The sequence below is a fragment of the Aquarana catesbeiana genome, linkage group LG06 (genome assembly GCF_042186555.1).
Source record: "Aquarana catesbeiana isolate 2022-GZ linkage group LG06, ASM4218655v1, whole genome shotgun sequence".
Classification (NCBI taxonomy): domain Eukaryota; kingdom Metazoa; phylum Chordata; class Amphibia; order Anura; family Ranidae; genus Aquarana; species Aquarana catesbeiana.
In genome coordinates, this window is record NC_133329.1 from 353792526 (window position 1) to 353936704 (window position 144179).

At 42.9% G+C, this 144179-nt stretch overlaps 2 protein-coding genes across 2 annotated transcripts in view; both read left to right on the forward strand.

The window, feature by feature from the left end:
* The first annotated feature begins 30765 nt into the window (after window positions 1–30765).
* On the forward strand, window positions 30766–104805 carry IFIH1 (interferon induced with helicase C domain 1). The gene is made up of 17 exons (XM_073634040.1): window positions 30766–31411; window positions 35490–35658; window positions 40580–40750; window positions 43929–44096; window positions 50516–50584; window positions 62329–62546; window positions 67388–67595; window positions 70827–71050; window positions 76601–76714; window positions 77604–77727; window positions 81861–82088; window positions 86712–86968; window positions 89071–89220; window positions 93553–93714; window positions 94576–94766; window positions 100559–100652; window positions 102540–104805. Exons 1-17 carry the CDS (start codon window positions 30968–30970, stop codon window positions 102720–102722), a joined length of 3174 nt encoding a protein of 1057 aa, XP_073490141.1. The 5' UTR covers window positions 30766–30967; the 3' UTR covers window positions 102723–104805.
* A 20069-nt stretch (window positions 104806–124874) lies between these two features.
* Window positions 124875–144179, forward strand: part of FAP (fibroblast activation protein alpha) — a 194814-nt gene continuing 175509 nt past the window's right edge. The window contains exons 1-2 of the mRNA XM_073634041.1: window positions 124875–124973; window positions 127932–128010. Of these exons, the coding sequence (XP_073490142.1) occupies window positions 124968–124973; window positions 127932–128010 (85 nt within the window). The 5' untranslated portion in view covers window positions 124875–124967. The remainder of the gene's footprint in view (window positions 124974–127931; window positions 128011–144179) is intronic.

The following is a 144179-nucleotide window of genomic DNA, read 5'->3' on the forward strand; positions in this document are numbered from 1 at the left end:
CTGTTCACAGGGGCCTGTCTTGCATGGAGGCACTGCCAACTTTATTATTAATTCCACTTTTCCAAAGGATCTGTTTCTCTTATTTACCCACAGTTTGGGCACAATATTCTGTTTGGGGAGGGCCATTTCTCATACCCACCCAAAGAGGGCTACAAGTTTATGGCCAGCTTTACACAACAGCAAACAGCAGAGATGTGAACTGCCTGTAAAATCATGAAGGAGGCTGGAACACAGTATTGCCTCTGAGACTATACTGCTCTCTACTGGGCAATGTTAGAATATATCATCCAGAGGAATGTAGACCAACTGTAACCTAAACAGAAACAGTATGGATGGAGACTCATACCAATTATTTTATTCATTTATGCAGTGTAATATAGTGATGAGGAAATATAGCTATTTACATCAGGTTTTGCTCATGCAGAGTTTATGTTCTTATGTCTTAACATCTGGCCACAGATATTAGAAGGTAGTTGCCTGTTCAGGTAAGAGTAGTCCTGTTTTGCTGCACCCTTTCCCCCCCTCCCCTTTCCTTTCAATTCAATCATAGTAGATTCTTTATTTGCTGAATATAATAGTGTACATTAACTTTTAGTTAAAATGTATATACAGTACAGTTGTGTGAAAAAGTATTTGCCCCCTTCCTGATTTTGAATTTTTTTGCATATTTCTCACACTTAAATGATTCAGATCATCAAACAAATTTTAATATTACACAAAGATAACCCAAATAAATCCAAGATGCAGTTTATTAATTATTATTTCATTTATTAAGGGAAAAAAGCTGTGGACAATGGCATCCATGGGAGAGTTCCAAGGCCAAAGCCACTGCTGACCAAAAAGAACACAAATGGCTCATCTCACATTTACCAAAAAACATCTTGATTATCCCCAAGACTTTTAGGCAAATATTCTGTGGACTAATGAGACAAAAATTTAACTTTTTGGAAGTTGTGAGTCCCGTTACATCTGGCAAAAAACTAATACAGCATTTCATAACAAAAACATCATACCAACAGTCAGACATGGTGGTGGTAGCGTGATGGTCTGCGGCTGCATTGCAGCTTCAGGACCTAGGCGACTTACCATAATTGATGGAACCATGAATTCTGGGCTCTACCAGAAAATCCTAAAGGAGAATGTCCGGCCATCAGTTTGTGACCTCAAGCTCAAGTGCACTTGGGTTATGCAGCCGGATATTGATCTGAAACACAACAGCAAATCCACCTCCAAATGGTTCAAACAAAGCAAAATGTAGGTTTTGGAGTGGCCTAGTCAAAGCCCAGACTTAAATTCAATTGGGATGCTGTACACAGGCCGTTCATGCTGGAAAACCCTCCAATGTGGCTGAATTAAAACAATTCTGCAAAGAAGAGTGGGCCAAAATTGCTCCACAGCAATGTGAAAGACTCATTGCCAGTTTTCGCAAACGCTTGATTGCAGTTGTTGCCACCAAGAGCGGCACAAAAAGTAATTAGGTTTAGGGGGCAATTACTTTTTCACATAAAGCCAGGCAGGTTTGGACAGCTTTTTTGCCTTAATAAATGAAACCATCATTTAAAAACTGCATTTTGTATTTACTCGGGTTATCTTTGTGTAATAAGTCATTTAAGTGTGACAATTATGCAAAAAAATAAAAAGTCAGAAAGGGGGCAAATACTTTTTCACACAACTATATAGCTAAAACCTTTTTTTCAACGAACGGTTTTAGAGACCTTGTCTGTTTTTTTACTGCTATATGGGGCTCTGTTGAGTAGATTTTCCTATATGGGTGACAATGGTTTCACAAGACAGGAAGCAAGGGTAAATCTCTAATGTAAAATATTCTTTCCAGAAATGACTGACTCTTTCCCTGCAGCTGTGTTAGAAATTCTGTATATGGTCCCACAGAACAGACAGTGCACAGTTCACATGGGATTTGCTGCTTAACTGTAGACAGGAAAAAGGAAACTTTATTATACAGAGAAAAGACATAGAGTTTAACAATAGATAGGCTACAAACCTATAAACACTGCCATCTGCTTGCGAGAGAGAGAGAGAGAGAGAGAGAGAGAGAGAGAGAGAGACCAAGCTCTTCAAAACACCAGCCGATGTTCCCTTTAGACAAACACACAGCTGACTCTCTAACACAAGAGGGATGGAAGCAGCCAAAAAATCTCTAAGATCTCTCACTGCCGTCTGTACTCCCAAAAAGTCCAGGGACAGTTGGTTCTCTCCTTCCAACTTCAGTGATACCAGACTAGATCTTCAGCGGAGAGCCCCTCAGTCAACTCTCTGAAGCTTCAGCATCCAAGCGAACATGGCAGTGTTGCCCTGGAGGGCAGCAGCCTTCAAGGCTGGACTTATCCTCTGCAGGAAAAGACCCAGAAGCTCAGCCTCTCTGAGTATTGTAGTCTGCTCACATCATTTGTAATAAAAACATCTTTGCCATTCTGAAGCTTTCCTCCAACCACTTTGCATATTGTTTTATATATACTGTGATTTTGTACTTGCCAAATATGCTGCAGAAATCTCCCTCCACTGAGTCTGACTGCAGCCATTTTAACTCTGGGCAGCTACAGCTGCTGCCTGTTCACTTCCTGGATTTACACAGACACACAGAGGCACACCTTCAGCTCTGAAGCTCTCATTGTCCCTCTTATGACTCATCCCCCTCCCTTCCTGGCAAACTCTCATGAGAGTGAGAGAGAGAGCTGTGCATGCTGTCATAAGCCTAGGCTTTTTATAAGACAAGAAATAGGAAGTGGGCTGTATAAGGTATTTTCTGGCAGAAAAAAATGTTTTACTAACCAAAGTTAAAACAACAAGGGCAGAAGATTTAGTAAATGGAAAAATGAAAAAATGACTGAAGTTCTGCTTTAAGCAATTTCCCAGCAGCCTTCAGGGCCCTGCTCCCTAGGATTGGCCAGGGCTGCATAAATATTCATACTGCCATCTGTATACCTCCACACCTATGTTCCAAAAAAATCTACCACTCTCTGGAAAGCAGAGGGAGTACACACACTAGCAGCAGCTGATAGCACTGAACTGACCTAATTAACCTCTTGTCAGGAGGCACAAGCCGCCTCCGTCCGCCGGGTTCCACGGCGCATGCGCGGAGGACTCACGCTGCGCCGTACACCCGTTCGCGGCCCATTGGTGCGGCGCGCGCGGGTGCACGGCGGTCCCCGTGTGCGCGCCGTGACCGTGCGGGTGCACGGCGGCGCGTCACGGTGACGCGCTCGCCGGAGGACTACTTCTGACGGCTCCAGCACCCAGTCGGGTTGCTGGTTTGTCGTCAGCTGTACCCTGTCCCCTGTGCCTGTCATTCTCCTGCTTCCAGTGTGTTACCAGTACCGACCCCTGCTTGTATAACGGACTACTCTTTGCCTGCCTGATCCCCCAGACCTCTGCTTGTATAACGGACTACTCTTTGCCTGCCTGATACCCCAGACCTCTGCTTGTATAACGGACTACTCTTTGCCTGCCTGATACCCCAGACCTCTGCTTTTATAACGGACTACTCTTTGCCTGCCTGATACCCCGGACCCTTGCTTGTTCAACGATTACTCTCTCTGCCTGTCTGATACCCCTGATCCTTGCCTGAATAACGGACTTGCCCGAGCTGATATCCCGGTTCCATTTAACCACTTGTGTTGCAGCTTCTCCAGTGCCCAGCGGCTACACGGACTTCCTTCAGGAATTCAGTCACCACCGGAAGCCCGTGCCTCCGCGTGCCCCCAACTCCCTGTATCACCTCCAGGGGTCGGGTGCGCGTGGTCGTAAGGGCGAGCCGCTCTCGGCATCTCGGCCTCGGTGAGTATAGTCTCTGACAGTACAAACCAGCCAGATGTCCGAGGCCGACAGAGCGCGCTCTCCTCTGGAGATCCTATGTCAACAGGTCTCCACCTTGGCCGACTCAGTCCAGAAGTTACAAGAGGGGTATACTCAGATTGACAATCGCCTCCAACAGATTGCTGGAGTACTTCCCTCCGCCGCTGCAGTTCCGGCACCCGGCAATGAAGGTCCGCTTCCCCAGGCCACCGCCAGCCCTACGGTCGTCATGGCGCTTCCCGAGCCTAGGGTCCCTACGCCTGAACGGTTTTCAGGGGACCGTAAAAGATTCAGAGCTTTTAAGAACGCATGTTCTCTTTACTTTGCCCTCCAGCCCCGGACATTTGCATCAGAGATCGTCAAGGTGGGGTTCGCTATCTCGTTGCTGTCAGAGGAACCTCAGGCTTGGGCCCACGGCTTAATGGAACAGGGAAGTCCTGTGTTAAATTCCATAGATACCTTCTTTGAGGGTATGTCCAAACTTTATGATGACCCGCAACGGAAGGCTACCGCTGAAGCCACTCTACACCACTTGTCCCAAGGAAGGAGGCCCATTGAAGATTACATGGTCGAGTTCCGTAAATGGGCGGCCGACACGAACTGGAACGAGCCGGCTCTTCGCTACCAGTATCGTCAAGGCTTGTCTGAACTCCTTAAGGATGAGCTAGCCAGGATGGAGACCCCGGAGACCTTGGAAGAACTCATTCAGGCAGCCACGCAGTTGGACAGGCGCTTGCGAGAACGCCGCTCGGAGCGGTTTCAGGGTCCACGCCCTTCGTGGACGCCATTCAGAGCCCCATCCATGCCGTCAACCTCCTCCATCACACCTCCGGAAGCTGAACCCATGCAGCTAGGCCTGGTTCGGGCCCCGCTAACATCAGAGGAGAGACAACGCAGACGGCAGTCCAATCTGTGTCTGTACTGCGGGGGAGCGGGACACTTCCTGCGCGGTTGTCCAATAAGGCCCAGTAAGTCCTTTCAGCCTAGATTGATGAATTACCAGGATAATGATGCTCCAAAATCTTATGTGATGTTGTCTGTTTCCTTGCAGCTACCGGAAGGGGAGTCTCGCCTACCCGCCATCATTGATTCGGGGGCTTGTAGCTGCTTCATGGATGCAGCCTTGGCCCGCAGCCTCCGTATTCCCTTGCAAACAAAGACCCAAGGGCTACAGGTGCATCTAGCTGATGGGTCTCTTCCTAGTTCCGGTCCAATCACCCAAGAGACCCAGCCTATCCTAGTAACCACCGACTCCGGGCATCAGGAACTCCTACGGCTCGACCTCATCCAGTCTCCCATCTTCCCAGTCATCCTCGGCCTGCCCTGGTTACAAGCTCATGATCCGCAGATCCAATGGAGCACCAAGGTGGTGTCCTTCTCCTCTCCATACTGCTCGGAGCATTGCCTCCCTTTAACCTCGAAGGTTTGTGCTACAGTTACAACCTCGTCCGACAAACTGCAGCAGATTCCCTCTGAATATCTGGAGTTCCAGGAGGTCTTTAATAAACAAATGGCTGATCGCCTACCACCTCATCGGCCTTATGACTGTCCGATCGACCTGTTGCCAGGATCAGTGATCCCGTTCGGTCGTATATTCCCTCTCTCCGAGACCGAACTGGAGGCGCTCAGACAATACATCGATGAGAACCTGGAAAAGGGTTTTATCCGTCCTTCGTCCTCACCTGCGGGAGCAGGGATATTCTTTGTGGGGAAAAAAGATGGGTCCCTTAGACCTTGTGTGGACTACCGGCAGCTCAACAATATTACCATTAAAAACAGGTACCCACTACCACTCATCCCGGAGTTATTTCAACGATTCCGATCTGCCAAGGTCTTTTCCAAATTAGACCTGCGGGGTGCCTATAACCTTATTCGAATCAGAGCTGGAGATGAATGGAAGACAGCGTTCAGGTCCAGGTTTGGGCACTTCGAGTACCTGGTGATGCCATTCGGGCTATGCAATGCTCCAGCTACTTTCCAGCACCTAGTTAATGACATCTTCCGAGAATACCTGGATGACTTCCTTGTTGTCTATCTAGATGACATACTCATTTTTTCTCCCACGATGGAACTACACAAGGAGCATGTCAAAAGAGTCCTCTCCATATTAAAACAACACAAGCTTTATCTGAAAGTGGAGAAGTGTGAATTCGAGAGGTCAGTGGTACAATTTCTGGGGTTCATCATATCGGCTGGCGGGATCGCAATGGATCCCCAAAAGATACAAGCTATCCAAGATTGGCCAGCTCCATCTGATAAAAAAGGGGTCCAACGATTCATAGGATTTGCTAATTTTTATCGGAAGTTCATTATCGGATTCTCGACCATTGTAGCACCTATCACCCAGCTAACCCGTCAGCGCAACCCTTTCCGGTGGAGTGAGGCCGCACAAGAGGCCTTCCTAAAATTAAAGGATCTGTTTAGTTCGGCTCCAATTCTTCGCCACCCCGATCCTTCTCAGCCATATGTTCTGGAGGTGGATGCTTCGGAAATTGCCACAGGGGCCATTCTCTCTCAAAGACAAGGGCCCAAAGCCATCCTTCACCCCGTTGCTTTCGCTTCTCGGAAACTCAGCCCGCCAGAGTTAAACTACGACGTGGGTGACAGGGAGCTGCTGGCCATAAAATTTGCTTTAGAAGAATGGAGGTATCTGCTCGAAGGCGCATTACATCCGGTAATGATCTTTACAGATCATAAAAACCTCGAATATTTACGCACAGCAAAACGACTAAAACCTAGACAAGCCCGCTGGGCTCTCTTTTTCTCTCGCTTCAACTTCCACATATCCTATAGACCTGGCTCAAAGAATGGAAAGGCAGACGCACTCTCACGGATGTTCTCAGCAGAGTCCCAAGCTTCAGAACCTGGAACAATCCTCTCGTCCCAAAACTTCCTTGGGGTAACACAAGTGGATCTGATGTCATCCATTAAAACAGCGTCCAACTCTTGCATGGAATCAGAGGTGCAATCCTTGAAAAGAAACGGTAATTTCTTTTGGATCCGGGGAAAAATCTTTGTACCACAGGAGACACGGTCGCTAACCCTTAAGATGTGCCATGACCATAAACTCGCAGGGCATTTTGGAGTAAGGAAAACGTCCGAACTAGTCTCTCGTTCCTTTTGGTGGCCTGGGTGGAGACGGGATTGCAAAGAATACGTGGCATCCTGCCCTTTGTGTCAGCGAAACAAGGGTCGAAACGCCAAGTCTTGGGGTTTACTAAGACCTCTACCTATCCCCGAACGACCATGGTCTGACGTCTCTATGGATTTTATAGTGGACCTGCCAGCCTCGGGGGGTTTTACCACTATTTTTGTCGTGGTTGACCGTCTCTCCAAGATGGCCCATTTTTTGCCCATGAAGGGCACCCCCTCGGCCCTAGAGACTGCCAATATTTTTTTGAAGGAGATCATCAGGCTCCATGGAGTACCAAAGAACATCGTATCAGACAGGGGTGTACAATTTACATCCAAATTTTGGAGGGAGCTCTGCAAAGCCTTAAATATCCAAGTCTGCCTCTCATCAGCTTATCACCCCCAGAGTAACGGCCAAACGGAAAGGACGAACCAGACTCTATCTAGAGCAATACCTGCGGTGTTTCTGCTCGGGATCTCAAGATGATTGGGCAAGTCTTCTCCCATACGCAGAGTTCGCGTATAACAATTCCGTTCACGCTGCTACTAACCAAACGCCCTTCTGGGCGAATTGTGGATTCCACCCCACCTTTCTGTCCAACGAGGTTCCTGAGATATCAGTCCCTGCAGTGCAGGACAGAATAGCCTCTTTACAAGCAAATTTCCAGAGGATTCAAGATATGTTACAAAGGGCCCAAACGGATTACAAGGAGCAGTATGATCGGGGCAGGAGGGAGAATCCAACCTTTAAACTAGGAGAAGAGGTCTGGCTATCCACTACCAATCTTAAACTATCTGTGCCTTCGCGGAAATTGGGACCCAAGTTCATAGGTCCTTTCCCCATCAAAAGAATTATCAATCCTGTGGCTATGGAGCTAGCACTACCAAAGACTTACAAAATCCATCCTGTTTTCCACGTGTCCTTACTGAAGCCCGTAGTGGACAGCACTTTCCCGGAAAGAGGGGAGCTTCCTCCGCCACCAGTTAGGGTGGATGGAGAAAATGAGTTTGAGGTGGAGTCCATCCTTAACTGTAGGAAGAAGGGCAGACAACTGCAGTATCTGATCCAGTGGAAGGGTTATCCACCTGAGGACAACTCTTGGGAACCCGCGAAGAATCTACATGCACCACGCTTAATTCAAGCCTTTCACCGAGACCACCCGGAGGTGATGTCCAGTCTGGGCGTCCAGTGTCCGCCCTTAGGAGGGGGGCACTGTCAGGAGGCACAAGCCGCCTCCGTCCGCCGGGTTCCACGGCGCATGCGCGGAGGACTCACGCTGCGCCGTACACCCGTTCGCGGCCCATTGGTGCGGCGCGCGCGGGTGCACGGCGGTCCCCGTGTGCGCGCCGTGACCGTGCGGGTGCACGGTGGCGCGTCACGGTGACGCGCTCGCCGGAGGGCTACTTCTGACGGCTCCAGCACCCAGTCGGGTTGCTGGTTTGTCGTCAGCTGTACCCTGTCCCCTGTGCCTGTCATTCTCCTGCTTCCAGTGTGTTACCAGTACCGACCCCTGCTTGTATAACGGACTACTCTTTGCCTGCCTGATCCCCCAGACCTCTGCTTGTATAACGGACTACTCTTTGCCTGCCTGATACCCCAGACCTCTGCTTGTATAACGGACTACTCTTTGCCTGCCTGATACCCCAGACCTCTGCTTGTATAACGGACTACTCTTTGCCTGCCTGATACCCCGGACCCTTGCTTGTTCAACGATTACTCTCTCTGCCTGTCTGATACCCCTGATCCTTGCCTGAATAACGGACTTGCCCGAGCTGATATCCCGGTTCCATTTAACAACTTGTGTTGCAGCTTCTCCAGTGCCCAGCGGCTACACGGACTTCCTTCAGGAATTCAGTCACCACCGGAAGCCCGTGCCTCCGCGTGCCCCCAACTCCCTGTATCACCTCCAGGGGTCGGGTGCGCGTGGTCGTAAGGGCGAGCCGCTCTCGGCATCTCGGCCTCGGTGAGTATAGTCTCTGACACCTCTTGCGGACTGTACGTCACTACCTGCTTCTGGGTTTAGGGCGCACGCATGCACGCCTCCCCCCAATCGGCACTTGATGTGATTGTACTCAGCAGGAGTCTGTCAGCAAATCCTGCCCAATGATTCATGGCCTAGACCTGCTGATTGGCTGTGTGCAATAACAACCAAGAGCCCTGTGTTGATTAATCCATTACTATTGCATTATACACTTTAGTGCAGTTTACTTTTTGTTACACATACAGTATCTCACAAAAGTGTGTACACCCCTCACATTTTTGTAAATATTTTATTATATCTTTTCATGTGACAACACTGAAGAAATGATACTTTGCTACAATGTAAAGTAGTGAGTGTACAGCTTGTACAACAGTGTAAATTTTCTGTCCTCTCAAACTAACTCAACACACAGTTATTAATGTCTAAACCGCAAAAAAGTGAGTACACCCCTAAGTGAAAATGTCCAAATTGGGCCCAACGTGTCAATATTTTGTGCGGCCACCATTATATTCCAGAACTGCCTTAACCCTCTTGGGCATGGCGTTCACCATGGCTTCACAGGTTGCCACTGGAGTCCTCTTCCACTTCTCCATGACAACATCACTGAGCTGGTGGATGTTAGAGACCTTGCGCTCCTCCACCTTCCATTTGAGGATGCCCCACAGATGCTTAATAGGGTTTAGGTCTGGAGACATGCTTGGTCAATCCATCACCTTTACCCTCAGCTTCTTTAGCAAGGCAGTGGTCATCTTGGAGGAGGTGTGTTTGGGGTTGTTATCATGTTGGAATACTGTCCTGTGGCCCAGTCTCTGAAGGGAGGGGATCATGCTCTGCTTCAGTACGTCACAGTACATGTTGGCATTCATGGTTTCTTTAATGAACTGTAGCTCTCCAGTGCCGGCAGCACTCATTCAGCCCCAGACATGACACTCTCACCACCATGCTTGACTGTAGGCAAGACACTCTTTGTACTCCTCATCTGGTTGCCACCACACATGCTTGACACCATCTGAACCAAATAAGTTTATCTTGGTCTCATCAGACCACAGGACATGGTTCCAGTAATCCATGTCCTTAGTCTCCTTGTCTTCAGCAAACTGTTTGCGGGCTTTTTTTGTGCATCATCTTTAGCAGAGGCTTCCTTCTGGGACCACAGCCGGCATACCAATTTGATGCAGTGTGCGGCATATGTTCTGAGCACTGACAGGCTGACCCCCCTCAACCCTTCAACCTCTGCAGCAATGCTGGCAGCACTCATACATCTATTTCCCAAAGACAACCTCTGGATATGACGCTGAGCACGTGTACTCAACTTCTTTGGTTGACCATGGTGAGGCCTGTTCTGAGTGGAACCTGTCCTGTTAAATGTGCTGAAGCTCAGTTTCAGGGTCTTGGCAATCTTCTTATAGCCTAAGCAATCTTTATGTAGAGCAACAATTCTTTTTTTCAGATCCTCAGAGAGTTCTTTGCCATGAGGTGCCATGTTGAACTTCCAGTGACCAGTATGAGAGAGTGAGAGCAATAACACCAAATTTAACACACCTGCTCCCCATTCACACCTGAGACCTTGTAACACTAACGAGTCACATGACACCTGGGAGGGAAAATGACTAATTGGGCCCAATTAGGACATTTTCACTTAGGGGTGTACTCACTTTTGTTGCCAGCGGTTTAGACATTAATGGCTGTGTGTTGAGTTATTTTGAGGGGACAGCAAATTTACACTGTTATACAAGCTGTACACTCACTACTTTATTTTGTAGAAAAGTGTCATTTCTTCAGTGTTGTGTTTCATATTCTCATTGTACACGTTCCTGGTATAAGCTGTAAAGGTTGGGTGCTGCAGCAACAACCAGCTGGATACTGGTTCAAGTCACAATGTAGATACTTGCCAGCACACCAAGGATCAGCACAAGGTGGGGTCCAAACGGTTTCGTTTATTGCATGATCACAACACAAAGAGGTGCAACGTTTCGGAGTCATGCAGGACCCCTTCGTCAGGCATGTGATAAATGTGAAAATAACAGTGGAGAGAATTTAAATAACCATCAACCAATCAAAAATCAAGAAAAAAAATCAAGAAAAAACTAAACTCCCCCCCCCCCCAGAGAGGTATGACGTCACAAATCCCGTAAGGAAAGACTCAATAATTAACATAATAAAAGGATAGCATATTTAAAATAGATCACCAAACATATGTAAATTAGGGGTTAAAAAGCTACTGACATTACCTGTATTTGTCATGTGAAATAGTGGATCCTGAGCCATTAAAGGGACGAGCCCGTTGCTAGGGAACATAACTGATTGGCGCTAGTGCAGGGAAGCTTCCCTGCACTAGCGCCAATTGACATCCTAATTATGCTATCATCAGTTATGTTCCCTAGCAACGGGCTCGTCCCTTTAATGGCTCAGGATCCACTATTTCACATGACAAATACAGGTAATGTCAGTAGCTTTTTAACCTCTAATTTACATATGTTTGGTGATCTATTTTAAACATGCTATCCTTTTATTTATATATCCCTTTACTCTCTGGGGGGGAGGAGTTTTGTTTTTTCTTGATTTTTTTTTCTTGATTTTTGATTGGTTGATGGTTATTTAAATTCTCTCCACTGTTATTTTCACATTTATCACATGCCTGACAAAGGGGTCCTGCATGACTCCGAAACATTGCACTTCTTTGTGTTGTGATCATGCAATAAACTAAACCATTTGGACGCCACCTTGTGCTGATCCTTGGTGTGCTGGCAAGTATCTACATTATTTCTTCAGTGTTGTCACATGAAAAGATATAATAAAATATTTACAAAAATGTGAGGGGTGTACTCACTTTTGTGAGATACTGTATATACCGTCAGGTCCATAAATATTGGGACATCAACACAATTTGAATCTTTTTGGCTCTATACACCACCACAATGATTTGGATTTAATATTTGATTTGGATGTAAATACCCTCAAATTAAAGCTGAAAGTCTGCAGTTAAAGCACATCTTGTTTGTTTCATTTCAAATCCATTGTGGTGGTGTATAGAGCCAAAAAGATTAGAATTGTGTCCATGTCCACAATATTTATGGACCTGACTGTATATTGTGAAGTTGGGGTTATTTAGCTCAAGTGTTGCACCTTCTAGTGAGTACAGTCCACACCAGAATTTCCATTTCAGGGCTTGTTGGCCCACTTTTTATTAAAGAAAGTTCAAGAAAACAAAATCAAAGGGTTTCCCTTGCAGGGGGTTTTCACTATCAACTCCAAACAACTGTAGGTTCAGCCTCCTGGCTTACACATACAGCGATGCTTCTCAGGCCTTCCACTACAGGCCCTTTATCTGTTTCTCCCTTTTACTTCCTATTTTGCTCCCTGCAAGGCCTGTAAAGAAAAGCATAATGGGCTAGTATGCATCGCATACTAGCCCATTATATGACACTTATCTGCAAATGAAGCCCGCGCTGTCCCCTGAGCAAGCTGTGTCCATCTTCGCCCCTCTTCCTTCCGGGGCCACGGACTCCGGCTCTGTGACTAGCCGGAGTCGCGTGACGTCACTCCCGGGTATGCGCGCAGGAGCCGTCAGTCACGGCACACGCTGGGGGAAGAAACGGCATGGTGGTCCGTTTCTTCACAGCACATGCACCAATGACGACATCTACAAGTTAAAAAACGGTGTTTAGGAGATATTTCCACTACCTATAGGTAAGCCTTATTCTAGGCTTATCTATAGGTAGAAGTCACCAAAAAGGTTTACAACCACTTTAACCACTTTAAAACACACTCTGTGCACATAATACACATACATGCAAACAGTCCCGAAAATCCGGCCCATGTCCCACTTTCTTATTGTCCCGGCAAGAATCCCAAAAATTGGCCACTCTGTCACACCCCCCCCCCCCCACTTCCTCCATGAAGTTCTGTGGATTGGTCAGTGGTGAGAGGGGGCATGGCCGGCTGAGATGATCCACCCATTACTGTAGAATGACACACACTACAACAAGCTGCCTACGCCATGGGACAGGACTCAGGGAGACAGGCAGCGGCCTGCTGTGTACGTCTGGATATTCTTATTGTCTTATTGCCCCGGCGAGAATCCCAAAAATTGGCCTCTGTACTGGGCCGCTCTGTCACCCCCCCAACTTCCTCCAGGAAGTGCTGCGGATTAGTCAGTGGTGAGAGGGGGCATGGCCGGCTGAGATGATCCACCCAGTACTGTTGAATGACACACACTACAACAAGCTGCCTCCGCCATGGGACAGGACTCAGGGAGACAGGCAGCGGCCTGCTGTGCACGTCTGGATATTCTCCAGCAAGGAAGGAGGCGGGGCCGCGAGCTCCACTGCTGCTCTGATACCGCCCTATGCCATGCTCCCTGTATGCTCGGGACACTGCAGGGTAAGAGCTGCTGACTGTGGGAGCGGTAGCAGGCTATATTTAGAGCACGCGGATGGTGAGCTGAACTCCGATGGCCTGCAGGACCAGGTATGTGCTGCCTTCTCCCCATAGACTATTCCTAAATCCTGACCTGGCTGTTAGAGCAAGGGCCACAGTGGCACTGGCACACATGTCAACACTGCTTGACGCTTTTAGTCCTGGTTCACTACATCTATAAGGATTTGCGTTTCCTGCAGAAAAAAAGTGCATGCAGCATTTTAAAAATGTAGTGTCCTTGAAATCACATGGAATTTTGCTTTGTGTGATTTCCCTGTGGTATCCGCAAAAGGCGCTGTGTTTTTAGATGTAACGAGCTCCCAGTCTCTCTCACTAGACTTCAGATCCTCTAGCCACTGGATCCCCTGAGCTCTTCTACTGTAGCACTCAGTATCTTCCTTAGGCGTCACCCCCGCCTCACCGCTGGGTCCCTGGCCTGGCACTCACAGATACTCTTCAAGCTTCACCCCTGCTGATACGTTAGGTCCCTGGCTTGGTATTCCATAAGCGTCACCTCTGCTGTCCCGCTGGGTCCCTGACTTGGCACTTGCTGAAGCTTTCCCACTTCTTCACTGTCCCTGGCTGGCGAGAAGTCTGCTCTGGTACTGGCCTCAGCTTACTCACAATGGTCTCCGGTAGCAAGGTGAATGGTCCCTTAGTGGCAACAGCTTTCCTTCTACCTCCGACCACAACTGGTTCACTGGCCGGTGGAACTGTTACTTCTGGTTGGACTACAAGCCCGCAGTTCCAACCCTACGCTGCTCTACTGCTTCTGGATAGGCCCTCAGACAGCCTAGCAGCCAGATGTTCCCGGAATAGGCCTTAGGTTTCTGGCCTAGCAGTCCGGGGCAATACAACACAGGTCCACCCAGACAGCAGTGCAGGTGGCACAGAACCCCGATCACCTGACTCCACCCAAATAAATAGGCTCTCCCAGCAGGCCAAGGGACCCAGGAAAATCCCTGCCCATAGGCTGAGACACCCCATTCATTCCTAATCTGTCCTTGCAATGCCCTTGTCTTATCTAATGTCACCAGGTACCCGGCCACCTGGCGACAGAAGAGAGAAGTGCAGCAATTCCAGAATTAGGGTAAAATCAATTGATCTCCTACAATTGGCCAAGGCAACCATCACTTGGCAAATAAATTTAATAGCAACCCTACTCAAACACCAGGGTGATACATGTGTTTGTTTTTACAGTTTAAAGAGGTTGTAAACTCTTTTGAAAAAAAAAAAAAAAAAAAAGAAAAAACCCTGCAAGACAAAGGCATAATGAGCTAGTATGCACCGCATGTGCGCGGGAGCCGCCGTACATGGCACAGGGCTCGGAAGGAATGTCACCGGGGGCCGTTCCTTTAGAGTGCATGCTCCAGTGATGTCACTAGCTTCATGTAATGTAAATATCTCCTAAACAGTACATATGTAGGAGATATTTACACTACATATAGCAAAGCCTACATATAGCAAAGGCTTACCTATAAGTAAATGTCTGCAGAGGAAGTTTACTTCCTCTTTAACTTCAGACTTTTTGGGAAAAGGATTGGAACATCTGATAATATTCTACCAACTTCCATGAGAGAGATGTTGGGGCTTTCCAGGGAATACAGACAATGATAAAACCTGACACAACTGTGTTCATCACAAGACTGAAGAGAATTACAAATCCTTTTAACAAGTAAAACAAAATTTATTTGTATTCTAATGTAATCATGTACAGATATGTATACAGATTATGGTATTGGACTGACACCTTGTTGCTGAACTACAATGCCCAAGCATTAGTGTAAATTTGGGCTTTCACATTGGCCTTCATTTGTGTTATCCAGTATATTCCGTTTTACTTATTTAGAAATTTTTGGAATTGTGCTATATTTGCTACATTTTGGAGTATGAATGGCGACAGTGAGGATGTTAGACATTTCTAGCAAACTTGCAATGCTTTATAGCTTTTAGTGGACACGTCATACCCTGGGATTCAAGGGTCTATATCTGTGGGCTTTTGTCTGCTTCATGTAGGTTTTGCTTTCCAATACATGTCTGTTGAGATGCAAAGCCCACTTGAAGTAGGTCACAAGAAGGGCAACTGCAAGTCAAATGCAACAGTCAGTGAATTCTGAATGATCTTTTAAACATTAAGCTGGTGCCATTGACACAAGCCCAAAGCTGATGGATAGGGGCTCTAATAGAACAGTATAGTTATTAAGGGGCCAGGACTTACGATCTGTAATTTTATTAAAGTGTATGTTATTTTTTTTCCAGTTTTGGAATGAGTTATTTTAAACTTTCAAGTTGTACAATGGCTGATGTCATAGCCGGTCACCTTTGCAGCAGCATGTCAACTGCAGATTTTAATAGAGGCTAAGATGTCATCATTCTCAGCAGATAGGAGGGTGAAGTTCAACTTTAAAGCAGTTTTAAAGGCTTACTTTTTTCCCTAAATAACAAGCACATTATACTTACCTACTCAGTGCAATAGTATTGCACAGCGTGGCCCCAAACCTCTTCCTCAGCATCCTCCCGTTGGTGCCTTAGACTCCTCCTCTTCTGCATGTGCATGTAGGCTCGCTCCCGTGCCAGGCTGTGTGGCTTCTATAGAGACAGATTAGCCCCACCCACCACTCCCTCTTCACAGGATTTGATAGCAGCAAGAGTCAATGGCCCCCACAGCTGCCTCTGTCCTGTGAGGAGAGAGAGAGCCCAGTGCTAGTGAACTGTATGTATAAGGGGGGTGAAAGGGCGGTACTACCACAGGGACATCTCTTACCTCAATACAGGGATTGCATTCAAATAAAAAAGGCTCTGCCACGGTCTGATTGATGATTGGTGGGAGGGAAACCCCTCCACTAGAGACTACACTCACTTTTCACATGTACATAACACATATTCACGTATAGATCATATATTTACACATACATCACTGCAGCCTTATGTAACATCGACAAGAATCCTGTCAGTCCCCTGGTCAGACCATTCCCCAGTTAAACTGTCACTCTTGGACCTCTGGACGAAGCCGCATCCTTCCCCATGGCGCCTTAATGCGTCCATGCTCAATGAATCTGTTCTGCACACTTAGATAAAGACAGAATTGCGCATGTTTTTTCGGGAACATCTATCTTCAGATACATCCCCCATTATAAATTGGGCTGCCCATAAGGCTGCCATTCGAGGTAAACTCATCCAGTTAGCAGCAAGGAACAAATGTAACTGGGAATCCACGACTAAACAGCAAGAAGCGGAATTGCAAAGCCTCTTGGATAAACAGCGGGCGACCCCTCAGGTTGATATTAGGTATGAGAAAAAGGAAGGCGGGACTTTGAATGAGGCTATTGATTTGTGGGGGTGAGATAATTAGAAAGTATATTTACTTGGCATATTGAGTCTGACAATACATAACAATGATGCACATAGTAGAAAAGGTTTAATATGCATACACACAAACATATGTGGTATTGACCTCATGAATACATTACATATACATATCACAGGGACAGCATATAAAGTTGACAAGAGATTTAATATGGATAAAATGAATTATTGCAGATTCATATATGTACACGTCATCTAAATGGCACTATGCAGTGTAATCAATAGTAAGAAACACAGTATAATCATTTGGTTGTAGATAATGAGTCCAAGTAGGTTCCTATCAGTAGGCGTGAGAATGCATCCTAAAAGGCTGACGCATTTCGTGGATAATACCATTCTTCAGGGGCAGATGCATGCAACTCTATAAAAGACAACAAAACATGAGTAGACCAGTATGATCAAATGTTATACCCAGGACTGACCCAAGACATTGTGCTGCCTGGGTCCAAGAATTAAATGCTGCCCCCCCCCCCCCCAAAAAAAAAAAATCCTATGCCGATCCAGCATAGAGACATTTCCATAAAGCAAAGAGACAGCCCCATATATTCAGCAAAGATACATGCCCCCTCCTGCAAAGAGACATGCCCCCTCCTGCAAATAGACATGCCCCCTGCCCCCTCCTGCAAGGAAACATGCCTCCTCCTACAAACAGACATGCTCCCTCCTGCAAACAGACATGCCCCCTCCTGCAAGGAAACATGCCCCCTCCTGCAAGGAAACATGCCCCCTCCTGCAAGGAAACATGCCCCCTCCTGCATGGAAACATGCCCCGTCCTGCAAGGAAACATGCCCCCTCCTGCATGGAAACATGCCCCCTCCTGCAAAAAGACATGCCCCCTCCTGCAAAGAGACATGCCCCCTCCTGCAAGGAAACATGCCCCCTCCTGCAAGGAAACATGCCCCCTCCTGCAAGGAAACATGCCCCCTCCTGCAAGGAAACATGCCCCCTCCTGCAAGGAAACATGCCCCCTCCTGCAAAGAGACATGCCCCCTCCTGCAAAGAGACATGCCCAAAAACATTAGCTCACAGGTATATGAATTGTGTAGCACCACGAAGGCTCCCCCCCTTTCTCTCCACTGCCACCGACCATCTACGCTCTGATCCCAGCTCAGTGATGCAACATTCTGCAACAGCAGCGCTGCAGTGGCGGCTAGGGTAACCACATTTCCAAACTGCCATTCAGGGATCCCCCCCTTCCTTCCCAAAAAAAGATGAGGGGGGGAGATGTAGTCTCGGGGTTGACAGGGAATTCGGCAGCGGGTGATTTGTCAGGCGAATGGCTGGTGTTAGCACTTAAATCATCCTAACATTATGATTGATATGGTGTCAGGATGATCAAATGATACTGTCACTTGTCACCAATCCCTGTCACAAGGTGCAGCGTGTCACTTGTCACCAATGCCTGTCACCAGATGCAGCGTGTCACTTGTCACCAATGTCTGTCACCAGATGCAGCGTGTCACTTGTCACCAATGTCTGTCACCAGATGCAGCGTGTCACTTGTCACCAATGCCTGTCACCAGATGCAGCCTGTCACTGACCCTTGAAGTAACCACTGCGGCCAGTGACAGCAGCGATGCAGTGCAAGGATGACACTGCACGCTAGATGGAGGGAACCTTAGGTCCTCAGGCAGTGCACCCCTGTTGCCGCCCCTCTTAAAGTGCCGCCTGGGACCCAGGGTCCCACCAGGTCCCATTGTAGGGCTGGCCCTGGTTATACCCCTCAACAGGGAGGATGTGTACAAGAAACAAGGGAGAGAGTTACTCATCCCTCTGAGTACTTACATCATGATAAGTCTGGAAAATGGGGGACGAGGAATCAGAGGCTGTCCCAATTGTCTGCGTACCGGGAGCTGTGGAAGGAGCCCGCAGGAGAGGGAGCACAAAACATCATCCCCAAGGAAAACGAAAAGCAGAAATCCAGGTAGTGGTATGAGTGGGCTTCATGTCTAAATGGAAAGGAAAAAGAAAAAGAAAAAGGAAAAAAGAAAAGGAAGAGAAAGAGAAAAAAAAAGAGAAGAGAGAAAAAAAAGAAGAAAAAGGAAAAACGGGGAAGAAAAAGAAAGAGAAAAAAGGAAAAAGAAAAGAAAAAAAAGGAAAAAAATGGAAGAAAAGAACACCATGAGACAGGTACAGATGACAAAAACAAAAGTGAGCATATGTGAGCATAAACGGGAAAAGAAAAACCATGTAGTTACCTGTTTAGGATATTAAAAAGTAAGTGCCATGTAATGTTCAGTGTGCACAGAGAGGTGCTACCATGAGGACTGGCTAGCACAGAGTGAGGATGTTAACCACTTCCGGACCGTCGCACGCCGATGTACGTCCAAATTTTGTAGATGGATATTGTTGTTATGGCAGCAGCTAGCTGCCATAACCCTGGTATCCCCGTTTTCGTGCGGCAGCCGGCTTTCTGATAAAAGTGGTCCCTGCGGTGGATTCGCCGCAAGATCACTTTTATCGGTGGCGTGAGAGGGCCCCCCCCTCCCGCCGTGATCCGGTGCCCTCCGCCGCTTCGCGTCCGTCTCCCTACTGTGCCTGGATGGCGCCCACTCGTCTCCATGACACTGCTGGGCGGAAGCGACGTCAAAACTTCACTTCCGCCCACGCCTCTTAAAGGCATATTTTTTTCAATGTGATTTTTTAAGATGACTTTTTCTTCTTCTTTTTTTTTTTTAATTGCATTTTAGTGTAAATATGAGATCTGAGGACTTTTTGACCCCAGATCTCATATTTAAGAGGTCCTGTCATGCTTTTTTCTATTACAAGGGATGTTTACATTCCTTGTAATAGGAATAAAAGTGACACAATTTTTTTTTTTTAAACAGTGTAAAAATAAATAAAATAATGTAAAATAAATAATAAAAATAAATTTTTTTTTTTTTTTTTAAAAAACCCCCCTGTCCCGACGAGCTCACGTGCAGAAGCGAACGCATACGCGAGTAGCGCGCGCATATGAAAACGGTGGTCAAACCACACACGTGAGGTATCGCCGCGACCGGTAGAGCGAGAGCAATAATTCTAGCTCTAGACCTCCTCTGTAACGCAAAACATGCAACCTGTAGAATTTTTTAAACGTCGCCTATGGAGATTTTTGAGAGTAAAAGTTTGACGCTATTCCACAAGCGGGCGCAATTTTGAAGCGTGACATGTTGGGTATCAATTAACTTGGCATAAAAAATTGGGCTAACTTTACTGTTGTCTTATTTTTTTATTCAAAAAAGTGAATTTTTTCCAAAAAAAGTGTGCTTATAAGACGCAAATACGGTGCAAAAAAAAGTATTGCAACGACCGCCATTTTATTCTCTAGGGTGTTAGAAAAAAAAACATATGTAATGTTTGGGGGTTCTAAGTAATTTTATAGCAAAAAAAAAAACCTGTTTTAAACATGTAAACACCTAAAATCCAAAACGAGGCTGGTCCTTAGGTGGTTAAATACACTCAGTACACACCCAAGGGCTCCACCCAACTTCACACAGGTAGATCCATATTAAATCTCTTGTCAATTTTATATGCTGTCCCTGTGATATGTATATGTAATATATTCATGAGGTCAACACCATGTATGTGTGTGTATACATATTAAACCTCTTCTACTATGTGCATCATTGTTATGTATTGTCAGACTCAATATGCCAAGTAAATATACTTTCTAATTATATCACCTCCACAAATCAATAGCCTCATTCAAAGTCCCACCTTCCATTTTCTCATACCTGAACCAGGGATGGAGGCACACACCGTGTGCTTCAATTAAAGTCCCAAACTCTCCCCTATTATTCAGGTTGATATTAGAAACAAAATAGATTGGACTAGGTTAGCTCTAAATTTGAGTCTCACAACTCAGGTGGAAAAATGTATCCACTGGTCCAGACATAAATATTACACCATGGGTGACAAACCTACCACTTTGTTTGCCAGGAAACTGGTACCCAGGGTATATAAATCGGCTTTACCGAAACTGAGATTGCGTAAAGGTGCACCCGACCCAGAACTTGGAACTGATCATACAAGAATTTCATAATTTTTTCTCTGTGCTATACTGCCAACCAGATCAGTTATCTGAGGATAGGGCAGATTAATTTTTTTGCGATGTTTCCATACCACGGCTTCAGCAAACTCATGCTGAACTCATGGACAGGGAATTTACCGAGCAAGAAGTTAGAATGGCCATAAAGTCCCTACATCCATTCAAAGCTCAGGGCCCAGATGATCTTTCGGGTCATTATTATAGGAAATATCAGGAGGTTCTGAACCTGTCAGGGCTGGTTCAGCCCTTCCTTCTCTGAGCTGGCCGCTCAGCTGTCAGCTAATTGCCAACTCTCATCTCTCTCCACAGTTAACCAGCTGTTGTGGATCTGCTCATCAGTCCGGCCTACTTAAAGATCTCCAGCTCACTTCATTCCTGCCTTCGCCTTGGTCACATCACAAGAAACCATCTCCTGCGTTTCTGTTTAAAGACTGGCTTTGCTGACATCCTTTCTGGCTCCTTATCCTGCTTGCTGTTCCTCTACTTGGATCCCTGAACTCTGGCTTGACTGATTACCCGATCTGGTTACTGAACTCTGGCTTGGCTGACTACCCGATCCAGTTACTGCACTCTGGCTATGCTTTGACTACGCTTACTCTATTTACCTTTTTATTTTTATTAATAAACAAGTGTGATTTTACTGTACTTCTGTCTCGGTCTGGTTCATGGTTTCTGACAGATCCCTCACATATGATATCCAAAGGATGTAGTACAGAATTATATACGACAATGATTTGGAAACGTTTACAGGGAATGATCCACACCGACACTGTATCATATGAGCTATGAGTAAGCACTTTGTATAAGTGTGAAATGCGTCAGCTGTTGTGCTGTACCACTCCAGTGGTGTCTCATGTACCTTATAATCCTGTTTTACAAATAAAAAGAAGAATTTAATCTGTTTATCCCGGTGTGTGGCTGTCCAGATCTTCTCATTCATCTACACCTATACTAGCAATTGCCAGCACCTGGGGCTCACTCTCTTCTTCTGAAGAACGAGGAATCTCAGCTTGGTTTGCCCGGAGCGGTGGTAACTATTTTTTATCTCGTCTAAATAACTGTATCATATCAGCTTCACAACCAATAAGGTAAACAGTAACTAAGAGAATTAGGTCTGGCAACTAAAATGCAAGTAGGCTTGTATCCACACTACTGTTTGTTTGAGAACCACCAGCTATGGGAGACGCTACCTGCACAGTCCTGCATTCAGCTCAATGTCTCATATGTACATATGCATATTTGAAGTTTTCAGTATTTTTTACCGTAACTTTCTCCATTGTCCATGTGATTGGATGAATGCTTTATGCTTACATACTATGTGCTACATGGTGTCCTTCTTTTTCAGCTCAGAATTTTGGGAGGTACAGTGCTGCCAGATTTCTTTATTTGTAGCTATTATAGAAATAGAAAGGAAATAAAGCGCTATTTTTTTACAAATTGTGAAAATGATTAATACAATTGTAAGTATTATGCCCTGTACACACGGTCGGACATTGATCGGACATTCCGACAACAAAATCCATGAATTTTTTCCGACGGATGTTGGCTCAAACTTGTCTTGCATACACACGGTCACACAAAGTTGTCGGAAAATCCGATCGTTTTGAACGCGGTGACGTAAAACACGTACGTCTGGACTATAAATGGGGCAGTGGCCAATAGCTTTAGTCTCTTAATTTATTCTGAGCATGCGTTGCACTTTGTGCGTTGGATTTGTGTACACATGATCGGAATTTCCGACAACAGATTTTGTTGTCGGAAAATTTTATAGCAAGCTCTCAAACTTTGTGTGTCGGAAATTCCTATGGAAAATGTGTGATGGAGCCCACACACGGTCAGAATTTCCGACAACAAGGTCCTATCACACATTTTCCATCAGAAAATCCTATTGTGTGTACAGGGCATTAGTGTTGTCATTTCCTGTAACAGCCTATAATAGACTCTTGTAATATTCAGCCAGTCACTGGAAGAATCTCAATGCTCCTGCATTGGTTTGTATTGGTTGCAAATTGGAGGCACTGAGAGCCAACCTCTTATATTAGGACCCAAAGCAGTTGGACAGGAACTACTTTAGAAATCTCCGGGAACATTTGTGTATGTACCATAGAAACATATACATTTTTAGGCAAGCTCAAAAGCATATAATTTTAATTTGAATATCTTCATTTAACAGTAAGTAGAACGGTAGTTAAATACATTACAAAATGATTGTAGTAGATCACAATAACTCTCAGCTTAGCCTTTGAAGTGTGCCAAACATGGTGCAGTCATTTGGCTGAATTCACCAATATGTGATATTCTCTGAGGTCTGCCTTTGAAAATCGCTGCCCTGTGAATCCAGAGGAATCAATGAAAACTCTAAAGATATTTCTGGACAATTAGATCTCAAGGCTTATTTGCACCAGCCCTGTTGGGTTTGCGTTGCTCAATGCAGCCCAATGCAAAAACTCTTGCCTTGTATAAAGCCTGTTCACACCAATGCACAGCGATAAGATAATATAGTTATGATTTTATTTCCCCAGAGAAAGAAATATATACAGTACTTTTTCGTACATCCAGGTATAACCTTTCAGGTTACTGGTCACTGATAAAAAAAGCAAAGACAGGAATTCCCCTCCCAGAAAGAACCCCACCCCATTAGGCCAGGCTTCAGTTTTTGATGCTAGTGTTTTAGGTGATGCAACTCTCTGCATTAAAATAGCTAGCTTCTTTATGGTTCCAGCTTGGATAAGGAGACTGGTGCTATCTGGATCCATATCCTACAGCTTTTTCTATGCTCAGAGGAATGATACCCAGACCCGCACTGGACATGCGGGGATAAGCCGTAATGTTGCTGGTCGGCACTGGACCCTGTGTAATGGGACCTTGTGCATCAATATATTGCCTTAGACTAGTAGGGTGCTATACAGGTCCAGGGCATTAGTCCTCTGCAGGGGAGTCCCTGAAGTCCTATGTGGTGAAGCCCGTGGTCATGGGTGAAGGTTGCACCCCTTAGGGGGAGTTCTGCAGCAGCATTGGTGAGTGCCCTGGATTAACGCTATGCTGGTAGCCATGACCTAGTTAGTGATCCCCTACCACCCAGGACACCTGGCATTTTTTCTTCTGTGGGACTACTCCTCCACTTCCTCATACCCTAGCACTTCATCTGTTAAGATGGAGATAATTACCCACCAGCAAATGACGGAGGAGTGGTGCAGCTCTTGTTCTGGGTGGACATCATATGACATCGCCCGAGAATGGCCGCTCCCACGCGCCCACGGGTGTGCGCAGCGCGGGGATCCAGGCCACGCCGTGTTGCTAAGACAAGGCATGACCCCGATCTCTGTAAAGAGCCAGTGACGTGGCTCTTTAACCATGTGATCGGCTGTGTCCAATCACAGCCAGTCACATGTAAATACAGAAGTGCCAGTAATCAGCTCCCATCGCCTCACACTAACAGAGTGTGTGGCGGGGAGAGCCAATCAGCGACATCTCCTCGCAGGGGAGAATAGGAAAGGTAATCAGGGCACTGATCATTAGTGCCCAGATTACAGTAAAGCCCATTAGTGACACAAATCAATGCCCATCGGTGACACAAATCAGTGTCCATCAGTGACACAAATCAATGCCTATTACTGATGCCAGTCACTAGTGCCTGCTCATCAGTGCTGCCCATCAATGCCTATCAGTGCCATCCATCAGTGCTGCTATCAGTGCTGCCTATCAGTGCCCATCAGTGTCGCCAATCAGTGCTCATCAGTGCCACCTATCAGTGCTCATTAATGTGGCATAATAATGCCTCCTCATCAGTGCCCATAAGTGCCACCTCAACAGTGCCCATCAGTGCAGCCTATCAGTGCCGCTTCATCAGTGCACATCAGTGAAGGAGAAAAATTACTTATTTACAAAATTTACTGACAGAAACTAAGGAAACCATTTATTTTTCTTTTATCTTTTTTTAGTAAAAAATAAAAAACCCAGCAGTGATTAAATACCACCAAAAGAAAGCTCTATTTGTGTGACAAAAATGATAAAAAAAATTAATTTGGCTACAGTGTTGCATGACCGCGCAATTGTCATTCAAAGTGTGACAGCTGAAAAATGGTCTGGCAGGAAGGGGATGAAAGTGCCCGCCCGGTATTGAAGTGGTTAGGAAATCAATGATGGCATGTTGCTTCTGCTTGGATTCCATTATTTACCTGCAAAGAAAAAGAAGAAGAGGAGTTACTATAGAGGAAGAGTTACTCTAGCATGTGAAATTTGAACATTATTCTCAAATGTAAAAAAAAACGCCTGTACAAATGCTCGAGAAAATGACCAAAGATGCTCAGCTCAAGTGTGAATGGGGCTAAAGAAAATCTTCTAGTCATACAGGACAGGGTGAGGTGACAAGAAAAGGTAAAATAGCCACTTCTAGGAAGGGTACAAACTTTGCAGAGCCACATTGATGTCCCATCCAGTTGCGTCATTTCAGGCAACTGAAGCGTGCAACCATTTTGCCTGAGACGTGGAGGTACTATTGATTCTCAATGCTAACCAAATTTGGCAATCTATAAGTGCATTTTAATGTGTGGGAATTTTTGTAAAGAAAACATACTACACTATTGCGGTGTCTATCCTGGTAATTCCTTTGCATGAATCTGGAGGAGGAGCGGGGAAGACTGGGGGAAATAAAGGGTGTTAAAGCGGAGTTCCACCCAAAAATGGAACTTCCGCTTATCTGTCTCCTCCCCCCTTTGGTGCCACATTTGGCACCTTTCGGGGGGGAGGGGAGAGCGTGTACCTGTTTTTTTGACAGGTACCCTTTTCCCACTTCCGTCAGACCTCACCGCTGCGAGGTACATCAGAAGTCCGGCCCCCTCCTCCTCCCTCCTCCTTCCCCTGTTGCCGGGCCAGTAAGATCGCTCAGCTCGCTTCGCGCATGCACAGTAGGGACCCGACTGTGATGGTGCAATGCTTTGCTGCCGTGTTCCCTCACCAGCAATGGCGGCAGCCGCACCCAACAGCCGATGGGTGCATCGGCTGTAAAGCCAACATCGCTGGATTCCAGGACAGGTAAGTGTCCTAATATTAAAAGTCAGCAGCTACAGTAGGTGTAGCTGCTGAATTTTAATTTTTAGAGGGGGAGGCTTGAACACCACTTTAAAGTGATTGTAAAGCTTCTTAATTTATTATTTTTTTTTAATAAAAAATATGTTATACTTACAGTGCCTTGAAAAAGTATTCATACCCCTTGAAATTTTCCACATTTTGTCATGTTACAACCAAAACTGTAAATTTATTTTATTGGGATTTTATGTGATAGACCAACACAAAGTGGCACATAATTGTGAAGTGGAAGGAAAAAGATGGAGAAAAATGTTTTTCAAAATTTTAAATATGTGAAAAGTGTGGCGTACATTTGTATTCAGCCCCCCTTGGTCAATACTTTGTAGAACCACCTTTTTCTGCAATTACAGCTGCAAGTCTTTTTTGGGATTGTCTATACCAGCTTTGCACATCTAGAGAGTGACATTTTTGCCCATTCTTCTTTGCAAAATAGCTCAAGCTCTGTCAGATTGGATGGAGAGCGTCTGTGAACAGCAGTTTTCAAGTCTTTCCACAGATTCTCAATTGGATTTAGGTCTGGACTTTGACTGGGCCATTCTAACACATGAATATGCTTTGATCTAAATCATTCCATTGTAGCTCTGGCTGTATGTTTAGGGTCGTTATCCTGCTGGAAGGTGAACCTCCACTCCAGTATCAAATCTTTTGCAGACTCTAATGCCTCGTACACACGAGCGGACTTTTCGACGGACTAGGTCCGACAGTCTTTCCGCCGGACTTTGCAGCGTATGTCGGCCGGACTTTCAAACGAACAGACTTGCCTACACACGATCACACCAAAGTCCGACGGATTCGTACGTGATGACGTACGACCGGACTAAAATAAGGAAGTTGATAGCCTGTAGCCAATAGCTGCCCTAGCGTCGGTTTTAGTCCGTCGGACTAGCTTACAGACGAGCAGATTTTTCGACCGGACTTGAGTCCATCGGAAAGATTTGAAACATGTTTTATTTCTAGGTCCGTCAGACTTTTGGGGAAAAAAAGTCAGCTGGAGCCCACACACGATAGAATTGTCCGACGGAGTCCGGTCCTCCAGACCAAGTCTGCCGGAAAGTCCGCTCGTGTGTACACAGCATAACAGGTGTTCTTCTAAGATTGCCCTCTATTCGGCTCCATCCATTTTCCCATCAACTCTGACCAGCTTCCCTGTCCCTGCTAAAGAATAATATTGTGTTTCATGGTGGGGATGGTGTGTTCAGGGTGATGTGCAGTGTTAGTTTTCCGCCACACATAGCATTTTGCTTTCAGGCCAAAAAGTTCAATTTTGGTTTATCTGACCAGAGCACCTTCTTCCACGTGTTTTCTGTGTCCCCCACATGGCTTCTCGCAAACTGCAAATGGGACTTCTTATGGTTTTCTTTCAACAATGGTTTTCTTCTTGCCACTCTTCCATAAAGGTCAGATTTGTGGAGTGCACGACTAATAGTTGTCCTGTGGACAGATTCTCCCACCTGAGCTGTGGATCTCTGCAGCTCCTCCAGAGTTACCATGGGCCTCTTAGCTGCTTCTCTGATTAATGCTCTCCTTGCCCAGCCTGTCAGTTTAGGTGGACGGCCATGTCTTGGTAGGTTTGCAGTTGTGTCATGCTCTTTCCCTTTCCGGATGATGGATTGAACAGTACTCCACGAGATGTTCAAAGCTTGGGATTTTTTTTATAACTAAACCCAGCTTTAAACTTCTCCACAAATTTATCCCTGACCTGTCTGGTGTGTTCCTTGGCCTTCATGATGCTGTTAGTTCACTAAGGTTCTCTAACAAACCTCTGAGGGCTTCACAGAACAGATGCATTTATACAGAGATTATATTACATGCAGGTGGACTCTGTTTACTAATTAGGTGACTTCTGAAGGAAATCGGTTCCACTAGATCTTAGTTAGGGGTATCAGAGTAAACAGAGCTGAATACAAATGCACGTCCCACTTTTCAAATATTTATTTGTAAAAAATTTTGAAAACCATTTATCATTATCCTTCTACTTCACAATTATGTGCCACTTTGTTTTGATCCATCACATAAAATCCCAATAAAATACATACAAAATGTGGAAAATTTCAAGGGGTATGAATACTTTTTCAAGGCACTGTACCTGCTTTGTGTAACGGTTTTGCACAGAGCAGCCTTTCCGGTCCCCCGCTGGTGGTCCTAGCTCCTCCCCTCTGCTGAGTGCCCCCAATAGCAAGCCTCTTGGTATGGGGGCACTCGAGCATTCTTGCTAATGAGCCACACTCCTGTGAATGGAGATTGTCATGGACATTGCTCTCTCCTCATTGGCTTACTGGCTGTGATTGACAGTGGCTTCCGCTGCTGTGTGAGTCAATGAGGAGATGGAGACCTGGAAGAGCCCCTGCTCTCATGCACATCGCTGGATTGAGATGGGGCTCAGGTGAGTATAAGGGGAGGCTGGGGGGCTGCACTCAGAAGGTTTTTTACCCTAATGCAGGGGGCTCCAAACTAAGGCCCTCCAGTTGTTCAGGAACTGCAATTCCCATAATGCCTAGTCATGTCTGTGAATGTCAGAGTTTTAAAATGCCTCATGGGACATGTAGTTCCACAACAGCTGGAGGGTCGTAGTTTGGAGATCCCTGCTTAATGCATTGAATGCATTAAGGTAAGAAACCTTGTGCCTTTTAGAACAACTTTTAAAAAAAAGGCGCTATGAGCCTGTTTATTTAACAGGTTAAAAGGATCTGGTGAGTGGCTTTTCTAAAGGGAGATTTGGAGAGCACTTTCTGGCATGGCGGAAGAGCGCTATTCGGCTCGATTCACATTACTGCGGCCTGAAAGTCCAGCGACTTAGGTGCAACTTTGCCAGGCGAATTCCTGATAATTTACTGGCGACTCGAGTACTACTTTGATGTGAATTTGAAGTGAAGGAGGGGCTACACCGCAGGGAATATCTGGGTAATCTTCCTGTAATGTCGGATCCAAATCACATCAATATAAACAAAGATCTGACTTGGAGGCGACTTCCATTAAAATCTGTGGGCACAAGTTTGATAGAAGTCGTCTTGAAGTAGTACAGGAACCTTTTCTAAAGCCAGAGCGACTTCAGTAGTGCTAATTAAGACAGCTCTCATTGACTAACATGGGATTTCACATGTCATGCAACTTGGGGTCTCACAAGTCGGATCTCATGTCGCGGCAGTGTGAGCCTTAAATCGGTTGTATACCCGCTGACATTTTTTTTTTTTTAATACCCCTGTAAGGCAAAAGGCATAATGAGCTAGTATGCACCGCATACTAGCTCATTATGAAATACTTACCTTAGAACGAGGCGTCGGTATCTTACCTGGTCCACGCCGAGGTAGCTGACATGTTGCCTCTTAGCTGCTTCTCTGATTAATGCTCTCCTTGCTCGGCCTGTCAGTTTAGGTGGACAGCAATGTCTTGGTAGGTTTGCAGTTGTGTCATACTCTTTCCCTTTCCGGATGATGGATTGAACAATGCTCCACGAGATGTTCAAAGCTTGGGATTTTTTTTATAACTGAACCCAGCTTTAAACTTCTCCACAACTTTATCCCTGATCTGTCTGGTGTGTTCCTTGGCCTTCATGATGCTGTTAGTTCACTAAGGATCTCTAACAAACCACTGAGGGCTTCACAGAACAGATGCATTTATACAGAGATTATATTACATGCAGGTGGACTCTGTTTACTAATTAGGTGACTTCTGAAGGCTATTGGTTACACTAGATTTTAGTTAGGGGTATCAGAGTAAAGAGGGCTGAATACAAATGCACGTCCCACTTTTCAAATATTTATTTGTAAAAAATTTTGAAAACCATTTATCATTTTCCTTCTACTTCACAATTATGTGCCACTTTGTTTTGATCCGTACAGGTTTAGGAGATATTTTTTTTTACCTAGAGGTAAGCCCTATTATAGGCTTACCTGTAGGTAAAAGTTAAAAAAAGGACTATACAACCGCTTTAATGGAAGTACTTTATTTGTACTGGTTATATATTGGGCGTTGAGAAGTTTTACACAGCACGAGAATTTTATATTCTGGTCTGGTGGATTGGTAGTTGGTGCATAAACACTGCACTGATTAATATAAATATATATATATATATATATATATATATATATATATATATATATACACACATGCTTTAAATGACTATATATATATATATATATATATATATATATATATATTGTCATTTAAAGCATTTATGGTCAATGTTGGAATTTGAGTTTTACAAGGTAATAGCACCAACAGCAGATCATTAAGTGTATGCAAATAACCCTCCCTCCTAGATTGTAAACTCTAACGAGCTCTGATTCCTCTTGTATTGAATTGTATTGTAATTGTACTGTCTGCCCTCATATTGAAAGCGCTGCGCACACTGTTAGCTCTATATAAATCCTGTCTCATAAAAATAACACCAACAAGATTTCCACTATATTTTATGTTTTGCTTCACGCATTGCACTGAAGTTAATAGTTCATAATTTTACAAAGTAATAGCTGGCCACCATCTTTTTTTTTTTTTTATTCGGTATATTTGAGTTTAGTACATATTTTTGTTGAGAGTGCTGCACCAACCCAACTATATTTGAACTGCTTTGCTTTTTCCCATTTGGAAATAGTAGGCGCACAGCAGCTTGTAACACTCTCTTTTACACATTATTTCCAGAGTCGCAGAGATTCATTGTATTATATTTCGTTTTGCTGCCATATGCCTACGCATGATATCGTTCATTCGTTTTATTCATTTTTTATTCTGTATCTGTATTTGTAACACATAGATAGATGGTATTATATGGAAATTCCCCAGGCCAGGTTGCTTTGTTTTCCAGCTGATTCCTGTGGCTGGAGGCTGATCTGCTTTCAGATTCCATTTTCCTTTTTGTGACTCTGCAAACAGCAGCTGAGCAAAAGGGGGCTGGACTTCTGTAGTAATGCAACCAATGCAGCCTTCTTGTGTCAGAGAAACGAAACTGAAAATTCAACTCCATTACTTCTTCCTGGTATAAAAGCTGACAAGCCTGTGAGAGTCCTTACTACTGAGCTTGTAAGCAGCGACGCTACCCTTCACTGACCTACCTGCAAAGGGCTACTTTCCTAGCAAGAAGATTCAGGAAGAATCCACCGCTGAGTACCAAATTATCATCTCATTCCTTAGCTGGTAACAATGGCCGAGAGAGAGAGCAGTGAGGAGATAAACCTCAATATGATTCAAATATTCAAGAAAAGACTCATCGATAACATCCAGATGGGCACTTTGTTGGACCACATGAACAGCCTCGATAAGAAGTTTAAACAAATCTTGAGAAGTACAGCTGAAAAGTCTGACATACGTGCCGCCGAAAAGCTGATCGATCATCTGCTAGAAGGTCCCCGTGAGCCTGGCTGGTTTCAAGAGTTTGTCAACGCGCTAACACAGTCAGAAAACTTTGGAGCTGGCATGTACGTGAGCAATGAAAATCTCCCAAGCCCAGAGCAAGAAGCCAAACAAGACTATTGTGAGAAGCTCATTAACTGTCTTTACCCGACGCTAGTGAAAACATTGAAACCTGGTGAGATCTCCATTCTATGCTTGGGGAAGAATCTGTGCAGCGTTGAAGACATTCAAATTGTGAGTATTTACATAGCGTATACAGAAGGTTGGTTACTTTTGGGCAGGGTTCCACAATAGTTACATAGTTACATAGTAGGTGAGGTCGAAAAAAGACTCAAGTCCATCAAGTCCAACCTATGTGTGTGATTATATGTCAGTATTAGGGATGAGCTTTATGTTCGGGTCGAACATGAGTTCGACTTGAACAATGGCTGTTCGCCCTTTTGCCGAATAACGAACAATTTGGGGTGTTCGCGGCAAATTAGAAAGCCGCGGAACACCCTTTAAAAGTTTAATACTCGGTTACGTCACCGGGTGGCTCCGCTCCCCTCTGACGCTACGGGGAAGCCGCAGCGATGTTCCTGTGCATCAGAGGGGGTGGGGTCACCCAGCACCGTCACCGTGTGGCCCCGCCCTCAGTTATAAAAGAACTGTCACCTGAGAGGACGATCGTTACGCCCTTGCCTTTTAAATTTTGGTGCGGGGTTCCCCTTAAAATCCATACCAGACCTAAAGGGCCTGGTATGGAATTTGGGGGGGACCCCCACGCAATTTTTTTCTTTTTAATTTTAGTTCGGGGTTCCCCTTAATATTCATACCAGACCCAAAGGGCCTGGTAATGGCCTGTGGGGGAATCCCATGCCGTTTTTTTCAATAACTTTTATGTGTATTGCCGGGACCGACAATTCATTATAGCCGTGAGTACTTTTAAATGACTTTTTTACCTTTAGAAATGTCATTTTTAAAACGGACGTTTTTAAAACTTTTTTTTGCATTGATACATGTCCCCTGGGGCAGGACCCAGGTCCCCACACACTTTTTATGACAATAACCTGCACATTAGCCTTTAAAATTAGCACTTTTGATTATTCATGTTCGTGTCCCATAGACTTTAACGGTGTTCGCGTGTTCGAACGAATTTTTAGCCTGTTTGCTTGTTCTGCTGCGAACCAAACCGGGGGGGTGTTCGGCTCATCCCTAGTCAGTATTACCTTTTATATCCTTGTATGTTGTGATCATTCAGGTGCTTACATAATAGTTTCTTGAAACTATCGATGCCCCCCACTGAGACCACCGCCTGTGGAAGGGAATTCCACATCCTCGCCGCTCTTACAGTAAAGAACCCTCTACGTAGTTTAAGGTTAAACCTCTTTTCTTCTAATTGTAATGAGTGGCCATGAGTCTGATTAAACTCTCTTCTGCGAAAAAGTTTTATCCCTATTGTGGGGTCACCAGTACAGTATTTGTAAATTGAAATCATATCCCCTCTCAAGCGTCTCTTCTCCAGAGGGAATAAGTTCAGTGCTCGCAACCTTTCCTCATAACTAAGATCCTCCAGACCCTTTATTAGCTTAGTTGCCCTTCTTTGTACTCGCTCCATTTCCAGTACATCCTTCCTGAGGACTGGTGCCCAGAACTGGACAGCATACTCTAGGTGCAGCTGGACCAGAGTCTTGTAGAGCGGTAGAAATATCCTTTTATCTCTGGAATTAATCCCCTTTTTAATGCATGCCAATATTCTGTTTGCTTTGTTAGCAGCAGCTTGGTATTGCATGCCTTTGCTGAGCCTATCATCTACTAGGACCCCCAGGTCCTTTTCCATCCTAGATTCCCCCAGAGGTTCTCCCCCCAGTGTATAGATTACATTCATATTTTTGCCACCCAAATGCATTATTTTACATTTTAAAAAATTAAACCTCATTTGCCATGTAGTTGCCTACCCCATTAATTTGTTCAGATCTTTTTTGCAAGGTTTCCACATCCTGCGGAGAAGTTATTGCCCTGCTTAGCTTAGTATCATCCGTAAATACAGAGTTTGAATTGTTTACCCCCATCCTTCAAGTCGTTTATGAACACATTGAAAGGCTTGTGGAAATACAGAAACAACTCCATGATTCAAAAATAGGGAAGTATGTATGGAAGTACCAAGCTAGGTAGTGCTGATGGTTCAATCTACTTTGCTGCATATTTATGCTGTACCGTATCAAATAATTGATTACACTGGCCAATAACATCAATAAGACAGCTATATAGGTGCTATAGAAAGGATAGTGGGTTGAGGCTATAATGGACTTTCATGGTACTGTACAAAGGCATACACGAGGTAAGTATAAAAATTTAATTTAATTCCAGCAAAAAAACACACATATCTTAAAAAAGGAATACAACAGTTGTGTCCCATACACTAAGCTCTATAATTTCACAGATGAAATGACACTTGAGAGAAACCATTGTCAACTGGGCATATATCATCTATGTACTAGACGCACGACATGTTTCGCGGATAAATTACCGCTTCTTCAGGAGCTTTTTACATAGGTGTTATAGAGCAAGCATCATAATTATTCTATAAATGAATAGAAGAAAAAAGGATTAATCACAACATCTGTAAATATTGAGGGTAATATAAAACATGAAACATGTATGGTGGCGTCCCCTGCACGCTGCCTTACCCAGGACACGATCATATGCATGGGCCCATAGAGTACAGATCCGCCCCACCAGGGAGGGAAAATGGCTAATTGGGCCCAATTTGGACATTTTCCCTTAGGGGTGTACTCACTTTTGTTGCCAGCGGTTTAGACATTATTGGCTGTGTGTTGAGTTATTTTGAGGGGACAGCAAATTTACACTGTTATACAAGCTGTACACTCACTATTTTACATTGTAGCAAAGTGTCATTTCTTCAGTGTTGTCACATGAAAAGATATAATAAAAGATTTACGAAAATGTGAGGGGTGTACTTACTTTTGCGAGATACTGTAGGTGCTATGTATGTTCGCCATGCATTGCCTAGGTAAAGCCTTATCTAGCTCCCAAAACCAAAAATGTATATATCACATTATTTTATTTTAATAGTAATTTAATTTAATATTATTTTAATTTTTAATTTTTTTTTTAATTTAATTTTTTTTATATAGAAACTCTTCCCCCTAGCTTAATTTCCCTAATGTAGGAGTAAAGTGTTTTGTACTTCATGGTAGAGAATTGGCAAGGCTGAAAATATTGTTTTATGATCTTAGGCTGCCCATAGATGGTTCATTTTTTTCGATCAGCCAGTGGGTTGACCGAAAGCCCCCCAAAAACAAAGAGATTCCCACATCAAAAAAAAAGTGAGGTGGATGAAGTAATCCTCTTGTCACGCCTACACCTAGCATAGGTGGTCAGACACTATAGCTGGCTGCTGTGTTCTTCGCCTATAGCAGCACCCGTTCCCATAAGGCAAGCAGGTCTACCAGTATTCAGTTGCCCCTAGGTCTTATACACAATGCTATAGTGCCTGGCTACCACGCCAGGGCAGGCGAGAACTAAGCACAGCGAACAGGCACTTGAACAGAGCACAGCAAACAGGTACTTTGGCAGACAGGCAGAGTGGTCAGTGACAGGCTGAGTTCTGAGCGTATTCGATATCCGATCCAAGGTCATCAACAAGACAATCCAAACTAGCAGACAGGGCAGACAGACAGGGAGCTTGGAGCACGTGTTACAATTGCTATCACAAGCATGAGACTACAGGCTTGGATGGCTTAAATCAGGTTTGGTCTCCACCCAGAGACCAGTGTTGCCAACCTACCATTTACTGACACGAGACCCAAAATTTACTGGCACAGCCACGTTTTTACTGGCATTTTCAGAAGTTACAAAATTACAGTTTTAAGAGCAAATTTCAGTATTTAGGCCACAAACAAGTACAATATGCAATTAGCAATGTTATTTAAGGTAGATATTAGGGCAAAAAATATATTTCTTATTTTATTTTTGATATCGTAAGTAAGTAGCTCAGGGACAAGAAATTAGAATGGGTGGCACACGCACACAATCTGTGAGAAATTGACTCTCACAGTGACACTGACAGCACAGATGATGATGACACCTCACCGACACGGCACGTCCCCTCCTGAGTCACAGTGACAGTCTCTCTCCATGCCAGATGGTCCCTTCAGTCCACTCCAGTCCAAACAGCACTGACAGTCCCACTCCAGGCTTGCCTTGCTCCTGTCCCTTCCGCAGATGGTGGGGGGTGGGTTTAGGGATGGTATCTGTGGTAACAGTACATAATTTATACATTGATACGTGTTGTTGTTTTTTATTGCAGATTAGTCGACGTGTTGATAATGTTTCGCAGGAAGAAGGAAGCAGAGAGCTTTTGAGTAGGATAACTAAAAAGAAAGATTGGTTTCCTACTTTTGTAACTGTGCTACATGAAATGGGTAATAAGGAGCTGATTCAATTATTGACTGGAGTCACATACCAAGAATTCATAGGTAAATGAACTTCTCTCCTTCTAATGACTAAAAGTTCTACTGATACAGTCCTTAAATTAGAACTAAAGGCAAAACTTTTTTTAAAATCATTTTTGGAGAGTAATGAAGAATTATAACCTCTGCCAGGTTTTCTTTTGCCATCCGCGTCCCATTGCAGAGATTTCCCTTCACTTCCTGTCCATCAAACTAAAACAGGAAATGTCCCTTCAAAGTAATCCTATTACTGTTCTCCACTCTATTCAAAACACACAAAAAAAAGTTTTGCTCTTAGTTTTAAATTTAGATTTCAATAATAAGGTTACTTTATTATTAATAATATTATTATTTGTCACAGGTATTCATACAGCCATACCTCCCAACTTTTTGAGATGGGAATGAGGGACACCTATCTGCAAAACTATGCAGGCATAGGACACACCCCTTGCCACGCCCCCTTAAAGGAGAATTGTACAAAAAAAAAAACAAGATTGGTTAAACCCGCAAGTGCTTTTTTTACCACTGCTATTCCTTTATATTGGCTTTTGGAATTTACAAATGCAGCAATTTAGAAATCAGATGAAAGGTTTAGCACTGGGAAACACTTTTTAATAGATAAAAAGTGCATTTTATATACATCTATATAGATCAGACCAAAATGAGGGACAAATGAGGAGGAAAGAGGGACAGAGGGACACAGCTCCAAATCAGGAACAGTCTCTCGAAATTAGGGACAGTTGGGAGCTATGATACAGCGCTGGCAAAGAGCTTCGAGTCTAAGGCTAGGTTCACACTGCTGCAAATTTTATTGCCAATTTGAGTCGCTGCGATCGCTCAAATTCGCAAGTCATTTTAATAACATTGTTTTCCATGAGTGCTGTTCACATCAATGCGTTGCGAATTTAACCTGCGTAAAAAAAGGGTCCTGTCCGAGTTTGATCCGTGTGCGATGCGAATTCAGCTCCATAGATTGCAAAATTTGCAGTAGAATCGCAAGAACACACAAAGAATTCGCAATGCAAATTCGCAACGCAATCGGATCAAAATCGCGCTAAATTCGCACTGCAGCAGTGTGAACCTAGCCTTAAGCAGGGTATACATGTTAGGCCTCTTGCACATGATATTCCTGTTTGAGCATCTACTTTTTCAGATGTTTATTTTTGGTATGTATTTGCGCGTATATGTGCAAATGCACGCAACCTTTTTCTTGCGTTCTCTTTCTGCACAATATGTAAATGAGCATTTGCGTGCATTCACGCATATTTGAGCGCATTTGTTTGTATGAGGTGTAAATTACTGACCAAAACAGCATATTTTCCTTTTTTTTTTTTTTTTACTGAAGAATGCAGGGTGCTTGTTTGCGTGCCTGTGTGCATAGGCACATTACAATTAATGGGCTGTATTTTAGCTCAGTAAAAAAAAGCCGTACTGAGCTTTTGTAAGCTGTAGTGTGCAAGAGGCCTAAAGTGGTTATAAAGGCTGAAGCTTTTTTACCTTCATGCATTCTATGCATGAAGGTAAAAAACCTTCTGTGTGCAGCAGCACCCCCCCCCCCCCCATACTAACCTGAGCCCCATCTCGATCCACTGATGTGCATGAGAGACTCGCATACCTCCCAACTTTTTGAGATGGAATGAGGGACACCTATCAGCAAAAGTATGCAGACATAGGACAAAAAAACAAGATTGGTTAAACCCACAAGTGCTTTTTTTTACCACTACTATTCCTTTTTATTGGCTTTTGGAATTTACAAATACAGCAATTAAAAATCAGATGAAAGGTTTAGGCCTGGAAAACACTTTTTGATAGATAAAAAGTGCATTTTATATACAACTATAAAGATCAGACTAAAATGAGGGACAAATGAGGAGGAATGAGGGACAGAGGGACATTGCTCCAAATCAGGGACAGTCCCTCCAAATCAGGGACAGTTGGGAGCTATGGACTCGGATGTCCCAGGACTCCCTCTCCTTAGTGGCTGAGACAGAAGCAGGCGCCATTGGCTCCCACTGATGTCAATCACAGCCATTAAGCCAATAATGAGAGAACTGGGGGTGGGGCCAATCCACGGCTCTATGTCTAAGGCCCCTTTCACGCAATCGACCCACAAAGATCCGCCTGTCCGTTTTTCAGGTGGATCTGAGCGGGCCACCCACTGACTTGTATGGGGAGATGTGTCCACTGACATCCGATCCACCAAGATCCGCTGAAAACACGGATGGCGATACGTTCGTCATCTTTCCAGCAGATCGGATGGGATCGGATGAAAATGGACATGCTGTCTGTTTTCTTCCCATAGTGAACAACAGGGCTCTGACAGGTCCGTCCCTACACAGTGAGCAGAGATGGACCTGCTCAGCGGGGATCAATGGAGTGATCCTCCACTGAGCTAGCGCAGTCCGCTAAGTGGATCCGCCCCGTGTGAAAGGGGCCTTATAGACACATAGATTTGGACTCGGGAGCAAGCACGCACCAGTGCCCCCATAGCAAGCGGCTTGCCTTTGGTGTTACTGATCATGGGGGTGGAGCCAGGAGCGCCAGTGGCGGACCCAAGAAGTGGAAGATCGGGGCTGCTTTGTGCAAAACCATTGTACAGAGCAGGTAAGTATAACATGTTTTGTTTTTGTTTTTTAATCCGAACCTTTAAGTCACTTTAATGTCCAGCAAGTTGAACAAAGAAAACTTAACAGAGCTCCACATCAACACAAATGGTGTGTGATGCAAGGAACCCCCCCAATGAAAACAGAAAGGCTTTATTTCAAAATGTCATAAGCATGCTGAGGAGGAGGGAAAGGAGGAACCAGGGAAGGAAAATTATAAGCAGATTAAACTTCAGCTTTAAATCCTCTAATGAAATCCTATCATATGGCATGGAGGATTTAATATTTCTTGGTAAGATTGTTTGCTGCCATTTCACTATAGAATTTTTGTTACAAGATAAACTGTGAGGAAAAGTTAAACGCAATTTCAAAGCTGAACACCATGCTGATAAACTGTAAATACATAAAATGAGACAGCTGTATTCTGTACATTATTAAATGTATATTTTAACCACTTAGGGACCGAGCCTCTTTCTGAGATTTGGTGTTTACAAGTTAAAATCATTTTCTTTTGCTAGAAAATTACTTAGAACCCCCGTACATTATATATATTTTTTTTCTAATACCCTAGAGAATAAAATGGCAGTCGTTGCACTACTTTCTGTCACACCGTATTCGCACAGCGGTCTTACAAGCGCACTTTTTTTTAAAAAAAAATACACTTTTTAGCATTAAAAAATAAGACAACAGTAAACTTAGCCCAATTTTTTTTTATATTGTGAAAGATGATGTTACGCCGAGTAAATTGATACCCAACATGTCACGCTTCAAAATTGTGCACACTCGTGGAATGGCGACAAACATTTACCCATAAAAATCTCCATAGGCGATGTTTAAAAAATTCTACAGGTTGCATGTTTTGAGTTACAGAGGAGGTCTAGGGCTAGAATTATTACTCTCGCTCTAACGGTCATGGCGATACCTCACATGTGGTGTTTGAACACCGTTTTCATATGCGGGCGCTACTTTCTTATTTATTTTACTTAAAAAAAAAAAAAAGAAAAAAATAGTGTCGCTTTTATTCCTATTACAAGGGATGTAAACATCCCTTGTAATAGAAAAAAAGCATGACAGGACCTCTTAAATATGAGATGTGGGGTCAAAAAGACCTCACATCTCATATTTACACTAAAATTCAATAAAAAAAGTGACGTTTTGACATCGCTTCCGCCCTGCAATGGTATGGGGACAGGTGGGGGCCATCTTCCCCTCACTCAGCTCCATACCACACATGGAGAGGGACGCGATCGCCTCCGCCGGCGGCTCCAGTAAGCACGGCAGGAGTTGGGGGGGCCCCTCTCCTGCTACCAATAAAAGTGATCTCGCTGCGAATCCACCGCAGAGACCATTTTTAACTAAAACCGGACTGCTCACTGAAGAAGAGGATACCGGGGTTATGGCAGCTAGCCATGGAGGTCGCTCTGTGCGGGGCGGCTTCTGAGTCGGACGACTTTGAAATTGCCCCGCACTAAGTACCTGAATTTGACTTGGCATTAGCTGCTTGCAATCTACTGTGTCATTTGTACAGCAGAGCTCAGAGAGGGGAGGGAGAATCGGCACAAGGAGATGTATTGCAATGCAAGTTGCATGTTCATAGGAGGAGAAAGCAGACAGAGAGATGAGCTCATCAGTGTGCTGCTTCTCCTTTCACTGTCCAGTCACAAGGAGGGGAGGAGACCTGTAAGTGAAAGTGAAACTGCAGCAGAGAAGGAGCAGGTCTTCTCCCCTGCCAGGCCAGCTGTGCTGTGGAGACAGAGCCGTATAATTTGCAAGATTGGATGGACAGAAATGCAAATCTTTGGCAGATAAAGCAGCTCAGGTGTTTGCATTTAGCTGTTTGCATGGAGGTCCATTTTAATTAAGTGCAAGATAATAAATAGAAGCAAAAGGGAGGGATGCAGCTTATCTCACTCTCACTTCTACATCCCTCTGACCTTTGCTTTGGTGAGAAAAGGTATTAGGAAAAGAAAAGGAAATAAAGTATAATCTTAGAATATAAGAAATGTATATGAAATGTTTATATTGGTAATGCTATGAAGGCTAATAACGATATACTGTGTATGTGTGTGTGTGTGTGTATATGTATGTGTGTGTATGTGTGTGTGTATATATATATATATATATATATATATATATATATATATATATATATATATATATATATATATATATATATATAAACATAGTATTTACATTAGAAAGTGTTCAATTATATATTAAATTATAAATGATATATGATATAATATTTTTATATTTCTTAATAATACAGAATAGATTGAGTCATAAGTTAGATAATGGAACACAAAGGATCTAAAATGTTTTTTTTTTTTTTTTTTTTTTTATAGATGGTTACAATGGAGGAAGTGAGTCAAATAATGATGCTACAAAATGTAAGAGAAGTCGCCAGGATGGTGAAGGTGTTTCTGATGGAAATCCAAATACTGAAATTCATGATATGACAGATGACAGCAGGCAGCATGAGCTTGCATACTCAGAGGGCGTCACTCAGGAGTCAGGTAATCAGTTATTATTACAGCTTGGTGTGCACCTCATAGGTGTTCCTCAAATTGCCAATCTACTGAAACACAAAACTGCAACTCCTTTAACCGGTTCAATACTGGGCATTTTCACCCCCTTCCTTCCCAGGCCAATTTTTTTAGTTTTCAGCGCTGTCGCACTTTAAACGACAATTGCGCAGTCGTGCGACGTTGTACCCAAAAAAATTCACGTCCTTTTTTTCCCACAAATAGAGCTTTCTTTTGGTGGTATTTGATCACCTCTGCGGTTTTTATTTTTTGCGCTATAAACAAAAGAAGAGCGACAATTTTGAAAAAAACAATATTTTTAAAATTTTTGCTGTAATAAATATCCCAATTTTTAAAAAAAAAAAACAAATTTTTTCCTCGGTTTCAGCCGATACGTATTCTTCTACATATTTTTGGTAAAAAAATCGCAATAAGCGTATATTGATTGGTTTGCGCTAAAGTTATAGCGTCTACAAAATACAGGATAGATTTATGGCATTTAAAAAAAAAAAAATTTTTTTTTTTTTACTAGTAATAGCGGCGATCACGATTTTTTTCCGTGACTGCGACATTATGGCGGACACATCAGACACTTTTGACACATTTTTGGGACCATTCACATTTATACAGCGATCAATGCTATAAAATTGCATTGATTACTGTGTAAATGTGACAGGCAGGGAAGGGGTTAACCACTAGGGGGACACAAGGGGTTAATTATGTTTCCTAGGGAATGATTCTAATTGTAGGGGGCGGGGACGTACAAGGGGAGGAGACCGATCAGTGTTCCTCTGTACTGGGAACACAGATCGCTCTCCTCTCAACTGACAGGACGTGGATCTCTGTGTTTACACACACAGATCCACGGTCCGGCCCGGTTAACGGGCAATCGCGGGTGCCCGGCGGACATCGCGGCCGCCGGGCACACGCACCGGGTCCCGAGCAACGCGGCGGGCACGCGCGCGCCCCCTAGGCGGCCCGGGAAGCCCAGGCCGTCATATGACGTTCACCCAGGATGGGAGATCCCATCTGTGGACGTCATTTGTCTATGGCTGGGTAGCGAAGTGGTTAAAGGCCCCTTTAAAAGGATTTTATAATATACATAAAACATACATTATATATATATATATATATATATATATACACACACAGGTATATATATACTCCACCTTTCTGAGTCACCCCTTGTCCTCGCCCCCTACCCACCTCCAAGCACTGTACCTTGATTCCACCCTCTAGTGAGTACACCCCTAAGTGAAAATCTCCAAATTGGGCCCAATTAGCCATTTTCCCTCCTCGGTGTCATGGGACTCGTTAGTGTTACAAGGTCTCAGGTTTGAATGGGGAGTAGGTGTGTTAAATTTGGTGTTATCGCTCTCACTCTCTCATACTGGTCACTGGAAGCTCAACATGGCACCTCATGGCAAAGAACTCTCTGAGGATCTGAAAAAAAACAATTGTTGCTCTACATAAAGATAGCCTCTAGGCTATAAGAAGATTGCCAAGACCCTGAAACTGAGCTACAGCACGGTGTCCAAGACCATACAGCGATTTAACAGGACAGGTTCCACCCAGAACAGACCTTGCCATGGTCAACCAAGTTAAATGCACATGCTCAGTGTGATATCCAGAGGTTGTCTTTGGGAAATAGACATATGAGTGCTTCCAGCATTGTTGTAGAGGTTGAAGCAGTGGGGGGTCAGCCTGTCTGTGCTCAGACCATACGCTTCACACTGCATCAAATTGGTCTGCATGGCTGTCGTCCCAGAAGGAAGCCTCTTCTAAAGATGATGCACAAGAAACAAACAGTTTGCTGAAGACAAGCAGACTAAGGACATGGATTACTGGAACCATGTCCTGTGGTCTGATGAGACATAAGATAAACTTATTTGGTTCAGATGGTGTCAAGCGTGTGTGGCGGCAACCAGGTGAGGAGTACAAAGACAAGTGTGTGTTGCCTACAGTCAAGCATGGTGGTGGGAGTGTCATGGTCTGGGGCTGCATGAGTGCTGTCGGCACTGGGGATCTACAATTCATTGAGGGAACCATGAATGCCAACATGTACTGTGACATACTGAGGCAGAGCATGATCCCTTCCCTTCGGAGACTGGGCCGCAGGGCAGTATTCCAACATGATAACGACCCCAAACACACCTCCAAGACGTCCACTGCCTTGCCCAGAAGCTGAGGGTAAAGGTGATGGACTGGCCAAGCATGTCTCTAGACCTAAACCCTATTGAGCATCTGTGGGGCATCCTCAAACGGAAGGTGGAGGAGCGCAAGGTCTCTAACATCCACCAGCTTCGTGATGTCGTCATGGAGGAGTGGAAGAGGACTCCAGTAGCAACCTGTGAAGCTCTGGTGAACTCCATGCCCAAGAGGGTTAAGGCAGTGCTGGAAAATAATGGTGGCCACACAAAATATTGAAACTTTGGGCCCAATTTGGACATTTTCACTTAGGGGTGTACTCACTTTTACCAGCGGTTTAGACATTAATGGCTGTGTGTTGAGTTATTTTGAGGGGACATGTTATACAAGCTGTACACTCACTACTTTACATTGTAGCAAAGTGTCATTTCTTCAGTGTTGTCACATGAAAAGATATAATAAAATATTTACAAAAACTTTTTTTTTCTTAGTACATTTTCTTTTCTTATATACTGTATAACCAGCATAGTCTTCGCTCCAAGCACTTGCCCAGGACAAGCAGCAAGAGGAATGCTGACACACCCACTGTCCCTCTGCATTCCTTTTGCCACTGCTTGTCTCAGGCAAGTGCTTGGAGTTGAGATAATCACCATCTCTTTGGTATCTATGTTATCGGACAGCTGCCGGTGACGGGGACGCCCTGCCTAACCTTGTGAGCAGGCTTATAAAGCATTTGGAACATGAGACAAAGTACCAAATGTACTTTGGCCTCTAGGGGACAGAGCACTGAAAAAAATAAAGTGAGAGTTCTAACCTAAATCAAATTTTTTATTTTTTGCGAATAGAGTGTGAAAGAACTAAAAAATGTTTATCTGTTTTTTTTTTTTTTGTATTTGTAATTACGACGAGAATCTCTCCTAATGTAGAGCAAATAGACTGGTAGAGTTTTTAGAGTTCTCAGGTCCCCTAAACATGTTTGGTGTTACATGATCACTCTAAAACCAGATTGTCTCTTTAACAGCTGACTGCAATGAAGGATGCGAACCTCAGGGTGGTGCTGAAGAGTCCAAAAAGGATCTCCAGGAGGACAAAGTGACTTCTGATATAACAGATAAGGAGGCTGAAAACAATGTGACAGCTAACAATAGTCTCCTGGATTCTTCATTTACAGAGAACTCTGCTACATCAGGTACACAGTTATTTTTGGGAATTTTTTCTTCCTAGGTAAAACAGTTGCGGGTTTCCACATATTCATCTCAGGCTCCATTCACACCTATACATGTTGCTTTTGAGCATTTCTGCAGTGCTTTTTTGCTGTGCTTTCCACGTTTTTGGACATGAGTTTTTGATGCGTTTTGCTTTTTTTGTGTTTTTTTTTCTTTTTATTTGGCCTATTTGTTGCTGGGCAGATTAAATAATGCAAAATGCGCTTAAAACGCCCTAAAAATGCACTACATGCTTTTATGCAGTGTCTCCATTGATGTCTATTAAACCAAAAAAGCAGCGTTTTGCATTTTAAAAAGTCCTTGACCCTTTCCAAAAACGCAGAGTCACAAAAATGCATTGAACGTGTGAACGCGTTCCATAGGAACCCATGTTAAAAAAAAACATGTCCTGCGTTTCTGCAAAAAGAATGAAAAAATGCATTGGTCTCAATGGAGCCTTAGTGCATCCAACATACATACAGTAGCAATATCTTGTGATAAAATACAATCTGGATATGACCCTAAAACTTAACTCTGGGCACAAAAATGTTCATTTAAATATATTCCTCAATGGCAACAAAGCATATAGATCTACCAAATGCATTTGCAAAGCCAGTTATTACCTTAGAAAAGTAGTGATGACATCATCACTGTGCTACATATAGCCTGGAAAAAAAAAGGTTTCAATCAACGTTTCATAGACTTAAAAATGCACGTCAATATACATCAGCTTGTGCAGATGTGTGCATTATGCTATATGTATGATGTAAATGAATTCAGAATGGTAGTATAGAATTACCTGTATTGAACAGCAGATGGTGCTATTGTCAAAGTTTTTAAAAGGATGGCATTATGATGCTAGACATCTCTGGATTTAGGAGGAAAAAACAGATACATTTATTTTGCATAAACTAGACATAATTCTCATACTTAGCATAATTAATCCCGTCTAATGTACTTGTCATGCCCTCTTTGGACTATATTATTGGATTCCTGGGGTAAACGCGAACCCCCCCCCCTCCGTCATCGTCATAGACATATGGACAGTATACGCTGGCTTGGTGCGCCTGGTTGGTGGCTTTTTGTGCTCCATACAAAATCGTGAGAAAAAAGGATGGAGTGCTGACTATGACAACATAGGAATCTATTGTTCTCCATGCAATAATATTTTACCAGTGTAGCCCCCCGGGGTACTCTCAGAGTAGAATCCTTGACGTCTTGAAGGGTTAGGGCAGAGGGTACCCAGAACAGGCAAAAATAATATCTCCAGACTTTGCTTCTAAGTAAGTATGTAAGTGATTGGCACTTTGAGAGCAGGGAAGCAGAACCCAGGTCACGTATGTTCACCTCCAGGTACCATAAAGTGGTTGTAAATGTCAGACATGAAATCTGAAGAAAGCATATCCTTCTATAGTGTTTACTTGTCTCAACTAAAAGAACTAAGGGGAAGATTTACTAAAACTGGAGCACACAGAATTTGGTGCAGCTGTGCATTCAAGCCAATCAGCTTTTAACTTCAGCTTGTTCAATTAAGCTTTGCCAATTAAAGCTGGAATCTGATATTTTGCACTCTTCAGTTTTAGTAAATCTCCCCCTAAGCCTAGGTTCACATTGAGGGCGGGTTTGAAATCAGTTCAGCTGAACTTGCTCGATTTCAAACCGGAAATGCAGTCCGACTTCGGGGAGCGATTTGACAGATATCTGTGTGGAGTCATGCACAGATGCCTATTCAAATCGCCCCCAAAGTCGCTAATAGTAGTACGGGAAGTACTTTTGGGAATCACTGGTGCAAAGTCAGCGTAGCACCGTTTCACACGGTGCCGTTGCCGGCAATAGGCGGCCCGTTGTGAACGTGGGCTGAGTGTCATTTCTGTCTGCTGCTTCATTCCTCTGCTATCTGCATTAAACACTTCTGGCAAGTTTTCCTGACACCAAGAGAAAAAAGGTGACAGGGAAGGGAGCTCCAGCTGATTTACATGTTCTGTTCCTGTGTGTTGCATGAAGGGGAGTGTGTCCCTTCTCTCCAATCAGCTCTCTGAGCTCTCCTCACTGAGCACTGCAGAGTGTAAATTTAGCTTTTCTGCACCAGGTGAGAATGAGCCCTAATAGATGAGCAGTGAGGACTTCTTGCAATGTCCATCGGCAGCATCTTCTAGCCAGCTCTCTAGAACACTCTTCAGCACAGAAGCCTCCTCCTAAAAATGCCATACTCTATTCCTGCCGTGCTCTTTTTGGTCATACCCTCCAGCAGGACAGCAAAAATCCTTCAGGCCCCAAAACACGGGCCAACTTCTGTTTCCTTACATCCAGGCTCAGGCTCTTCTTTCAGCAACACCCTCTCCAGGCAACAGACCTGGGTGGCAAGTATGGGCTCCTCTTAGGCCCCTTTTCCACTGACTGAAACTGTCCGTTTTTCAGGTAGACCCAACCGGACTGTTTATTGCTCTCTATGGAGCGGCGGATGTCAGCAGACATGTGTCTGCTGACACCCGCTAACATCCGATCTGATCCTATCCGCTAAAAACAGACAGATGGAGATCGGTTCCCCATCCTGATTGGATCAGATAACAGTCGGATGGAAACGGACAGGTGATCTGTTTCCACCCGACAGCCCATAGAGGACAGTGGGTGCAGAGCGGAAACAGACCTGTCTTCTGCCTACTCAGCGGGGATCAGTAGAGAGTTCCCCTGCTAAGTGGGTGGATCTGCTGGTGGACTCCGTCAGTGGGAAAGGGGCCTTACACTGGCATCCTCTTCAGTAGCCTGGAGATAAGATCCTCCTTCCCCAGCAGCAGCTCAGAAGACCAAAGACCTTTCTGAAAGGTCACCCTAAATAGGTCACCTGAAAGGTCACCCTATATTTATTTATAGCTCTGCTCCTCCACGCTCATTGAGGCACTGGGCTGTGGAGGGGCGGGGCACGGCCCTCTCAGCGGCTTACTGAGAGCCTGAGACGGCCATCAGTCCAGGTACCTGGCGGATCCAGACTTCCAGAGTCGGGATAACGCAGTGCCTGGACTGACATTGGTGACATCAGCAGAGCCCAGACTTCAAAACGCTGAAAATGGGTCACAGGAGTGCAAAACTAATTGCACTCCTGTGATCCATAGGAGAAGCCCAGCCAAACGAGCTCAGGCTGGACTTTAATGACCTTGTTTCTCTTTCTTCTATCAACTGTAGAACACCCCCCAGAACTAATCAATATCCTAAACCTAAGGAAAACCCAACAAACACAAATACAACAACAATCAGAGCTTAGGCTGACTTCCGCCTAGCTGGAACACTAAATTTAGACTAGGGTCACTCCTTTATGTCAGGGTCCCTACACCTGCAATACAGTTTGCCATGAAAGGGTGAGACAAGCGCTGTTCACAGCCAAAACTGGGAATTATAGGTTATGTTACCTCTGTACACTGCCACCAGACTTGTTGAAGCCATAGCTTCAGAACTTCATTATCTTGTGTTTTTAGATCACACAAAACTGATGTTTTATGTTTTTTGGCTATACACCAACCATCTGTTTCTCAGCTCCTCCTCTTCTAGGTGCACTTCCTATGGGGGCACCCTTTCAGGCTCGCTCCTGAGCCGGGCCATGCATGTCTGACACAGCCGGCTTGGCCCCGTCCCTGCTCCCTCCTCACAGTATTTGACTGACAGCAGTAGGAGCCAATGGCTCCTGCTACTGCCTTGGTACCTGTGTAAAAACAAAGAGAGTCGCACTGGCTGCAGACGGGTGCAATGTTGGATTGATTTAGGTCTGTAAGTACACAGGAAGGTGAGGGGACGATACAGTTGCTGAGACTTTTTTTTACTAAGTTCTGGGGCAACTGCACTAGCAAAGTGCACAGCCTATTTGCCTTCAGTAAATTAACCTCTTTCATTTTCATGTGCTTCTTCCATTTGAAGTACCTGGTTGATTCTGCCAGTCACCTTTCACCCTTGTTCTAAACACAAAACATAGAAGCTGATCTGTCCTTGTGGTCAGATTTCATCTTTTGGCTGGCCATTCAGAGGTACAGGACACTGTACAAACACACAGCATGCCTGTATTGGGTAGTCTGTTCAGTCATCATGCCCCCAGACCAATCTTAGCCTGCCTCTGGCTGACAGCCCTTCTCAATCACAGCCTGCCTCTTGAACTTGGACAATAATTGCTTATACCAGAGTTCAGTGTTACCGCCTAAGGCAGCCATCTTTGCAGGGGATGGAGGGAATGGGTGGCAAAAATGGTTGCCACAGTCGGTATCTGCCTCTGGCACAGTCCTGCTGGTCATGAATGAGTTAGACAGCTGTATAGGTGTGATTTTCTAAACACACACTGTCTGCTTTCCGGGACATACACCTTTACCCCCACGGATGTCAAATCGGGAGCAGTGGCTGTGTCTGTGCAGCTGCAGGGTCCCAGTTGACAGGAATGGGACTGCCTGCACGTAGATGCATGTAAGGCCCTTTCCACACGGGACGAGCTCTGCTAGGAGACCATTTGCTCAGCAGGGACACTGTCTGCTGATCCCTGCTGAGCAGGCGGATGGCTGGTCGATGTCTGCTCTGCTTATGCAGAGCAGACACAGCCCACTCTGGACACAGACACAGCCCACTCTGGACACAGACACAGCCCACTCTGGACACAGACACAGCCCACCCTGGGCACAGACACAGCCCACCCTGGACACAGACACAGCCCACCCTGGACACAGACACAGCCCACCCTGGACACAGACACAGCCCACCCTGGACACAGACACAGCCCACCCTGGACACAGACACAGCCCACCCTGGACACAGACACAGCCCACCCTGGACACAGACACAGCCCACCCTGGACACAGACACAGCCCACCCTGGACACAGACACAGCCCACCCTGGACACAGACACAGCCCACTCTGGACACAGACACAGCCCACTCTGGACACAGACACAGCCCACTCTGGACACAGACACAGTCCGCTCTGGACACAGACACAGTCCGCTCTGGACACAGACACAGCCCACCCTGGACACAGACACAGCCCACCCTGGACACAGACACAGCCCACCCTGGACACAGACACAGCCCACTCTGGACACAGACACAGCCCACTCTGGACACAGACACAGCCCACTCTGGACACAGACACAGTCCGCTCTGGACACAGACACAGTCCGCTCTGGACACAGACACAGTCCGCTCTGGACACAGACACAGCCCGCTCTGGACACAGACACAGCCCGCTCTGGACACAGACACAGCCCGCTCTGGACACAGACACAGTCCGCTCTGGACACAGACACAGCCCACCCTGGACACAGACACAGCCCACCCTGGACACAGACACAGCCCACTCTGGACACAGACACAGCCCACTCTGGACACAGACACAGCCCGCTCTGGACACAGACACAGTCCGCTCTGGACACAGACACAGTCCGCTCTGGACACAGACACAGTCCGCTCTGGACACAGACACAGTCCGCTCTGGACACAGACACAGCCCGCTCTGGACACAGACACAGCCCGCTCTGGACACAGACACAGTCCGCTCTGGACACAGACACAGTCCGCTCTGGACACAGACACAGCCCACCCTGGACACAGACACAGTCCACTCACCTCTATGGGTGGTCAGATGTAAACGGATCGCCTGTCTGTTTACACCCAACTGTCATTGGATCAGATGTCGGTGGGTGAAAATGGACACATCATAGAGGATAATGGAGGGTCCGATAAGGTCCGCCTGAAAAACAGGCGGACCCGATTGGTCCACTCGTGTGAAAGGGCCCTTACCCCCTATGCATGTTATGCAGGCAAGACAAGGCCTTTACATGGAAGTACATTTAGGTTTGCCCATGTGAATGAGGCCATAATACAAAACTTGCTAGAACAAGGGATTGATTCTGCTAGGTCTTTCTATCTAATAAAGAAACCTGACATAAAGAGGCTTATTTACTAAAAGAGTTGACAATCTTCATACAATAAATGTATCCAATCACACGCAGATAAAAAAAGTAAACAGGACCTTGCTTTTTATCTGATTGGCTAGTTGAAGGGAATATTCACATATTATGTGAAGATTATCAACTTCTCACTTCAGCCTCAATTGTAGTCAATCTGTGGACTGAACAGTCCAATTAGGTGGTCCATCGTGGTGGTCCATGACATCCTGGGCATCATATACATACTTTGCTCACTGATATGTTTACTCTGAAGAAAAGAGGCGGCAGCACCATGTGTCACCGTACTGTCATCATGATTTAGTCACAACAAGCATTCTTGCAAGAGATGTACAGTAAATAGATGGATGAACAGCCTGGCGGGATTTAAAGGTCATCAGTCATACGATGAACTGAATACTACGCGGCAAAGTTACTTGGCTTGAAATATCAGTTATATCATTGCAACTGAAATTGTATTTTCTTTTCAGATCTGGATGTGAGTTTGCCTGAAAGTTTGAATAAATCATCTGATAACGGGGAGATGAGCCATGAGTCAGGTAGGATATTTAATATGACTATGTGACCTTTTTTAAGCCTTTTTGCTCTGGTAAAGAGCGATGAACAAACTGCATTAACTCATAACAATCGCTCTATTATGATTGGATGAACAGTGAATAAGCTGCTACAGTATATTGGATTACGAGCATAATCCATTCTAGGAGAATGCTTGGAATCCAAAGCACTCGCATATCAAAGCGAGTTTCCCCATAGAAGTCAATGGAAACGAAGATGATTCGTTCCACATTGACTTCTATTACATGCAATACCGCATGAGGCCAGAGGTGGGGGGGCGCCAGAGAGCCTCAGAAATACTCGGGGACAGCTCGGCTGAATTTGGAAAGCCTCAGAAAGGCTTGGAAACACTCGGGAACTGAGTATTTCCGACTGTTTCCGAGCATTTCCGAGTGATTCCGAGTATTTCCGAATGGCTCCGAACAATTCCGAGTGTCCCCGGCGCCCCAGCACCTCTGGCCAAATGCGGTACTGCACACCCCATTAGCTTGAATTCCGCTCATTTTGCGAGACAACACTCGCAAACCGAGTCAGAATTAAAAAAAAAAAGTTGCTCGTCTTTCAAAACGCTCGTTAACCGTGGTTCTCGTAAACCAAGTTTCCACTGTACTGCACTTATGCACTATGACCCTTATTCAGTTTGTTGGAATAATAATGGTCTATGTTTTTCTATAGCCATATATCCTAACCATGAATGGGCTTCAGTTCGGTCTGAACCTGGACAAAAGCTGTAAGTGCTAGCCCAATCAGCCATGCCTGGGGTATTCCCTGCCCCGTAGCTGCATGTCTGTGACATCATTGACCTAATATGGCCATATTAGGTCAATGATGTCACAAGCATCCCCACCTATTTGTGTACTTCAGCATTGAGAGCTTCATTCTGGGTTCAGTTGAACATGAGTTCAGATCGAGCCCATGCTCATCACAATTCATAACCTTCCCAATATTAAAAAGACAGAGGAATGTACACAGGTGCACATTCCTAGTTCTCTGGTGAAAAGGTGATTAACATTACAGACTGAGGTCTTGTGTGTGAGAAATTAAATCAGACCTTCACCCAATAAAGCAACTTATTTGCACCTGGCTCCTCCCCCTTTTAGTGTATAAAACACTTTTTGCGCTGCAACACAGCACCTCCTTTTTTACCGCCTAGGCAAGAATGATGTTGCACTCCCCAGTCGTTCTGACAATGCTTGGGTGCTGCTGGAATCTGAATGTGCGCAGATGTGCCGCTGGACTTCAGGACCCACTGGAGACTTTTGGGTACATTCGTGCATGTTCAGGGGGTTTTCTCAAGCATGCATGAAGAATGTAGAAAACAAGGTCCTAGATCTCTGTGCACGTGCAAGAAACCTCCCTTGCCTGCTCATGTGCTGGATTGTTAAAGATGGATAAAGTTCCTCTTTAAAGGGTGTTGTGCAGCCACAAACTGGTTAACACAAATAGAAATGAGAACAAATCGTGAGAGAAACGTATTTTTAGCATTTGGATTTGTCCATGATCTATGTTACTGCATAAAGCTGTATTTGCAGGATTTCACAATGTAGGAAAATAAAAGCAGAATTTAGCAAGAGAACAGTCTGTGAAAACACACATAAATTGTTCCAGATTTGTGTGTATTTGTATTGAAATGCTCTATTAAAGCTCATGAGGCTGTAAATCTTTTTTCATGCTTATTGAGTAAAATAAGGTAACCTTAGAGCAAGCGAGATTTTATTTTTCTGCATTTGTATAGTTTCTAAAGCCAGTTTTAGGTTGTTTTAACTTTAGCTGGGCTGCTAACATTCATTACTGATGCTGGTTAGCAATCCTAAAACCATTATTAGCAACAATCAGGTTTTGTGAGAAACATGACCCAGCCAGTTCCAGAACAAAAGCAAGTATAGCAGTTATCATTCCTGGTATGCGTTTAATGTAACTGGTTTGGAAAACCTTTAAATCAATGGGTTTAGTTCTGCTTTAAGGCAGTACAGTAATACGGGGGCTTACATACAGGAGGTTGCTTGAGATGAGCTTTCTTTAAACATGGGGCTTCTTAAAATTGACCTAGCCTAAAAAATGTTTTCCTAGCTGGTGTGGTGTGCAGAATTGTCCCGGGCCTGAAGACTGAAATACTCTTAATGTCCTGTCCTAGTATGTTAGGCCAACTCCACAGATATCCAGGAATGTCACTGAAATATCAATATCCCTGCTCAACAAGAACCTGTCCCTAATGCTGGGCCAACCTCTCCTTCACAAGCAGGTATCTGCCCCTACCTGAAACTTTCCACACTGCAGACACATCACGGGCTATAAATGCCCCCTCTGTCACAACGATGGACACCTAAATTAAGAAAACCGTGTCCAATCAGACACAGGTTCTCCAAGATGGCCCCTGGAGTTCATGGTAGAGGACACACTGGTGCCAGGCCTGGATCCTTCCTTTAGATAGAATAAAAAGGAGGCACTTCCCCTGAAAAACAATTCCAATTAAAGTGAACCGTCACCCTCCTCCCACCAATTTTTTTACCCCTGCTTACTGGGCGGTGTTTTCTGCACTGTTCAGATACTCACCCACCCAAGGAGATCCATCGTTGTCCTGCTGAGATCCTCTTGTTTTCTCCCACCGCTCAGTCCTTCCATGTTGTTTGTGACTTCAATGAAAGGCACATCGGCTCTTCCAGGTTCAGCCAGCAAGTCTCCTGATGACACCCACTAGGCCCACTCCCCTTCTCCCTTATGAATGAAGGACAATGCCCCCTGGGATATGTAGCGTGCATAGCGAGTACTGTGCACATCATTTGCTTAGGCAAGTGATGTACATGGGGGAAGGGTGGGGTTGCACAATTTACATGAAGAAAAGGTAAAAAAAAAAAAAAAAGCGGTGGGTGCTATTCATGTAGAGGAGGGGAGGGGGGTGGAGAGGAAGGAACTTTATGTTGAGGGTGAAGACCTGCCTTAGACCCCATTCACACAGGGGAAACACGACTTGCAGGTCGCCTCAGCGAGGCGACCTGCAAACGACTGCCCGGGCGACTTGCAAAACGACTTCTGTATAGAAGTCTATGCAAGTCACCCCAAGTCGCCCCCGAAGTCGTACAGGAACCTTTTTCTAAGTCGGAGTGACTTGCGTCACTCCCCTTAGAACGGTTCCATAGCACAGAACGGGAGGCGACTTGTCAGGCGACTAGGTCGCCTGACAAGTTGTCCCTGTGTGAATGGGCTCTTAAGGAACTGAAGATGGTGAAATGGAAAACTACATGCCTAACACCTGGTTAAATACGGCCCCCATTTATGACAGCTCTCAGATATCACAGTGTTTTCTCCACAGTGCACCTGTATTTTTTTACGAGTCATTTAAAAAAATGCAGGCTCCTATATGGAGCCTATGGTGTCCTCCTTTGCAGTGTTCTCAGCATAATGCTAAAAAGAACATCCTGTGATTGGAGAAGGATTGGACATGTGACGCGACTCTCCATTTGTTTTCCATTTATTTATTTGAATTCATTTCGGTCCCAAAGATATTTTCTGAGGGGTTGGAGGCACTGGAAGCAAGAGAAAAAAAAAAAACCTTTCAACACAAATGCAGTATAACTCATTGATATGCTGGGAAGAAGGTTGCAGTGGTAATAGATTTACTACAGTTTGGAGGTTGGCAGATCTCTGAGCAATCATCCTTCTCAGTTTAGGATCTGCTAATCTATGGGAATGGGGGATGATATTGTACCTATGTAAGCAGGCAGAGAGAGAGAGAAAAATACAAAGTGTTCTCTGATTGGACGAGGTGGAGAGCGTGACAGCACCATCCTGCCTCTCCACCTCATTCAATCAGGCGATGCTTTGCATTCATTCAGAAAATGCACAGGACTCTCTGAATGGTGTTGGTGCTGTGTGGCCAACCTTCTGTGTTCAGAATACAGCATGGCAGCCACTCGCCGCAGGTTCCAGAAGCAAGTGGAGATGACTGGAGTAGTAGTGTCTACTTTGGTGATTTCCAGCTTCCACGGGCATCAACCAGGTGTGGTATATACATAGTTACATTGTTCCAAGCTGTACCAATGTACTGTAACTATGGGTATATATATGTATAGGTATATAGAATTTAAAGCATTTTGTTATATTTCGTCCATCCCTGGAATCATTCTTTAAGGAATGGAAGAAACATCTAATTATTACACCATCTGTTTCATGTGGAGCAGTTTTTAGATGTGACTGTGAAGAGAAGAATACCCCAACTATTGAGATGATTCTAGTTCTAGGACAGTTAAAACTACATGAGTCCCCTTTTGTTATGTGCAAGATACTGATTTCCTAATTGCCACATTCTTCCTCGTCTTGCAGGAACATGTTGTTTTCACTTGTGGATGTGGTTGCTTATTCAGCATCGTATTTATATATAGCCATTTTTTTTTTTTTTTACTTAGGGCTATAAATGCCATGTCATACACTTCAGCATCTTCTGTTTTTGTTCTGGAGGTTTTATTTGACCCGAGAATTTGTTACATGTCAGTAAGGAAGCCTACTCCGGAAACTCATATTTTGCTACATTAACCACTTTAAGTCTGAAGCAATTTTTAAAATGTTCTCACACATTTTAAAATCAGCATTTGGTTTGCTAGAAGATTACTTTAAAACACCAGAACAATGATATATTTTCTGAAAGCAAAGGCCCGTGAAGAATGGAACGGTGGCAATTGCAAATTTTTGTTTTGTACAATATTGGCACACCTGTTTATCAAATTATTATTTTCAGGGAAAAAATGAATTTTAGTGCACATAAATATGATATAATTCCCAAGTTTGTCATAAAATATAAAAATTGGGATTGCATTAAAAAAATAGATGCCAAACATGTCAAGCGTTAAAATTGCGGTCCCCCACAAAATGGCGAAAAACTGCGCTACCCAAAATGGTCCATAGGTTATGATTTAAAAGATTTACAGGTTAGCAGTTATAAGTTAATAGTAAATAATGACTCTAAAATGAATGCTCTCACTCCAACATTTGTGGTAATACCTTACATGTGTGGTACAATCACCGTTCATATACAGGTACATGTCCTATACACACACGTTTGTATTCACATGTGTGTGCAAGGCATTGGGGATGCTTTTTTTGTTATTTTTTTTTCTTTATTATAATTCACATATTTAACCTGTTTTTTTTTTCCATTTAAAATTGAAGCTTAGGTATGAACATTTTTGCATAGTTACATTGGTCCAAACTCAATTCATAGCATTCTCTGATTGAACAAGGTGGAGAGGCAGGGGGTTGGCATCACAATCTCCACCTCATCCAATCAGAGAACGCTCTGCATTCATTGAGGGAATGCAAAGTATTCTCTGAATGGCACACTTTCCGGGATTCACCCGGACAGTCTGGGTTTTGAATCATGTGTTCGGGTTTCAGGTGGGCTGAAACCCGGACACATTATTCAGACTGGGCTGTGGCTCCCCAAGTAACCAAGATAGTCATACACAAATATGTTGTTGTCCAGGAGCTGCGGGCAGCTGTCTGGGGGCAGGTTCGGTATCACTGGGTGGCAGGGCGATGATGTCCGCAAGAACTATTTGGCCACACCCACCGTTCGCTGCGGCATGCATTACTACTCTCCTAGGGGCATGCAAAAATGTCCCAGGCCACTAAAATGTTCGTGTTTGGCTTGAAGAAAAGGTGGCAACCCTATAAATGACACCAGCAGTAATCAACTTGGAAGACTGAGAACATATTGTCAGTGCAGTACATATGTACTTGTCCCCTGAGGGTCACCACCGCAGCACCCTGAATTTACTGTGTAATGGTGCAGAGAGTGGTACTGATATCATCATGTCAGCTTCGCTCCTATCAGTGATAGAGAAGGGTCAAGGCTGATCATGCAGTATAATGTGACTAGCTTAAGGCTTCATAAAAGTCTAAGTAAGTATAAAATAAAATATAGCCTACAATACATGCTGGAAACCTTTCGGGGGAGCAAAAAGAATGGTTGGGGACAAAGAGGGGAGCCAGAAGGAGGTTTTAAAAAAACACCATGTCACCTTGTCCCTGCAGAGCAAAGTAACGGTTCTGCCCCCTCCCTTCCCCACTTACAGTGTTTCTGGACAGTATTCACAGCGCTCAACTTTTTCCACATTTTGATATGTTACAACCTCATTCTAAAATAGATTCAATTCATTATTGTCCTCACAATTCTACAAACAATACCCTATAATGACAACGTGAAAGAAGTTTGTTTAAAATCTTTGCAAATTCATTCAAAATAAAAAACAAAAAAAAATCACATGTGCATAAATATTCACAGCCTTTGCTCAATACTTTGTTGATGCACCTTTGGCACCAGTTTCAGTCTCAAGTCTTTTTGAGTAATGCTACAAGCTTGGCACACCTATTTTTGGGCAGTTTCTCCCATTATTCTTTGCAGGACCTTTCAAGCTCTATCAGGTTGGATGGGAAGCTTCGGTGCACAACCATTTTCAGATCTCTCCAGTGATGTCCAATCGATCTGTGCCTGGTTTCCTCCAGACATGACGCTTGCCATTCAGGCCAAAGAGTTCAATCTTTGTTTCATCAGACCAGAGAATTTTGTTTCTCATGATCTGAGAGTCCTTCAGGTGTCTTTTGGCAAACTCCAGATGGGCTGTCATGTGCCTTTTACTGAGGAGTGGCTTCCGTCTGGCCAATCTACCATACAGGCCTGATTGGTGGAGTGCTGCAGAGATGGTTGTTCTTCTAGAAAGTTCTCCTCTCTCCCTGGAGAAATGCTGGAGCTCTGTCAGAGAGACCATTCGGTTCTTGGTCACCTCCCTGACTAAGACCCTTCTCCCTTGATCACTCAGTTTGGCCGGACGGCCCACTCTAGGAAGAGTCCCGGTGGTGGTTCTAAACTTCTTCCATTTACAGATGATGGAGGCCACTGTGCTCATTGGGACCTTCAATGCTGGCCTTCTATACCCTTCCCCAGATCTGTGCCTCAATACAATCCTGTCTCGGAGGTCTACAGACAATTCCTTGGACTTCATGGCTTGGTTTGTGCTCTGACATGCACTGTTAACTGTGGGAACTTATATAGACAAGTGTGTGCCTTTCCAAATCATGTCCAATCAACTGAATTTACCACAGGTGGACTCCAATCAAGTTGTAGAAACATCTCAAGGATGATCAGTGGAAACAGGATGCACCCGAGCTCAATTTTGAGTGTCATGGCAAAGGCTGTGAATACTTATGTACATGTGATTTTTTTTGTTATTTTATTTTTAATAAATTTGCAAAGATTTCAAACAAACTTCTTTCAGATTGTCATTATTCGGTGTTGTTTGTAGAATTTTGATCAAAATAATTTAATCCATTTTGAATACTTTCTGGATTCACTGTATTCTTACCTTTACAGTTTCACTCGCTGTTCCTTCTTCCCTCACTGTTTCCACAAGGTACCTGGTACCTCTGGATATGGGGAAGCATGTGAGCCTAGAAAGAAATATGTTTTCTAAAGAAGGCATGTTCATGTTTAAAAGAGCTTACCTAACCCTCTGGAGTCATTAAAAGCCCATTTTACCCTTAAAATTACCAAAAACCACCCAAATTGGCCTTCCTTTTTTACTCCAATGCATTTGGAGAAATTGTGCCAAAGTACTTCCAATTTCATGGACATTTTGACATAACAAAAACTTCCAATTTTGCTTATCCTTATTCACCTTCCCATTACTCCTTCACAGCTTCATTTGGTGAGTTATGCCTGGTACACACGATGAGATTATTGGACGAATAACCGTTCGTTTTTTTTTTTTTGCATGCTAATCTCATATTGAAAATGAAAAGGTTACGAAAATGATATAATGTATTGTATTTTCGGACGAAAACCATACTGATTAAAATGAAAATCATCTGAATTTTTTTTTGAGCTTGTCCCATTGGATAATATCCGATGAGCTGTTGAACCATGACTAACGATCAGACTATCGTACGATTGCTTCAAAAGCGGTATTTTTCATCCAATTTTCTGATCGTGTGTACCGGCCATTAGGCAGGGCTTTTTTCTCAAAGAATAGGTTCAGGAACTCTCTCCACCTTGACCTACCTCTGAGTCCCTTGTCTCCGCCACCTCCTAGTATTGCTTCTTTTAGAGAATGCAAGTACAAATACAAGCCAAGTATCATTTTGTGGTGTTAAGTAATTTGTATGAAATTGGTTAATGATACTAGACCCCACCAGCAACAACAGATCCCCCCATCAACAATAGACCTCCCAGCAACAATAGACTCTCCCCCCAGGAACAAAATACACCACCCCAGTAAGTATAACACACCACCATCAACAATAGATCTGCCCAGAAACAAAAGACCCCTGCTGGCAACAATAGATCTCCAGCGGCCAGCATCTAATAGAATATCCCCCTCAACACTGTATCCCCCAAAACAACATAAGAACTCCAGAGCAAAATATCCCCCACCAGCAACAAAAGATCCCCCGCAATGGCAGATCCCTCCAGCAACAATAGACACCACCCAGCAGTCAACATCAATAGACCCTCCAACACACCCCAGCCCCCTTTGCCAATACATTCATTCTGTGTTTGAGATGTGTTCCCCTGCATTCCCACTAAAAAAAAGCCCTGGAGTTAGGTAAATACCCAATACTTCCAAGTAAAGAGGGCATATGAATCATGACTCTACATCTAAAATGTTATACAGTTCAGATATAATATGAATATAGCCACTTTGTTAAAAAAAAGTATTCCGATTTCCCTGTATATTTTCAATTCTCTCCAGACATGCTTATGAGCTCTACTGTATATGACCGGCACTGACGAGCAGTTTTATGTACTTCTCTGCTACCATAACTGTGGCTAGATCCATGTGTAACTAGATCTATCATGGCAGCCAGTAGTGTTTGAAAAAATGGGATGGACCAAAAGGACAAAGAAACGTGCAGAAAATAAAGAAGGGGGAAGAAATGTTAAAACAAGTGATAAATGTAAAATAAACAACAGATAATAATGTGAATCAAGGTGACTATAATTCTCGTTGCGCTAAAGTTTTAGCTTTGGAGGAGACTGAATGCTAGCCTCTTGCCTACCGATTATGGGCCCTGGCATTTGGGGGAACAGTGCTCTTTGTGAGCTGAATGCCTGGGGACACTTGAGGTAGTGTTACTTTAGATTCAGGTCCATGTCCCCCAAGACACACAGACTCTGGGTACCCTGTATATGCCATATTAGAAATAGTGACTGATTCATACTGTTGGGACACATACTGTTAGATTCTAATGTCATCAACTCCAGCCACCTAAACAAGTATCGTCTTGTTTTGTGCTTGTGAGCGGTTGGAATATCTGATATCTATATTCAGACTGGGAGGAGTGGTATATGACGAAAGCACTCAAGTGGAGTGTAGGGACGTTTCGCTACATTGGTGGCAAGCAGTAGGACACTTCCTGCAGTCTGGGACATTCAAACTTCCACATGGATCTAAGGTCCGGATAGCAGGAGAGGAGAGGTACAGATACCAGCCACCTTGGAAGAGGAATTCAGAAGGAGATTGCGAGAGATGCAGATACAGCACAGAGGACCAGTGTCAGAGCAGGTCCTGCTGGGATGGTTTGATTCTATCCGCTGCGTACTCTGGAAGGAAAGCTAGCCTGTGAGCAGCGACACCAGGGAAAAGTTCTTCCCTCCATCCAGGAAAGGTACTGGTCGCAGTATGGATTGAAGGTGCTGTTTTTGGGAGAAAACCCGCACAAGGAGCAGACAGCTGAATTAAGCAGGCTAGTCTGGGCAGAGATGCGGCTGGATGAGAGCTACAGAGCCCTCTGGTGGCATGTATCCCAAGCATGCCCTTGGATACCGGATGACAGCCCAATGGAAGGCTTTGGCTATGGCGACCTGGGACTGTGGTATGTGAAGCGGACAGGGGACCCTAACTGTGGGAGTGATTTGGAGTGGCGGTTGGACGAAATCATGGATTTCAGAGAAGGGCTACTGAATGTCTTGTAAGTGCACTGGGCACTGGAAGATATAGAGTTTCTGGCCGTTCAGGAATGGGAGCTGTAGATCGCCTACAGACGGCTGCTAGACTCTGCTCAGGGCCAGGGCTGAATGTTAAAATAAGTGATAAATGGAAAATAAACAACAGATAATAATGTGAATTAACGTGACTATAATTCTCGTTGCGCAAAAGTTTTAGTGATAGATACGAATGGTTATTTTCTTAATCTGTTTAACAGTGCATAACATTGCCACATCTCACCTGTTTGAATGAGTCATGTAGAGCCTACAGTACACAATGTGGGAGTGATACTCTGCCCCCTTCATCTCCAGACACGTGCACATTATGGAAGATAATGTCAATGCACAGTGGAGAAGAACCATCTTGGCATGTAATGTGCATGGTCATGACACCGATTCTGATCCTTCTGACACTATTAAGCACGGTCATATCTTCAACCTAGAGTATAGTTTACTGGAACTACTTGTAATGTACTATAGTCTTTCCAGAAAATCTAAAAACTTACAATTATTCCTATAACTGTGTCTCAGATCCTTATAAAATGATGACACCCAAAACGTATCATTGTAATTATGGGGTCTCTGCATTGCAAGACAAGCAAGAGGTCAGGGTAGACAGCAAACAAGAATCATACAGTATCAGTTAGGGGTGAGGGCTGTAGAATGTGTTCTATTTAGGGTTCCTTGATTTTAAGGAAGAATAACTAAATATTAAAATAAGGTTTTGGTTTATATAGGGATAGGCATATACAGAAATTCTAACTACAAGAGAAAGGAAGAAGGGTAAGGGAAACAAAGGTGATAGGAAGAAGTCTACTTTCTAGAACAGCAAATTTATTCTCACTACAAAAGCCATGTATGCCAAGGCTCTGTCCCACTTTGAACCTCACCCATTTGCAAGTCCGGAGAGAATCACATCTTTGATCCATCATAAAAGCGGAACTCTACCCAAAAGGGTAAAGTGGAGCTCCACCCAAAAAGGGAAGTTTAAGACATTCTCTCCCTCTCCTCTGCCTAACTTGGCATGTAATTTTGGAGGTGGGGGAGCGGGTACCTATTTTTGACAGGTAACCGCTCCCACCTCTGCTCGGATCGCCTAAGCAATCCAAGTGGAAGTTCTGCTTTTCCCTTCCATTTCCTGAAGTCTTCTGGGACATGCCACAGGTCCCAGAAAACTGCTAGACCATTCAGAAAGCGCAGAGCGGCTCATGCATTCGCAGTAGGCAAGCCAGCTGTGAAGCCGAAAGCCGCACAGCCAGCTGCCCACGGTTAGCATGCTGGCATGCTGGCACCAGGAACCCAGAGGCTAGTGAACTAGTCCTGGTGAAGACGGCGTTGGGTCCTTCGAAGGTAAGTGTCCATTTATTAAAAGTCAGCAGCTATAAAATTTGTAGCTGCTGACTACTACAGCGATTTCCAGCTTCCATGGGGATCACACAGGTATGGCATATACAGTACTTACAAGCTGGACCAATATAGCTATGTCAAAATTGTCATACCTAAGCTTCAGCTTTAACTGCAGCAGGCAAAAATCAGGTATCTGTCCTGCTGGACAGGGCTGTGCCCTATGGCAGAGCTTTGTAAATGTTGTAACTTGATGGATACAAGTAAAAATTCTTCGTCAGGTAAAACAGATTTCTTATATTATCTTTAATCTGTGTATTTTATCCTGTTTCCTGGGAGTTGAGCTTTAAAATAACAATAACAAATAAAAAAATATAGTTGTTTAAATAAATTTTTCTTTTGTTTCAGATAATGAGAGCACAGACCGAGCTTCTCCCATTCCTAAAATGGCTCTTCGAGATTACCAGCTGGAACTGGCCAAGCCAGCTTTGGAAGGCGAGAATGTTATTATATGTTTGCCCACAGGAAGTGGGAAAACTAGAGTGGCCGTGTACATCACCAGGGACCATCTGGACAAGAGACGGGCAAAAGGCTTGCCAGCAAAAGCTATTGTTTTAGTCAACAAGGTATTGAATTTTTGTTTTTTAGTTTTAAAACTCACTGACACTGTGGTATTTTCAATGACTAATTCAGCAATTTATGTATTTCTCTTTCAGTAAAAATTAACTAATTTTAGCCTAAATATACTGTATATTGTATATTCTTCAAAAACTTTTATAAGAACTATACATATGTTATTATCATCCCTTACAAATGAGCAGCAATTTCAAAGTAATGCTCATAATTTCTATTTTTCACTAATAATTTTATTTTTGTGTTACCCCCCATCCTGATTACCCTAGCATCTCTTAAAATAGTTCTGAACGCCAGAGGGCTGGGAAGGATTGGCGATCATGTGACCACTGTCACAGTGGGCACATGATCAGAAGCCAGTCACTTTTATGCTTTAAACAGAGTGAAATGTATTTCTTGAACAGGAAAAAATATGGGAGAGAGGGCACAGGACACCCTTAATAACGATCAGCAACAGTTAGATTGGCAGACTCCTTAGACAAAAATAGGTGAGATAAGGTAGACAGTAGTACAGGGATAAGAGCCTTTAAGTTGAACCAGCACATCTGTACTTCATAGACAGGCTGTCTCCTCTAGTAATTGAACTTTTACTCACTACTTCATCTCAGATTCCCTTGGATAAGTTCTCCCTTGAAGTCCTCCCAGCCACTTCATAATCTCTAACTCATGAAGAGTCCCCTCTGTTGCTTCCTTAGAAATCCATCCCTTTTAGAATAATTTCCGGATCCTTAGCAGGCTTTCCTCAACAGAAACTTGAACACGCGGATAGGCCTCGGACAGGCCTAGCAGCCAGCAGCCAGCTGGATAGACCTCAGGCTTTAGGCCTAGCAGCCAAGAACTGTACACACATCCACCCAGGCCACAGCCCTGGGCGGGAAGACTAAGATCACCTGACTTCTTTTAAATAAATAGCTTCTCCCAGCATTCATAGCAGCGAATCTGATTGGCTGAAAAAAGTATGTTTATCCATAACTTGAATGTACTGTAGCTCATACTGATATCAAAGGCAACAGTGCCACCTACTGACAAAAGGGAGAAGCCACAACTGTATAGAAGTAGAACAGAAGTCATTTGACCAATAAACACTACAAATTAGCCAGGCTGGCTACCACCCAGCATAACTAAATTTACCTGCAGCCCTATTCTAGGGTGCTACACACATTTACAGCTGACTTAGGATAACACCTCATTTATATTTGTTACATGTTCTCATTCACATAGCATAGCTTAAAGTTATCTTACTGCTTACTTTCTATTTGCTTTTTTCTGAAAACTCCAAAACTGAGGCATGCAGAGGGGTCCGGGGAGTTATTCTTTACCATAATTAACCCTGTCTATAATGAAGTATCTGTAGTGTGCTGGCAGATCTCTTAATTAGTTGTAAACTAGATTTGAGCACTGTCTGTTCTAACAAAGGGTTAAACATCAAGTAGTTAGACCTCATGTCTTACATGTTAATGAGTGGAAGCTTAGTGTGCCCCTCATTGTCAGCGGGGACAGATTGAGTTTTCAAATTGATTACAAATTGAGTCTACCCAAGGCCTACTCCAAACAAACACTTAGGTATTTTTTTTTATTATTCTTAGGTACGCTGTGTGAATTAAAACACATAGCAAACATTTAGTTAGGTTTTCTCAAATTCAGCTGCAAACTTGGAAATATGCTTTAAGGTCCCAGACCAGCGTTGTAGGATCAGATCTAGAAGGCAAAAGAATAAGAAACACTATAGGTATAAGTAACATAAAAAGCAGCCAATAACAGGTTTTTAATGAATGCAGATGGTGGGGAGGCCTCCCTTATACTGTAGCTTCCAGGGGTCTGTCCTCATTTGAAATTGTCATTGTAATTCACCAGTACAAACTTACAAGCAGGTCAATAAGAACCTCAACAGGCATAAAGTGTGATATGGACCTATCAGGGTTGGATATTAAAGTTTCACATGTTTGCTTGTCCTTCTATTGCATTCTACATGCAGAATGATGAGAAAAAGTTGCAAGGAGAGAAGATGAAAAAGAGAGAGAAAAAGAAGGAAGAGGGACGAGAATAGAGAAAAGGAAGAGGAATGATTGAACAAGAGAGAGGAAAAATATGTAGGAAGGAGTGAAGGGAGTGACGTGACATAGATTAGTCCCTAAAGGACCAGACCCCGGAATGGTCTGGCTGTTGGGTTCCATTCCAGCAGCCAGGCACACGGTAGTTCACAGTGACTTGAGTCAGAAAACAGGCTGTACATGTCTTTTTGGCAGTTTATGTTGCTAAAAAGAACCGGGATAGTGTGAGGGTGAGCCTTGAGATACTCCAAAAACTTCTAACAAAATGGTTATGGAGGACTTTAACTCTGATCTCCTCCTTCAGGGTGTGAATCACCTTCTTAAATATGAAGGGTGATTAGATTGCAAACAGGAACTCCTCAACAGCAATATAATCCTGGATGTACTGCTGTCCCAAATAGGGCAAAGAAAAGTCTCTGGACCCCACATGGCAGGTACTCACGGTGTCCTGTATATTTTGTTGCCACCTGCAATACCAGTAAGCTGCTGTACTTATTGCCTGTGTCTTGGATCCTCAGATGAGCTGTCTGCATGTTTGCAGGGGGCTAGGCCAGAGTTCCCCAATCCCAAGCAGGAGCCGGGACCCCAAAAGTAATTCTTTGAAACTGCAGGCAGTCTTCCAGGGATGCCACAGCTCTCAGGCTGGGTCTTACCCCCCCCCCCCCCCCCAGGAACAAGAGGAAGCTGTTCTAGTCCCCAACCTATTTATACCCCTTTCAGACTGCTGCTGGTCACTCACTCTCCTGACCAGGGATTGGCTGAAGAGGCATGAATATGCAGGCCACTATATCCCGTAGTTCAGTGGGATTCGGGGGAAAGTAGCTGAGCCTGCACCAGCAGAACTCAGAACAGACACTGGCAAACAGTAACAGCTCTCCCTGGTTACAAGGAGGCCAATGGCACTACATAAGCAATCCTGGTTAGTGTTTATTTGGTCACGTTCAGGTCTTTAACCAAAACCAAACAAGCATATATGTAATCTTCAAGGCTGTTGCTACTTCGAAAGAGGTAGAGGTAACACCTTTAACCAGACTCCCCAAGGTAAGAGCTTTTAAATACATTTTAAATGCATTGCAGACTGTTGCTGATGGATCTACATTGAGGAAAGCAAGGATTGCTGCAAAGGAGGCTTTAGTGATAGATAAAAGGATGCAATGGTGTTATCACCTACCTTTGACCTCCATTGAAGCCTACCCAATATGTACAGAATTTGTGATTCGTACTTTCTGCAATGCAGTGTTATCTAACATGTGGAAAAAAGGCGTACTGTATGTATAAACTGCAGAGTGAATAAAGTCAAAAACAGGTATTTTAAAATGGGGTCCTTACAGAAACATTGAACTACACAACAAAGGCAAAGGTTTTATAAGAAGGTATTGTAGCACCCTCTAGGTTGTACTACTAGAAGTGTAGTGCAGGTAAAACATAGCGTGGCTCTGAGATAAACCTGAGTCATTGAAACTAGGTCAGGGTTATTATAGGCAAGGGCTGGATGACTCATCCTGGCAGCTCTCTGGTGCCCCCCCTGTTTCTAGAATGTTGGAGAACATGCTAGAAAATAGTGGGCAAAGGCTAGGAGGGGCTGCCTTGAATATTTATGGGCCCTAAGCCAGTCCTATGAGGGAGCCACCGAAGAACTTAAATAGACACGAGCCATGTCAGAAAAGGAGTTTGAGGTGGAAGTTGGAGAAGCAATGCTGAGGGAGGCTGTTGGTGGCCCTTGAGGGACCCCTTACTGGGGGGTGGGGTTTACCTCAGGCTGGAGCTCGGGAGGCTGGCCTGGAATAATTCCACCACAGTTGGAGGCATTCAAGCCTGAGAGGCAGCGGAGAGAGCAAGGAAAGACAGTGAGTACTGTAGTTCAGCACGGTGCAGGGACAGACAAGGGGAGAGGCTGTCAGCTGTAGCAGTTCTCTTTTGAAGACCGCAGTGTGCCATCTTCATCTAAATTTGTCCTGGGGAATCTCCATGTGTTTGTCAGTCAGGAGGACTGGGAATAGAGAAGCAGCCAGGTGCGGCTGGTGTCAGCCAGATGAGCTAGCATTTTCTGCAAGCAGTGGAACTGGGATCAGTGTCCACAGGGGAGCAGAAGATGATGCGATGTGCTGTTTCACTCCATATGTTCTACTTTTCAAGGGACTGAGAGTTCCTGCCTGTAATGGGCTGTTGCTGAACTGACAAAAAGCCTGTCAGTTTCCTCAGGAGTGAACCAGCAGAAGCTGTGCAAAGAGGAACAAAGTTTGTTCAGATAGAAGGAAGAAGAGGAGTCTGTAAATAGGGAGGAAGTGTCCCTGAAGTTGATGTGGTCACACTGGGCATCCCTTAATTCCTGACCTCATGCAGTTATCATCCCCTAATAAAACTACAAAAACAAGCCAAAGACTGATATCTGTGTCTGGATAAAAGAAGGAAATGCTGAGTGACTGGCTGTGCAGAAGTGGGGGATCCTTTCACTTGCTGCCCCTATGGGGGAAATGCGACAGTATTTTTGTTACTATTAAAGGTATAGAAAATAAAAATGATCTTTAATTTAATTACACTGACTGTCTTTTTTTTTATAGCAACAAACAGCACAGTGCTTAGACCTGTTTGTAAAGTCTATATATTGTACTGCCTCACATGATTAGTGTGTCCTTAAGTGGCTACTGATCTTTTGAAAAAATAGGAGGTAAAAAAAAAAATTGTGTTTAAAAATTGTGCAACACGATTCATTTCAACATAAATGTAAAATTAAATGCACGACCCACTTACAAAGATGGTCTTTACTGTTTTCTTTTATTCAGGTTCCATTGGTTGAGCAGCATTTCAAAAGCGAGTTTCAACCATACCTAAAAGATTCCTATAAAGTCACCAAAATTAGTGGAGATTCCCAGCTAAAGATTTCCTTTCCTAAAGTGGTGAAAGAGAGTGCTGTCATCATATGCACAGCTCAGATACTGGAAAACTCATTGATCCAGGCAGCGCAAAATGAAGAAGGGGTCAGTTTGTCAGGTACGTAAAAAAAAAAAATTTATACTGAAAATCAATTGTGTGTCACCTCCACTGGGAGTGGGAGTATGCCACCAAAGGCAGCTTTAGTTGCTGGTCAGCCTTGTACCTGAATGAAAACCCAATCCCTCTCCAGTTAATCCCATCCTGCCCCGTATTAAAAAGGTAAATGTTATAAGACATATTTTGGAGAACCTTGCTTGGATGTATTGTACGTGCCTTCTCATTTGATAATGTTACTTGCAGGGCCAAATTTATGCATAGCTAAAATAGACCTTGGGCTAGGGTAGCAGGGCTGTCAAGAGTAGTTCTTGGCCACCCATACATCTTGTTGTTAAAGTGTGTGTCAAGCCAAAATTGTTACCTCCGAAAGTAAATATGTTAAATAATAACCACATCACAATTATATTCATGTATAATTAAAATAAATAAATAAAAGTCTGTATTGATTTGTGATGTTTTCTTTTCTTCACTATAACCTTTGTGATCAACTACAATTAAAATGTAATAAACACATAATTATTGGGGCCATTTTTTGTCAAAGCTTAATTGAACAATATATATATATCGGAGAACTGGAGAAAGTGCAGAGAAGGGCAACCAAACTGATAAGAGGCATGGAGGAGCTCAGCTATGAGGAAAGATTGGAGGAAATTAATTTATTCTCTTTTGAAAATAGGAGATTAAAGGGAGATATGATCAACATGTACAAATACATAAGTGGTCCATATAGTGAACTTAGTGTTGAGTTATTCACTTTAAGGTCATCAAAGAGGACAAGAGGACACTCTTTACGTCTGGAGAAAAAAGATTTCATCTCCAAATACGGAAAGGAGTCTTCACAGTAAGAGTGGAATAGACTCCCTCCAGAGCTGGTTCTGGCATACTCAGTAAATTACTTTAAAAAAGGCCTGGATTCCTTTCTAAATGTACATAATATAACTGGGTACTGATGTTTATAGGAAAAGTTGATCCAGGGAAAATCTGATTGCCTCTCGGGAATCAGGAAGGATTTTTTCCCCTGCTATAGAAAATTGGATCGTGCTTTGCTGGGGTTTTTCGACTTCCTCTGGATCAACTGTGGGTGAAGGATTGTGTATATGGGATTGTATGCTTTTTTTTGGGTTGAACTAGATGGACTTGTGTCTTTTTTCAACTTGACTAACTATATAACTATGTGACCAGCTGAAGTTAGAAGCTGATTGGCTAACATGCACAGATGCACTAGATTTTGCTCTCCAGTTTTAGTAAATCAACACCATTGTGCCCACTCAGTCCTCAAAGCAATAGTTGTGCCCACAAACTCTTCAGGCCTGGTATGGATTTTAAGGGGAACCCTGCGCCAAAATTAAGAAAAAATGGCATAGGGGTCCCCCCAAAATCTATACCAGACCCTTATCCGAGCATGCAACCTGGTAGGCTGCAGGAAAAGAGGGGGGGACGAGAGAGAGCCACCCCCTCCTGAACAGTACCAGGCCACATGCCCTCAACATGGTGAGGGTGCTTTGGGGTAGCCCCCCAAAGCACCTTGTCCCCATGTTGGTGGGGACAAGGGCCTCATCCCCGCAACCCTTGCCCGGTGGTTGTGGGGGTCTGCAGGCGGGGGGCTTATCGGGATCTGGAAGCCCCCTTTAACAAGGGGACCCCCAGATCCCGGCCTCCCCCCGTTTGAAATGGTAATGGGGTACAAATGTACACCTACCATTTCACAAAAAAAGTATAAAAATGTTAAGAAACAACAAGACACAGCTTGGGACAAGTCCTTTATTAAAAAATAAAAATTTCCCATGTCCATTCATCGTCTTATATCGCTCCGCCAACGTCCTCCTCTGACGCCACTGGGAAGCCATGGGAAAGTCCCCGTAGTGTCAGAGGGGGCGGGTCACCCGAGTACGTCACTGGGTGGCCCGCCCTCAGTTATATAAGAACTGTCAAAGGCAATGAAGCGACACACGGCGGGAGCCTCCCATTGAGGCGGATCTTCTTTTTTCTTTTTCGGTCCGTCGATAGAGCGATATAAGAAGAGGAATGGACATCGTGGGACATTTTTATTTTTTAATAAGGGACTTGTCCCAAGCTGTGTCTTGTTTTTTTTTTTAAGGGGGCTTCCAGATTCCGATAAGCCCCCTGCCTGCAGACCCCCAGAACCACTGGGCAAGGGTTATGGGGATGAGGCTCTTGTCCCCATCAACACAGGGACAAGGTGCTTTGGGGGCTACCCCAAAGCACCATCCCCATGTTGAGGGCATGTGGCCTCGTACAGTTCAGGGGGGCGCTCTCTCGTCCCCCCCTCTTTTCCTGCGGCCTGCCAGGTTGTGTGCTCGGATAGGGGTCTGGTATAGATTTTGGGGGGGCCTACACCATTTTTTTTTTATTTTGGCGCAGGGTTCCCCTTAAAATCCACCCCAGACCTGAAGGGTCTGGTATGGATTTGGGGGGGGGGGGCCTACGCCATTTTTTTTTTTAAGTTTGGTGCAGGCTTCCCCTTAATTTCCATATCAGACCCGAAGGGCCTGGTATGGATTTTAGGGGGACCCCCACGCAATTTTTTTTTTAAATTTTGGTTTGGGGTTCCCCTTAATATTCATACCAGACCCAAAAGGCCTGGTAATGGACTAGGGGGGATCCCATGCTCTTATTTTCAATGAGTTTTATCTATATTGCCGAGACCCGACAATGCATTACAGCCGCGATCAGTTTAAATGACAATTTTTCCTTTAGAAATGTCATTTTGATGTGCTATAGACACCCCCAGGGACGAAATTTAAAGGAATATTTAATTTTTATTGTTTCACTTTAAGCATTAAAAAAAATCACTGCTCCCGAAAAAATGGCCGTTTTTTAAAAGATTTTTTGCATTGATACATGTTGGGGACACAGGTCCCCAAACACTTTTTATGACAATAACTTGCATATACAGTAAGCCTTTAAGATTAGCACTTTTGATTATTCATGTTCATGTCCCATAGACTTTAACGGTATTCGTGTGTTCTGCCAAATTTTTTGCCTGTACGGTATGTTCTGGTGCGAACCAAACCGGGGGGTGTTCGGCCCATCCCTAGTCGTAACCTGTGGACTGCCTGTATGTGAACCATTGCCTGATATAATCGTAAAAATAGGTGGTTGGCCAATGCCTATTGGTACCTTTTCCATTCCTTTGACAAAATAATGATTTTAATAAAACTAAAATCTATAGTTATAGTTGCAGTCATTCCATGTGGTTTGCGTTTCCAGATTTCTCCCTGCTTATCATTGATGAATGCCACCACACTATCAAGGATGCTGTTTACAACAACATTATGCTACGCTATATAAAGCAGAAGAAGAGGAATCAGAGAATTCGCAAGACTGAAGGCTCCGCAGAAATGGTTCCTCTTCCTCAGGTTTTAGGGCTGACAGCTTCACCAGGAGTTGGAGGAGCTAAAGACCGTAAAAGAGCTGAAGAGCATATTTTAAAGGTATGGGTTTTTTGCTATTAATATGTCTTTTTATATCAATATATACAGAAGCAGTGCTAAATTCTTAAAACAATCATATAAAGTGAATTTAACAAAGTGCAAATAAAAACATAAACATAAGTGCAAATGTATAATCAATAACACATTAAAGCAGACCTTCAGTCTCTTTTACAACTCAGATCTATTTTCTCCTTTAACAGAAATGGAATAAAAAAATATTTTTTTCTAAACCTAAATACCTTTCTTTTTAAAACCTATGATAAATGTTTGAGGGTCCCCGCTCAGGCTGTCAAAGTCAGGTTAGTCTGGTTAGTTGGATGCCGCTGACCAGTGAGGGTGCAGGCTGAGGAAAGATCCATCCAGACAAAACAGAAAAAGGTAGCCCGACCTCTGCACATCACATCCGGCCCAAGTAGTTAGCAAGTAAAAGCAGCCTCAGCTCGATTCATCCAGACCACAACTCCAACATGTTTCACCCTGCCCCCGGGGCTTAATCATGAACCTTTTTTTTGTAGTTCACCTCTTCATCCTAAGTCTTCGATGCAGTCCCGTTGATACCTAGGATACTTTCATTGCAGAGTTTTCAGGCCTTTTTTTCCCCTTTTCGTGAGTAAGAACAGAGCTGGAGGAGGGCGGGGGCAGCAGGAGGAGGGCTGGAGGACGGAGAGTGCCTGAGAAGGTTAGAGAGGCATGTGTCCTCAGTGGGCACGCCTGTACTGCGCATGCGCAGGGGTATATCCACGCAGAACAACCTCTTCACCTTATGTAATGGCACATTTTGAGCATGCGCAGTACTACCCCCAATCCCTGCGCATGCATAATGCTAGCGGCCACACTGCGCTGCACAAGATTTGCCATTATAGAAGGCAGAGATGCGGCAAAAAGACCAGGAAATCAAAGGGCGCTGGCTTCAGCTTCCCACACTTAAAATGGCCATGGTGCTACAAGAGGGTGAATGCCCTTCCAGCCTACTTTTTGCATATGACAAGGGCAGATTCTGCTATTTTAAGTGGATAAATACAGTATCTCACAAAAGTGACTACAACCCTTACATTTTTATAAATAGTTTATTATATCTTTTCATGTGACAACATTGAAGAAATGGCACTTTGCTACAAAGTAAAGTAGTGAGTGTACAGCTTGTTTAACCACTTCCGGACTGCCGCGAATGCCGATATATGTCCTAACTTTGAAGAGGAATATCGTTGTTATGGCAGCAGCTAGCTGCCAAAACCCTGGTATCCTCTTCTTCTTCCGGCGATAATAGTGGTCTCTGGGGCAGATTATCACCGTCGGGAGAGGCCCCCCCTCCCGCCACGATCTGGTGCCCTCTGCCGCTTACAGGAGCCGTCGGCAGCGGCAGAGGTGATCGGATCCTCTTTCTTGCTGGGTATGGAGACGAGTGAGGGAAAGATGGCCCCCACCCGTCTCCATAATATTGCAGGGCGGAAGCAAAGTCAAAATGTCACTTCGGCCCAGGGCTCTTAAAGGGCCATTTTTTTTAAATTGAATTTTAGTGTAAATATGAGATCTGAGGTCTTTTTGATCCCAGATCTTATTTAAGAGGTCCTGCCATACTTTTTTTTCTATTACAAGGGATGTTTACATTACTTGTAATAGGAATAAAAGTGACACAATTTTTTTTTTAAAGGACAGTGTAAAAATAAAAAATAAAAGTTAAAATAAATAAGAAAAAAAAAAAAAATGTAAACGCGCCCCGTCCCGCCGGCTCGTGTGCAGAAGCAAATGCACACGTGAGTAGCGCCTGCATATAAAAATGGTGATCAAATCACACATATGAGGTATTGTCGTGATCTGTAGAGTGAGAGCAATAATTCTAGCCCTAGACCTCCTCTGTAACTCAAAACATGCAACCTGTAGATTTTTTTAAACGTCGCCTATGGAGAATTTTAACATGCATGTTGGGTATCAATTTACGCGGCGTAACATTATCTTTCACAGTATGAAAAAAAATTGGGCCAACTTTACTGTTATCTTATTTTTTTAATTCAAAAAGTGTATTTTTTCCAAAAAAAGTGCGTTTGTAAGACTGCTGCGCAAATACAGTGTGACAGAAAGTATTGCAACAGCCGCCATTTTATTCTCTAGGGTGTTCGAAAAAAAAATGTATAATGTTTGGGGGTTCTAAGTAATTTTCTAGCAAAAAAAAATGTTTTTAACTTGTAAATAACAAATCTTGAAAAGAGACTTGGTCCTTAAGTGGATAACAGTGTAAATTTTCTGTCCCCTCAAAATAACTCAACACACAGCCATTAAAGTCTAAACTGCTGGCAACAAAAGTGAGGCAGCTGAATCTGCTGCCTGTTTACTTCCTGCATTTACACAGACACACAGAGGCACACCTCCAGCTCTGCAGCTCTCATTTGCCCTCTTAGGACTCAACCCCCCTCCCTTCCTGGCAAACTCTCACGAGAGTGAGAGAGATCTGTGCATGATGTCATAAGCCTAGGCATTTTACCAGACAAGAAACAGGAAGTGGGCTGTATAAGGTATTTACTAGCAGAAAAAAAATGTTTTACTATCCAAAATTAAAACAACAAGGGCAGAAAATTTAAAAGATGGAAAGGTGAAAAAATGACTGAAGGTCCGCTGTAAAGGGGTTGTAACCCCCCGTCTTCTGGGGTTGCCGAGGGACCCCAGAAGACGATAATCGGGGCCACACTTTGCAAAACGAACTGCACAGTGGAGGTAAGTATGACATGTTTGTTATTTAAAAAAAGAAAAAAAAAACAAAGGTTTACAACCACTATAAGGACCAGCATAAAGTCTGGCCCTGCCTTCTAATGGGCCTCACAGATACAGAAAACTGTTTGAAGAACACATGCACGAGAAGCTTGCATTATTAGCATTAACCAGTTTTTTTCAACCTTTCATGGAGAAACCCCTGAAATAACTTCCTGGGCTCAAGGAACCTTTGCTAATACCGTATTTATCGGCGTATAACACGCACATTCGTTTTAAGAGGGAAGTTTCAGGAAAAAACTTACATTTTAAATAAGGAACTTTGAAGCACAATAAGGATCAGTGCCCATCTACAGCCTCACCATTGCCATCAATGCCCATCTGCAGCCTCACCATTGCTATCAATGCAGCAGCCTCGCCATTGCCATCAATGCAGCAGCCTCACCACTGCCTTTAATGCAGCCTAGAGGGGACCGAGAGAGGGGCGGGACAAGCATCGACAGATTACATACAGTGAGAATCTCCTATGATAGACAGAACAGTGGTCCAATGGAGGCCCAGGAGACGAGACTTCCTATTACAGAGGCCGCCAAGCAAACAGGAGATTCTCACTGTATATAATCTGACGGCGCTCATCCCGCCCCCCCTCCCTGTCCCCTCTGAGGCAGCTAAAATTGAAGTATTGGCGTATAACACGCACACGCTATTTGCACCTGATTTTCATGGTGAAAAAGTGAGTGTTATATGCCAATAAATACAGTAATTACTGTATCTACAGCTCACGGTACATTAGTGTGATGGCCACTGGGAAAAAAGGTTCCTTACATCTGATGTCATTGGTATAATACCCTCTTACAGATAGCCAAAATTGTTGTCACTGGTTACTCATCTGAGAGGCAAAAGATTCCCATTTGCTAAGGGGACCCATAATCACTTCTGGAGGAACCTTGGTTGAGAAAGGCTGGCTTAGATAATGTTAAGAACCTACCGGTGTGAAATTGTCAATCAATAACTGAAATATTAGTATTGAGGTAGCTGACTCCTGAGGACTAATGCCCCATACACACGGTCGGATTTTCCGACGGAAAATGTGTGATAGGACCTTGTTGTCCGAAATTCCGACCATGTGTAGGCTCCATCACACATTTTCCATCGGATTTTCCGACACACAAAGTTTGAGAGCAGGCTATAAAATTTTCCGACAACAAAATCCGTTGTCGGAAATTCCGAATGTGTGTACACAAATCCGACGGACAAAGTGCCACGCATGCTCAGAATAAATAAAGAGATGAAAGCTATTGGCCACTGCCCCGTTTATAGTCCTGACGTATGTGTTTTACCACACTGCGTTCAGAACGATCGGATTTTCCGACAACTTTGTGTGACCGTGTGTATGCAAGACAAGGTTGAGCCAACATCCGTCGGAAAAAATCCTAGGATCTCGTTGTCGGAATGTCCGAACAAAGTCCGACCGTGTGTACGGGGCATAATAGTCTTAAATAAGGAAACAAAAACAATGGCCAAAGTGCTAATGACAGAAACTAATTACAGTCAACCTGTTATAAAACAAAAATCACTTCAAACCCTTAACTCCAGTCATTTTCTTTTTTTATGGATAGATAGCAAATAAATACATTTTTAAAGTTTATTTAAAAAAATAACTTCACCTTTGTTGAGAAAAAAACATTCCCCCTTGGATGATCTATGTACATTGCAGGGATTTTAACAAACTTTGTTGCAGATTCCTACCTTTTGTTAGTCTGACAAAATCCCTGCGTGTTTCTCTGTGCCCGTGTGGGAAAGTGAGTCTAATGGGAGTGGTTTTATAATTATCAATCAGCTGCAGGGCCCTAATGAGAAAAGCTGATGGGCCTGCATCCCTTTAGATGTGTTCCTATTGGGAAATTTGTGCTGCAGGGGATGCCTGAAATCTGACTTGTATCTTAGTGCAGACTTCTGGGAAAACCGGTGAGCCAATCACACAAGCAGGAAATGTTTCTGGGGGACGTTCTGTACACCGTCTGTGTACAGAACACCTCCAGGTAGCCATATTGGATTGCATTTTCAGAAAATTACAGTGGCTGCAGAAAAGGGAAGGTAATTTTTAATAACATTTAATTACAATATGACTTGTGTCGCAATTGTATGCGCTATATTATTATTTTTTTATTTGCTATTTTTTTCCCCACGAAAGTGGAGTTACCCTTTAAACCCAAAAGCAGAAATATATATATAATATATAAATATATATAAAAATTATATATTGCAATTTATTAGTCTTCAGATGTGTTTACTGTATTCATTTTCTTTTTTTTTTAGGCGGTTTACTCTTTACTTTCACCTTCTGATTGTGCCAGTATCATACTTCTAGTCCTTAGGTGAAACTATGTAATTTACTGTTTCTCAGATGGAGCAGCATTGTCAACCTAGGATAGAAAGTATGTCAGGACTACAGAACATCTCTCCCCAGTATCTTTATAACATAGTGTGTGTTCTGGGCAGGGGGGGTATTCTGTAGTCCACAGAGGTGACCTGGGCAGGCAGGGCTGAAAACACTGCTTTAGGTAACACAGCAGAGTGCACAGGAAGTTACAAAATCATTGAATTTCTGGTAGGATCAACATCCACTACTTCTAAGAATTGATGTGCTGCAATATATAGCATTTCTGTTTTTGGGGTTATTACCACTTTAAGAAACTAACAACAAATGGATTGCATCGCATGGTAAAAAATGACATGCCTAACATCCTACTACAGACAATAGAACATAAGTTCTACCTGTTTTGTATTCTACTCCTCTGAACCTGATAAATAAAGCAAAATGATTGTCTTTCTTTTTTTTTTTAGATTTGTGCCAATCTTGATTCCAGGATCATGACTGTTAAAGAAAACATAAAGCAGCTCGAGAGACAAGTGAAACTTCCATGTAAAAATGTTGATATTGCCGAAGATAAAAAGGAGGTAGTAATGTTTTTATTTCTTACTGAGACTGAATCTAGAATTTCTATCAGAGCTAATATGCTGCAATGAAAAGTTCATGGTATGCACTGAACAAAGTTTGATACAACTATGTACATCTGTCTATTAAATTGTGGAAAAAAACATAAAAGGTTACCTATTTTTAATCCACTCCAGTCTGGTCACGTGATCCCGCAGCTCTGGCTTCTCTGTGTCAGTGAATGGCTGCTGCAGGGGAGAAGAGGGAGCGCCAACAATGGCTGGGCCTTGGGAGCCTATGAGTGACATCACAGCTGTTAGCGAGCCCTCCATGAGTCAGAGCTGTAAGATCATGTGACCACACTGGAGCGGATTGAAAACAGGTAAGTATAAAGATCTTTTTTCATATAGGTTGAGCAGGATGTGTAGAAGGAGTGGGGGGAGGGATCTAGTGCTTCATGAGAAGATTGTCAACTGGCCATATCTGATTTTCTTTACTGATTATTATTTCCCTAGAAAAACAGCAGGCGGCAGGAATGTCTACTTGCTCAGACCCAGTGAATAAACATGCATGCTCAGGGGACATAAACACTTGAATAAAATGATCTTCAATGTTTGGATTGTGTTCCCATCACCAGGGTTCTAGAGAGGTATGCAGTATGGCTAGCTTGAGCCCATACGAAAAATCTCCTGGAGTCCTCCCTTCTCTTTCCTGCACATGTTGCCGTGATTGATTTTCACAGCTTTTGGGTGAGCCAGGTCCCCTTTCTTCAAAGCTTTTGGAGGACTTAGGAGGAAGAGCCCCCCAAAAAAACCCCAGGCCGCTCAACAGCTTAATGAGAGTATAGCTGCGGTAGGAGTGCAGTTACTGTCGGTGCCCCCGGTAATTTTTACATTGACATTTGTTTTACAGAATCCATTTGGAGATAAACTTAAAAAGATGATGACGAAGATTGAAGAATTTGCAGATTTATCTTCAACATCCGAACATGGAACACAGTCTTATGAACAATGGGTAATTCAGAAAGAAAAATCAGGTAACCCTAATATAGTAATAACTGTAACATATGGAATAATTTATATCTGTAACATTCAGATGTTATGATACCCCATTACTTAGACCCCTTTCACACTAAGGAGCTTTACAGGCGCTATAGCGCTAAAAATAATACCTGTAAAGCGCCTCTCCTGTCACTCCAATATGAAAGCCCAAGGGCTTTCAAACTGGAGCAGCGAGCGGGCAGGACGTCAAAAAAGTCCCACAAGCCACATCTTTGAGGTGCTTTAGGAGTCTATACACTGCTCCTAAAGCACCCCTGCCCATTAAAATCAATGGGCAGCACCAGCAAAGCGCCGGTGCTTTTAACCCTTTTTCGGCCTCTAGCGGGGTTTAAAAGCGCCCCGCTAGCGGCCGAATAGCACAGCTAAAACTACAGTTTACCGCCAATGCCCCCAACACCCCAGTGTGACAGTGCCCTTAAAGTGGTAGTAAAGTTTACCAAAACACAAACCCTACAAGGTAAAGGCATATGCATCGCATACTAGCACATTTGCCCTGAAACAAAGCCCTCCAGTGGAGTACGGTCACTACTGACAGGGCTTCCATCTCCACCCGGTCTTCCTTCCGGGTTCTATATGTTTGTAAAAGAAAATATGGACTTTTAAGGCACCAGTAGTAAAAACAAGTTTTATTTAGACAATTCACATACTGTATAATACTAAAAAAAATCATATAAAAACATAACTGTAGCATCCTACAGTTAAACATTGACATCTCCAATTACAGCCACTAAATAAGGGTCAGAGAATCTAAAGACCCTAATAATAATCAGCATGGCTGGAGAAGATTGGTATTGATAATGGAAAGCTCTACATGTTTCGTAAAAACCACTTCTTTAGGAGCTTATTTGCATTTTTCTAAATGGAATAAAGACACATCAAATAAGTATATATACACAAATAACGATGCTTTAGAAATACTTAAACAAACATAGCAATACACAAACAAACGTAAACAAGATATTAAAGCTGTGTCTGGAATCCAACACCCAAACAAAAAGAATTGCATGCATAAAAAGCTATGGACAAATGTGGGGACACACCCGGTGCCTATAAGGGTAGAAAAGTAGTAGAATTACACACCAAAGATGTTTTTTGAGTACATATAGAAAAAGGGGGAACGAGACTACCACCAAACAAACTGCTGCTATATACTACACCAGAAACAGGCATGGGCCATACCAACCACGACAAATCCGGTGATCACACAAAGTGCACCTGCCTCTGACCAATCTCATTAGGTGTAGAAAAAGATAATAATCGCAGTCTCTCAGCATAGGTAATAAACAAGAGCGGGGCTTATATGTCACGTGGGATCATGAGCAGGGATGGACATCTATAAAGATATAGATGTGAGAATATACATATGTGGAGAGTACAGAAGAAAAATCCACACAAGTAATAATTCACATTCTATCGAAAGTGGGGGGAGGCATAGGGAAATAATATGTCCTCACGTGAGGTGGCGACATTACTTGGTATAATTCAATATAATTTCGATGATTCCAGGTGGGTAGTTAGGTAGGTAGTGTTAAGATGCTCTATCCACTTGGTATCTTGTTGCAAAATCCTTTTATCCCAGTCACCTCCTCTGGGGTCCTGTGGGACCACCTCCGGGACCAGAAAGGTGACTAGGGATTAGTTAAATCTATGGTAGATCTAAATGTCTGCACACAGGTGTGAACATTTTGCCATTTGTAGAATAATATATATGGTCATTCAGTCTCTGTCTAAGTTGGTGGATGGTTTTGCCAACATAAAATGCTCCACACTGGCAGGTCATCAAATAGACTACACCCTGGGTACCACAATCTGCCCAAAATCGAGGATAAAACACTTCCCTATTCAGGAGTGTGAAACGGGAACCCATGGACACCAGGGACATAAAAAAGCACAGTGATTACATCTAAATAATTCTTTGTTACTGGTCTGTAGTCGTGGAATACAGGTATAATGACCATTATTAGAATGTGGCACTGTGTATTTTGTTAATGTACACCCACAGCACCATCCTGTGTTGGTATACCTGTCATTAATTATTTTTCCTTTTTGGGTTCACAGGCTGCGGATTTATTATAAGTTTACCTGTAGATTAAAATAAAAATTCTGAATTTCCCAGCACTTTAATGTTGCCTGTATGGTGGTATTCTAGGAACAAGTTGCTAAACTTTTTAAATATGTATGCTAGCTTATTCTCACTCACACATACACACACTGGGAGCTCCTTGCTGTCTCCTATGGAGGGATCACCAAGGATATTGTACAGCTCTGAGTCATACAACATAAATAACTGAAGATTTGCCCATCAGCACACCTAATGCCCTCTACACACGACCGGTTTTGCCATCGGAATAAACTCTGAAGGTTTTTACGACGGAATTCCGCTCAAGCTGTCTTGCATACACACGGTCACACCAAATTCCGACGTGGTGACGTACAACACATACGACGGGACTAGAAAACGGAAGTTCAATAGCCAGTAGCCAATAGCTTCTGTCTCGTACTTGCTTCAGAGCATGCGCCGTTTTTGGTGCGTAGGAAGAGCATACAGATGAGCGTTTTTTCCGATAGTAATTTGTTCCATTGGAAAAATATAGAACATGTTCTCTATCTAAGTCCGTCTGAATTTTCGACAGAAAAAGTAAGATGGGGCATACACACGGTCAGAATATATGATGAAAAGCTCCCATCGGACTCTGTCGGAAATTCCGCTCGTGTGTACGCGGCATTAGAGTTGCAGAGAAAATGTGATAGTATGACATAAAACCTTAAAGCCTAACTCCAGGGAAAGTTAAACTCTTCCCTTGGTCCTGCATTGCAAGGGTTAAATGTTCATTTAGGTCTAGGGGACCAGGGACAGCAGTTTTACTTGTCAAGTCATCTGCTCCATTAGCAGCTGGTGCTCTTTTCTTCTTCCCTACACTCCGAAAATGGACTGTCCTTTGGCTTCCTCACGTCCAGAGCAGGGCTATGGGCTCTGAATTGGTCTTGATAAAATAAGAGGACCTGGGACCACTGGAGGATAGGAGAGAAGAGGCTGTGGTGACCAGTTTTAAATATCTGGAGGGAGCCTGTAGGAGCAGAGGATCGGGTAAGTTAAAGTGCAAGAGTTAAAGGAGGATGATTTATGTTCCCCAAACATTGCTCCCAACTGTCCCTGATTTTGAGGGACTGTCCCTGATTTGGAACAAAGTCCATCTGTCCCATTTTCCTCCTCATTTTGGTCTGATTTATATAGTCGTATATAAAATGCACTTTTTGTCTTTCAAAACGTGTTTCCCAGTGCTAAACTTTTCACCCAAGAGGGAATAGAAGGGGGTGTGTTCTATGCCTATATACTTTTTCTAATAGGTGTCCCTCATTCCAATTTCAAAATGTTGGGGAGGTATGGCCGAAGTTCTGCTTTAAATAAATGGACTCTGTCAAGCCCCGAAATGAATCCAAATAGAAGTACCCTACAAGAGAGGAGCTGTAATGCTCACCTCTCTGGCAGCCCGTGTGTCCCATCTTTCCCCCACCACCCGTTTCAGTGCTACAGTCTCTGTCATTGTCTTCGGCTTTCAACACTTTTGGGAATGTCAGATGCCAATGTTCCCTGTCACGTACTGTGGATCCATCCTTCCACCCTTACATCACTGCTGAGTTCTGTAGGGGTCGGAGGATGAAGCCATAGTGCACAGTGGGGAACACAGGCATTCAACACTCTCTGAAGTGTCAAATGCCAAAGATACTGACAGAGGCTGCAGTACCGGAAGAGGAGAAAGGAAAAACTCACATACCACAAAAGAGGTGAGTATAACAGCTGTTCTCTTACAGGATACTGCTATCTGAATTTGTTTTGGAACCTGGTAGGGTCACTTTAAGGCAGTCTGAAACTTCATGACTTAAGCATTGGATAGCATGTATTGCTACATTATTTATTACTCAACGAGTTTTGCTTGAAAGCAACCAAATATCAGCTTTCATTCTACTCTGCTCAGATCAGTTGAGAGTTCATTTCTGGTTTGACGGCCTGCGCTTCTGCACTTGTCATTCATCATTATTGCCCTTGTTGAATAAACCAACAAATATACAAACATAACTTGTTTTTTCCTGTTAATGTTATCTATAGCTGCCAAAGAAGGCAACCGCACCCAACATGTGTGTGCCGAGCATTTGAAGAAATATAACGATGCTCTGCAGATCAGTGACACCATCCGCATGAATGACGCACTAAGTCATCTGGAGAAGTTCTACGATGACGAAAAGAAAAAGATCTTGCGCCTGCAGGAGAACGATGATGAAGAAACTTCTAAAAAGATTGACAAGACCGATAAATATCTCCTTGATTTATTTTACAGTAAGCATTTTATTTTCTTTTACATACTGCCTACTACACTGGACTGCTGCTAGAAATCACGGCGCCCCATACAGCCTACCTGACAGGGACACACCCTTGTGAATATCAAAGAAGCTTTTTGCTAAAAATACACTATTACAAACACAGCATGTGTTACAAGACACAGCAGCTGTACAAACGCAGCCACAGGTCCTAATTTGACAGGTGTGTGGGTGCAGGTGTATGGCCCCGAACACAGAGAGTGTGCATTCAGGGCCACTCATCCACACCTGCCACATTAGGACCTGTGGCTGTGGCCAGGGTTGTACACAAGCCATGGTTGTGATCCTATGCTTTGCAGCCATGGCAGAAATTATACCCCTGTTGAACAAATGAGTAGTGATGCTCTACAAGAATCCTGCACGCTTATTGTTACAGAAACTCCATGCGAAAATTTGATGCCATATGGTCACAGTAGGTTGAATAAATGTGCCCCAATCTTGTTTAGGCAGCCGCTGTAATTTTCTATAAATGCGATGCAATATGGCTACATGGAGTTGTTCTGTACACAGAATGTGTACTGACCACTCCCCAGAAACATAATTTCCTGCTTGTGTGATTGGCTCACCAATTTTCCCAGAATTCTGCCTAAGATACAAGTCAGATTTCAGGCATCCCCTGCAACAAAAATGTAATTTTGGTGAGATATTTTCAATAGGAACACGTCTAAAGGGATGCAGGCCCAGCAGTTTTCCTCATTAGTGCCCTGCAGCTGCCACAGCTGACTGATAATTATGAAACCACTCCCATTAGACCCACTCAGCCCAGAGACACAGACAAACACACCTGCATTTCTTCAGGATAACAAAAGGTAGGAATCTGCAACAAAGGTTGTTATAATCCTTGCAATGTACGTGGATCACCCAGAGGGGAATGTTTTTTTCTCAACAAAAGGAGTTACGCTTGAAACTTTTTTTTTTTTGCTTCTGAAATGATGCTGTTTCAGATTCAAGTAGATAGCTTCTGTGCTTCATCTTTAATTTTTCTCTACTATGATTGCTCTCTGGTTGTATATCTGTATTCCTTGTTTCCAGCCCTGAGCAACGACTTGTTTCTATCTTGTACAATTTTCAAACTACAAAAAGTTTCTTAAATAAATCTGATAAAAAAAAAAAAAAATTGCAGGCTAAATTAGCGGTTGTTTTTTACACTTTTTGAATGGATATAAGACCTCATTCATATGGGCATATTTAAACGTAGATATGTGCACGCTGAAATATATTGTTTTGGAATTTCGGTTTCATCCGAAAAATACATTTATTTAGTTACTCCTGAAATACATTTTTATTTATTTTGTTTTCGTTAAAAAATGCATTAGTCCAAAAATCTGAATTAATTAAGGTCGAATCTGTCAATTGAAGGCTTATGGTGTCTGTCGGATGTTCTAAGAAGATTGGACAAATCAGCTAAACTGTATGACACCATGATAGTACATTTCCGGTCGAATGCTCGGCCCACAAGCTATAGTAGAATTCTAATGTTGTTTGACTAGTAATAATTATAATTATTAATTATTATTACTAGTCAAACAACATTAGAATTCTTCTATAGCCTATGTCGGAGCATTTGACCGTAAATGTCCGCTTGCACCGATCGTATGTTTTTAGCTGCTTTGTTGAATCTTCATATCTCTATAATGTTGAATCTTTTCTCTCTATGTAGAATAATCTTGGACTAATAGAGTTAGGTTAGGCACATTCAACCGCAGGTTCGATAGACACAGATCGCTATTGTCACTGTCGTGTTGAATCTGCTATCTATATCGATCTGTTGTCGCAACGATCCGAAAATAAAGCATATTTTTATTTTGGATCTTTCGGATTTCAGATTATGCCCGTTCGTTTTTGTTTGGTAAAACAAACATGAAAATCCCAGAAATTTGGAGGAAAACAAATGACGAAAACAAATGCACATGTCTACTTAAACGTACACCCATGTGAGGGCCGTGTTTGCCCACATGGGATGCAGAGGTGTTCCATGGGTCCACATGCAAGCAGTACCATTCATGTCAACTGAAACAAAGCGGCTGCACGGACACAGCTGTTGGTCCCAATTTGTCAGCCTTGTGGGTGCATGTCCCCAAACTCACACTGTCTGCATTTGAGGACATGCACCTGCATGCCACCACACCCACACAGATGCCAAATTGGGAGCAGCAGCTGTGTCTGTGCAGCCTCTGCGTCCCAACTGACATGAATAGGATTGCCCTTGTGTGGATTCACGAAACACAGCTATACACTTAAGTATGCCCATGTGAGTGAGGCCTAACTCACTGTTTCAATAGTATATTCAACAGCTTTAGAGGAAGCAGATTATTATTATTATAGATTATTATTATTATTTATTATTATCATACAGTATTTATATAGCGCCAACAGTTTACGCAGCACTTTTACAATATAAAAAGGAGATAATATAGTTATAATACAATAAAATACAAGAGGATTAAGAGGGCCCTGCTCAGAAGAGCTTACAATCTAATAGGGTGGGGCAGGTGGTACAAAAGGTTGTAACTGTGGGGAATGAGATGATGGAAGTGGTAGAAGATTAGTTGGAAACGTGATAGGCTTTCCTGAAGAGGTGAGTTTTCAGGGATCGCCTGAAGGTAGCAAGAGTAGGGGATAGCCAGTCTGGTGGAGGTAGCGAGTTCCAGAGGATGGGAGAGGCTCTGGAGAAATCCTGGAGACAAGCATGAGAGGAGAAGATCAGAGAGCTTGAGAGTAGGAGGTCTTGAGAAGAGAGGAGAGGACGATTTGGGTGATATTTGGAGACAAGATTGGTGATATAGCTCGGGGCAGAGTTGTGAATGGCTTTGTATCTTGTGGTTAGTATTTTGAATTGAATTCGCTGGGTGATTGGGAGCCAGTGTAGGGATTGGAGGAGAGGGTTGGCAGACACTGAGCGTTTGGTAAGGTGGATAAGTCTGGCAGTGGTATTCATGATTGAAGAGGGGATAGCCTATGGAGAGGCAGGCCAATGAGAAGGGAGTTGCAATAGTCAAGGTGAGAGATAACAAGGGAGTGAATGAGGAGCTTGGTGGTTTCATTTGTTATAAAAAGGGGCCTATTTTAGAGATGTTACGGAGGTGAATTCTACAAACTTTTGACAACGATTGGACTTGGGGCTGAAATGACAAGTCAGAGTCCAGGATTACACCTAGTACCCTGGCGTGAAGGGAGGGACTGATAGTTGCATTGTTGATTTTGAAGGAATATTAATAGCTCAGTTTTAGAGAGATTTAGTTTAAGGAAGTGGTGCGACATCCATGCTGATATGTCAGTTAGTAAGTATTGCTAGAGGAGACTGAAGGAGTGAGGCGAGGAGTAGACAGATAGATCTGGGTATCATCGGCATATAAGTGGTATTCAAAGCCGTAGGCGGTTATCAAGTGACCAAGGGAGGAGGTTAGATAAAGAAGAGAAGGAGTCCAAGAACAGAGCCTTGGGGGACCCCCACAGAAAGGGGCAATGGAGAGGAGACAGAGTTGTAGGTGACACTGAAATAGCGCTGTGATAGATAAGCAGAGAACCAGGATAGAGCAGAATCTCGGAGGCCAAGGGAATGTAGTTTATTGAGAAGGATGGTGGTCAACAGTAAGGCCGCAGAGAGGTCAAGTAGTAGGAGTATGGAGAAGTGGCTGTTGGTTTTAGCAGTTAGTAAATCGTTAGTGAGTTTTAGTAAGGCAGTTTCTGTGGAGTGCTGCGAGCGAAAGCCAGACTGTAAGGGGTAAGGGATGTTCAGTGATAGCATGTACATACATTTTAACAACAGTGTAGATATTAGCCAAATAGACTGTGCATTAATCTTGATGAGTTGGCTGATTTAAAATAGTGGCACACTGTGAAATGGATCAGTAAAGCACATCCATTTTGGAGCACTGCAGAGTAGGGAGCAGAACCGGTGTAAGTAATAAACATGTATGGTCACCCCATGTACATTTTTAATAACATATTATACATGTGGACAAGAGTTTCAAATAATGAACTCTTTACTGAAAATATGATTTACTTAAAAGTATTTCTTTTTCACGTCTAAAAGAACATGAAAGGCTATACCAGTAGTCTTATGCCCTGTACACACGGTCGATTTTTCCGACGGAAAATGTGTGATAGGACCTTGTTGCCGGAAATTCCGACCGTGTGTAGGCTCCATCACACATTTTCCATCGGAATTTCCGACACACAAAGTTTGAGAGCAGGCTATAAAATTTTCCGACAACAAAATCTGTTGTTGGAAATTCCGATCGTGTGTGCACAAATCCGACGCACAAAGTGCCACGCATGCTCAGAATAAATAAAGAGATGAAAGCTATTGGCTACTGCCCCGTTTAGAGTCCTGACGTACGTGTTTTACGTCACCGTGTTCAGAACGATCGGATTTTCTGATAACTTTGTGTGACCGTGTGTATGCAAGACAAGTTTGAGCCAACATTCGTTGGAAAAAATCCATGGATTTTGTTGTCGAAATGTCCGATCAATGTCCGACCGTGTGTACAGGGCATTAGAATTCTATTGAGTAATGCAATATAATTGAATTTTAATATTATTTTAACTGATGTAATTATTTTGCTTGTTATATCTTTAGCTGAAAAGAAGAAACTGATTAGTCTAGCTGAAAATGAAGACTATGAAAATGAGAAACTTGTTAAGCTCAGAAGAGCAATAATGGAGGAATTCACCAAGAATAACAAAGCCAGAGGGATCGTCTTCACAAAGACACGTCAAAGCGCTACCGCCCTGTGTCAATGGATTAGCGACAATGAGAAATTCAAGGAAGTGGGTATCCGCGCATATTTCCTGATTGGGGCAGGGAGCAACAGCGATTTCACATCTATGACACAGGTATGGTACGCTAAGTCGCACAGATGCAAAAATACGGTAATTAATACTAAGGCGCTCATGGGCCATATTGAAATATAAAAATAGGGAATGGGCAAGATGAGAATGTAAACTCTAGCAACGAACTTCTCTTGTTTGCTCCCTTTTTGGTCTGTTGAAGTTAAAGTTTAGTATAATTTTTGGGGGGATACAGCACCATACTGATTAGTTATCTAATGGTGTGTATCCCAACTGTCTGATTCTGCTACAGATCTTTGCCTCCCTACAGCCGGCAGATACCGTCCACAGCGGCTGTCCACTTGTGCTTTAAAAATGTTAACTGCAGCCTTGACTACACAAAAAAGTTGTGTCACGTGGAAAGACTGCCCACTTACAGAACGCGGTGCATTTTGGGATTGTAGAAAGTTCAATGATCGGCAGAGAGGAAAAGAGGGGGGCGATGGGCAAAGAAACTTTTCTGGCTGAAGTTCACTTTTACAGCGCTTCAAGATAGCTGCTGAGGACTGTATCCCAGGGCTGTGAGGAGGCACACATGGGAAGACTATAAGCAGAAGCAGAAACCTGCAGGTTTGTATGGTGCTGTATCTCAAAAAAGTATACTAAACTTCAGTAGATATGTGCAATTAGTTTTGGCCAAAAATTCGTTTTTTAATGAATTTCGACAAATTCGTTAATTCGGAAACATCCGAATTAACGAAAATCCGTTTAAAAATGTTTCCAAATATTCCTAAATTCGAAAATTTGTACAATCCTAAATTCCATTATTCGGAAATCCGAAAAGCCAGAAAAATTCAAAAATCTGAAATAATAACTATTAAATTATAGGTATTGGAATTTCCTTTCAAATTTGTCTGCTGGTGAACGTAAGAAATACAATACAAATATATCCAAAGTTACGAATTGTCCGAAATAACGAATGTCCTATCTAAACGAATGAAATGTAACACATGAATAATAATAAATAACAATAATAATAATAATAATAAAAAAAACTTTTTATTAACATCTATTATTAATTTGTTCTGTTCCATTTGTTTAGATGCAGCATTCGTTATTTCGAATAATTTGTAACTTCGGATAAATTCGTATTCGTTATGTTCACTAACAGCCAAATTTGAAAGAAAATTCCAATACCTATAATTTAAGTTAGTTATTATTAGTTAGTTATTATTTCGAATTTTCAGATTTCGTTCTTTCGAATTTTCAGATTTTCTTTCTTTTCGGATTTTCTAATTTACGAATCTTCGAAAATACGAATTTTAGAATTTACGAAATTAAGAATTTTCTCATTTATGAATTTAAGAATTTGCAAATTTTCTAATTTACGAATTGCGATCATAACGAATGACCCGAAAAACGTAAAAAAAACCCCCAAAGAACACAAATTTTTCAGCAGTGCACATGTCTAAACTTCTGCTTTAAAGTATAATTTCAGGCATTGTATATTTTTACATAGTTACATTGGTCCACCTTGGTCAAATATAACTATGTAAACAGTATATCATACCTGGCCGATGCCCCTGGAAGCTGGAAATCACTGTAGTAGACAACGCTACTTCAGTAATCTGCACTTGCTCCCAGGTCCCATACTGAGTGGCTCCCCGGCTGTCAAAAGTTTGCAGACGCTCTAACTTTTGCGCAATCCAATCAATATACGCTTATTGGAATTTTTTTTTTTTTTTACCAAAAATATGCAGCAGAATACAAATTGGCCTAAATTTATAAAGAAATTTAGATTTTTTTCTATTTTATTTAATGGATATGTTTTAGGGCAAAAAATTAAAATGATTGTTTTTTTTTCTTTTTTTAATTGTCTGTCTTTTGTTGTTTATAGCACAAAAAAATGAAGAAAAAAAAAAAAACGCAGAGGTGATCAAATACCACTAAAAGAAAACTCTATTTGTGGGGGGACACCTAAATTTTATTTGGGTACAGTGTCGCATGACAGCGCAATTGTCAGTTAAAGTAACGCAGTGCCGTATGGCAAAAAATGGCCTGGTCATGAAGGGGGTAAATCTTCTGGAGTTCCAGTGGTTGAAAATGGCTGAAAAAATAGGATGACTGACTGCAGTTTTAATAAAATTGTTACAATTACCTCATTTTAGAATGAACAAAAGAAAGTGATCCATAAATTTAGCACTGGAGAACTCAACCTACTTATCGCGACTAGTGTGGCTGAAGAAGGTCTCGATATCCCAGAGTGCAACATTGTGATCATGTACGGTCGGATAACCAATGAAATTGCTATGATGCAGGTATGTTTATCTACACTGTGCCCATATATGGTATGTGCTCTTTATTAATAAACTCTGCTTGATTGGTTGACAAGTTGGCAGGCTGGTATCATGTTGGCTTTTATTGCATCAGACCCGTACCTCACACCCACCAAAGAGTGGCTGCAAACTCATACGCATGAATTTTATGTTTTTGTGGCCTGTCAATGTAGGAGGACCTATTGAAAATGGGCAAAGCAACGCGTGTTGGCATTAGTGCATGTGTAGCACTGCCCCCACAGGAGCTGCCCAGGTCTTCCCCACTTTTGCACTGCATCCAGGCACAAGGTAGACTCACACAGCCAGGTGCACACACACTTCCACTCGCTGTCTTCAAGGACCAGTCTAGGGGTTTTGTTTGTTTTATTTTTTGAGAACTTGGATAGGGAAGGGAATTTAGTGGGATACTCCAAGAAATATAACTATTCACAGTTGAGGACATCTAAGCGATCTGTCGGTTAAGCTCTGGTGAAGTACTTGCAGATAGCAGATAGTAGACTTATCCTTAGCAATAGCACACAGTAGTTACAGAAGTGAGAAAAGTCCCTCAGTGAAAAAGAAGTTATGGGTTGTCCTGCGCAGATGGCTGTGGTTTTTTAAATGGAACTGCTGCCCCCACTTTAGGTGTATATGATATATAGTCATATACACAATCATAGGCTTGTGCAGGGGGTATGCCAGGTGTGCCTGGGCACACCCTAATCAACCTGTGCAGTGCCCACTCGCCCTACTGCCCAGGCCCCCCTCCTGCCCCCCCCCCCCAGTGCTGCTGGTCTCCTCCTCTTCTCTCCTCTCCCCCCTGCTGAGGGGGATGTTTCAGGATGGAGAGCAGGGTCAATATGCCATTTACCAACCCCATCCTTTTCTTAATGAACACAGTGAACACACTTACTCACTGTGTTCATTCACAAACTGAAGCATAGAAATCATGATTTACTATCCTTCAGTGTGTTTGAGCTTTGGGGTGCACACTCTAATGTAATAGGCTGCTCACACCTATGTACACAGTCCTTCTGAACTATAAAAAAAAAAAGTGTTTTAGGCAAGGCTCTTTAGCTTACCAGCCAGTTACGGTGGACTGTTTGGCAGTCTAAAAGTAGTAAAACTGAACAAAGTCCCATGCAGTAGCAAACAGTTGGACATGCTCTTCAGAACACTAGCCAGTGTTCCCCTTGTTAAGACCCTCAGCTGACTAGTATAGCACACCATAAGGGTTTAAAAGCACAAGTGTATGGATCATTTAGATCACAGGTGTCAAACACAAGGCCCGAATCCGGCCCTCCAGGCCATTTCGTGTGGCCCTCGCACCTCTCCAGCAGCTGCAGGAGAGCTCCAGCCCTCCTCTGGTCCTCCTCCAGACCCCTACTTTCTGCTTTCAAGCAATGCATCCAGCTTCTTCCCAGCAGCAGAATAAGGAAAGGGGGTGCACTGTGATGTTAGGGAGAGTAGGGGACTCAACTTCTGATGGTGAGGTGGCTCCTGGCATCTAATGTAAGGGGAGGGGATGCGCTGGACATCTAATATTACAGATACAACCGGCCCTTTTGAGGACAATCATAATGCTGATGAGGCCCACGATGAAATTGAATTTGACACCCCTGCTTTAGATTGTCTGTAATCACAAAATGTCCAGGGACAGCTGGTAGCCTCCTTCCAACTTCCAAGTGGCACTATACCAGTGATACCAGACCAGATCTTGAATAGACAGCCCCTTCAGCCTCCCACCTGAAGCCACATGGCAGCACAATCTCATGATTCGGGCCCTCAAGTCGCCCATCGGAGACCACATAACAGCAAGTGCCAGGGGAGGCAGCGCCTCTCCCCTAGCCAGGTGCAATCCTCTGCTAGGAATGACCAAGAGCCCATGTGCTCCTAGAATATAAATACAGGCACCTAGCATGCATAGGGGCATATATCTGCAGAGCACAGCTTCTGAAACTCCTGGAAATGTCAGGTACTTGATACTGTATATAGTCTATTTCCAGCGTAGCTGGTGGCAAATTGATAACTAAAGCCAGTCTGACTTAGCATGCTTATCCGGTTAGGAATGGGATGATAACCGAGTGTCTTTAAAATAAACCTGTCACAGACCAGGGTAATTCAAATTCAGCAAACGGTATGTTAAAAAAGGGGGGATTAGATATTTTCATCACTAAAAAAACACATCTATACGATCAGTAAATCCAAAGATAAATATATAACTGAAGTTATATGCAAATTTTGACTTTTCTTGTCAAGGTCAGTCTTGGCCCCACCCTTTACAGCCTCTTGACCTTTTATAATAGCCCTTTCATATGATGAACATCCTCGCTGACCAATAGGGATTTTTGTACAATGGAATGGGGTGGTAACTACCAGGAACTTGTAACTTTAACTGCCTATGACAGTGAAGATAACAGTAGATTATGATTTTTCTTATCACATGATTGAACTACCCATGTCTGTGACAGGTTTACTTTAAAGAAAATATATAGTTACCCATTGAGCTGCTGAAAGCTGATTTCTGACTGGTAGATTGATTTGGATTACTTAATGGTAGCTTTTTGCAAAGTGTCTTTGCTTATTTGGGTAAATGACTGATGTGAATGTACAATATACACTATATTGTCAAAAGTATTGGGGCACCTGGCTTTACACGCACATGAACTTTAATGGCATCCCAGTCTTCGTCACTAGAGTTCAATATTGAGTTGGCCCACCCTTTGCAGCTATAACAGCTTCAACTCTTCTGGGAAGGCTGTCCACAAGGTTTAGGAGTGTGTCTATGGGAATGTTTGATAATTGTTCCATAAGAGCGTTTGTGAGGTGCAGGACTGATGTTGGACAAGAAGGCCTGGCTCGCAGTCTTCGCTATAATTTTTCCCAAAGGTGTTCTATCAGGTTGAGGTCAGGACTCTGTGCTGACCAGTCAAGTTCCCCAACCCCAAACTCGCTCATCCTTGTCTTTATGGACCTTGCTTTGTGTACTGGTCCAAATCATTTGGTGAAGGGAGGATTATGGCGTGGGGTTGTTTTTCAGGGGTTGGACATTTGTATGCTCCCAACTTTGTAGGAACAGTTTGGGGATGGCCCCTTCCTGATCCAAAATGACTGCGCACCAGTGCACAAAGCAAGGTCTACAATAAATAAAAGTAAGAGCCTTTTTAAAGCCCATCTCCTGGCCCACTTTACCATGCCTTCCCCCCACCTCTCCTGCAAAATACCTGGTATTTTCTTTTGCATACTCCCCAACTTTTTGAGATGGGACTGAGGGACACCTATCAGCAAATGTATATAGGCATAGGACACACCCCCTGCCACGCCCCCTTAAAGGAGAATTATAAGTAAAAAAAAAAGATTAGTTAACCCACAAGTGCTTTTTTTTTACTACTATTATTCCTTTATTCTGGTTTTGAAATTAACAAATGTAGCAATTAAGTAATTGGATGAAAGGTTTAGCACATAAAAAACAGTTTTTGAAAGATAAAAAAGTGCATTTTATATACAACTATATAGATCAGACCAAAATGAGGGACAAATGAGGAGGAAAGAGGGACAGAGGGACATTGTTGCAAATCAGGGACAGTCCCTCGAAATCAGGGACAGTTGGGAGCTATGGCTTTTGGCAGTGGGTGAAAGAGACCGGGGCTTAGAATCCCAGCTCAAAAGGAGGAATGGAATGGCGGGGGAGAGGTAAAGGGCATGAACAATTGGGTCAGAGATAGAGACTCTTAAAGAATAACTAAAGGCAAAACTTTTTTTTGTTTTAGTTGGTACTTTGCAGGGATTATTTCTCACTTCCTGTTTTGGCTACAGGAAGTGAAATCTCTGCAATGGGACACAGGTGGCAAAAAATAAAATGACAGGGATTATAACCCTCCTTTACTCTATTCAAAATGAAAAAAAAGTTTTCCCTATAGTTCTACTTTAAGCTGGCCATACACTAGTAGAATTTCATTATAAAATATTCTAATCATTAGCGGAATTAAACTAACGTGCATTTTCAACTGCAGCGATGAGTACATTTGAAGGAGCAGGACGGGGAATTTAAATCAAAAGAACACATTTCTAACAGTGAAATTAACCGCTGTTTTTGATTTGGGAAAGCCCATTGGTTCCTAAATTTGATGTTAAAAGCAAACAAAAATTTGAAGGACTTTTTCGACAACATTTGTTACAACATCCGATGTACTAATCAGAATTTTCGTACAAGTGATGCTTATCCTCTACTAGTGATTGGTTAGCTTTATTCTATTTAAAGAGACGCTGAAGTGTTTTTTGTTTTTTTTACAGTTGTATCATGCTGTGTCTTTTTCTTTCCTTTATCACCATTAGGCCCGTGGACGAGCCAGAGCAGAGTCCAGCAAGCTTGTATTGGTGGCTTCTAGTTCATCAGGAGCTGCTGAACATGACATTGTCAATGTATACAGGGAAGACATGATGTATAAAGCCATCCAGAAAGTGCAGGAGATGTCTCCTGAGGTGTTTGCGGAAAAAGTAATTTACTCACTTTTCTGTTATTCTTTACTACTGTACACATATAGGATGATTTATTGACAAAAAACAGAGCTGAGAGAAATAAGGTCTCCATTACTGGTCTCCTGAAAAACCACCTGACTGGTTTTCATGCCACTTTCCAGGGTTATTATCCTGATTCTGTCTACACTACACCTGGGACATGTCTTAATAAGCTGCATTCATAGTATTACATAGTAGGTGAGGTTGAAAAAAGATACACGTCCATCAAGTCCAACCTATGTGTGTGATTATATGTCAGTATTACATTGTATATCCCTGTATGTTGTTGTCGTTCAGGTGCTTATCTAATAGTTTCTTGAAACTATCGATGCCCCCCACTGAGACCACCGCCTGTGGAAGGAAATTCCACATCCTTGCCGCTCTTACAGTAAAGAACCCTCTATGTAGTTTAAGGTTAAACCTCTTTTCTTCTCATTTTAATGAGTGGCCACGAGTCTTGTTAAACTCCCTTCTGCAAAAAAGTTTTATCCCCATTGTGAGGTCACCAGTATGATATTTGTATATTGAAATCCTATCCCCTCTCAAGCGTCTCTTCTCCAGAGAGAATAAGTTCAGGGCTCGCGACCTTTCCTCATAACTAATATTCTCCAGACCCTTTATTAGCTTTGTTGCCCTTCATGTCCTCCATGTCCTCCATGTCTGTATTAGGTCAATGATTAGGTACTAAAGCCAGGACCAGGATGATAGCAGATCCAAAATCTTCAAAAGCATTGGTGGCCACCTTATTTCCATCCTCATGGTTTACTTTGTTTTATAACTGATGAGCCATAAATTTATATAAAATGGGCCATTTGACTGAAATGCCATTTTTTTACACAGATTCAGGAACTCCAGTGTCAAAATATTGTTGAGAAGAAAGTGAAGAAAAAGAAAAACATGCGTAAGGTGTACCAGCAGAACCCCCATATGGTGACCTTCCTGTGCAGGAAATGCCAGAAGTTCGTCTTTTCTGGCGGTGATATTCGAGTCATAGAAAACATGCACCATGTCATTCCCGACTCAAAATTTAGGTAAGTGTCAGAGGTTTCCTTTTATTGTTGCAGACAGTTGGAATTTTGTTTCAATTGATAAGTCCATGTTGTTCATTATTTAGAGACCTTAAATGTTACTAAACCCTGGACTCTACATTCACTATATCTAGTATCCTACAGTACACAGAACATGGAAATGCAACTATTTTAGTAAATATAAAATTGCTAAATACCTTTTCTCATTGGCAGTATATAGCACTCTTGTGACTTCTATCAGTGTTTGGTTAAAGCTAGTAGGAGGAGTTTCCATTCTACTCTGACTGTCCAATAAAGCTGCAGGACCCCGACCCTCTGTCTAGACAGTGCTAATTAGTCTTTTGCTGATTACATGTACCCTCCCAAGAAAAAAAAACAAAAAAAACTCTGTAGCACACACCAAACTGAGCATGTGCAGAGTGACCCCAAAGGCTCTGTACTATCAGGAGATTGATTGGGGACAGTGGAAGAAGGGGGGGATAATAGAAGACAGGATTAAACAGCTTTTTTGAACAATGCAGATGATTACCCCCTTAAGTTCTATAGTGAGTATAACAAGCATGCTTTACTGCATATACAGACTGATTTTACTGTTGTGGGTTTAGTAACACTTTAAAACCCTAGGCACGCATTAAAAGAGTCTAATATTTCACACTTTTTATGGGTTACCTTAGCTCAGTTCCAGACAACTCCTACATAACCCTTTGATTACCGACCCACCATACTAAAATACAAAAAACAAGAAATTCAATTTTGAGAGCACAATGCTTGAAAAGTTTAGGGATGTATCTATAAAAAAAAAATGCTATATCCTTAGATGCAGACAAGCAAAGAAAGTGTTTCCACCGCTCAGGCTGACACTGACCCAGGTGTAAGTAGAAGTTTCAGAGCAGAAGAGCTCCAGGTGCTGGCTGAATGCTAGGCAAAGCAGGCTTGAATGGAGGAGAAGATTTGGATGCCGCACACTGGATGTAGTCAAAAAACTTCACTTTATTGAAAAAATGGGATCATCAAAACAACAAGACTGTCATGCAGAAAGTACAGGTAAGCTGACGCGTTTCGCACACTTTCAATAAAGTGAAGTCTTTTGACTACATCCAGTGTGCGGCATCCAAATCTTCTCCTCCATTCAAGCCTAAAAAAAAATGCTATTTGTCTTTTAAAAGTGCATGTAAATTTGTTCCATGCCAATGAGGCAAAATCAAATGTTCTCTGCAATTTGAAAATGTTAATATGGGAAATGCCACATTATGGCCAATAGATGGCGCTGAGGAGTTAGTGCCATTTAGTGGCCATAATGAAGTATGTATAAAGGCAAATCCAGTTAAATTTTGTCTAAGACCAAAACTAAAAATTGTATATACTATATTTCAGGGTGGACAAACAGATATTTTTTGGCGGGATTTTTTGGGTGCTAATATAGTGAAAACAATTTAAAAATAAAATATTTTTATTAAGACATACAGAGTAAAATCACAAATAGTTGTTATTGGACAACATGGACAACAATACAGCTTAAATGGAAATATGCCCTATGTATGGAAGTATCTTATCCTGTAGATGGTGACAATTATGAAATTTTCCCGACATGTTTCGCCACCATGGGCTTCCTCAGGAGATGTATTAAGTGACACAATACAGATTGCTAAATATAAAATAAAATATATTTAGAACATAATATTTACAATTCATGATCATATATTAACAAGATCAACACATTGCTCGTCATTGTTGGCCGCACCACCATTTACTCCCAAAAGCTCCAAGGCAAATGCCTGAACCAGAACAGACCCCCCAGCGAGGCACACAGGACGGTTAGGCAAGATCCAATCTGACCAACTATAAAGTAAATAAAACTATAATGAGCTGTAAATTCACCTGCCATCAAATTGGTATGTATTGATGGGCAGGTGACAGCGGCTTAAAAACGATCAAAAGATTCCAACTAGTACATCACAAATAATATACTCACTAACAAGCTATTGAAGTGTAGATAAATCAAGGGTGCCGCATGATGTTATGAGTTACTGATTGGCAGTAAAAAGTAAAAGTAAAGGCACTGAAGAGAATTGATAAATAACACTGAACTTAGAAGTAATCTTAACCACTTCAATACCGGGCACTTATACACATTCCTGCCCAGACCAATTTTCAGCTTTTAGCGCTGTCGCAATTTGAATGACAATTGCGTGGTCATGATACACTGTACCCAAACTACATTTTTATCACTTTGTTCCCACAAATAGAGCTTTCTTTTGGTGGTATTTGATCACCTCTGGGATTTTTATTTTCTGCTAAACAAATTAAAAAAAGAACCGAAAATTTTGAAAAAAAACATTTTTTTGTTTCTGTTACAAAACTTTGTAAATAAGTAAGTTTTCTCCTTCACTGATGGGCACTGATGGGGCTGCACTGATTGGCACTGATGGGCACCGATGAGGTGGCACCAATGAGGTGGCACTGATGATGGGCACTGATGATGGGCACTAATATGTGGCACTGATGGGGCACTGATAGGAGGCACTGATATGCAGCACTGATGGGTACACATAGGTGGCACTGATGGGTACACATAGGTGGCACTGATCAGGTGGCACGGATGGGCACTGATAGGCGGCATGGATGCACACTGATAGGCGGCATGGATGGGCACTGATAGGTGGCACGGATGTACATTAATGGATGGTACTGATGGATTCCAATCAGTGCCAAACAATAATGCTTGCCAATCAGTCATGCCCATTGCATCCCTGGTGGCCATGGTTGGCATACCTGGTGGTGACTAGCGGTGGGCATCCCTGGTGGTCCTGGTGGTGTCCCTGGTGGTCCAGTGTGGGCATCCTTAGGGGGGCTGCGCTGATAATCAATCAGCACAGACCCCCCCATCAGAAGAGCAGCCGATTGGCTCTCCTCTACTCGCGTCAGACAGACGCGAGTGAGGAGAAGCCGATCAACGGCTCTTCCTGTTTACATCATGATCAGCCGTGATTGGACACGGCTGATCATGTGGTAAAGAGTCTCTGTCAGAGACTCTTTACCTAGATCGGAGTTGCGGTGTGTCAGACTGACACACCGCAACAATGATTGCTGTGATGCGCGCCCCTGGGGCGCTTGATATCCTGGCGACGTCATATGATGTCCGATCAGGATATCGCAAACACTTTGCCAACGTCATATTGCTATATGGCGGGTGGCAAGTGGTTAATATAGATAAGGCATATTCTTGAAATATGCCAGTATAGGGGGAAATTTAATAAAGTCTGTGAGCTATCATACATAAGCTTACATTAGAGGAAATTGATGCATAAATTCTCTTTTTTAAGCTCTTTTCAGTGGCGGAATTACCAGGGTCGCACCAGTCGCATTTGCCCAACTTCTCCTCCTCTCCTCTGTGGCATTCAGTGGCTGCAGGAGGAAAATGGAGGGGATTTGTTCCCCCTCCTATCCAGGTCCTGCTGCCCCTGGGATCATTGTCCATAATGTAGAGGGGCATATTTTGTTTTTAGTCCCCAGAGCTAACTAAGAACATTGGAAGTAATAATTGTCCGCACAGACTGGGACTACTAGAAGTTATTACCGCAAGATCATTAGGTATATTTTGCACTTATTAAACAAATGTTAAAAAGCACTTTCAGTGATATATTTAACAAGCTAAAAGGGAATGGTATGCTTTAATCCCCCGACACTAACCTAACTTCTGAAGTGGACTATTAGGCCGGCCATAGATGGACCAAATTTGTAGAAATTTGCTTGATTCCCCAATCAACACAGCCAGTGTTGACAGGGGAAATCACTCCCGCCGAGCCATTACTCCCAGCCGCAAGTGATAACCGCATGTAAAACCCGACAGGCTGGATGTAGCCAAGTTGATCGATTGATCATCTTGATACATTCAGCCTGCCCATTCATGGTTTGAATCTTGGCTGGTTCCTGCTGAACCCAGGGCTGTCTTTAATATTGATTGGAGCCTGGGCAAACATTTTCTTGCCCCCCCCCATGCAGTTTCGCTCTCTACCTGCTCTGAGACATACAATAAATAGCAGCTAGACTCAAAATCTGTTTACTGAATCAGATCAGGCAGCGATTCCGATTGGTTGCCAGAGGTTACAGTGTTTCATTACTGCTTACTGACTGGTTGCTAGAGGTTACAGGACACATTATGGCTCACTGATTAGTTGCTAGAGGTTACAGCACATTTCTGCTTGTTGATTGGTTGCTAGAGATTACTGTACATCAATACTGCTCACTGATTGGTTGCTAGAGGTTACTGCACATCATTACTGCTTACTGATTGGTTGTTAGAGGTTACAGAACATTATCTCCTTACTGCATGCTTACCATGGACTGGGGAGGTGAGGGGACCCATTAATAGACAGAAAAATACTAGGAATCCTAGGTCTTCTGGGATCAGTGGCAGTACAGGGGGAGGGGAAGGTGTGAACAATGGCAAAGCTGTTTTTTTACCGACTACCAATATAAAGAGAAGTTTCAACACTGGCCACCAATGTAATAGAGGTTTACACTGACCACTAATGTAATAGGGGTTTACACTGACCACTAATGTAATAGAAGCATTCACAGTAACCACCAATGTAAGGAGGGATTTAAACTGACCACCAATGTAAGGGAGACATTCACACTGGCCACTAGTGTGAAGTAAAGGATTCTACACCAAGCACTAATGCAATGTGAAGATTTACACTGACCACCAATATAGCTGAGACATTTAGCCTGCGTTCACATTTGTGTGTGTCGGGAACGTATGCAAAAACACTTTTCTGACACCACATAAATGTGCTGCCCTTTAGCAGATACACAGCAGTGCCATTAATTGTTAATGACACCCTCACGCATATGCTGACATGTGCCTTGGCACCGTGTAATTTTGAAAAAGGGTTTGGGACTTTCTTCCACATTTGTAGCGCATAGAGCAGCCCATTGAAATGAATGGGCTTCCCTACACATGACCTACATCTTTATCACCCTGTCAGTACACCTTTGCATCCTAAAACCCATGCTAACCTCTGCACCCCAAACCTCCCCCATCCTCTTTACTCTAATCCCCCTCCCCTTTAACTCTACCTGCCTCCTCTGCCCATCTTTCCACCCAACTTCCCTACCTCCATACATCCTCTCCTTGCTCACCTGTGTACCCCAAACTGTAATTCCTTCTCTGCCTACCTCTGCACACCCCACACCACCCCCCCCCCCCCCACACACACACACACTAATTTGCTTACCTCAGCGGAACAGGCTGATGGTAGGCTTAATGACCACAGTTGTAGGCAGGACTTTCAAGCATGCCCCTTTACCTCCCCAGTGGGCAGCATTTAGTATAGGTGATGGTGGATATGACCTCAGGGGGGCATGATATATATATATGAATACGGCCTCTATTTATATATGAATGCTGCCGGTCTGCCACTATATACACATGAATACCGCAGCTATTTACATATCATTGGCGGTATTTACATGTAAACACGGGGTCTGCAGGTGAGTCATCTGTACACAACAATAGGGCAGAGATAGGCAGCATTGGTAACAGAACTTCATACTGAGATATCAGGACACAGCTAGGGACTGAATCATCAGGAGACGAGGGAATTTAAACTGGGATAGTTGGCAAGTATGAGGCAGCTGCTTTGGACCCCACAAAAATGACAGGGCCCAGAGCAGCTGCTCCTTTTGCCCTGCCTTAAAGACGGCCCTGGCTGAACCGACTGAGATAAGAACCATTTATTGCCGGCTTTAAACCTTAATACTTAATAACTGTAATTATGTGTGTCTTTCAGGAAACTGTTCAAAAAAGGGGAAAATAAAACACTTCAAGAAAAATTTGCTGATTACCAAACAAATGGTGAAATAATCTGCAAAGACTGTGGACGGGTAAGTTTTTGTGAAAGGAGTTGTGTTTTAAAGCAGGACTTCACCCTAAAAACACATTGTGGTGATTTACCTACACTTATTGCACTATTATAATGGGGCAGGAAACTATCAGAAATGGTGTGTGCCACAGTAACAGAGCAGTTGGACCTGTTTTAGATACATCTGCTCCACCTGTGCCAGTTTCTATTTCAGAGTGAGACAGAAATTAACGCAGGTCTGTACCTGTTTAAAGGAAAAGTACAGCCAAAGCTTGTTTGGCTATACTTCTCCTGTGCATCAAAGGAGTGCAGTTCGTTCTGCGCTCCTGTGGCCTGTTTTCAGTTTTCAGCAGACAGCGGGCTAAAACCTGCTGTCTGCTGATGTCACAGAGTTGGGATCCACCCACATGCCTGGACCAGCACCCGGCTCAGCTTCTTAGCGAGCTGCGGAAAGCCTGAGCCGTCCGCTCCCGCCCCGTCCACAGCCCAGTGAGCGTGGGGCGAGGGCTGAGCAGAGAGCCAGTGACTGACGGTCACCGACTCTCTGCTTAGAGAGCACTGGGAACCGTGTGATCGGTGGTGTTTGATTGCTTGGTTCTCAGTCTCAGAGCCAGGGAAAACAGATGCAGCATCAGACCGATGCTTCATTCACCTAAGTGAGTATGATTCTAAAAGAAAGTTCATCCACATACTTCTCTTTTAACAGAGGTAATAAGGCAGTTTTCCATATCAAAAACTGCTTCAGATTCCCACCAGGTGCAACCTTGTCATATGGAAAGTGAGCTGTCAGCAGACATCTCACACCCTTCTCTCTACCCGTGTAGTGATCACACTACACGAGCAGAGACTGCACAGGGTTAACACCCTCCTTTCTTTGCTCTGAGCTGATCAGGGGTGCAGGGATGAGCAGAGAGATTGGAACTTGCAACTGCTGCTCGCTGCTCTCTGCTCTCTGTCTATAACAGCCACAGAACATAAAATGGATAGCTCCTAATTAACAAAGAAGCTAATTGTTGATTGGGAGCAGCATCTGCTCCATGTCCTAATCTTAAAAGAGTTGTACAAGCCTGTACTTGCATAACTCTTTGTAAAAGCGGTTGTATACACGCACAAAAAACAAAACAAAGGCAAACAAAGGCAAAGGCATACTAGCTCATTATGAAAAACTTACCTTAGAACAAGGCGTCGGCATCTGATCCCGGTCACCGCCAAGGGAGCTGACATTTTCCCCTCAGCATGTCTTCTGGGTTCGCAGCTCCAGCGCTGTGAGTGGCCGGATCTGCGATGACGTCACTCCCGCGCATGCACACAGGAGTCTTCTTTCCGGCAAGATCCGGCAGCATCTGCTGGACCTTCAGCCAGACCTTCACTGCGCATGCGACATCAGTGGCTGCGGCTACTGTACAGGTTTAGGATATACTCATTTTACCTACAGGTAAGCCTTATTATAGGCTTACCTGTAGGTAAAAAATTTTAATTCCTCCATAATGCCCCATTTACCATTTTTTCTTCTTTTGTTTGTACCCACTCCCTTCCTCCATTCTTGCCTAGGCGAGAATGAAATCAGGAGGTGAAGGAAACTCTCCCCAATGGGAATCTGACAGGGGTCGGCTTTACACTCTTCCATAATTAAAAAAAAAAGTTTGCCTTTAGATCTACTTTAAACAGTAAAGCTTTTCAACACATTAATTTACATTTCTTTGATGCATCTTGGGTGCCCACTTTGATTATCCAAGTGTGGGCATTACAGTGTGTGCAACACCACATTTTTAACTGTAGTTTTACAGAAGTATGTCATTTCAGAAGATTTCATTTTACAGATTTTAGAGAGTGTGCGTCCTGCATTTTTATTTGTTGGTTGAATTTCTTTAAATGTTTCAATCATTAAAATGTGTATGCTTTGTTTTAGACGTGGGGAACCATGATGGTACATAAAGGATTGGATCTACCTTGTCTTAAAATATGCAATTTTGTCATTAAGTACATGGATGAGAAAATGACCAAGGACACTTTGGAAATCTGGAGCGAGCTGCCCATTAAGTTTCCGGCATTTAAATACACGGAGCCCGATGATAGCGATGAAGATTACTAAGTGCAGTACATACACAGATATTGGACTTGCTTTCTTTACTGCTCAGTTTTGATTATTTGGGGGGTGGTCACCCTATAGAATCAGATCCTCTTTATGGAGGGCTGCCTTTTCAGCAGCTCTGACAAAGGGAAGGGATAACTGCAGGGCCATGTTTGCCATAAACTTAATCTTAAGGGTAAAAGGGTAGGGGTTAAAGTTTAAAGAAAAGAACAATAATTAAAGTGTGGTTTTCTTTTAATCGTCAGACCATCTTTTGGACCCTTGTGGGTAACAGTGGGAATGAGGGAGGGAGTTAGTGCAGAGACTGCTGAGTCTTAAGACTCTCTGCTGCTTATTTAACATGCAAAAAACACTTGCTTTTGATAGGTAGGCTATAAAGTCCATGGCAGCTCTTTACAGGATTTTGCATTTGTTATCATATCATATGGCTGGTGACACAAGAAATGGAGTCTGCATAGTACTATATAACTCTTCATCTGTAACTAGCACTGCTTGATGGTCTAGGTCTGAATTTGTTTAACAGTCATGAAGACCTCAGCCTAATTCAGAAAGGTTTTGGTGGATGGGCAGGCCCCCACCATGTTCCAATATGGTCTATTCTTGTGAAGCCTGAACACATTGCATTAAAATTATTATCTTTTTAAATGTATGGCTATATGCTAATATTGGAGGGAGCTGTTAGGTGGACTGAAGAAATATTCAGACTTATTTGCTTTATCACTGTTGCACAAGACACTTTGATGGACTGAGGAAAGATTGGTCATTGTTGGTAACTGAGCTTCTGCAAAGATGTGAGCTCATAGAAATATCCCAGAATTATACCTGAGATCGTCCACTGATGATAGGGATAATGTACTTTTTTTAATAAGTACTATACTGGTACATTCAATATGGGTAAAGTGCTGACATAAGTCAGGTTATTTATACAGTATAGCACACTATGGAGATGGTATAGAACACAGTGGTGAGAATTGTAAAAAAAAGGCCCTTTCCATTTGACTACATAAACAAGTTAACAAAAAAGCACATTTTTACACTTTCTTTACTTATATTGTCGAATAAGTCATGTTTTTCATACGGGTAATTTTTTTTCCTTACAATGCATATATTTAAATGTGTTTTTCTATCATCTTTAAAATGTATTATTATGCCATTTTGCATGTTGTCTGTGTTTTTTTTTAATATCAATATATACTTATTTTTACAATAAAAATATCAAAGTGAGAATAAAGAAACATGTACGACCCCTTCAATGGTGAAACATTGTAGAAAATTGACTCACAGTTTTCAAAGGGCAGTTAATGTGTATTGAAAGAATCGTAAAGTAAAGCACCCCCCAACCGGTGTATGCAGGGGTTTAAGAGTGCTGTCAAAGAGCACCACATATAACTGCATAACTTTGAGAGAAACTCCATAAAATGATCCACCTCTCACCACTGCACCAAACCATGTGAAGGAGCCCTTATGCCCCGTACACATGATCGGAATTTCCGTCGGAAAAACCTTGGATGGTTTTTCCGACTGGATTCCGCTCAAGCTTGGCTTGCATACACACGGTCACACAAAAGTTCTCTGAACTTTCGACCGTCAAGAACACAGTGACGTACAACACTACGACGAACCGAGAAAATGAAGTTCAATGCTTCTGAACATGCGTCGAATTGTTTCCTAGCATGCGTAGGAATTTTGCGCGTCGGAATTGCTACAGACGATCGGAATTTCCGATACATACTTTTTCCGTCGGAAAAATAGAGAACCTGCTCTCAATCTTTTGCTGGTGGAAATTCCTCCAGCAAAAGTCCAAAGGAGCATACACACGGCGGAATTTCCAACCAAAAGCTCACATGGGACTTTGCTGGCGGAATTTCCGATCGTGTGTATGGGGCATTAGACTAAAGTACAAATATAATGGTAAGAAGAAAGGGAGAGCTGAAAAAGATTTCTAAATACTCAGTCAACATGTGAACGCAAATTTTTTTGGCTGCAAAAATGTTATGAATTTGACGGAAATGTAAAATGCTGATGATATATATTGTATGCATCTGAAATATGCAAATAAATGAGTGAGAGTTTTACTCCTTGAGCTATTTTGTTCTTTTCTGGTCTGTGTGTGTGTGTATGTGTATATATATATATATATATATATATATATACACTATATTACCAAAAGTATCGGGGCTCCTGTCTTTACATGCACATGAATTGTAATGGCATCCCAGTCTAAGTCCGTAGTGTTTAATATTGAGTTGGCCCACCCTTTGCAGCTATAACAGCTTCAAGTCTTCTGGAAAGGAATAAAAAAAGAATGTGACCTCACACAACCACTAATAACAGACCTCCATCCCTATTGTAAGATACAGAAAAAAGGAAGGGAAAATGGGACTTTAGATGAGGCTTGTCATTACAAATGATGATACCTGAGATATATGTATATATATGAAAAATTGTAAAATTTATTGTTACGATCTTTTATGGAATACCAAAATCTTAAATAACATTATGTCAATTTGTAATCAATAGTGATCAATTTGTAGTCAATAAGACTTACACATAGCATACAATGCTTATAGCATAGAATGCAAATAATCCATACACATGATTGGTATGTAGAATGCAAAACAAGTAATACAGATCATCATATAAACATAATTAATGAGATATATACATAAATCACTCACACATAAAATAGTACAGAAAATACATAAGGAAATACATATTTAGAGCCAGGTTTGTCTTGGCACCTTGTATTTGAAACTCTACGCGTTTCGTTGCATTTCAGCCACTCAGGAGTGTGATGCAAGATTGTACTACAGAAATGGGTAGATAAATATCAATTAGTATATAATGCCCTCTAGGGAAAGGAAGTCAAGGTATGGCAACATATTAGTTACTTACAAACCAGCTCCCAGACTTGGCCCAGCTTCTACATGGGAAATTTTGGGGGCCTCAGATAAAACGTTAACCCCGGGCTTGAGACGGGAAACCCCCTCCAGACCACAGGGAACAGCCAGAGAACAGGCCAGGTCGCCACGCCACAGTCCTTGTGTGTAGTGTGCAAACTAAACGTACATGGCGTGTTGCAAAAATGTGTAAAAAATATTAGGTGAGTGAATAAATAAAATGCAAATATATGTATGTCAGTGTAATGAATGGAATATCTATGTGTTCCCTCAAGGGGACTACCTTGAGTGTGAAAGTGATGTGTGTGAATGTACCCACAATCCAAAATTGGTGCTAATCAAGCAATATTAAAATGCCCTCCTTGAGTGGTGCTCAAAAAAAACCCGAACCACAACCAATGTGTATATAAATGGAGTCAGGTAATGATCCCCCTATTACCTGAAGTGTATGGCGCATGGAAGGAATCATGAATGGAGTCCCTTCTGGGTGATAAGGATAAGTAAAATGGTCTTCCGACCATCCCAGGCTGCTAAATACCCTCAGTCCAGGGCAGATCCCTGCCAATGTCATGCTAGCATGCCAAAGCAGCAAGGGGGAGGCAAGGAAAACATATTCTACAGCATGCGGTGCCTCCTCCAGCAGTGGATCCACGCCCATCCCGTCTGTGGCGTGAGATGGAACAAGACCATCCCCGCTTTGCAGCGTCAGATGATGCCGTGAGCGGGGCATGTAGACATGAGCTGATATGCAGGAGGTCAATCCCCGCCCCACCACAGCTAAAGGGATGAAGAGGGGAAGAAAACTGCTGTGCATTGCAATCCCGGAAGCCAAACGCAATCCGAAACCTGACACGCATGGGCTGGGCTGGCTAGTAATTGAATATAGCTTAATTGGTAAATTAACAATTTGTTAAGGCACTTTAAACAAACCCAGTATTCTCTAATAGACAAGAGAATAGGTAGAAACAGTAAATTATAATGTCTAGGAAGGCTGTCCACAAGGTTTAGGAGTGTATCTATGGAAATTTTTGACCATTCTTCCAGAAATGCATTTGTGAGGTCAAGCACTGATGTTGGACAAGAAGGCCTGGCTCACATTCTATGCTCTAATTCATCCCAAAGGTGATCTATCAGGGTGAGGTGAGGACTCTGTGCAGGCCAGTCAAGTTCCTCCGCCCCAAACTCGCTCATCCATGTCTTTATGGACCTTGCTTTGTGCACTGGTCCAAATCAATTGGTGGAGTTGGGGTGCTTTTCAGGGGTTGGGCTTGGCCCCTTAGTTCCAGTGAAGGGATCTCATGAGGTGTCAGCATACCAAGACATTTTGGACAATTTCATGCTCCCAACTTAGTGGGAACAGTTTGGGGATGGCCCCTTGCTGTTCCGACATGCCTGCGCATCAGTGCACAAAGCAAGGTCCATAAAGACATGGATGAGTGAGTTTGGAGTGGAGGAACTTGACTGGCCTGCACAGAGTCCTGACTTCGACCCGATAGAACACCTTTGTGATGAATTAGATTGGAGATTGCGAGCCAGGGCTTCTCATCCACATCAATGCCTGACCTCACAAATGTGCTTCTGTAAAACATTTGCATAGACACACTCCTAAACCTTGTGGACAGCCTTCCCAGAAGAGTTAAAGCTGTTATAGCTGCAAAGGGTGGGCCAATTCAATATTGAACCCTACGGGCTAAGACTGGGATATCATTAAAGCTCATGTGCATGTAAAGGCAGGTGTCCCAATACTTTTGACAATATAGTGTATATTGTACATTCACATCAGTCATTTACCCGTCTCTGCACTTTCCCACGTCCGCTGACAGCGTGATCGCAACAGCAGTTTTTCTAAGTACTCCTTTGTCTTCACTGCGCATGCGTGATCGCAGCAATTTCTTCCAATTATTTCTTCTAAGTATCTTTCTGTCTTCACTGCGCATGTCCAATCACAGTGTTTCTGTGGTGTCTTATTTACCTATTCTCCTCCCACCAGCGTCACTTCCCCTTTACGTTTACACATTGGGGACATCTTTTCCTCTCCCTGCGTACACCTATTGCGCACGTGCAGTATCGGGAGTTTTCTCGATCTGCGCCCACAACGCTGCACCAAGACATTCACTCTGCAAAACACACGGCTTCCTGTCAAACTCTGTCTGACAAGATACATTTTATGTAATACATTTTATGTAATTTTTTCCTTTTTGGTCTCAGATTGTTCCCTCATTTCCGGTTCACCATATAACCTGGAAGTGAGGCGTGGCACGCATGCCTGGAACGCACGCCGGACGGCCATTTTGGCCGATACCGGAAGTGAAGTTTTTTAGTGTGGAGCTGATTCCCATGATTATGGATGCACCCCCTATATATACTAGTGTGGCTACAGTGGGGGCAACCCCCCAGATGACGTCTTTTGAGGACGAAACGCGTCGGGTAGGACCCTTCTGTTGCCACTTTGTCACAGCGCTGTTTTAAACCTTGGATTTATACGTGAGTGTATATCCTTTTATTTTAAATAAAAAGTTTCATTTTCGGATTTACACTATGTGGCCCTTCCTTTCTTTTCCACTTAAACAACATCATCACCTGATCCATGGAATGTCTCTTTGAGGGACCCATCCGCGGAATACCCCATCCCTTCCAGGACCTATAGGACCATCTATATTCGTGTGACTTCCCACACCTTTATGGACCCGGGTGCCACCTGGAGGAATACAGCAATCCGTAGGATCACAGCCATCCACAGCCACTCACCACCCAAGCCTTATCTGACCCAATCCGGCGTATGCCCCTTTGGGTCCATCTTATCTGGTAAGCCTTTTCATCTCTTGGTGGGAGTGAGCTGATCTGCATTTTGGGATGCCGGAATTATTTGTCCAAATATGTTAACATAAGGACTAACCACTTTCATTGTTTAGTCACAAAGTCCATATCAGGACTACCTATCTATGAAGTTTTATTTATAGGTGATCCCCTCCACTGTATATCGATTAATCCACTGTCGTTTACGATATTGTTTAGCGCTACACTTTTTTCGTTTCTTTCATGTAAAGGCAGGTGTCCTAATACTTTTGGTAATATAGTGTGTGTGTGTGTGTGTATATACAGCTTATCCAGAAAGTATGCACAGCACTTCATTTTTTCTACATTTTGTTATGTTACAGCCTTATTGCAAAATGGATTTATTTTATTATTTTCCTCAAAATTCTACAAACAATACCCCATAATGACAACATGAAAGAAATTTGTTTAAAATATTTTCAAATTTTCTAAAAATAAAAAATGAAAAAATTACAAGTACATAAGCATTCACAGCCTTTGCCATGACACTCAAAATTTAACTCAGGTGCATCCTGTTTCCACTGATCATCCTTGAGATGTTTCTGCAACTTGATTGAAGTCCACATGTGGTAAATTCAGTTGACTGGACATGATTTGGAAAGGCACACAACTGTCCATATAAGTTCCCACAGTTAACAGTGCTTGTCAAAGCACAAACCAAGTCATGAAGTTCAAGGAATTGTCTGTAGACCTCTGAGACAGGATTGTATCGAGGCACAGCTCTGGGGAAGGGTACAGAAAAATTTCTGGCAGCATTGAAGGTCCCAATGAGCAAAGTGGTCTCCATCATCTGTAAATGGAAGAAGTTTGGAACCACCAAGACTCTTCCTGGAGCGGGCCGCCCGGCCAAACTGAAGGCCTTAGTCAGGGAGGTGATTCTAGTCGTTCTGACAAAGCTCCAGCGTTTCTCTGTGGAGAGAGGAAAACCTTCCAGAAAAACAACCATCTCTGCAGCACTACACCAATCAGGCCTGTATGGTAGAGTGGCCAGATGGAAGCCACTCCTCAGTAAAAGGCACATGACAGATCAGTGGCGTTGCTTTGGGGGTGTATGACACATGTTTTGAAAGCTAACGGGGGGAGGGGGGTTGGGGTGACACCATGTTTTACCACACCAGGTGACACGAACCCTAGTGATGACACTGGTTAGGATATAATTAGAAAGTATAAATGCATTAAACACCATATGATAGGGTGGAGAATGACAAATCTCCAAGCTTCCACAATCATAGGTGAAATTTGGTAAAGTAAATGAGGGACACTCAAAGAGATACACGGTTAGGAGGCCAACACCCCCGAAGGATATAATAAAAGGGGCTCAAGATACAATTAAAAGGACCCTGTGGGGGACACAAATGGTTCCGTAATAGTGTCTGGGGGCTCCAGCCACGGGTTCCAGATTTTGTCAAACTTAGTGGGACAACCCATGTACAGGGGGAGCACTGAGTTAACCAGAGATTTCCACTGCAACAGGGAAGGGGAATTAGACGATTTCCAGTGCAAAACGGTACATTTTGGATCATAATATAACAACACACTCAAATTCACTCTTGTGACCTTGTGGGGGGCCAAGGGCTCCACCAGAACCATTAAGCAGACCCTCAACTTGCGAGGACCTGAATTACCACCATAGAGATAAATCAGAGAACTCGCGTCCAGAAGCCAGTAATTGCGGGACAACTCCAAAAGATGTAAATTATATCTGCTTGTGGGCTGGAATAGCTCCAGCAACCTGAGGAACCAGTAGGCCCGAATTTCTGCACCCAATAAATGCAGTGAACAATTTTGAACTGAATCACTCTATCCCTTATGGAGATAAGGTTTTGAAAGTTATAATCCCAGACATCCTCCTAATCATCATTGTCCAGGTTAGGAACATCCAACGTCCATTGTTCCCTGCATTTAGTCAGGGTTGCAGGAAGAGGTGGGTTTATGGCATGGTACAATACTGAGTGGGTCTTAGGAATAGAATACGTGCAGAGCAGTGACTTCAGGTCCGTTTTGTAATGACTATCAACCCAAACTGGGTAGTGTAAGCTTGATGTAATAGTACGTAGCAAAAAAAATACCAGGTGGGTAATGACTATTTATCTTGTAGGACTGAGAATGAGGGGAGACAACCATTACCAACTCTATCCCATAGCTACTTAAAGCAGAACTTCACCCAAAAGGGGAAGTTCTGTTTGTTTGCATCCTCTACCCTTCACTGTCACATTTTGCACTTTTTTGGGGGAGGAGGGAGTGGGTACCTGGATACTTCCTTCCTTTCCACAGCCTTCTGGAACACAGCACAGGTGCCAGAAGATTACAATTCATAAAGCGCATATGGATTCCGGCTTCACAGTCGGTTTCCCTTTGCCTAAGATGCCGGCGCCTGCACCCAAAGCTGATTGAAGAATGACATCACCGGAACCCTGGATAGGTAAGTGTCCTTATATTAAAAGTTTTGTAGCTGCTGAATTTTTTTTTTGGGGGGGGGGCGCAGTGGAGCTCCTCTTTAATGCCCCCGAATGCCCAGATGACTGGCTCTGGAACCCTGAATAGCTCAGGAAAAGTCAGATTATTCCACAGTGGAGCTCAAACATGAGACAAGTGAGAGGATAAGGAGCCCTGGAACCTCTGTAGAAGGGGTTGCCAAGCCTTTTAAGAGCCCAGGAAATAAAAACCACATGGGCGCCGTACATGGAGTCTGGAAGAGACGCCTTCTCATGGTATAATGCATATAGACTATGAAGAAGCGGGGAAACTTCTTCCATGAACAGTTTGTACCATTGGGCTGGTAGACCATTGGTGGACCAAGATGGCATTACAGTTACATCACATAGACTATCCATGGTCACTTGACAGAATTTTGTCAATCACATATAGTGGACAATCTGCAGTAGTCACATGTGAAAGCAGCACACAGTACATTTTAGTAAGCCATCTTCCCTACTCAGTCTTTCTCTTCCCTGGGTCATCATTATTCACTCAGAGGTTCCTGGTTTGCATGGCTCCTTTTGGCTGTCTGTATTCACTGCTCCTTGCAAACAGCCTTCCTGAGACAGGATCACTGCATTCACCTCTGGCTCGGGTGCACTTTTCCCAGGTCCTCCAGGGGATAGCCTCACTCCAGGGAACAGTTTGCCTTTGCCACCTGCTCTAGCCTCCTCCACCATAAGAGTCAGGATAACTACAGCCGGCTATTCTGGATGCAGGCCTACCTTTCCCTGTCCTCCTGCCCTGTCCAGGGCCTCCACTAGCTCACTACATCTGCCTGATAGAGGGGTCTCTGACTCCCATGCCCAAATTGCAGGCTCCTCCCAACCTTGCTACAGGAGGGCTCTAGCTAGATGGGACCCAGCACCTGGTGGCGCTATTCTCTGCAACAAGACACTATTCTGGAACAGAGCTGCCTAGGGGCAGACTAGCTAACTGCATCTGCTTACATTTGGCCTGCAGCTGTGGGGCCTTAGACATAACTACCATCCCCTGCTACCTCCAGAAAGCAGTTATCGAGAGACTACAGAGAAGTTTGTCCTCTGGTGCTGTTGCTGAACATTTAGGAGTATCCGGTGACCCCAAATCTCCTCCTCCTGATAACGTTCTGCTGCAATAAATCCTTAAAAGACACCCCAGACTGAGATTTATTTGCTGATGTGATGGTGTGATTGGTGGCCTCTGTACTACCAGGGAGAACCTGTGTTTCCAACAGGCCCTTTCGGGGGTGAGAGCTACAACAATGCATACATTTTCACCTAAAATTTCTAAGCTCAAATAAGAATAATATTATTATACGTCATAATATCCCCAGACAGAACTACAGTGCCTTAAAAAAGTACTCATACCCCTTGAAATTTTCCACATTTTGTCATGTTACAACCAAAAACGTAAATGTATTTATTGGGATTTTATGTGATAGTCCAACACAAAGTGGCACATAATTGTGAAGTGGAAGGAAAATGATAAATGGTTTTCCAATTTTTTTTACAAATAAATATCTGAAAAGTGTGGCGTGCATTTGTATTCAGCCCCACTGAGTCAAAACTTTGTAGAACCACCTTTCACTGCAATTACAACTGCAAGTCTTTTTGGGTATGTCTATACCCGCTTTGCACATCTAGAGAGTGACATTTTTGCCCATTTTTCTTTGCTCAAGCTCTGTTATATTGGATGGAGAGCGTCCGTGATTTCAAATTGCAAATTTCAAGTCTTGCCACAGATTCTCAATTGGATTTAGGTCTGGACTTTAACTGAGCCATTCTAACACATGAATATGCGTTGATCTAAACCATTCCATTGTATCTCTGGCTGTATATTTAGGGTCGATGTCCTGCTGGAAGAGGGGCCCAGTCTCAAGTCTTTTGCAAACGAATGCCCCGTACACATGGTCGGATTTTCCAATGGAAAATGTTCGATGGGAGCTTGTTGTCAGAAATTCCGACCATGTGTAGGCTCCATCGGACATTTTCCATCGGAATTTCCGTCACACAAAATTTGAGATCTGGATCTCAAATTTCTGACAACCAAATCCGTTCTCGTAAATTCCGATCGTGTTCTTGACGTTCGGAATTTCCGACAAGATTTGTGTGACCGTGTGTATGCAAGACAAGTTTGAGCCAACATCCGTCAGAAAAAATCCATGGATTTTGTTGTCGGAATGTCCGATTGTGTGTACGGGGCATAACAGTCTCTAATCAGTTTCTTCTAAGATTGCCCTGTATTTGGCTACATCCATCTTCCCATCAACTCCCATCAACTCTGACCAGCTTCCCAGTCCCTGCTGAAGAAAAGCATCCCCACGACATGATGTTTCCACCACCATGTTTCACAGTGGGGATAGTGTGTTCAGGGTCATGTTCAGTGTTAGTTTTCTGCCACACATAGCATTTTGCTTTTAGGCCAAAAAGTTCAATTTTGGTCTCATCTGACCAGATTACCTTTTTCAACATGTTTGCTGTGTCCCCCACATGGCTTCTCGCAAACGGGACTTCTTATGGCTTTCTTTCAACAATAGCTTTCTTCTTGCCACTCTTCCATAAAGGCCAGATTTGCGGAGTGCACAACTAATAGGTTTACACGCACCCACACTCACTCAGGTTGAACTGGATGGAATGGTGTCTTTATTCAACCTTACTAACTATGTGACTATGTGACTATGTGAATAGTTGTCCTGTGGACAGATTCTCCCACCTGAGGTGTGGATCTCTGCATCTCCTCCAGAGTTACCATGGACCTCTTGGCTGCTTCTCTGATTAATGCTCTCCTTGCCAGGCCTGTCAGTTTAGGTGGATGGCCATGTCTTGGTAGATTTGCAGTTGTGCCATACTCTTTCTATTTTTGGATGATGGATTGAACAGTGCTCCATGAGATGTTCAAAGCTTGGGATATTCTTTTATAACCTAACCCTGCTTTAAACTTCTCCACAACTTTATCCCTAAACTGTCTGGTGTGTTCCTTGGGCTTCATGATGCTGTTTTTTCACTGATGTTCTCTAACACACCTCTAAGGGCTTCACAGAACAGCTGTATTTATACTGAGATTAAATTACACACAAGTGGACTCTATTTACTAATTAGGTGACCTCTGAAGGCAATTGGTTCCACTAGATTTTAGTTAAGGGTATCAGAGTAAAGGGAGCTGAATACAAATGTACACCACATTTTTCAGATATTTATTTGTAAAAAAAAATTGAAAACCATTTATCATTTTCCTTCCACTTCACAATTATGTGCCACTTTGTGTTGGTCTATCACATAAAATCCCAATAAAATACATTTATGTTTTTAGTTGTAACATGACAAAGTGTGGAAAATTTCAAAAGGTATGAATACTTTTTCAAGGCACTGTAATACAATGATGTTATACCAGTAATTTCCATCCACCCAACAGCTAAGAAAACTGTTTGGGAATGTTGGATTCTGAAGCTCATACTCAACCTCTGAGGTCATCTTGGTGGAAGCATCTATAGCAGTAACACGTGACACAAATTTGCAGCGTTGTAAAAAATATTGAAACAAGGTAGACATTGCTTTTACTTCAAAGAAATTTCTTATGAAAAATAATATAATAAAAACATGAGCTCCAAAACTGATAATAAAATAGTTTTTTTGTTTTCGATAACTATAACTACTTATCTAATTAATGACATGGCATGTATTCTTATTAATCTTGTGACATGTGAACAGACAGAGATCAGAAATGTAAAAGGTTAAATGGAGTATGTGGTCACCATGAAGAGTGCATTTGGACACATGGCACCTCATTAAGTAAATGAAGCAGGATGTTTCTTCCCGAGTCTGCCAATGTCTGGACTAATGTTATGAAATACAACATAATACTAAATTTGCTCTGTCACAGCTGTTTGATTAATTTTCTGCAGGCTCCAGACCAGTGTTGCCAACCGTAAGTATTTTTACTGGCAGCCAGTAAAAAATGGGCACTCTCTCCTACCAGTAAATGCCAGTGACAGGAAAAGGTGGCTAGTAAAATACTACTGTGATGCTCGTAGTTCCGGTCTGGAGCTGGTCGAGACCCTCCGAGTTTCTGCTACAATGTGTTCGGCAGAATCAGTGGGGGACGGGTCTAGCAGATGTTATGGTGCAAGAGAGCAGAGCAGAGCGGGCAGAGCGGGCGGAGCCCTGTGTGTGGGTCTGTGGGATGGGAGCACGGCAAGCCGTCAACGGGACTGTCAGTGCTGTTTGGACTGGAGTGGAATGAGGAGACCACCTGGCCTGGAGAGAGACTGGCACTGTGACTCAGGAAGGGACATATCGTGTCGGTGAGGTGTCATCATCATATGTACTCCTGCACACCGCTGTCATTGTCACTGTGAGAGTCAATTTCATATGTGTGTACCGCCCATTCTAATTTCTTGACCTCCTGAGTCCTGTCCCTGAGCTACTTGCTTACTAAAAATATCAAAAAAAAAAAAAAAAGAAATATGTTTTTTTTCCCTTAATATCTACGATAAATCACATTGCTAATTGCATGTTGTACTTGTTGTACATGTTTGTAGCCTGAAATTTGCACTTAAAACTAATTTTGTAACTTTTAGAAATGCCAGTAAAAACTTTGCTGTGCCAATACATTTTGGGTGTCAGGTCAATAAATATTAATCACACAGAACAGGGTTGTTAGCTGCCAGTTCCATGCAGCCTTCTACTACAGAGATATGCCGCGTACACACGAGCAGACTTTTCGGCAGACTTTGCCTGGCGGACGGGATTTCGTCGGACATTTCGATCGTGTGTGGGCTCCAGCGGACTTGTTTGCTCAAAAGTTGGACGGACTTAGATTTGAAACATGTTTTAAATCTATCCGTCGAACTCGAGAACGGTCGAAAAGTCCGCTCGTCTGTATGCTAGTTCGACAAAAAGCCACGCTAGGGCAGCTATTGGCTATTGGCTATGAACTTCCTTATTTTAGTCCGGTCGTACGTCATCATGTGCGAATTCGACAGACTTTGGTGGATTGTGTGTAGGCAAGTCCGTTCATTCAGAAAGTCCGTCATAAAGTACGTTAAAAAGTCCGCCGGGCAAAGTCTGCCGTAAAGTCCGACCGTGTGTACGTGGCAATAGAGATCTAAAGAAATTCCTGTCATTGTGGCTCAAGACAAGAATTCCATCCTGTGATAGGAAGCAGTATAAAGTCCAAGGCAAGCCAGTCAACAGTGAACTATGATGCATAGGTGTGCTGTGCCATGGAAGTAATACGGCTTCCTGGGAGCCTCTCGTGAGACATTGCTGTGACAGTTGTATTTCTGTATTAGAAGTAGAAAGACAAAACTTTTTTTTTCATTTTGAATAGAATAAGGGAGCGTTATAACGTTTTTTTTTCCCATCTCATCCGGTTGGTGAGATTTCCCTTCACTTCCTGTCCCACAGCCAGAACAGGAAGTGAAAGGAAACTCCTCCAAAGTGAGGTAATTTCTCATTGTCACCAGAACTAGTGTCATCATTGGATGATTTCTCCTCTATTACTGTTCTGGTTACAACCCAAGATTTGGAATTTTCTTTTACTTTCGCTTTTAATGATTACTGTAAACAGGAAAAATAAAGAGGGTGAATCTCCCTAAGGTCTCTTTCTGTTTCAATTATTTTTATTGAAAGTTTTCTAAAGAATAAAAAAATTTACATTACAAAGGAGAGTGGCAAACAGTCCTTGCCATTCTCCGATCGCTCAACAATATAACTACGTAGCCTCCCCGGCGGTATTCCCGAATGTGTCTTGGGTTTAAAATTCAGTCCCATTAGCAGTAACCCCAAGCCACACTCGGGATTGCATTGCAGGATCCTGGGGCAGCGTTACTTACCTTGTCCCCAGGATCCTGCGATGTCCCCCGCAGTGTCCGAGGGCTCTGTCCTCCTCCGAAGCCTCTCCTTGCCAGGCTCCGTTCCCTGCGAGCGTCGCGACGCACGAGGGTGGAGCCTGGCGGCAAATTCAAAAAATTGTAAAAATCATAACACATACAGTACTGTAATCTTAGAGATTACAGTACTGTATGAAATCATGTCACATGCCTTTTGTCCCCAGTGCTTTGTCCTATGCCCTGCATGCAGTTTTATATTTTATATATACTGTACTTTTTGCCTGGAAACTGGAGATTGTCCATAGCAACCAAAAAGTGTCCCTTTACGTCAAAAGTGGCTTTAGACCAGCTAGAAAACAGTGATAGTAAATTAGAACACTTGCAGAATTGAGCGATAGTGAATTGTGGGGAAATTTATTTTATTATTATTTTTTTTTTTTTTAATTATTTATTTTTATTTATTATGTTATAATTTATGTTTTTGTGTTTCAAACTTTATCATACCCGGGATATCTACTAGACTCTTGTTTGGACAGATTTAAGTGCGTTATTGTTAAGAATTACAGACCTACAATATAAAACGCCAAATTTCCATGCAAAATAGTTGTACCGCTTTCAGCACCTAAAATCCGAAATAATCATACCGCCAGGGAGGTTAAGAAATACAAAGGAAGGGAGGGTAGTAAACATATTAGGAGCACCTAAAAAGATAATCTAATGTTTGTGTCCTCTATAGTCACATACCAAAAACTAAGGAACAAACATTTAAAAGGTGGTTGCATAATAGAGACCTGTAGAACCGAGAGCCTTCTCAGGGTCACATCCACAGGTCCGTCTATGGCACATACTGTATTTAGGCCCTAAGGCTTTAAACAGCAATAATATGAAAAGTCAAAATGCAGCGCTTAGGTGAAACAAATTTACAAATAAATGTGATAGTCCATAGAAAATCAATAAGGAGTAGAGATGACGTGAAGCCTCCACCAAACTTCAGTGTGCAAAGGAAAGGCACACCACACCCACGTGCTATCAATCTGCTTACCAGAAAGATATGAAAACAAGTGATGTAATCATATGATGCAAAGGGTTAACAGTAGATCCGAATGGCACACTCCATCATTGACAGGCAGGTCATGGAAATAGTCAGGTCGTCACATATCAAAAGGACATCAGGATTCAAATGTAAATATCCCTGATTCCTGCGTTTGATGGGTGGAATGATGCATCTCAAGTACCATGAGGAAGGAATTGGGATCTCCGGGGACGGTCACTTAAAGTGATTGTAAACCCCATTCATGAAATTTGACCTAGGCACATATATCTGTAGTGTTCTATGGACTATCACATTTATTTGTAAATTTATTTCACCTAAGCGCTGCATTTTGACTTTTTATATTTGTGTTTGATGAAATCAACAAACTATGTTGGTTGCTCTTATTGTTCTTTTTAGTTAGCGCAGATATTTGTTCACCTGTTTTTAGCAATAATATGAAGCCTTTATGGGATGTTCATCAGAAATATAATGCATTGGACCTGTGTTATAAACTTCAATTACTTTCTCCACTATCCCAACACAATGAGGAAATTAATTGGAAAAGCCACTTCCCACTGCTGATCATTTATAAATCAGGTGTGGAGAGGGGTAGGGGGGAACAGGTATCGGTCACAGGACCAGCATAACAAAAAGAAAAAGAAAGAAAGGAAGACAGGGAAGGAAAAAAAAAAGGGAGTCCATGCGGGTCCATGCAGGTATCTGCCACCAACCGTTTCTGGAATCAGTACCTCGTGTCCGAAACCTGCAAATAGGTAAGCCAGGGAGACCATATTTTGTTGAAGAGGGGTTGTTTGTCTTGCAAGACACTAACCATTTTTTCATTTAGCATTATCCATGTAAGTTTACGCTTCATTAAGGTTATGTCTATAACTGGACTTTTCCAAGCAGTCGCAATAGCAATTTTGACTGCCAGGAACATGAAGTATATTAAGGTCTGTGTGTGTCTGGGGACATTTTTGACTGGTCCTTCAGATTGCAAACCTGGGGGGAACAAGGGGTTGCCAAAGAGAGGAGCCGATCGTGTATTTATAGAGCGCAGGGGCCATCTTCTACAACTTGTGTCCCACAGATGGATGGAGTGGGAGAGAGTAGGGCACAAGATCGCTCTATGGTGTCTCGAGGGGTCCAGAGTAATAATTCCATTGTAAGTGGAGAACAAGCTTGAGCCTCCAAAGTCACTCAGTCTGGCTTATAGAATTTATTATGGAGTTGGAACAGTTGTGCTATCTGTGCCATCACATAATATTTCCTAAAAGCTGGCACCCCCAAACCTCCCAATTCCTTGGGGCGTACATTGTAGGCTCTGCTATTCTGCTACCTTTAGAACCCCAAATGAACTGAAAAATGTGTGATTAAAATTGCTGCATTGCAGCAACGGGGACCTCGATAAGCAAAGTTCTAAAATAGTATAACAGTTTAGGTATGACTGTCATCTTTACCAAAGTGATTCTTCCAAGACACCTAAGGTCTCTTTCACACTCGCTTTAGAGTGCGGTGCCTTCTAAAGACCAAACCACATTTGGATCACTTTTCAGAGGGCATTTAACAGGAGGTGAGGTGTAGTTATAATATGATTTAACCCGATAATGCCATACTACTGTGCCGCAAACACATGCATGGCACACAATTGCAGTGTGGACCCATTAACCACTTGCCGACCACCCGGCAGTATGGCACTCCTATGCGATTCGCCGTGGCTGTATGGTGGGCGCTTTAAGGAGTATAGGGGCGTGCGCCTGCTGCTGCATGACGTAGCAGCCAATGCACGTGACCAGTGGCTGCGGTTGCCACCGGCTACCCCGAGTGCTCCTGAGGACAGAATGGAGATCTGTCAATGTAAACAGACATATCTCCGTTCTGTCAGGGGAGAAGAGACAGATCGTCTGCTCCTAGTATTTAGGAGCAGCGATCAGTCTCCTCACCCAGTCAGTCCCATCCCCCCACAGTTAGAAACACACTTAACCCCTTGATCGCCCCTAGTGTTAACCCCTTCCCTGCCAGTGACATTTATACAGTAATCAGTGGCTATTTTTAGCTCTGATCGCTGTATAAATGTCGATGGTCCCAAAATAGTGTCAAAAGTGTCCGATCTGTCCGCTGCAATGTCGCAGTCCTGATAAAAATCGCAAATCGCCGCCATTACTAGTAAAAAAAAAAAAAAAAAAAAATTGTAAAAAAAAATGCCATAAATCTATCCCCTATAGTGTCTATTTTGTAAACACTATAACTTTTGCACAAACCAATCAATATACGCTTATTGCGATTATTATTTTTTTTTTTTTTTCAAAAAATATGTAGAAGAATACATATCAGCCTAAATTGAGGAAGAAATTAATTTTTTAATATATTTTTTGGGGATATTTATTATAGTAAAAAATATTGCTTTTTTTTCAAAATTGTCGGTCTTTTTTGTTTATAGCGTTAAAAAGAAAAACCACAGAGGGGATCAAATACCACCGAAAGAAAGCTCTATTTGTGGGGAAAAAAGGATGTAAATTTTGTTTGGGTACAACATTGCACGACCGCACAATTGTCAGTTAAAGCAACGCTGTGCCGTATCACAAAAAATGGCCTGGTCAGAAAGTGGGTAAATCCTTCCGGGGCTGAAGTGCTTAAACACAATGGGCGAGTTTGACATGTGGTGCTGCCTGTCAAACTTTGAAACCTCATTTAAAAATGCTTCAGCCATGAAGCCAAAAATCAGGGCCACATCATGTGAACAGCCCTGTCTGCCACAGTTCAGGCAGGTGGCCAGGGGACGGCAAAACTGTGGCTCAGCCACCCATTCTTACCGTCCTCTGACTGACCATCTGAAAGAGCACTAACTGAGGCACAAACAGCAATAAAAAACTGACAGATGTTCTAATCTCTCTCCACTCTATCCAAAAATGTAAAAAGGTTTTGCCTTTAGTTATACTTTAACAAAACCTGAAAGAGACAGCGCAAAAGTGACAGGTTCTCTTTTTAGGGTACAACCCACCTACTGATACTTCCCTTACCCCTGTCAGGTTCAGGAAGTAAAAAAAAATTACAAAGATCCTGCACTTATGCTACTATTATTGTGTTCCTACTCCTTGGAAGCTGTCCCTGACTACGACAATTGGTTAAAACATGTTGGGTTGGCTGTATATTGTGACATCATTTCCACCTACAGTGAGCGAAAAAGGTATTTGATCCCCTGCTGATTTTGTATGTTTGCCCACTGACAAAGAAATGATCAGTCTATATAATTTTAATGGTAGGTTTATTTTAACAGTGAGAGACAAAATAACCACAAAAATATCCAGAAAAAAAGCATTTCAAAAAAGTTATAAATTGATTTGCATTTTAATGAGTGAAATAAGTATTTGATCCCCTATCAATCAGCAAGATTTCTGGCTCCCAGGTATCTTCTATACAGATAACGAGCTGAGATTAGGACTGCTCCTAATCTCAGCTTGTTACCTGTGTAAAAGACACATATCCAGAGAAGCAATCAATCAGATTCCAGTCTCTCCACCATGGCCAAGACCAAAGAGCTGTCCAAGGATGTCAGGGACAAGATTGTAGACCTACACAAGGCCGGAATGGGCTACAAGACCATCGCCAAGCAGCTTGGTGAGAGGGTGACAACAGTTGGTGCGATTATTTGCAAATGGAAGAAGCACAAAATAACTATCAATCTCCCTCGGTCTTGGGCTCCATGCAAGGTCTTACCTCGTGGAGTTTCAATGATCATGAGAACGATGAGGAATCTGCCCAGAACTACACAAGAGAATCTTATCAATGATCTCAAGGCAGCTGGGACCATAGTCACCAAGAAAACAATTGATAACACACTACGCCGTTAAGTACTAAAATCCTGCAGTGCCCGCAAGGTCCCCTCAAGAAAGCACATGTCCAGGGCCATCTGAAGTTTGCTAATGAACATCTGAATGATTCAGAGGAGCACAGTGTTGTGGTCAGATGAGACCAAAATCAAGCTCTTTGGCATCATCTCAACTCGCCGAGAACACCATCCCCACTATCAAACATGGAGGTGGAAACCTTATGCTTTGGGGGGGGGTTCTACTAAGGGGACAGGACAACTCCACTGCATCAAAGAGACGAATAGACAGGGCCAAGTACCATCAAATCTTGGGTGAAAACCTTCCCTCAGCCAGGGCATTGAAAATGGGTCGTAGTATGGCAATGGCCCAAAACACATGGCCAAGGCAACAAAGGAGTGGCTTAAGAAGAAGCACATTAAGGTCCTGGAGTGGCCTAGCAAGTCTTCAGGCCTTAATCCCATAGAAAATATGTGGAGGGAGCTGAAGGTTCGAGTTACTAAACATCAGCCTCGAAACCTTAATGACTTGGAGAAGATCTGCAAAGAGGAGTGGGACAAAATCCCTCCTGAGATGTGTGCAAACCTGGTGGCCAACTACAAGAAACGTCTGACCTCTGTGATTGCCAACAAGGGTTTTGCCACCAAGTACTAAGTCATGTTTTGTGAAGGGGTCAAATACTTATTTCACTCATTAAAATGCAAATCAATTCATATCTTTTTTAAATGCGTTTTTGTTTTTTGTTATTCTTTCTCTCTCTGTTGAAATAAAGCTACTATTAAAATTATAGACATATAAAATCGGCAGAGGATCAAATGCTTTTTTCCCTCATTGTACATAACTTCTGGTCTGTTGAACACACACAGTTAGTGAACAGGAAGTTGGATCACTTGTGGCCACCTTGGATCCATGTAGTAACCTTATTGAATGCTGGCATTTGTATTTTTAATGTGAGTGCGCACTTGGATTTTATTTTATTGCAATACAAACTACTGCACTATGGCTTTCTATTCTATTGTTTATTCATGAAATGCATTTAAAGGATTGGGATTCAAAGATCAGAAGCTGGAAGGAGGTGACTTGGAAGGCTGCCTGGAAGGACATTGTAAATCTTAGCTTTATTATTATAAGCTTACCTGTAGGTCAAATGAATATCTGCTAAACGTGAACCATTTAGGACAATGTTTCTCAATGCCAGTCCACATGTAACCCCAACAGGTCATGTTTTCAGGCTTACCATTATTTTGCACAAGTGATTTGATCAGTTTCACTGCCTTAGTAATTACCACAGCCGTTTCATCTGAGGGAAATCCTGAAATCATGACCTGTTGGGGTTACTTGAGAACTGAAGTTGAGAAACATTGGTTTAGGAGATATTCTAGTAAGTAGCAGCCAGTGACGCCACCAGTGCATGCACTCCGAAGGAACAGCATACCAGTGCCAATCCTTCAGATTTCCGTGCCACAGCCATGACTCCCTCATGCTTGTGTGCAAGTGGCCACAACCCGCGAACCCGGAAGGAAGGCCAGGTGAAGATGGAAGCTCTGTCAGCAGTGACAGCTAACCACTTGAGGCCTTTCTTTCAAGGTGAGTCTTTCATAATGTGCTAGTATGCAATTATCACTGATCACTGTATTAAAAGAGAAGTATGTTTTTTTTAAATGTATTATTCAAACTAAGGTGGATGCAGTATTGGTCCGATACTGTATCTGTCCCCTGCCAGCTCTAACACTGAGAACTGACCAATCTAAAACCGTCAACTGCTCAGTTCTCAGAGCTTTTCAAGCAGAGAGGCTCAGGCTCTCAGTGGCTCGCTGAGAGGCTGAGCTAAGTGCCTGTCCAGGCATGTAGGCGGATCCAGACTTCATTGTCGCGATCTTGCCCAAGCCTGGACCAGCTCTGTGATGTCACCAGACAGCGGACCTCAACCCGTTGTTGGCTGAAAACGGGTCACAGGAGTGCAGAAGGAACTGCACTTCTGTGAACCACAGGAGAAGTACAGCCAAACGAGCTTTGGCTGTTATTCTCCTTTAATGTCACTGGTGATGTCAGTGGTAGTTAGTCAGTTGCTTCCAGCTTCAGTTAGTGTCAGATTGCCCACTGCACTATCGCAGTCCCATTACAAGTTGTTGATCGCTACCATTAGTAGTATAAAAAAAAAATAGTAAAATAAAAATTCCAGTATATACTTATAACATAGTTTATAGGTGCTATAGCTTTCACACAAACTAATCAATATACACTTATTAGGATTTTTTTTAAACATGTAGCAGAATACATTTTGGCCAAAATTTATGAAGAGATTTTTTTTTTATTGGATATGTTTTTTCTACCAGAAAGTAAAAAAAATTTTTTTTTTCAAAATTTGATTTTTTTTCAGTTATATTGCAAAAAATAAAACTCCAGTGGTGATCAAATACAGCCAAAAGAAAGCTCTATTTGTGTGGGAAAAAGATAAAATTTTGTTTGAGTCCCGCATCGCATAACCACACAATCGCCAGTTAAATTAGCTCAGTGCTGAATAGCAAAAAAATGGCCTGGTCATGAAAGAGGGGAACAATTCCTTGTCTTGTTCATCTTCCACGGTGGTGAGCCGAGGTCTGCATCTGTGATCCATCCTGCACCTGAATTTGCCTGGAGCGGTGTGCTTCTCTCTGTTCTTTGCCATGAAAGAGGGGGGGGGGGGGAATCTTCCAAAGCTGAAGTGGTTAAAGAATACAGAGAAGTCTGCAAAAGAAGGGAACCTCACTATACTAAAGGCTCTCAAGTAGAGGTCCACCTTAAGTATAATAGTTAAGTGTAAGTAAACGTGTTGTATATTTAATATACTTTATATAAATTGTTCTTTTGGGTCCCCTATATGTAATTTATAAGCTCCATACTCATGTTCTATGGCCTTAGATGCACCATGTCCTTTATTTTGCCGTTCTATACAATTCAGTCCCTTTAGGAAATGAATCAGAGTTTTTCCTCTAAAGAAAGTCATTTTTCAGATAGCCTTAGACGGCTGATTTTATTGCCTTCAACCCTGGTGGGTTTACTAAAGACATATGGTAATAATTTACTCATTTGCATCGTGGTGTATCAAACTGTTGAGTCACGGGAAGGATACACATTGGTGTCAGCGATGTAGTTACATTTAAAACTGGACAAAGTTGCGATACAGTCTGGATCCGCCCAGTGTTCTTTCGAAGCAAAGAACGCCCATGAAGTCTGTTTTCAATTTTTTTTTTTTTTTTTTTTTTTTTTTTTTACTTTTTGCTTTTTAATCTGAAACCATTTCAGTTAATTTTCAGGGCACTGGGTGAATGCTGAGTGAATCACAAGGAAAGGTCCGGAGTTCTGGCAGTTCCAGCAAGCATGAAGGTGAGTGGCCTTTTTAACAAAATATTTTTATAAGATTTACTTTATGTATCACTTTTTTACTATGTGGTATTACGGAAATAAACGACCAGTAGGGGAACATGTGAAAGAGAAAAAGAAAACTTAAAAATGCAGCAGTTAAGTGTAAACTGAACAGCACATGTTTGCCAAGTTATTTTGCATTCTCATTAACAGTAAAAATGGGAAATACATTTTGAACATTTATTTGCATCATTCAAACACATCAAGAGTTCCAGCTCTGCTATTCTAGTTGATTCAATATTAAATGTAACAAATTTGCTTTAACCACTCGCCTACCGGGCACTTTTACCCCCTTCCTGACCAGGCCAATTTTGAGCTTTCAGTGCTATCACACTTTGAACGACAATTGCGCGGTCATGCAATGCTGTACCCAAATAACATTTTGCCAATTTTCTTTTTGAGACAGGTGAAGCTTTCTTTTGGTGGAATTTAATCACCACTGGGGTTTTTTATATTTTGCTAAACAAACAAACAAAAAAAACATACATTTTGAAAAATAAACTTTTTTTTTTTTTTTTTGTTTCTGTTATAAAAGTTTGCAAATAAGTAATTTTTCTTCTTCACTGATGGGCACTGATAGGCTGCATTGATAGGCACTGATGAGCTGGCACTGATGAAGTGACACTGATGGGCAGTGATGAAGAGGCACTGATAAAGCTGCACTGATAAGGCGCCACTGATGGGCACTGATAGGTGGCACTAATGGGCACTGATATGCTTAACTAATGGGCATTGATGGGCACTGATGGGACTGCAATGATAATCAGGGCACTGATGATCAGTGCCCTGATTATCTGTGTAAATATCTGCCACAGGAAAGCCAGCTAACGGCTTTCCTTTCCTCCCACAGTGACAGCGCTGAGGAAAGGTAATGCCAATAACCAGCATTTGTTTACATGGGACACAGCTGCTCCCATGTGATTGGACACAGCTGATCACATGGTAAAGAGACAATGTCATTGGCACTTTACCCTGATTAGTGATGCGCTGTGTCAGAAGGACACGGCTCATTACCGATTGCCGCACACAAGCGGCGTGCCCGGGAAATCTCTGAAGTTAAACATATGTGGCACAAAAAAAAAGAAAAAACATGCAATGAAAAAAGAAAAGCCTAACTCCAGGGACAAAATACCTTTGCAGTAAGCGGGTCCTCAACACTGCAAGCATTAAATTCTCATTGAGCCTAGGGTAGAACTAGAAGATGTATTACTTAGCTGACCCCCCCCCCCCACGCATTGTACATGGAGAGGGTAAGTGTGACCAAGAACAGCTTATAGAGGAGGGTGCTGGGGACTGGTTGCACAGACTGAAAAAACCTACTGGATCAAGGGGAAAGTGACTTATACATTCTCTTCTGCAACCCACTAGACTTGAACATTTAATCCTTGTAATGTGTGTGGCCCCACTGCAAAGGAATTTTTTTTCTGGTTGTGCCCCTTTAAGTTAAAAATGCCATAACTCCCGATTTGTACTGTCCTGTACTCATTTATTGATCTTAAATAATAACAGCAATGTCTACATTAATTTAAACTGCATTATTACACTTACGATCTTACTTAATTTGTTCTGAATTCACTTTAAAACTAAAATTTCATTCAGCCACCAGAAGTGAAAAAAATATCCTGCACTACTGGACCTTTTTTATATTTCTTCAGTGGCTTCCTGGTTTCTGGACTAGGTCAAAATGATGTCATACATCCCAGGATTCTTCATGGGCATTTTTTTCCTTTCATCTGGATACGGGTCAGAGGGGCTTTCTCAGCTAAGCACACCCCCCCCCCCCCCCCCGTCTGCAGGCCTGAGCTAAGGGCATAGGGATTCTGGGACACACATGCTACATGAATCATCTGTCCTTACTCATGATTGCCACGGCTATAAATGCTAGGGAGGTGATTTCTCAACAAAATAAAGATGGAGACATGGATGGATGGATGGGTGATTTTGCTTTGAATATTTAAAACAAATTACATTTTTAGTGCTCAGATACAGTTTAGTTTTTGCTTTAAAGCAAATCTCTTCCCAGAATATAGCTAAGGAGCACCCAGTTGGAAATAAATACACATATGGTTCGATGGTTTCCAGAGCATGCAGGAGCTCTAAAACCCAAGACAATCGATTGTCTAAATACAGGCTTTAGGAACTGAAGTCCACCCTTCCTGCACCTTACCACTTACTTGTTTTCACTTTGTTCATCCTTGTTTTATACTAATAGTTTGTGCTGCTGATATCCTGCAGCTTCTTTTCAATCACTCCCTTTCTACTTCCACTCCAGGAATGGCAGCATGGCATTTCTCAGGGCAAGCTTCCTGATAATGACAACAGTGGGTCATGCCTACTTAATATGCGTTAAAACTGCCACTGGTACTCTCTTGAAGTGTGAACATGACACTGAATAGTGTATATATGTGTGTGTGTGTGTGTGTATGTATGTATGTATGTATGTGACATACCTCCCAACTTTTTGAGATGGGAGCAAGGGACACCTATTAGGAAATGTATGTAGGCATAGGACACACACCCTGCTCCGTCCCCTTAAAGGAGAATTATACAAAAAAAATCTTAGTATAACCCACAAGTGCTTTTTTTACCGCTACTATTCCTTCATTTTGGCTTTTGAAGTTCACAAATGCAGCAATTTAGAAACTGGATAAAAGCACTGGGAAACAATTTTTGAAAGATAAATAGTGCATTTTATATACAACTATATAGATCAGACCAAAATGAGGGACAAATGAGGAATGAAGGACAGAGGGACTTTGTTCCAAATCAGGGACAGTCCCTCGAAATCAGGGACAGTTGGGCGGAATGTATATATATCACTACCTATATTCAATAGTACTGAACATTGCTGATCACAAGGTTTTTTGTGTAGGGGGTCCTTACTATTGTCTCTAACATGATTTTCTTTCTCCCATCCAGACATTAAAAATCATAGTTTCTGGAGCTGCAGTGGTCCTTCTCATCATACTGGTGGTTATGATAGTGCTCCTCAAATCAGGTAAGTGGACTTGAAAAGCTTCATCAAATAATGCTACAATGTGCTGGGGTAGCATAATGTCCAGATATTTGTTGCGTCTTTCATTGGTGATAAATTATTTCTTTTTTTTTGTTTTCAGTAAATTTAAAACCATTGTTTTAAAATTCTATAGGGCTGTATAAGGGCTCCTGTACATTAGGCATACGGACCTACAGAGAAAAATAATACTTGTCTTGTGGCACCCGTGAGCCGTATTTTTTGCCGATTGAGATGCATTACAGTAAATGCAATGTGAGGCTATATGCACATAACCACCGGCACTTGTGTTTTCACATGAACAGGTTTGGGCATAATGCAAAATTTTATGGAAATGCCATCCAACTAGGAACGCTCACTCCTCCAGACTGACATCCACCCATTGGCCAACTTTTCTCAAGAGTCAGCCCACTGCTTCCATCAGGACTGAGGGCTCCTGAGAGATATACTGAGGCTGGGTGCTGTAATGTTTTCAGTTGACCCCTACATCACTAGTTCGGAAATAAGGTATTTAATATTCATAAGAAGGTTTTATTTAAAATGTATTCAGTATGTGGATGGGGGGGGTGGGGGGTGGGTTGAAGGAACCCGGAAAGGCAAGCCATAAGCAGGTTAAACTTCTATTTTATTAATTAAAGTGTATATAAAGCCAAACCTTTTTTTGTTTTAAATAACTTAGGAAAAGTTAGTCAGGTTTTTACTGCTATGAAAAAGTAAATTGAAGTTCCAGACCAATGTTAAAAGGGTCAGATACAACTATATTCCATCAAAAAGTTGAGTGGAAAGAATAGCCAACATGTTTGGGTGGTACAAGAACACCCACTTCCTAAGCACCTGAAAACAATGTGAATGGACTGGAAGTGAACTGGAGCTTTAATAGTTCTTCTCCAGTGTAATTACAAGATTGGCCTTGTCAGCAAAGAATTTAAGGATTAAACAAGGCACAAGGCAAGATTGTCCAATGGATCAGACAGGGTGCTGTCCAGCATTTCAGTTGGCTCAGCGAGAAGAGACATCGCCAGACACAGCAGAGGTCCCAGATTCAGACCTAGGTCTTGATACTTAGCAGTGGTGTGATGCTTCAATTTCCTTTTTTGTCATATTACTCTACAAGCCCATGGAGATCATCTGGGATGTAGAAGCCAGCTGCTTGGGAACCAGACATCAACATTAATACCCATAAGATAACCTCATCAGTCCAGCACTTTTCCAATTTCCATATTTTTATTTCTGTCTGTGACCCCAAGAGGGAGATTCACCCTCTCTGTGTAATGTGACCAATGTCAATAGGACTGAGAGTGAGGGAAAATCCAACATTTGGCCTCAACAAGAAAATAGGGAAAATCTTTCAATAGGAACATAAAATACAAACCTACCTAAAAAGTGTAGAAAATATTGTTTTTTGTGGAAAAGCAGAAAAAAACTGATCTGTTTTAATAAACTATTGTAGAATGCAGTAACCTATAACAGCTAATCAGATTTTAGTATTCTGCAGTCAGAGGCTATTACTAGTTGGTCGCTCTGGGTCTCTACACAGTGCACTGAACCTGTTCACATTGTGCAGCCTTACAAAATTGTGTCTCTTTCTACTGATTATTACACAGAAAAATGAAAGTCGTAACTATCCTTTAAGACGGTTCTGAAAGCCATGTGTCCTGACTAAGGGGTCATTTAATGCTTCTGATGTCATAGCTGGAACAATACTCACAGCTGAAGGAACATTAGCCAGAGAGTGTGAAGGATTCAATAGAACACAGTGTGCAGGACGGGTCATGTATTACATTTACTATAATGCCGTTGTTTGTTGTGGAAATGTTAAAACACTTCTTTTGGTGAAAAGAGCTTAAAGAAGAACTCTCCGTAGATGTAGTCCTATGTTGCTACATGTTTTGTAAGCCTAGCTGTGAGGTCAGGCAGGGTACACCCCATGGCAGTCCAACAACATAGCTAGTTAGGAGATGGCTGCTTGATAATCAGCACTTGTCTCAGTTCCAAGCATTAGCCAGATACAAGTGGTGGGAAGAGGAATACAGAGGAAGGAGAGGCAGATATTCCAGCTATTGTATGGAGGCAACTGTGGCACCCATGGCTGCAGGAGTACCAGAATAGTGATTGCATCTGATAATTTTCCACCGGGTTTAGTAGATTTTTAAACTGGCTTTTGTCCAGCTGTGTGGTGCTTGCAGGGCCACCCATGGTTCAAGTTTCAGGCAATACAGTAAAGTCAGCCAAATCTGTGCCATTTATGGCAAGCTTTACTCAAGTTCAGAGGCAAGCAAGCTCAGAACTCCAGCTTTGGTGAAACTACAAATCCAATGAGGCATTTCAAGAGACCCACAGGCATGACTGCCAGAGGCAGGAGCATGATGGCACTATAGCTAGAGTGCTGAGGTTGACTACCCTTAAGCCTCATACACACAATGAGAATATTGGACGAATGATCGTCCTTTTTTTTTTTTTTTTTTGCATGCTAGCCTCATATCAAAAATGAAGAGGTTATTATAGATATGAAAATTCTCGTACAACAAAATGCAACTTCGGAAGTGATGTAATGTGTTGTATTTAGGGTTGCACTGATACCTATACCGGTATCGGTGCCAATACTAAGCATTTGCGTGAGTACTCTTATGCCGCATACACACGACCGGACTTTCCAGCAGAAAAGGTCCGACGGAATCATTCCATCGGACATTCCGATCGTGTGTGGGCTTCATCGGACTTTTTCTTTCAAAAATTCTGACGGACCTAGAAATAGAACATGTTTCAAATCTTTCCGAAGGAATCAATTCCTATTGGGAAAGCCCCTCATCTGTATGCTATTCCAACGGACCAAAAACAACGCAAGGGCAGCTAATGGCTACTGGCTATTGAACTTCCTTTTTCTAGTCCCGTCGTACGTCATCACGTTCTAAACGATCGGACTTTTGTGTGATCGTGTGTAGGCAAGACCGTTCATTCCGGTCGTGTGTACGCGGCATAAATCGTGCAAATGCTCCAATACCTGAAACTGATACCTTTGTGATGTGATTTGAGCCCATACAAAACAAATGGGTTTAAATCACACTGCAAAGAATCGCATGTGATTTGAACAGGAATGCTCTGTGATTCCTGTCTGAATCGCGTGCAATTTTCCCCACCGCTCCTGTGTGAACCCAGGCTTGTCATAGTGACTTCAGCCCGGGTTCACACAGGAGCAATGCAGAAACTGCATGCGATTCTGACAGGAGTAGCACCATATTTATGTTCAAATGACACGTGATTCTTTTGTAGTGCTATTTGAGTGCGTTCTTTTTGTATAGGCTCAAATCGCATCACAAAAGTATCAACAAAAACTTGAGCACAAGTATCAGTACTGGCCGATAAAAAAATGGTATCGATGCAACCCTAGTTGTATTGTAATGCACTCTTTAATTTTGGACCATGCATGGTCTTGGTCTTCCGATTTTTTTTTTTTTTTTTTTTTTTTTGATGAATACTGTAATGTTTAAACAAAAATCGTCCGTTCAGGTATTGTAAGAGTAAGATTTTTATGTTTGTCCCTTTGGATAATTTTGCATGAACTTTCGTGATCAGCTCTCAAAAGCCATGTACTAACAATCAGATTATCATACGATTGCTTTGAAAGTGGTATTTTTCATCTGATTTTCTGATCATGTGTACGAGGCATCTTGTAAAACAACCCATTCAGTTTAAAATACAAATGAAAGGCAAAACATTTTTGTATACATATAAAAAAAAAACCATGATAAATATATTTTTTCCCTTTTTTTTTATAAGTGATCACGTTCCCTCTGTTCTCAGCTGCATAAGAGCTGGGGGAGGAGAAGCAGCAGCACACTGAGCTTCCCAATGAATGTCCGTGCAGCGGGGGGAATGTCAGAACAAGTCTGAGCATTGGCGTTCCCAGCATAGCTAGAGAACTGGTCATGCTGTGCTTTCCTGCTTAGTGTGGTCGATTTTTAATAGGAAAGCAGAGGGACTAGCAGGAACACCAGGGATTTCGCACAAAGAAAGCGATACAAAGAGAACAGGATACTTTCCATACAAGTACATGGTACAATAGGCACATATTAGGAATATGAAGTGTTGGAGTAACAAACGCTTTAAGCTAGCCTAAGACAACATGGCAGCTCTCAAATGTCCTTCCTGATAAGGTCCCTTTAAGGCCTCTCCCTCTTTCTGCATGGCTGCTGCACATAACTTTTTTTTAAAGAGCAAAGGTAAGGCCTCATGCACACAGGGCGTTTTTCCTGCCACATTTAGGAGCATTGGATGTTTTTTCTTACAGCTTAAAAACACCTCTCCGTGTTATCCTATGTGTCCATACACACATAGGCTTTTAGGAGCTGTAAGTGGCATAGGCGTTTTCAAACTGTAAAAAAAAAACCCTGGGCGTTCTGGAGCAGCAGCGTTAAAGGGGTTGCAAAGGTTCGTGTTTTTTTTTTTTTTACCTTAATGCATCCCATCCTGGGCTGAGTCCTGCATTCGGCGTCTATGGACGCTGAATGCTGGACTCGGGAAGCGCACCCGCAAGGTGACCCCCCCAGGAGAGCGCTTCTCCCAGGGGGTTATCTGATGCGGAAAGGAGCCGAGAGAGCTGCCGAGGGACCCCAGAAGAGGATGTTTGGGGGCCACTCTGTGCAAAGCAAGCTGCACAGTGGAGGTAAGTATGATATGTTTGTTATTTAAAAAAAAAAAACCCCGAACCTTTAGTGCCACTTTAAGCTGTGAAAAAGCCTGACGCGGCTAAACGCGCCTGAACACGTGTTAACGCTGCATACACTGTTAAGCTGCGTCAAACGTTTTTAAGCTGTAGTTATTGGATTTGGGAGTGGAAAATAGAAGAGGGCGGAGAAAATCTGCTAAACGGTAATGCTGCTAAACGCGCATTAACGTCAATGCAAAATGCTTCTAAAAGGGTGTTTTTACAGCCTTTTTTTCCTGCTGTCGGAACTGGCTTTCTTTGCAGCTCGTTTTTTTTTTTTTTTTTTTTAACACCCTGTGTGCATGAGGCCTTAAAGTGAAATTACTGCTAAATATCTTAGCTGCTGCATGGGCAATGGGCATGGTGACCGTTACACATATAATACATAAATTGCTTTAGTAGTCTAAGGCTGCGTACACGCGATCGGAATTTTGGCCCGCAAAAGACCGATGAGATTTCTTCATCGGAAAATACGACCGTGTGTATGCTCCATCGTTTTTTTGCTGACCGAATTCCAGCCAGCAAAAGATAGAGAGCATACTCTCAATTTTTCGGTCGGGAAAAGTTCCTATCCGAAAATGCGATCGTCTGTGGCAATTCCGACGTGCAAAATTCCTACGCATGCTCGGAAACAATTCGACGAATGCTCGGAAGCCTTGAACTTCATTTCCTTGGCTCGTCATAGTGTTGTATGTCACCGCGTTCTTGACGGTCATAATTTCAGCAAACTTTTGCATGACCGTTTGTATGCAAGGCAAACTTGAGCGAAATCCCATCAGAAAAGCCATCATATCTTTTTCCGGTGAAAAAAACGATTGTGTGTACGCGGCATAAGGCATGTAATGTATTTTTTAGAGCGGGGTTATAGTTTCATTTAGGCCTCAGGCACACTGGATGTTAAAATAATATAAAATATATAAAAATGCCAGTAGCTTTGCAGTGAGTTTTTCAATGTTTTTGCAATAGTGTTTTTAGCGTTTATTAGCATTTTTCTGCGTTAAAGTTTTTTTTAACTTTTTTTTTTAATTTTCTTCTTTTTTTTCAATGGACGAAAAACATCAAAAAATGCTGGAGAGCCACGTTTTTCAGCATTTATTTAACAGCTGAAAAACTCCTCTCAGAACCCACTAGTTAGTTTTTTGGCTTAAAAAAAAAACAAAAAAAAAAAACAGCCTATGTGTGCATGGACACATAGGATAACATGATGGGGAGTTTATTGACTGTAGAAAAAAGCATCTGAAGCCAAAAACAGCTGCTGTAAAAATGTCCAAAAACATCCAGTGTGCATGAGGCCTTATAGAGAATCTCTTACAAAGAAAAGTTAATTTTGGATTTGCAGCAACTGTAATACCGTGTACACACGGGCGGACTTTTCGGCATCAAAGGTCCAACGGTCTTTCCGATGGACTTTCGACAGACTTTTGAACGATCGGACTTGCCTACACACGATCACACCAAAGTCCAACGGATTCGTACGTGATGACGTACGACCGGACTAAAATAAGGAACTTCATAGCCAGTAGCCAATAGCTGCCCTAGCGTCGGTTTTCGTCTGTCGGACTAGCATACAGATGAACGGATTTTTCGACCGGACTCGAGTCCGTCAGAAATATTTGAAACGTGTTTTAAATCTGAAGTCCGTCACATTTTCGACCGAAAAAGTCCGCTGCAGGTCCAATGAAGCCCACACACGGTCGACTTGTCCGACGGATTCGTTCCATCGGACCAGTCTGGTCGAAAAGTCCGCCCATGTGTACACGGCATAACAAGTTTTCCTAGGTGTGTTGGTGTTTGGTGTCTTCAAAATGCTATAATGTGGTACACAATTCTCAGTATTCAGCCATTTTGATGATGTAGTTATGGCGTCCTATACTATCAGCAATAGAGTATGAGGTTAAAATATATTTTAAAAAAATCATATACAGTAAAACCTTGGTTTGAGAGCATTTTGCAAGACAAGCAAAATTTTTTTTATAAATTTTGACTTGATATACAAGCGATGTCTTGATATACAAGTAGCATCATGTCACAACTGAATATAAAAGAGAAGAGAGGTGCCTCTAAGTGTAGCAATATGGTTACATTTAACCACTTCAATACAGGGCACTTATACACCTTCCTGCCCAGACCAATTTTCAGCTTTTTTTTTTTTTTTTTTTTTTTTTCTTTTTTCCTTTTTTTTAAATTTTATTTATTTATTTATTTTGCCACATCAGCAAAGTGTTTATCTGGGAGATATTATTTCAACTTTCAAGTCAATCTCATCCCTTAATAATTTCACATCATTGTGGCTTACTCATTTTTCATCAACCATTTATTAAGTAATAATGATTACAATATACAATACGAATATCCCCATACAAAGATTTTATACCCCAAAAGCCTACCCCCCCCTCTCGAGTAGTCCCAATTACCCGCCCATCCCCCCCCTACCCTACCCCCCAGCTCTTCCCCCAATGGTTATGGCCTGTACCTATCTCTATCCCTCTCCTTACCATTTGCCCTATTTGAGTGTGTAACGTCTGGCTCGAGTTAATGTTTAAACTTCTATTCGGTGAGTTATCCGGCTCAATTTCCCACATCTCAACCGATTTGGGGGAGGACTTGTATTTTACCCAATCACTCCACGTCTCTTCATACTCTTCCATCTCTAACCCCTTGCTGTATCTCATATACTCCAGGCAGTGAATTTCCTCTGTTTTATTGAACCACTCCCGCATTGTAGGTCTTCTTCTGTCTAACCAGTGTCTAGGGATAAGACTCTTGGCCGCATTAAGGAGATGCGGTAACAGTGATTTCAAGTACCTCTTTGTGGGCATGTTACTCCCGTGATGTAAACACACCCAGGGGTCATCCGGGATCCTCATACTGGTGATCTCAAAAATAATACTCCTTATCTCCCCCCAGAATTTTTTCATTTCCGGGCACTGCCACCATATATGCGCCATTGTCCCTATGTCCTTACAACCCCTCCAACATAGTTGCGATGTTTCTTTCTGTATTTTATGTGCCCTGTCCGGGGTGATGTACATTCTCGCTAAGATTCTAAAGTTCATCTCAGATACCCTGTAGTTAACTGAGGTAGCGTTCACTCTTCCCAGGAGCAACCCCACCTCTCTTTCACTGATCTTATTTCCCAATTCCTCCTCCCACTTCCTAAGGAATGTCGGGCACTCCATTTTAATCAATGTTCTATAAATCCTAGACACTCCTCCCCTTCCTTTCTTCTCCAAAAGCGCTTTTTCGAGGGGGCGAAGATCTTCCGTCGACCTAATTGGTTGCGGGAGTGTATCAACAAAATGTTTCAACTGCCTGTACTTCAAAAAGTCCATAATGAACCATTTATCTTTTGCTTTTAACTCCTGGTAAGTGCACAACTTGCCCTGACTCGTGATGTCTTTTAATTGGGCCTCTTCCTTCAGTATCCATCTCCCAAACAAATCTTCCCTCCCAGGCAGGAAATAATCTGTGTCCTTAAGCGGGATTAGCGGTGAGTTATACCCCCATTTCTCCCTATCATGTATTTTATCCCACATATTTAAGACATGTTTGGTGCTATCCATTGTTTTCGTGCTCAATTTTCTAAACTGTGGTGGAATCCACACATTTTTACACAAATCCACCCCACTCATTATACCCTCTATTTGAACCCACTGTTTTTCTTTATTTTTTTTTACCCAATCTATAATCCGTGATATAACTATGGCTACGTAATATTTTTTAATATCTGGTGCCCCCCACCCCCCCTTCCTCTTATCAGTTAATTAACTGTGCAAACTTAATTCGTGTTTTTTTCCCCCGCCAAATAAACATTAAAAACAAAGTGTGCAACTTGTTCAAAAAACTCTGCGGTATTGAAATTGGGACCATTTGAATTTTATACGTGATTTTCGGGAGAACTGACATTTTGAGTAAATTTATTCTGCCTCCCCATGAGAATTGATTACACGGGATTCTATTCAAATCAGTCCTGATCTCATTAAGAAGTGCCATATAATTGGCTTGGAACAGTGTCTCTTTAGCTGGGGAAATTTTAACTCCTAGATAGTTAAGCTCTTTTATCCCCCATTTAAATGGGAGACTCTTTTGGTAAGCCTTATCCCCTGCTTTATCTTCCACTATTTCCAGTATTTCTGACTTAGTTGAGTTAACCCGGAAATTGGATAATCTGCCGTAAGTCTTGATGGTCTCTAGCAGGTTCGGAAAGGTAATCCTCGGGCGGGTGACGTACAATAGGACGTCATCCGCAAAGGCAGCTATTTTATACTCTTCTTCCCCAATTTTGACCCCACTGATATCCAGACTGAGTCTTATCTTAGCCAAAAAAGGTTCCAACGTCAGCACAAAAAGCAGCGGGGAAAGTGGGCACCCCTGTCTAGTGCCGTTGTGCACTGTAAAAGGTTCAGAGAACGTGCCGTTCGTCTTAAATCTTGCTGTAGGCAGAGTATATAAGGCTTTAATCTTACTGAGCATTTTATTACCTATGCCAATCTCCTCAAGAGTATCCCACATGAAGCCCCAGTCTACCCTGTCGAAAGCTTTTTCAGCATCCATCGACAGTAATAGACCTGGGGCTCCCCTATCCTTCATTATCTGGGTTACCAATAAAGTTTTAATGCTATTGTCTCTCCCTTCTCTACCCGGCACGAAACCTACTTGGTCAGAGTGGACAATCTCATTAATTATCTTTTTCAGTCTGTCGGCTAAAATCGTTGCAAAAAGCTTTGTGTCAACGTTCAGGAGCGAAATGGGTCTGTAACTAGAATATAACGTGCTATCTCTCCCTTCTTTCCTGATGATGGCGATGCTTGCTTCTAGTGCTTCCTTCCTCATCTCCCAGTTTTCCCCTATCCCATTCATATATGAACACATTATGGGAATCAATGTTTCCTGTAGTTTTTTTATAGTACAGAACCGTCAACCCATCAGGGCTTGGGCTTTTCCCATTTGGTGTATCCTGTAGGGCTTTTTTAAGTTCCTGCTCAGTAATCGGGGCGTCTAATATGGCTTTATCATCATCTGTGATTTTTGTTAACTTTGCTTCTTTCATAAAAGTTTTATTACCCTCGCGCTTACGTCTATTTGACTCGTGTGAGCTCTTTGCGTTTTATTGCGTACAACTCGCCGTAAAAATCTCGGAATGCTTTCGCAATGTCGCACGTCTTATGTTTAATTTCACCTGATTTGGTCTTAATTCTTTCTATAAAGTTACTTGTTTTCTTTTTTTTTAAGGCCCTGGCGAGGAGCTTGCCTGGTTTGTTACCGTTAATGTATCTGTCTTTCTTGACCAGGTTATAGGTTTTACACGTTTCCTGTTCTGTACAAGCCCTTCTCTTCTTTTTAGTAGGTTTATCCAGGTCTCCCTTCCTCCTGACGTTTCATGTTGTTGCTCTAGTTCTTGGATTTCTTTTATCAGGGCTGATCTTTCTTCTTTCCATCTCCTTTTTTCTTTCCGTACCTACCATCATAAATATACCCCTGATATACACTTTGTGGGCCTCCCAAACCGTAGCCTCGTTAACCTCCCCAGGGACATTTATTTTAAAGTACCACTCCAGTTCTTCCTTAATTCTCTTTAAAATATCTTTGTCTTGTAACTGATCTTCATTCAATCTCCACCCTGAACCCTAGATGTGGGTTTCCCCTATTTTTATTTGTAAACTCACTGGTGCATGATCAGAAAACGTCATATTACCGATAACTACATCCATGACATCTTCCAGCAACCTATGTTCAATCAGGAAGAAGTCAAGTCTCGAATACGTCACATGTACGGGGGAGTAAAAAGTATAGTCTCTTGTATCACCATGCTGGATCCTCCATACATCTACCAGCTGGAGCTGTTGCAGCTTTTTTTTAAATGTACCTGCCAAAGCTCCATCCATCCCCCAGACATGTGACGAGCAGTCCTTCCCAGGGTCTAAACATAAATTGAAGTCTCCCGCAATAATGGACTTCCCTGTCTTAAATTCTTCAAACTTTGCCAATATACCTGTTACTTTTATATAAGTGTTTCTATTTGGCCCATAAATGTTCGCCAGGGAGCATTTCGAGCCTTTGATTTTGCCCTTTAAGAAGAGAAACCGCCCCTCCGGGTCGGCCAATGCCTCCTCCATTTCAAACCTGGTCTCCCTGGCAAACCCTATGGCAACACCTCTTGCCCCTTTTATTGGTGAATCACCGTAATACCATACTGGGAGGTCTCTAGAATAGATTTTTTGACTCTTGCCAGCGCTTAGATGTGTCTCTTGAAGCATGGCCACAATTAGGGGAGTATTGGGGTTCCACATGAACCCCCTGCAAAACCGTGGCCCTCCAACTCCACCTGGCCTCCCGGTTGTCTCCCCGGAGGTTGAGCTCGAAGAGGGGTCAAGTCTAAGCTGAAAGCTTTCCTCTAGGTATAATCCCGGCCATCCCTCCCACACACCCCCTCACCCGCCCCCCCCCCGCTCCCCACCGACTTTGGATCATATAAAGAAAAAAGTAAAAGAACAGACAGAAAAAGCCTATTTTCAATCCTTTTAAGTCCGGGGACTCTTTTAACCCCTATGCTCTTTTGCCATTAGGATTGGTTTCCATGTGGTTAAGTCTCCTGTATGCTCCTGATTTACAATTCTCTCCCACCACCCCCAGATCTCCATTAATGGGATTCCTAGACGGTCGCAGAAATTCTGTGTTTCCTCCAGAAATCTCAGCACCGCCATACGGCCGTCCTTACGTCCAGTTAGACAGGCAGGGAAGCCCCAGGAGTATTGGACCTTGTGCGCCTTTAACCACTTGCCTCACGACGATATACATCGGCAGAATGGCACGGGCAGGCAGAATCACGTACCCGTACGTGATCTGCCTCCCGCGGGCGGTCGGGTTTTGTCCAGCGGCGATCGGAGGTGAGGGGGAGGCCATCCATTCGTGGCCCCCCCCTCGCGATCACCGCCGGCCAATGAAATCATTCCTATGCTGCTGTATGGTAAACAGCAGCAAAGGAAATTATGTCATCTCTGCTCGGCTAGGCAGTTTCCGTTCCGGCGCTGAGGAGGGAAGACTGTAATGTAAGTGAAAACACGCACACACAGTAGAACATGCCAGGCACACAACACCCCCTCCCCCCCCTGTCACACTGACCCCAAGCAGTTTTTTTTTTTTTTTTTCTGATTACTGCATGGTGTCAGTTTGTGACAGTTAGTGTGTTAGGGCAGTTAGTATTAGCCCCCTTTAGGTTTAGGGTACCCCACTAACCCCCCCCTAATAAAGTTTTAACCCCTTGATCACCCCCTGTCGCCAGTGTCACTAAGAGATCATTTTTCTGATCGCTGTACTAGTGTCGCTGGTGACGCTAGTTAGGGAGGTAAATATTTAGGTTCGCCGTCAGCGTTTTATAGTGACAGGGACCCCCATATACTACCTAATAAAGGTTTTAACCCCTTGATTGCCCCCTAGTTAACCCTTTCACCACGGATCACCGTATAACTGTTACGGGTGACACTGGTTAGTTCGTTTATTTTTTATAGTGTCAGCGCACCCGCCGTTTATTACCAAATAAAAGTTTAGCTCCCTAATCGCCCGCCGGTGATATGCGTCGCCCCAGGCAGCGTCAGGTTAGCGCCAGTACCGCTAACACCCATGCACGCAGCATACGCCTCCCTTAGTGGTATAGTATCCGAACGGATCAATATCTGATCCAATCAGATCTATACTAGCGTCCCCAGCAGTTTAGGGTTCCCAAAAACGCAGTGTTAGTGGTATCAGCCCAGATACCTGCTAGCACCTGCATTTTGCCCCTCCGCCTGGCCCAGCCCAGCCCACCCAAGTGCAGTATTGAGTGATCACTGTCACTTACAAAACACTAAACGCATAACTGCAGCATTCACAGAGTCAGGCCTGATCCCTAACAGTTGTTTTGATAGCGTTTTGGTGAACTGGCAAGCACCAGCCCCAGGCAGCATCAGGTTAGCGCCAGTACCGCTAACACCCACGCACGCACCGTACACCTCCCTTAGTGGTATAGTATCTGTTCGGATGAATATCTGATCTGATCAGATCTATACTAGCGTCCCCAGCAGTTTAGGGTTCCCAAAAACGCAGTGTTAGCGGAATCAGCCCAAATACCTGCTAGCACCTGCGTTTTGCCCCTGCGCCCGGCCCAGCCCACCCAAGTGCAGTATCGATCGATCACTGACACTTACAAAACACTAAACGCATAACTGCAGTGTTCGCAGAGTCAGGCCTGATCCCTGCGATCGCTAACAGTTTTTTTTGGTAGGGTTTTGGTGAACTGGCAAGCACCAGCGGCCTAGTACACCCCGGTCATAGTCAAACCAGCGCTGCAGTAACACTTGGTGAGGTGGCGAGTCCCATAAGTGCAGTTCAAGCTGGTGAGGTGGCAAGCACAAGTAGTGTCCCGCTGCCACCAAGAAGAAGACAAACACAGGCCCGTCGTGCCCATAATGCCCTTCCTGCTGCATTCGCCAACCCTAATTGGGAACCACCACTTCTGCAGCGCCTGTACTTCCCCCATTCACATCCCCAACCAAATGCAGTCGGCTGCATGAGAGCCATTTTTTTTATGTCCTCCCGAGTACCCCTACCCAACGAACCCCCCCCCCCCCAAAAAGATGTCGTGTCTGCAGCAAGCGCGGATATAGGCGTGACACCCGCTATTATTGTCCCTCCTGTCCTGACAATCCTGGTCTTTGCATTGGTGAATGTTTTGAACGCTACCATGCACTAGTTGAGTGTTAGCGTAGGGTACAGCATTGCACAGACTATGCACACTTTCACAGGGTCTCCCAAGATGCCATCGCATTTTGAGAGACCCGAACCTGGAACTGGTTACAGTTATAAAAGTTACAGTTACAAAAAAAGTGTAAAAAAAAAAAAAAAAACACAAACAAAAATATAAAATAAAAAATAATAGTTGTCGTTTTATTGTTCTCTCTCTATTCTCTCTCTCTCTCTATTCTCTCTATTGTTCTGCTCTTTTTTACTGTATTCTATTCTGCAATGTTTTATTGTTATTATGTTTTATCATGTTTGCTTTTCAGGTATGCAATTTTTTATACTTTACCGTTTACTGTGTTTTATTGTTAACCATTTTTTTGTCTTCAGGTACACCATTCACGACTTTGAGTGGTTATACCAGAATGATGCCTGCAGGTTTAGGTATCATCTTGGTATCATTCTTTTCAGCCAGTGGTCGGCTTTCATGTAAAAGCAATCCTAGCAGCTAATTAGCCTCTAGATTGCTTTTACAAGCAGTGGGAGGGAATGCCCCCCCCCCCAACGTCTTCCGTGTTTTTCTCTGGCTCTCCTGTCTCAACAGGGAACCTGGGAATGCAGCTGTTGATTCAGCCAGCTGACCATAGAGCTGATCAGAGACCAGAGTGGCTCCAAACATCTCTATGGCCTAAGAAAATGGAAGCTACGAGCATTTCATGACTTAGATTTCGCCGGATGTAAACAGCGCCATTGGGAAATTGGAAAAGCATTTTATCACACCGATCTTGGTGTCGTCAGATGCTTTGAGGGCAGAGGAGAGATCTAGGGTCTAATAGACCCCAATTTTTTCAAAAAAGACTACCTGTCACTACCTATTGCTATCATATTTACATTCCCTGAGATAACAATAAAAATGATTAAAAAAAATGAAAGGAACAGTTTAAAAATAAGATAAAAAAGCAAAAAAATAATAAAGAAAAAAAAAAAAAAAAAAAGCACCCCTGTCGCCCCCTGCTCTCACGCTAAGGTGAACGCAAGCGTCGGTCTGGCGTCAAATGTAAACAGCAATTGCACCATGCATGTGAGGTATCACCGCGAAGGTCAGATCGAGGGCAGTAATTTTAGCAGTAGACCTCCTCTGTAAATCTAAAGTGGTAATCTGTAAAGGCTTTTAAAAATGTATTTATTTTGTTGCCACTGCACGTTTGTTCGCAATTCTAAAGTATGTCATGTTTGGTATCCATGTACTCGGCCTAAGATCTTCTTTTTTATGTCATCAAACATTTGGGCAATATAGTGTGTTTTAGTGCATTAAAATTTAAAAAAGTGTGTTTTTTCCAAAAAAAAATGCGTTTGAAAAATCGCTGCGCAAATACTGTGTGAAAAAAAAAATGAAACACCCACCATTTTAATCTGTAGGGCATTTGCTTTAAAAAAATATATAATGTTTGGGGGTTCAAAGTAATTTTCTTGCAAAAAAAAATAAATAATTTTTTCATGTAAACAAAAAGTGTCAGAAAGGGCTTTGTCTTCAAGTGGTTAGAAGAGTGGGTGATGTGTGACATAAGCTTCTAAATGTTGTGCATAAAATGCCAGGACAGTTCAAACCCCCCAAATGACCCCATTTTGGAAAGTAGACACCCCAAGCTATTTGCTGGGAGGCATGTGATGTGATTGGTTTTCGGGGCCCGGTACGCGGCTAGGCTCCCAAAAAGTCCCATACATGTGGTATTCCCATACTCAGGAAAAGCAGCTAAATGTATTTTGGGGTGCAATTCCACATATGCCCATGGCCTGTGTGAGCAATATATCATTTAGTGACAACTTTGTGCAAAAAAAAAAAAAAAATTGTCACTTTCCTGAGGAGTGAAATCAAAAATTTACGCCCTTAGAAATCCTGAAGGCGGTGATTGGTTTTGGGGGCCTCGTACGCGGCTAGGCTCCCAAAAAGTCCCACACATGTGGTATCCCCATACTCAGGAGAAGCAGCTGAATGTATTTTGGGGTGCAATTCCACATATGCCCATGGCCTGTGTGAGCAATATATCATTTAGTGACAAAATTTTTGTAATTTTTTTTATTTTTTTATTTTTTGTCATTATTCAATCACTTGGGACAAAAACAATTAATATTCAATGGGCTCAACATGCCTCTCAGCAATTTCCTTGGGGTGTCTACTTTCCAAAATGGGGTAATTTGGGGGGGGGGGGGGGGGGTTGTACTGCACTGCCATTTTAGCACTTCAAGAAATGACATAGGCAGTCATAAACTAAAAGCTGTGTAAATTCCAGAAAATGTACCCTAGTTTGTAGACGCTATAACTTTTGCGCAAACCAATAAATATACACTTATTGACATTTTTTTTTTACCAAAGACATGTGGCCGAATACATTTTGGACTAAATGTGTGACTAAAATTGAGTTTGATTTTTTTTATAACAAAAAGTAGAAAATATCATTTTTTTTCATAATTTTCGGTCTTTTTCCGTTTATAGCGCAAAAAATAAAAACCGCAGAGGTGATCAAATACCATCAAAAGAAAGCTCTATTTGTGGGAAGAAAAGGACGCAAATTTAGTTTGGGTACAGCATTGCATGACCGCGCAATTAGCAGTTAAAGCGACGCAGTGCCAAATTGTAAAAAGTGCTCTGGTCAGGAAGGGGGTAAATCCTTCCGGGGCTGAAGTGGTTAAGGCAGCTAGTAATGGTTTCAGAATTCTTCTCCTACTAAGGGTC

Coding starts and splice junctions, on each gene's coding strand:
- IFIH1 (XM_073634040.1), top strand. CDS start 30,968: ATGGCCGAGAGAGAGAGCAGTGAGGAGATAAACCTCAATATGATTCAA. Junction 62,547..67,387: donor CTATTGTTTTAGTCAACAAG/GTATTGAATTTT, acceptor TCTTTTATTCAG/GTTCCATTGGTTGAGCAGCA. Junction 76,715..77,603: donor TTGCCGAAGATAAAAAGGAG/GTAGTAATGTTT, acceptor TTTGTTTTACAG/AATCCATTTGGAGATAAACT.